This window comes from Squalius cephalus (genome assembly GCF_949319135.1).
Source record: "Squalius cephalus genome assembly, chromosome: 20".
Classification (NCBI taxonomy): Eukaryota; Metazoa; Chordata; class Actinopteri; order Cypriniformes; family Leuciscidae; genus Squalius; species Squalius cephalus.
The window spans coordinates 22,145,837-22,276,497 of NC_137141.1; the positions used below are offsets into that span (position 1 = coordinate 22,145,837).

The 130,661-nt window shown below is 37.7% G+C and overlaps 5 protein-coding genes across 9 annotated transcripts; 2 read left to right on the top strand and 3 right to left on the bottom strand.

Moving 5' to 3' along the window:
• The first annotated feature begins 4,204 nt into the window (after positions 1–4,204).
• On the top strand, positions 4,205–64,417 carry rps6ka1 (ribosomal protein S6 kinase a, polypeptide 1). 4 transcript variants are annotated; one of them, XM_079853487.1, is made up of 23 exons: positions 4,209–4,813; positions 14,403–14,447; positions 47,605–47,658; positions 51,472–51,588; positions 52,552–52,633; positions 53,448–53,528; positions 54,521–54,600; positions 54,697–54,803; positions 56,025–56,062; positions 56,149–56,291; positions 56,397–56,467; positions 57,149–57,237; positions 57,452–57,516; positions 57,628–57,730; positions 58,376–58,506; positions 59,467–59,592; positions 59,945–60,034; positions 60,351–60,509; positions 61,195–61,356; positions 61,718–61,794; positions 61,909–62,026; positions 62,115–62,252; positions 62,334–64,417. In XM_079853487.1, exons 1-23 carry the CDS (start codon positions 4,751–4,753, stop codon positions 62,454–62,456), a joined length of 2,262 nt encoding a protein of 753 aa, XP_079709613.1. In that variant the 5' UTR covers positions 4,209–4,750; the 3' UTR covers positions 62,457–64,417. The 4 variants fall into 4 exon arrangements, with proteins under 4 accessions (XP_079709615.1, XP_079709613.1, XP_079709614.1 ...); XM_079853488.1 differs by lacking the exons at positions 4,209–4,813; positions 14,403–14,447 and adding exons at positions 44,499–44,703; positions 45,177–45,574; XM_079853489.1 differs by lacking the exon at positions 47,605–47,658 and having other exon boundaries at positions 4,205–4,813.
• A 5,756-nt stretch (positions 64,418–70,173) lies between these two features.
• Positions 70,174–71,013, top strand: LOC307148152 (uncharacterized protein). Its single transcript, XM_079853493.1, has one exon. The coding sequence runs from the start codon at positions 70,245–70,247 to the stop codon at positions 70,923–70,925; it is 681 nt and encodes a 226-aa protein (XP_079709619.1). The 5' UTR covers positions 70,174–70,244; the 3' UTR covers positions 70,926–71,013.
• A 7,678-nt stretch (positions 71,014–78,691) lies between these two features.
• Positions 78,692–104,363, bottom strand: asap3 (ArfGAP with SH3 domain, ankyrin repeat and PH domain 3). Of its 2 annotated transcripts, none has more exons than XM_079853479.1 (26): positions 103,942–104,363; positions 99,033–99,105; positions 95,125–95,270; positions 93,000–93,074; positions 92,386–92,435; positions 92,111–92,234; positions 91,190–91,275; positions 90,806–90,881; positions 88,851–88,937; positions 88,607–88,716; positions 87,612–87,681; positions 86,905–86,992; positions 85,867–85,915; positions 85,379–85,545; positions 84,679–84,812; positions 84,102–84,193; positions 83,800–83,980; positions 83,109–83,194; positions 82,886–83,001; positions 82,667–82,734; positions 82,202–82,306; positions 81,690–81,888; positions 81,268–81,490; positions 80,576–80,774; positions 80,036–80,164; positions 78,692–79,879 (listed from the first exon to the last, which is right to left on the bottom strand). In XM_079853479.1, the coding sequence occupies exons 1-26, from the start codon at positions 104,065–104,067 to the stop codon at positions 79,805–79,807; spliced, it is 2,934 nt and encodes a 977-aa protein (XP_079709605.1). In that variant the 5' UTR covers positions 104,068–104,363; the 3' UTR covers positions 78,692–79,804. The 2 variants fall into 2 exon arrangements, with proteins under 2 accessions (XP_079709605.1, XP_079709604.1); XM_079853478.1 differs by having other exon boundaries at positions 81,268–81,526.
• Positions 104,364–108,172: 3,809 nt separating this feature from the next.
• Positions 108,173–122,417, bottom strand: e2f2 (E2F transcription factor 2). The gene is made up of 7 exons (XM_079853491.1): positions 121,660–122,417; positions 113,164–113,266; positions 112,676–112,895; positions 112,228–112,391; positions 111,841–111,953; positions 110,666–110,846; positions 108,173–110,420 (listed from the first exon to the last, which is right to left on the bottom strand). Exons 1-7 carry the CDS (start codon positions 121,924–121,926, stop codon positions 110,149–110,151), a joined length of 1,320 nt encoding a protein of 439 aa, XP_079709617.1. The 5' UTR covers positions 121,927–122,417; the 3' UTR covers positions 108,173–110,148.
• Positions 122,418–126,390: 3,973 nt separating this feature from the next.
• Positions 126,391–129,753, bottom strand: id3 (inhibitor of DNA binding 3). Its single transcript, XM_079853494.1, has 3 exons — positions 127,935–129,753; positions 127,747–127,825; positions 126,391–127,064 (listed from the first exon to the last, which is right to left on the bottom strand). Exons 1-2 carry the CDS (start codon positions 128,223–128,225, stop codon positions 127,772–127,774), a joined length of 345 nt encoding a protein of 114 aa, XP_079709620.1. The 5' UTR covers positions 128,226–129,753; the 3' UTR covers positions 126,391–127,064; positions 127,747–127,771.
• Between the last annotated feature and the right edge of the window lie 908 nt (positions 129,754–130,661).

The window sequence follows — 130,661 nt, forward strand, 5'->3', positions numbered from 1 at the left end:
AACTGGCATTATGTCACTCAGAACTGTCATTAAGATTTTCCTGCAGTCCAGTGGTTATTCTGCCCACAGCCGCTCCATGGCTCCTGCAGTCTGCTGCTTGTTTCACGCCCACACACACCTCCTACTGATTGTCCAACACATGCACGCATGGGTGTGTGTGATGTAGTGTGGGTGGGAGGCGGGCGGACATTCCTCTTGAATAGTCTCTGTGTGTGAGAAGATTGGGAGGGAGGCACATTGTCAGTTACTCAAGAAATAATAAAGTGAGCATATAAGCCTATTGTATGTATTTGTGCGTGTATACGGGTGCTGGGTTTTAATTGTGGCATGTCTTCATGTAATGCGCACCTCTGCAATGTAATGTGTTAGTATGAGTCATCTTCCCATGATGCTTGAGCGTGATCCAGACAGGGACTCCCTGGGGTCTTTGAGGGTGAAGTGATTCAGCTCTTCAGCTTGAAATCAGATCACAGCACCAAGCACACACACACTTACCCACGGAGGAAGTGCAGGTTATTCCTATAGGCAGGCTTTTTAAGGTCAAATAAATGCTATACATAACAGCAGTGCAGGATGTAAAATCACTGCACCAAATAGTATCAAAGCTTTTGCTTAAGCATTGAGGACACAAATATATAATGTTAAAAGGGGTCATGAGATGGATTTTTTCATTATTTTAATGTTCCTTGTTTTTAAAATATAAAATATATATACTCGCTATTACACGTGAGTAGGTATTTAGGCACAGCATCATGAAATAATTTACTTGCGGTTTATTATGCCTTTATTCTGCTGTCAGATCCAATAGAGTTGGCTGCTTCTTGATGTTCCCAACAAACATATAATCACCGGACGGGATCCGGGACACCACCATCCACTTGTTAACGCAAACATTCGTTCACTCTTCTATTTGTCCTGTTGTCGACAGACTCAAGTGCGTGGATTATATCAGAAACTGAACGTGCATCTGTATACTGTGCAGTAGACAGCGTCAGTGATTATAATGGTTTCTATTTGCTTTTGACACAACGCCACGCTTACATCCAGTGCAGGCAAGCTGTTAAGCACCTGAATGCCAGTGGGCGAGGGATACGCAGTGATGATATATATATATATTCGTCGATGTCTATATGCAAATGTATTTGTCCATGTGACATAACAAATCCCACAATATCCTAACAAGCCGTTTTTGGAGCTTGATTAAATAAATGCTTTGTTTATAATGAAGAGGATGTTTTGAGGAAGCTATGAAACTTGCAAGATGTTTTAATAGTGCAAGGGACCCCAAGGAAGTGCTAGGGGGTCCGTGGAAATGTTTAAAGAAAAAGATCAAATTGAAAAAAAATTAAATAATTTTTTTTTTTTTGATTAATATAAATAAACAATTAATATTAGATTAAAATAAATAAACTAATAAAAAAATTATTAAAAACAATAAGTAGATGAGTAATTAATTTTAAAAAACAGTTCAGAACTATAATGGAGGGAAAAGAAGAATATAACTTAATAGAAACGTAATATTTTCTACCTAACTTAGACAGGATTGACAGTTGGATAAGTATTTATTTCTATTTAAAAAGCTGATCTGAATTTCAGATTGCTTTTAGCTTCATAATTGATTTGATACATTTCAGAGCCACAAATGTGATTATTTAAGTGGGTAATAAAACCAACAATCATCTAGACTAGAGGATTCTGGCTGGCCATGATTTTTTTGCAAGGTTTTGCATCAACAACAATTGCACACCAGACCAAATAAGCTATGGTATACTAAATATCTGCAGTGTGTGATAGCCTATATCACCGGCCTCTAGGTGGCATTACTGAGCACTAATCCACTAATACCATTAGTAATAGAAAACCCCACAGAGATATGGAGCTGAAAAACCTTTTTGTTCTTAATGTTCAATTTTCATACAAAGTCTCTCACATCTCTTCTTATGATTTTTTTTCAATATGGAAATTTTATATGTTTATATAAATGTTATGTAATGTACAACATTTTGTATAAGTGTATTATAAAAAAATCTGTCTCAGCCTGAATTGATTCAGCTCCTACTGTCTGTAAGCGTCTAGTATTTCAGTAATGCTCAGAATTTATTAGAATCTTTCTTTCCTGCACTTCATTCTGTTTTCAAGGTCAAACAGGCGGATTTTCAAAAGACTTGACGTTGTAAAACACAGGCAGTCTATCCGCTTTGGTAAGGAACTTGGAATCCCAATAAAACCAAATAAAAAGTACATCCTGCATTACCAATGTCACAGATTAGCCTGACATAGTCCAACATTATCATTAGTGTATTTGAGTGCCATTAAAAACATTTTGTGCTTTGTGCCAGCATTTGACTCAATGAAACATGGTCCTCTGCCATGCACACTTCATATCCACCCACTACCATCTCATAAAGACAACCATTCATACTCTGTTTTACTCTGGCAACAGATTCACGGCACGCTGGCAGATGGTCTGTGGTTGCCAGTGGTAACCACTCTCAGCGAGAAGCAACAGTTGCTCTTCTCTGCTCCCTTTGAGAGAATAAAAAGTCAAGAGGTATTGGCATATCACTGCCTTCCCACAAAATGGGCAAGCCTACAAGACAATTATGGGAAAGGAAATTGTGCCAGGGAAATAATTTGTTACATCGATCTCTACTTTTCTTGATTGTATTTTAGTAAAAAAAAAAAAAGAAAAAAAAAAGTGTGTACTGTGGACAATATGTACTGTGATTATGTGGCCAGTCAAATGCAACTGAATGCACAAACATAGAACAGATGTGTTGTGTCAGTGTTGGACAGTAGAGGTTGGTACAGCAAAGCTAGGTGGTAGTGCCATTTTTTAAGAAGCAAAACTGTTTTATTGATGGAAAAACACTATACGTTACCATTTCCCAGACATATTTGAAGCAATCAAACTGTCGGCTGTTTTTAGAACCAGCGATATTCAATTCATTATTAGGCCCGTTAAAAAGTATATTCTACATGTGTGTAGTATGAAAGTTTGTGAAGATTGAGAAAGTATGTAACCCATTAGATATTTGCAGAATGAAAGGAGAGGAAAAAGAGAAGAAGCAGCAGAAGAAGAAGCCCTGAGTCATCTGAAATTTAAACATTTTGTATGCTGTGACAGGAAGGGACTAGGGGAAGTACCTATTTAAATTCTTTTTGCTTCTCTTGCAACCATTTAATGATGCACTCAGGATAAAATATACCTTGAAAGGTCTTATTAAGTCATCATGTTCCTTGTAAGGCACATGGAATAAGCTAATGAGCAATTGTGGTTTTAACACCTTTAAGACCTTTACAAGAATATCGCAGATCTTGCATTATCTCATGTATGAGAGATGGAAACATATGTTGATACCAAAGTACATTACGTAATTAATTCTGAAGGAAAATATCCACTCGATCTTGAACAGAAGAGACAAAATATCTTACATTTGAAAATGATCAAACATATCAGATATAGTAGAATATATGTAAAAGGGTACATTTTTCACACACATATTTTTTTTTACCTAGGTTATAGTAGGGAAGTATGCATATTTGATTTGAATGCAGCCTAACAGTAATCGAAAGCCCTTGAACTACCAAACGCACAATTGCATTGGATTACCTATACCATGTATTTTGGAAATTAACTAGTATGGTATTCTTTGAAGTACCATGTAAACCATTTTACATGTTTTTGGTATTCATAGCTATACTGTATACTATACTAGGTATTATGATGTGTCAATGTTAATACCATCACTCAATGTATAGGCTACTTTTTTTGAAAGGTATAAAACAGGCCTGGTTTCACAGACATGGCTTAGATTAAGCCAGGATTAGACATTTGATCAATTAGGACATTTAAGTAGCTTTTGAAAATGTAGGCTACCTTTGAAAAAAACAAACATTACTGGTGTCCATTTTGAGACATATTTTTTAAGATATGTCAGAGCAAGTTGCTTTCAGTTAAAAGCTCAAACATCCATTTCGTCTAGGACTAGCTTAAGCTTCGTCTGTGAAACCGGGGGATATTGTCATGTATTTGGTTTAGAAGATGGATTTTTCTTTGCACATTTTCAGTAATAACATTTTGTTTTTGGTATTAAAAAAAAAAGTAAAAAAATACGTTTCACTGACCCTGTGTCAAGATATCCATAAATCTGAAAGCTTGCAGTATCAGTAAGTGTCCAGAGAGGGGCGTCAGTAGAGGAGTAGTAGGAGAAAGGGGCTGGACGAGAACTGTCTTGATCGGCTGAAGCTCGTGCGCTTTTACACTGTGGATCCCGTTCAGAGCGAAACACACTGACAGCATCGGCTCCTCTTTCTGCGTCTGTGTGCACACCGATAGTCAGTGTCAGCAGACACTTTCCACCGCATTGCAAAAACATATTTAATCTCATTTCCTCGGAGGAGACGCGTTCCATCGCTGCAGACGCACAGCGCATGCCCCTCTAAACCCGAGTCCACCTGTGTGTATGTGTGAGGGGGAGAGATTTCATTTCCAGGAACGGGTCTGTGCAAGTCTTCCTCCTCACAGAACCGCGAGGAGAATCCGTCCAAGTCATATACGGGAATAACGGCTTTGGTTTTTCGACGGAGTGATTATTATGCGCGTCCTGTGGGGATTGTAAGAGAGGAACTTAGTCGCACGTTTGCTCCTGATCCAAAGAGACTGGTCTGCTCGTTCCAGCAGGGAATACACGGGTTCGGAAGAAATTCCCGTATTTGAGTACTTGGGGAAAGACAGAAGAAGCGCAAAATGCCACTTGCTCAACTGGCAGAACCATGGCCCAAAATGGAGCTGGTGCAGTTGGAGACGGAGGTGAGAGGTGGTGAAATCACAGCACTAAAATTAACTGATTTAATGTGTCCCCAAGGTTCTTCTATGCGTGCCAGAGGTCCACGTGTTTGTCATGTGGAGTTCACGAGAATTACTGCAATCGTATAAAAATGTGAAACTTTATAATGAAAAAAAAAAAAAAATCACTAAACACTGGTTCAGACAGAGTTATGCAGGTATTCGCAGACTTGACATGTTCTTTTGGAGCGCGAGCATGACGCGACGCGCCGCGCTGTGAAGTAGCGCTGGTGAGATGTTTTGTTACGCTGAAGGGTCATTCCACGAAAAGGTGTCTAGATCAATGTTTTTAACAATAAAAAGATGTCACTAACTTTTACTATAACTTATAATAGACATTTTTCAATAGACAATCCATTATTTATAGATGCATGTTTTGGCCTGTCCCTAGCACTGTTTGCAACTTCTGCTTGCTTAATGCATACATATGCATATTTTGATTTAAAATATAAATAATATATTAAGATGATAAAAGCTCTTTTTAGCTTTGACATGGTTATATGCAGCAGCCATTTTATCATCATAACTGTCATTAAAATAATTTACAATTCAATTAAAACATGATTCTTTCAAGATTCAAGGACAAGTGTCTCTGTATTTTGTTTATCATTTTACTTTAATATTTTGTTTGATTTGGATGATTTTATGTAATCAACCCTTTTACAATGAGTTTGCGCAGTGAACCACATAATATATGTACAGAAATATCAACATTAAAGAGATAGTTCACTTAAAAATGAAAATTCTGTCATCATTTACTCAGCCTCAAGTTGTTTCAAACCTGTATGAATTTCTGTCTTCTGCTGAACACAAAAGAAGATCTTATGAAGAATGTCAGTAACTACACAGTTGATGGACCCCATTGACTTCCATAGTATTTTTTTTTTCCTACCATGGAAGTCAATGGGGTCCATCAACTGTCTGGTTACCGACATTCTTCAAAATATTTTCCTTTATGTTCAGCAGAAGAAAGAAATTCATACAGGTTTAAAACAACTTGAGGGTGTGTAGGCCTAAATGATGACATCATTTTCATTTTTAAGTGCACTATTCCTTTAAATGACCATCTTGTAGTGTCTTGACCTTGGTCAATAGGCTAGAAATGGATACATGAATTGTCAAGCCTATCAACCCTGTTATTATAACCCCTGGTTTCACATACAAGGCTTTAGCCATAGCCAGTCCCAGACTAGAATGCATGTTTGAGCTGTTTGAACTGAAAGCAACTTGCACTGACATCAGTGCAATATGTCAGTATGTCAGTGCGATTGTTTTGTCTCAAGATGCACACCTGTAATGTCTTTTTCTATGCCACGTTTATAAAAACTTCTTAAGCTTCTTAATTAAACTAAGGCCTAGTCTTGGCTTAATCTAAACCCTGTCTGTGAAACCGGGCCTATGGGTCATAGCTTTAAAACACGCATGCGTTTTATAAAGTTGGTTGGAGGTTATATAATGAAATGGATTAACTCTTAAAGATTTTTTTTAAATCAGAAAATTATATAAAAATCTTGCTGCCTTTTCAAAATGGAATAGGCTCCAGTTTCATGGAATGACTCTGCAGCTTGTACCTTTAAACTCTAGTGGAAAAACATTGGATTTCTTATGTTCATCTCAGTGAACTGACTGTTTCCCTCTGTTTTTTGCTGTGCCATTTGTGTTCTCTGGGGTACATGTGAAATGTCAAAAAATCGAATGAATAATACAGCAGTCTACCATCATTAGAAACACTAGGAAATAGTCATATTTGAATTATCAAGCACTCTTGAAATTGTGTAGCCAGACTGTTTAATTGTGGTGTATGGGACAAAATTGTTGATTTATTTGCATTTATTTTTTTGCTTTAAATACATCATAGTGAATCCCAATAACAGTTACATGTTTGTAATAATCCACTGGTGTCTGTAGGATAAGCTGATCTCCTGTTTTGCTTAGCTTTCATACAGTGAGCTGTTTTCATTTCCTTTTCGTTTGCACGTTACACTCAGATACGTTGGTTTGAGGGATCATATCTTTTGATCATAGACCACAGTGTGCTAAAAACCCCTAGTTAATGTCAGTGTTGTACTACAGTAGACTTTCAGGCCTTTGCATTGTACAGCACTGGAATTTGCTCCACCAGCTTTGGCTGGAGACCAATCTTACAGGGCAAGCAGAGACAATATGGTCGGTGAAGTCCATGATTAATGAGAATGGAAGGAAGATTTCGTTTCTTATCTTGCTCTCAGACTAATGCTGATTCCTTTTGAGAATAGCAATATGAAACGTGATATTTAGTCTTTTGTTCCTGGCATTGTAATCTGTGCAATTTAGAGCTTAAATTAACTTTCCTTTTTCCTTGCCTTCTGGTCGCTCACCACTGTAATAGATTCACCAATCAGGCGACAGCCGGTTCGCTGCAGAAACATTCGCAATTCTTCTCAGTACTTTGAATGAAATTCTTTCTGCAGATGAAAAAGAGAGGAGAAATAAATCTAAATTTTTGCAGATTAGAATCTTACAGCGTATCAGCAAGTACCACAAGACCTTAAAGTGCTTCCTGATGCAGACTAGACCAAAAAATGCACAGGATGTCAAACCAGTCATTTTCAACTTCATGCTTCATCCTTGACAGTTTTCACTGGCAGTTTTTACATGCTTGCAGTGATTAAAGTCAAACGCCTCCAAACACGCATTGTGTGGAGATACAAGATGCTGGATTAATGTGCAGGCAGAGTCCAAATGTAACTTTTGCACACCTCTGCCATTAGTGAGTAAATTGGGGTTGATTCTTATCAGCCATGTAAATGTTTTTTGCATTATTTAAAATGAATAAATAAATAAACTCCAGATAAACAGGAGTTGCATTAGTTGCAACAGAAGCGTTCTTTAGTATATGACTATGCACACACAATCATCAGCAAGTATCAGATTATCATTGTTACAGTTCATTTTAAAGGGGTACTTCACCATTGGAAAAATGGGCTTTCAGTAAAACTTGTTTTGTCTCTTTTTTGAATTCGGTGCTACCTGACTAAAGAAAACTGTCTTCCCTTTTGTTACATATAATATTCTTTCTCAGCCCTGAAACTCAAACCATTTTCCCATGCCACCCCCAGACAGTAGCTATATATATTTAAGTAGCCTTATTAAATTAATATCATAATCGCGCGACTAGCTGACTAGTGCTTAAATGAAAAATCTTTTGTCGGGGCTGTCCTAATATTTTGTTGAGGTTTTGCTCAGAGCACCTGCTGTTCACGTCTTTGATGGCTGTGTGCTCTCTGGGTTTCAGCAGTGATGTGTGTGTTTGTAATCATACCTACTGCATAATGATTGATTATTATTTCACAACCCTGCTGCTACATGGAACCTGGAGCCTGTTCAACAAGGACTTCCTCCAAAGTTTGGAGGTTAGATGGTGGAGAACAATGGAAAATATTTGAGGCTGTATTCTTCCATTAAAGGACAGGCGTTCTGTGAGCTCCAGGAGTCACGAGTTCTGTTCTCACTCCATCACCGGAAATTTATTCCTGTGAACCCGGTAGCCTCCCAGATTTGCTGGAAGCTGTTTGACGGTATATCACAGTGTATGAGGCCCTATCTGTCCCACAGGGAGGGTTTATGTTTCACTTGGAAGAGCCAGTTTGACTGTGTTTTACGAGGTTATCTTTGAACTGAGACGGATCCACAACAGAATTCAAACATTCGTGTTGCTGGATTCACGTACGTTGATGATCAGATGTTCTCTGCTCTAGATGCTCTCACTTTCAGTTCTGAAAGAATATTCTAATAGAATATGAATTAAATTCAGTCAGATTTCTTCCACTTGCTTTCTTGTTCTTGCATCTTCTTTGTAAAGACCACACACACAACGCTACATGCTCTCAGCATATGTTCCGTCGGGAATATCAGATGTTTAAGTTGTGTGTTTCCGGTCTCGGCTGTCAGTGTGTGCTGCGGTCTGAAACGTGAGAAGGCTTAGCAGCGCATGATGGCTGGGAATATGGAGACGATGTGATCCGGAACTTCGAATTTCTTCCTGTCATCTTTGTTTTTTTTAAATCCCACTCTTCTAAAGTCTCACTCTTTGAAAGTATTGAACGTTTATCTTTAATTCATCAGAGAGCTTTAATGATTAATTTGTGGTTTCATTCATGATTGTGTTCATCTGTCATTTCTTTGTCTTCCTTTCACTTATCATTAACTTTTTTTTATCCCCATCGCTCCTGCTTTCTCTTTCCTTTCTTTTTCTTTCCTTTCTTTTAACCGGGCCACACGCATTCTGTCAGATCTTCGTCTTTTTGCCACATCCATTGTCTTTCAGTCTTGTATAACTGCTTACAATTCAGACTCGCACACCTGTCAGGTTTGACACTGAATTAGACACGAATGTTTTGTGTGTCAAATGCCTAAATCATCTGCATGTTGACAATTCTGACTCAATTTATTTATTTACAGTACTTTATTTTCTTCCTTGTAATTTTCCTTAATTTTTTTCCTTCCTTTACTTGCCCTATATGACTTGCTTTCTATTTAATTTCTTTCCCCTAACTTGGCATATCCAAACTGCATCACCTGATCTGTAGGTTAAAGTTGAGACTACATAATGGCCTAAATAATGTGACCTACCACCCCTCTACGCACACCCTGGCAATATTATCGCCATTGGCGATTATTTTGATTATACTGATTATACTGTACGATCTGTCTGGCGAGTAACCAAAACAATTTACTAGCCAATAACGATTATATTACCAAGGTGTGCGTACACACACACACACACACACACACACACACACACACACACACACACACACACACACACACACATTCTGTGCTCATCTGCTTTTCTGTAGTATGCATTATTAGTATGGTGTTTACTGAGTTTGATAATATAATTTATTTCTTTTAATATCAGTCTAATGCATTAAGCCATGTTAGCGTTTCAGATGTCCACGAAGAGGCGGGTTTCGTGACATCGCTTACAATAGAAGTCCCATTTCATTGGCTAGGCGCCAACCAATAAAACGGCTCCTTTGAACACCCCCACTCCCGCCCTCCTTTCTCTCTCGCCGCCACTGAGTTTCAAGTGCACAAGTTAGTTTTGCTCCTAATATATCGCGAAAAGAGTAGCAAAAGTCAAGGCGCGAAATTTGAAATTGCAATGACAGATTTGAGAAGTTGCAAGTGCCTAATTGAGGTTGTACTGCGAATGTGAATGTAAGAATAAATGCAAATATATATTACAAGTTTGTGACTGTCATTGTATTTCTGTGAATGGCATTTCACACATTTTTAACTACTTGTCTGCAGCTTCAAATTCAGAATACAGGTTTGTGACTATTGTCTGCGAGTGCAAATTTCAACATTCAACTTCAGATTTTTATTTTACAGGTTTTCACATTGGAGCTGTGAGTGTAAATGTTCACGTACAAGTACGAATATTTATTGTACAAGTTCTCAAATTCACATCTATGTGCTCTCGAGTTTTGCTACTGTTTTACCTTCATAGTCAGTGTTCAGCGAGTGAAAATATATCTATGCTAAACTTCTACTTGGCATCTAACACACACACACACACTGACTGGTGAGTAAAATATAAGAATTTATTAGCCAATGGCTAATGATAGACATTATTTAGTCGCCCAGAGTGAAATTCACTCGCATGTGTGAGTGATTTACTCGCATTGTAGAGGGTGGCCTACTCGGTGACTTTACACAGATCTAGAAATCTTCAACTCCCACTTTCACCTGTCAGTCACATTTGTGAGGAAGTCAGTCACACGTAAAGACAGGTCTGGATTTTGATATTGGTTCCTTCAGGACATGAAGAAATACAGAAGAGTTTTCTTCAGTCTAGGGGTGCTGGAGAGTTGATATTTGACTGGACTAGTATTATACTATAGTGAAAAATCCAGCATTTCTTGTGCAAATACAGGAAGTATGTGATTTATTCAGGCATTTTTTAGTTAGTGGTTCTCTAAGTATCTCCATGCCAGCCAGCATTTTTGATGAAATTCACAAAACTTTGTTTTGATTAAATGTTTGATGATCACATCAGCTTACTTCTGGTGACCCAACTGACAAAGGTAAAAAAAAAAAAAAAAGTCTTTAAAATCAAACATTGAAATGCATTAATAGTACCCCGAACCATTAACATGACAGACTGAATAGGAAAATTGCCATTTCTAAAGGTCTCTTGAAAGCCAGTAATTAACCCACAAAACACATTGTGCTCAACAAAGAACATATTTATCCTTTCAAGGGAACTTTTATTCAGATGTAGTTTTGTTCATGGTTTTTGGGTCTCAGTGAATTTCCATGTTAGCATCTGTCTGATTTGACTAGCTTCTTCCAAGTGGCTGATGAATTTGCAATAAAATAGTATTAGAGTTTGGTTGGACATTCAATTTTTGATCTCAACAACAAAAGGCATTTCCCTTTCCTTTTTTTTCTTTCCTTTTTTTTTTTTTTTTTTTTTCAACTGTCTGTTCTCTCCTGTCATGCACTTGTTTCATGAATGCCTAGTCACTCGAAATTCAAGCCTTTTAATTCCTTTCACTCTTTCAGACCCTTTTTCCTTTTTACTCACTCACACACACGCGCGCGCACACACACGCACACACACGCACGTGTTGTGTTTTCATGTTTTATGGAGACATCCCATAGACATAATGATTTTTATACAACAAATGATTTTAATTCTATCCCCTAAACCTACCCATCACAGAAAACTTTTGCCATTTTTACATTTTCAAATTTCTTATTATAATATAAAAGCTGTTTTCCTCATGCGGACCAAAAAATGCCTCCACAAGGATTTTGGATATTGCCATCTTTCTGGGGACATTTTGTCCCCATAACATAGGGTATATCAGAAACACACACACACACACACACACACACACACACACACACACACACACACACACACACACACACACACACACACACACACACACACACACACACACACACACACACACACTAACACTAACACTTACTTCCTCTCACCTCTCCGAGGAACAGTTTGGTCCCAATTACTCGCATACTATTTCTGTAACAGGGTCACATTATGAGAGAGATGATGTTAATTTTTTGCGTACAGCTCTTTTATCACTTCCATTTGCATCGTGTTTTCAGGAAAAGAGTTTCAGGGTCATGTGTGATCAGCGGCCCTGATCAAGAGGCTGTTATGTTGTGTTTTTACTTTAGTGCATTTTACATAGGCCTACACTCAAACTCCTTGCTCTCTGTGTGTGTTTTATTGTTTATTATGCTAATAATAGTTTGTTTTTCTAGAAAACCAGAAGCTCTATTCCATTTGTCCTTTTAACCTCATGAGACAATATCCTGAAAGGAAACACATATTTTAGACATGCTTAGCTGATATTTTATGTTTCTGTTTCGAGATATGAAAGGTCAGAGAGATGGACAAAAATGTAAAACAAATTGATAAGTAAATTAGGTACGAATTTCTCTTTCATTCTCTTTGCAAATCTATCAAATGTACATCTTGTATTGTATAAAGATTTCAATGAGCTGGATTGAACAAAATCTTGAATGCGTTAAATGTGTGCATTAATCAAGCCTAGCTCATATCATATTCCCTTATCAGTTTCATTAGTACCTGGTGTTCACAGATCACTTTGACACAGTCCGTTAATGATTTACGTAAGCAACATATCAGTTATTATATGAACCGAGTTATATAAGCAGACACGTGTTATTTCTGTGCTGCTAGCATAATGAAACAAAATTGCAAAGATAATGGCTGTCTTTAAACCCGTCTTCTATTGTTTGGTAGATAGCCTCAGCCCAAACTCACGCCATTGGTCAAGGTGCTCAGTGTTTTGATAAGGCCACGTTTTTAAACTTTTCTCCTGAGTAAACCTTAAGGACTGATTATTTATATTGTTTTTGCACTTAAGCTCAAGTACTTTAACATAATTTTTAAAGGGATAGCTCACTCAAAAATAAAAATTCTGTCATCATTTACTCACTCTAAAGTTGTTCCAAGCCTGTATGAATTTCTTTCTTCTGTTGAACACAAAAGAAGATATTTTGAAGAATGTTGGTAACCAAACAGTTGATACGCCCATTGACTTCCACAATATTTCAATTTTTTTCATACTATGGAAGTCAATAGGGACCATCAACTCATATTCTTCAAAATATACTTTGTGTTCAGTTGAAGAAAGAAATTCACATTGAATTATATTTGTTGTTTTGTTATAAAAATAAAAAATAAAGCTTGTAGATGGCCAGTCTTACTACACCATTTGGAGACAATATCTGAATGTATTTGCAGTTACCACAGAAACTCAGACTTTTTGTATTTATTGCCACCAAAATGACTTTGACGGTAAACTGGAGTTTTTCTAAGACGAGTCGCCTTAACGTCCAGAGCACTTGGGTGAATCGATCTGAAGTCAGCATAAATAAACTAAGCTCCGACTTTGCATGTGACGACTGCTTGATCTTTGCCTGTTTTTCTCTGAGCAGGCAGAATTGTTTTCTTCCTTCCTCCAATTCTTTTATTTTTTATTTTTGTCTCTTTCATTTCCTTCTCTTCTCGCTCAAGGTTCTGTATTGAATGAAATTGAAAGCAATCGCCTGTGCAAGATGTGATTGTGTTTTTCTGATGGTTCTTGAGAGAATTCAACGTTAGGACTGTAGAAATCAGTTGGCATGCTGGTAATTCTGCAGAAAATGAATAAACATGACACATATTCTCTCTTTATCTTTACATATATAAATAGTTTGTTTGTGAGGTAGAGACTTGCAGAATTCCATTGTGCTTTAATAAAAGAAGAAACTGTTCATGTTTAGCCGAGATCAACTATAGTCAGGTAAATTCTTCTCCTAGGAGGGAAATGAAGGGGATATGCCCACGAGGAACGCTTGTCTACATGTTTTACAGTATTTGTATGTATTTTACATGTGTTTGGATTCTTAGTGCGTTATGGTTTGCTCTCATCTCATCTGAATTTTTATTATTGGGCCTCAGTGTTGGTCATCTAACATTAGATACAGTTCCCAGATTTAGACATGTACTCAGTCTTTTTCCTGGTCCTCTGTAAGCCTTTTTACACTGTTCTTAACTCTGGACCTATTTAAACCCTTGGTTAAAGCCTGTTTTAGTCCTGGCATAAATTGTGCAGTTCAAAATATGCAATGCAAGATTTGTACTGGATGTTGTTTATCATCAGTCAACCAATCTGATTAAATGTAAATGTCCATTATTAATGTTGTACAGTGGAATCTGTGTTATAGAATTACATCTGAAGATTCAGCTTGTGGGCAGAACAGATGCTCAAGCACACTGACAGAAAGAGAGTGTGTTTGGGAGTCTATATAAGCAGCCAAGCCTGTATAAATGCCCCGGGAGCCATTGATTATGTCATGTAGACATAACATGCATTTATGATTTTGACATTACAGCTGTGAGCCTTCAAGTACATGCATGCACACATGCGCACACTCGTGTTTTGATAGCTAGTGCTATTATTCTAATATATGGAAAGTATTAAAAGAAGAGTTAATAAATCTCTTTCTGTTTCTCTTTTAGAATGGACAGAGCACCACTGAGGATGGAGTCACCGCAGATGTTAAGGTAGGACCCAGCTGACCAAGTACACAAATGCAGTTGATCTGGACAGTTATAACACTTATTCTTTTCCTCCAAAACATCTAGAAGAACTTCATGTTCTCCACCAATTCCAAAATCAGTTTCAGATGTTTATCCATCTTTAATTTCTGGGCTTAACAATAGATACTTTTTTTTTTCTCTGCCAGTCGAGTCGGTAGTTCAGATTTTTACTTGCTCTACCAGCAATATCTTCAGCTGCACTATTACTTTATTTTATCATATTTAAAGGGGTGGTTGATTATGATTTCAATTTTCTAACTTTAGTTAGTGTGTAATGTTGCTGTTTGAGCATAAACAACATCTGCAAAGTTACAACGCTCAAAGTTCAAAGCAAAGGGAGATATTTGCTTTTACAGAAATCACTTTTTAAGGACTACAACAAACGGCTGGTAGAGACTACACGACATTCCTCCCGGGTTAGTGACATCACTAACCCTAAAATTAACGTAAACCCCGCCCCTGGAACACGATTGATAGATTATCAAGACAGAATATGCTAATAAATGACTAGAACACATCAGCTACATAAATTCATCAACTAACCATTCAGAAATGTTGTCTACATGTTGTCACTTCTTCTTGAGTCTCTCCATCTTTCTGACTTCGGTTTGAACATAAAAGGCTAAAAGTTTTTGAAATGTTCAGTGCATGTGTGTGTGAGGTAAAAGGACACAAGCTCTTGAAGCTCCGCTCCCTGTGCCGGGAGCAGCAGCTCATTTGCATTTAAAGGGACAGACACAAAATGGTGCGTTTTTGCTCACCCTCAAAAAGTGACGACTTTAACATGTTTTATAAAAATATCTATTTTGAGCTAAAACTTCACATACACACTCTGGGGACATCAGAGACTTATTTTACATCTTGTGAAAAGGGCATTATACCACCCCTTTAACATATTTTAGGTGTGGCATAAAAAAATAAAAAATAAAATTGTCCGTCATTAGAACAGCCACATCTGAGGCACTAAGTGCTTCGCGTTTCATTTTCATCAACTTAACAGGTTATAAAGTTTATACCTACGTGGAAGCTATTTGGCCAAAATCTCATGGTACAAAAAATGAAGTGCTACTGGCTATAACTTTGACTCTGAGAAATGAATCAAATCAGAAAGAGCCTTATTGCCAAGTGTGCACACACAAGGAATAGACTAGACTAAATGCTAGACTAAAGGCCCCGATATATACTTACGACAAAGTTCTTTTTGTTCTTCGTTTAGGGTTGAAAAGATTGTGTGAGAAGTGGTATTCTGTTAGCGAACATCCTTATGTTGCCCATGCTGTGATGATTTGATCGCACTTTCCTTTCAATAACAAAATAAACACACAAAAAAATGACAGTGGTGAGAGAACTTGTAGTCACAGTGTCTCTTTCAATTAGAATGACAAAGTTCTACTATAAAGCGACTTTCCAGTGTTTTCATGTTTTTACTTACTAAAAAGAAGAAATGAACCAGAGAAAATGTCCATGTTAAAGAAGGCGGAGCCTCAGAGCACACTTACCTATTACGTCATCGCCACTATGGTCATTTGAAGGCGTTTATTGGCAAGCTGTTTCGAACTGCAGAAATGAACATCAAACGATCTTTGCTTTGGCCTGGTTTTGTTAGAAATGACATTACACAAGTTTATTTTTTTATTTCGCTTGAAGTATATTGGGGCTTTAAGACTCTTCTCCGCTTCTCAAATACATAAAACGTTAGCCTTGTGTTTTATAGTGTTTCTTGACCAAAGAAAACACTGTACTTATTCAAACAACCAGTTCTTTATTTACCCTTGCATTGCAAACAAGCAGAGACAGTCCAAAACGTGAGCAGCACTTCATTCGCTATTGAGGCACGGTGGAGTTAGGAGGTTTTACAGACAGTTTGATGATCCAATGGAGTTACAAGCTTTAGTCACAAGCTTTTTTTAAATGCTTTTCATTGGTTAAATATTTGCAAAATCCACAGACAGTTGTAAAGCGTAACCAATAGTAATGAGAAAAAAACTGACATGAAATGAAAATGAGATTCGAGGTTTCTGCCCGACAGTGACAATTTTTTATAAAAATCACTTTTTCACAAATCAATTTGTCTTTTGTTCTGATGAAATGAGGACATTTGTTGGTAAAAATAGATTTGATTTGTGATCTCATGTTTGAGCCAATTGTAGATTGCCATGTTTAAGAAACCTCAGAGCCGCTTCTGTCTCACAGGAGAGTCTAGGGTATATTGGCAGCTTTCTGAATCAATCAATGGAACAAGTGCTAAAAGAATTCAGTCTGGAGTTCTGGCTCAGAGACTCAGAGGCCTCTTTGTGTGACTTAAGGGATTGAATTACTCATAGCCTATCTGTTCCAGGGTCCATCTTGACTTTTTGCAGCCTGTCTGTCTTACTGCATGGGGAAAGCCTCTCTCTCTCCCCCTCATGAATCCCTGCATTTGTTGTGTTTTTATGTGTAACATGAGCCTGATGTGATGGACAGAGAAGACAGTCTGTCTCCTCCTTCAGAATGTGCTTTTCTCTGGCTTTTCTTCCTTTCTGAATGGTGAGCTCACCTCATAACTGTAGTGAAACCCAGTCAAGGTCCTGTAATGCTTTAGACCCCAGAGACTGCAGCCAGATATTTTTGGGCCTTTAATTTAGCCTGGCCAAAGACAAAATTACCACTCTTGAGCAATTAGTTTTACTAGTCTCTGAGACTTTATCTGCGAATGATAAAATATTAATGTGAATGTTAATATAAATACTATGCATAGCATCTAATTAGTCAAGACTATTGCCAATCAACTACTGGTTAATTATTGATTATGAGAATAATCATTCAGCATTTGCTTGAATGTGACTAATTCTTTAAGTGTTTGTATTTCCTGATGTTTCTTCACCATGATTGCATAATCATAATATATGTTTGTTGTATTATCATGTCTTGGGGATCTTTCCAAAATTTCATATCACGATCTTATAATGAACAATCATGATCTGAATCGCGGACATAAAAGATCACAATCTCTACGATTCGCTTGGAAAAGTTGATCGTGGACGTCTTCCAGATCGATCACGATATAAATTGTTAGATTTCCCACCCTTATTTAGCATAACATGTATACAATTTTTGGACCATTAAGATTTTTTTTACTAAGCACTGGTAAATTCTTATTACATGTCCTGGCATTTGCTTTTGAGTATCTATTTAGTAATTCTCATTATTGTGAGTGGTAATTGGCATTAGATTTTCATGACTGTAATACACTGAATTAAAATATCAGTTTTAATAAAAACTGAAATAAAATATTTATAAATGTATAAAAAAATTACCATGATGTTTAATCACTTTACAAAGTTAATTGTAAACTGCAACTGCTAAAACTGCAAATGGCTGGTGAACTAAATATTAAGGATATTTCTTATTTGCCATTTTTTTAAAGGTATTTCATTAAAATATACATACTTTGTTGTTCCATCATTTATTTGATCATTTTCACATTACAGTAATGAGAATAAGATATTTTTGTTATTATGGTGATGAGAATTTGGGGTTGTCTGTAACTGTCAAGAAAATATTTTCACAGTTTAATGTTCAAAATATGTCTTATTTCTTTTGATTTAGGGGTGACATTTGACCTGGACATGTTTTCAAATGCTGAAACATATTAACAGAACTAGCGCGGCACATAGCAGACACAGTGATAACAGGCTGAGCCCGTGATTCATGAGGCCATTACTGCTGGCCGATCCACCAGCTCACGATCTGTCACTGGTCCCTTTGATACATGCTGATTGGTTGTTGTTGTGGGAACACTTAACATAAATCACACAAGTTTTTTTTTTATTTTATGTCAGCAAGGAGTCGTTGGTGAGGGTCGTTTAACCGGTGATGAACTTAGATGTGATCTATGGTCATCATAAATACAGAGAAGTCAATCTGTTTGGAAGGACATAGTTGGCAAAACAATCCAGCTATGGATTGCAGCTAATCTGAAGCAAAACAAGGCCACACACACACAAAAGCAGACATAGTATGACAGATTTACTGTGAATACTTCAAAACCCCTTGGCTAATATCACTTGTCACTGTTTTGCTAATTGTGAGTTGAGATGTGTTGATAAATGGATGGATTTCTGCCTTGACTTTAGTCTCTCTGTGCAGATATTTTGAAGCATCCTTTCCATCTTTGTTAAGGGAACATCATGTCTAGGTCTATTAGAATGGTTGATGCGTGGGAACGAGTGTCCCCAGTGCTTTGATATTATTTGGCCTTGTTAAACCTGAAGTGTTATACTTTCTCCTCCTTTCCCAGTTTAATATGTGTAGACATATATCAAACAATAAAAATGGTTGCTCTGTTTGTTTGAGCTTCCCGACCAGCCTGACACGGCAACAGTGGCTCAACCAATAGTTTGCGTTTGGGGACGGGGCTATCTGGAGTGTTTGGGGAAACCCGTTTGGAAACACCATTGTTTTTTTGAGGATGGTAGTGGTGCAAACATAATGCACTTCCGCCTTTAAATGTTCATTTCTCAGTATAAAATTATAAAAAGCAGCTTAATCATTTTTAATTTATAATAAATATGTTCAGACAGAGTTTTTCAAGAGGCCCATCTTGACACGGATCTAGACTAGAGCCCTATTTTGTCTTCAGCTGTAGGACCCAGGCTTAAGGATCAATATTGTGCATGAACGCTGCTAATAATACTCCTCCCCGGAGAGAGCAGGCAGGAATAAATAGCTGCTTGTCCAGGAATCTCTGTCAGCCTGGGTCTTTAGTTGAGCAGAGTCAAGAAGAGTAACATGTCAGAGCCACAAGAGACAGTCTTGGGTGATAAGAACAGAGAATTTAATGAGACCTTATCTCTATTTCATGTAATTTTTCAACTTCTCACTTTCATCCCACTTTCTTGCCTACTTTAGCTTCTCATCATCTCTTGCTTCCTCTCTTTTTAAATGTCCATCTTTTTGTTCATGTTTTCAAACAGTGTCAGAAATTAAGACGCACATCCTGGCTGATATGGCAGTCATCTTGGACGTTTAAAAATGTTGTTATAAAGATCCTTATTTTTAATACTTTTTTAATGAGAGAAACATTACTTGAGTGCACCTGTAACTTTTTTTTATTTAGTGGCATCGTTTGGCATCAATAGTTTGGCAGGGCAATAGTTTATTTTGTTATAAAAAAAATTTTATGATGATTTTTTCCCTAACAATATAAAAACTGAATCAGTTAACTGAAATCATACTTTACATTCAGAACAATAATGACTGTTATCCATAAAATCAAACCAACATCAAATACAAGTAGTTTATATACAATGCACAAGATATAATAAAGTCATAAAAGCTTTTTCTGAAATATTTAAATATTTTCCAATCCATTTATGCAGTTTTTAGGAACTCTACAACACTCATAATATATCTCCTAATAATATATTTGTATATAATAACTTGAAACATAAATAATAAATAATTTAAAGCTTAGTTTAGCTTCATACGGAGTCTTTAATGCTACAATTTAATGTGTGTATTATTTTTTTTATTAATTAAGTTGTCTTTTTTGTTAGCCCAAGTTCATTTCTGACCCTGGTTTGCCATTTTGTGAAACATACATCAGATATAAAAAACAAATTGGTCTTTTCAAAAAAGCTCTTTTCCTTTGAACCAAGTGCACATGGAGCTTGAAATCTTGCGTCAGTTTCCAGTGTGAGCCTTGGTATAAATTGGCTGTGGTGACTGTCAGAACAAAGTTAAAGTTACAGTAGGCAATTCCTGAAATTACATCTAACAGAATTTGTAATAGTTGAGTTTTACTCAAGCCATTTGATTTAGTAATTTCTATTGCCAAATCTTATTGGTGTAAAAGCAATTTTATTACTCTTAGTATTTCTATTAAATTAAGTTTACATTAAGTTAGTAATTTTACTAACAGAATGAAAAGCCTTCACCTAAAGTGTAAAATATCTGATCTGAGAATATATAACAAAATGAAACACTATACGATAAACGGTTTAAAAGATTGATTCACACTGACAAAAAAAATCTGTCCTTGTAAACATAGATGAGTCATTTCAATAAATTATTTAAGGTTATGACACCTGCGTCATTTCCCCAAGCACATGCTGTACATATTGGCTCCATTAAAACGTCATTCTGAAGTAAAGTGGAAGATTATGGTCATCTTCCATTAGTTTGAAAGTGGACAGACAATTAATGGCAATGACTCTGACTGTTGCTGTGTATACATTTGTGATCATTAGAGCAGAAGGTTTATATATAGGATTTTAAAATCAGCTAATCTGACGAATCTTTAACTCATTTCTTGTAATTAGTGAATTATGCTGGAAGTGCTGAATAAATATTTTCCATTATTTGTGCCCTCGCCCTGTAGTCAAAACATGGTCCAACTTCTGTGATCATTTTGTTTAAGGGTGGTTCCTCCTGCCTGGATTAAGTTGATCATGTCCTCCCCCGTTTCTTCTCTTTTTCTGGCCCAATATAATCATGCTGATAGCACCAAATATCTAGCATGAGCTCAAAAAACTTGAGCTTTTTAAAAAAAGTTTTTGGTCAATACCGTCTTATAAGAATAATTTACCAGGATTCGTTTAACAAGGTGCAAAGCAGGGCTTCACAATAAGGACTGCCCAGTGGTCCAGGGCCAGCGTGAATGACTCTCGGGCCAGTTGACGGAAATGTCAATTGCCCGATCGGGCCAGTGCTGCATCGTCACAAAAGTTTATCATTTGCACGTTTTTAAGGCTTGCCAGTTAAAATATTCAAGCGTAAGAAGATGTGAAAGAGAACTCAGTTCGGTTCTCGCGCGCTGTGTGAGAAGTAAACGCAACACACATCCGAAGCGCGTGCCAAGAAAGCCGCTTCTCAGACAGCACCCAAATGCTGAATTGAGTTCTCTTTCTCGTTGTCTTTACCTTTAAAGGGGTGATGAACTGAGAAATCAAATTTTCCTTGAGCTTTTGATATATAAGAAGTCATCATGCTATAAGAATATCCTGTAAGTTTCAGAACTGAAAACTACCTTGTTAGTCCAATAAAAGCTTTTATTGACACCAGGCACAGCGAACGACAGGTTTTTCAAAGTGGGGATCTATGACGTCAAAGGGTATCAAACAACGCCTCCGCAGAAGAAGATCAACGCCTACTTCAACACTGCCTGTTTAGCCCCGCCCACGATTCGCACATTACATGAAACTCATTATAATATGCAAAACTGTTATCCAATCATAGCAGTGGGCGTTTACTTCCAAGTCTTCAATGCGGCACGCCCTTAAAAACCAGGAGCTAGGCTCAAAACCAGGGTAGAAAATAGCCTATCACTTATTCATTTTGATGTTTTTGAATGTAAAAACCAAGCGAACGTCATAAGTCAACCTCAGACAACAATATAAAAAAATTTAAAAAGCCAGTTCATGACCCCTTTAATGGACAAATTAACACAGAATTATGTCAAAATGGCCGTCTTGGCGAGTATGTCGGTTATGTCTTAAGTTATTTTAAGACATATTTTGTGTTACAAAATGTGTTATTTTACATTTTGATTCCTTTATTCAATTTCTGTACCTGATAGACCTACCTGAAAATCCCGACCGGGCCAGTCGGAAAAATCTGTAGCGTAGAGCCCTGCAAAGTATCTCATTTTTTCTGTTTTCATCTTCACTTCTCCGGTGATGAAAGATAGACCTCTTCTCAGTCATCACTCCGATTTCTGCTAGTGACTTTGGCCAATTTAAGGAGTCATTTACAAAGCCATTGCAGAGATTGGAACAAAATCAAAGGCTTGTGTGAAAATGAAAGCGAGAAATTGGTCCTGGACGAGACAGTTCAGCTCTAGAGAGCAGCAGAAGTACTAAACTATGAGTCAATTCCATATGATAGATGTATCTGGCCTTGTGGTACAGTTCAGTCCTCTTGGCTCCACTTTCTGTGAGTGTATTTGCTGAAGATCCAAGCTGTTCTGTCTTCTGTTCTGTTTCTCTCAGAGCTGAGGTTTCCAAGTGCAGGAACACCCCTCTGGGAGAAGTCGAATCATTTCTTCTGTTTATAATGTGCTGTCAGAACTTCTGCTCATTCTTTAGAGAGCCAGGAGAAAACTAATATAAACTATGATTATAAACTAATTATAACACAGATGTGGTTTGACGCATAAAAGCTGGAAATTGGAATATATCCGAAATATCATTTTGAAAGAACTTTTTTTCAGATCTGTTCAAATTGTTGTAAAATCTCTTTTCAAGTAATTCGGGAATTAAGTGAGAAATGTCACCTGTTGTCTTTGCTTCGATGTAATGCAAAGTTTACATCTGTTCTTTTGTTGACCAGCCTGCAGGGACTTTTAAATTGAGCTGAGAACGTTATGTAATTATTGGAAAACACATTTGCCAATTTGTTTAACTATAGTAAAATATGAGTGTTAATAATAATAATAATAATAATAAAAGATTATGCCAGCCTACATATCAGCCAACAATTTCATTATTTTAATGTGGCTTTTTTCTGTATGATGATGATATCAGGATACTTGTATCAACCTGGTATTTTTAACTTTATACCCTTAAAAAAATATTAAAATTAATTTTAATTGGACTCTTGTTGATTCCTGCTCAAATTCCTTCACATATAGTCCTACTTCTGCTATTTCACTGCTATTTTAAAATCCCTCGACACATTCGTGCGGTTGTTTGCTTCCTCCATAATTGATGTTCAAATGATGTGTTGTCCTGTTTGTTAGAAAATGTTGTTAAATTGATGAATGTTGCCCCTGTTGTGTTTTTGCTGTGTGCCGCTTTGCTGACTATATTGACCTTGTTGTCATGGTGTTTTATAATCGGCATGGCAACTGCATGAGGTTTCGATGCATTAAAAAGAGATGGAGAGAGGAACAAGCATGATGAAATATTGTGGCTCATTGTCAGTTGTCAGAGTTAGAGTAAAAGGATTTTAATGAACGCTTGTTCATAAATACTGACTATCGGCACTAATGAGAAAATGGAGTTTTGCTATAAAAAAATGTTGTGAGAGGGAGGTGTTTGTGTTAAAGTGAGAGAGGTTGATGGATGTAGAAGCGCTCTGTTAAAATAAACATGCACAATGTGCACCATAATATCAACAATCCTTTACAGTATAATCGTTTTCAAACTCTTACAATATGTTTGCCAGCTAAAGGCAAGAAATCCAATGTCATGCAATGCAGCCTCAGTGAAGTGAAATATGGCTGTTGACAGACTTGTTCTTGTGTTTGTTGAAAATGTATGTGGTGTGGTTTGTTTTTCTGCCGAACCTTGCCTAAACTCTGTGTCTCTTTGAAGACTCTTTAATATTTGATAGAAGCTCTTTTGCTTACACAGCAGAAGAGACTTTGGGCTCTTAATTACGCACCACTAACTGTCACCTACACTTACACAAATACTCTAAGCAGATCTTAAGTCACTGTCAATACATTCATTATTTATTTGTCCATGTTTATTTGTGCATAAACTCAAAAGTATAGTTTTGGTATTACATTTTTGAAAGAAGTCTCCTGCTCACCAATGCTGCATTTATTTGATAAAAAATTCAGTAAAAACAGTAATATGGTGAAATATTACAATTTAAATGATTCCTGTGCTGAATATTCAGGAGCCATTACTCCAGTCCTCAGTGTCACGTGATCCTTCAGAAATCATTTTAATATGCTCAAGAAACATTTATTATCAATACTAAAAACAGTTGTGCTGCTTAATATTTGTGTGGAAACCATGACCAATTTTTTTCAGTTTTTTTTTCTTCTTCAGATTTTAATTAAACGGCTTTATGAAAAGCCTGAATAAATGCAGAGAATAAAATACATTTTAACTGCGGAGAGGAATCTTCTCAATGAATAATGACTTACATTAAATATTTTAATGTAATATTTTAATGTTGCTTGTTTCATAATTTTTAGAGATTTACACCCACTGTCTAATTTCTTTGTATTCCATGTAAGCAACTTGGACTTTTCTACCAAACAACCCGTTTTGCATTCAACTGAAGAAAGTCATGTGGGTTTGAGACAACATGAGTTTGAGGAAATGATGCCAGAATATTAATTTTTGGGCGAACTATCTCCTAGCGTTGTGAAATTTCTAATGTAGGTGGGATTTAACTTGGGACCTTTTAAATACAACACTACTGTGTGAAAAGAGGGGAGGGGGAGGGGGATTTTAGTCTGAAACTGAGTCTATGTGTGTGTGTGTTAGTGTATTCCCAATGGAAAAGGGAGGGTTGGGTAATAATGTCTTTTCCATTGGTGTGAATTTGATTAGTATGCACTCTTATGTTAGATAATGGCCTTTTAGGTTCGATTAGCACAGCTGGGGTGCCTTACCATAGCGTGAGTGTGTATGTGTCTGTGTTTAAGTCTTGCACACATTGAGTTAGTGTTATAGAAGTCTATGTGTGTTTTTGAAAACTCTGTGTGTGTTTAAAGAGAGGTTTTGATATCACTTTCAGCATCTGAGTGAAATCTCTTTGAGGTCATCCTCCCTGAAGAGGAACTCTTGTGCTTGCTCATCAATTTTTCAGCAGTCTCGGCCGCTTTGTGGCGCTCCCCGGCACTGATGTTATCTGATGCTATCTGATGCCCTTAGCCTGAAGCGTGTTTGAACCCTGGTCTGTGGATGAGAGCGTGTTTCTCGGGATCTGTCTAATTTCTTGCAAAGCACAGGCTTAAAGGAGAATTCCGGTCAATTTTAACATTGAGCTCATTTTTTTGTAAATTTGGAGTGCTGTCAGTACAGAAAACAACGACAAAAATCGGTGTTGCCTACACCGTGTTATCGTCTTTTTAAAATTTGCACCCTGTTGACTTCAATGGGGCAAGTTTTAAACCTGCTTTTAGCCTCTTAACATCCTTGATGTGTCATTACAAGTGCACAGCCATGTGAGTGATTCCTTCAGAGTGAACACGGTGAATCTGACTGCAGTAGATGTGAAAGATATGAATAAAAGTGATGTTAATTCAGCCTGTATTTACTTCCTGTTTAAAAAACAAAAACAAAAAAAACATTCTAAACTGCCTGAATAAAAAAACATTACTACTTTAGTGTATCTTAATAATCCCAGTTACCTCTTTTTATTTATAACAACAGTCTTAATATTAACAACAGACAAAGTAAATGTACAAAATCTAATGTTTTCAAATGGCGTACATAAATAAATGACCGGGGTCTATCAACTCCCCATAAATATTATAATTTTTAACAACAATTTTAAAAGTTTTAGGCTTATGTGTTTTTTGATAGGCTAAAGACTGAAGAGAACAGAACACACTGGAATATTCGTTGGAATACGCAAACGCTGTCAGAAAAATAAACAAAACAATGAATACGTCATCGCAATTACCGAGTCCATCTCATCTGGCATGTTATCAGAATTATTAATAATGTTTTTGTTGGTCTAGATATTGAAATTTTCATAGATATTCCATAGACCTGCAATTATTTAGATGTTTATTAGCGAAATAAAGGTTATATGGTAGATGAGCGCTTACACAGGTACACACAGGAGCTTTGAAAGCAGGCGTCTATCAGTGGATATATTAGGGATCCGCTGCTAGATGTCTGCTTTCAAATGCTCCCATGTGTATCTGTGCAAGTGCTCGGTGAGGACATGTTTTTGAAGCATTGATCATCGTAGACAATTACATACATATGTGTTGAGCATGTTAACACAACGGCCAATCAGAGACATATATGTTGAGTGCATTCATTCAACCATTCCCTCATTTAACCATACCATAGTACATACCCAAAAAACATTGTTTTACCCTGGTGCATTTAAACCCATATTGGTCAACCACTTATATTGGGAATATTGGGGGTTAAGGTTGTTTTGGCCCCGTGTATGTAGATATTGCTGTTGTATGTGTGTAGTCTTTTCTTCTATTTGCTGTCAAGATATGCTCTTTCTGTCCTCCTCTCTGGTAATTCTGCATTTATTCGAGCTCTTCTGTTGATTCATGGTGAGGATTACACGGCTTTGCTCTCTGACCTCCTGCCCTCTCCATACAATCCTTCAGTTAACCAAACCTATCACACTCAACATGAGTGTCCATGTTTGAGCATGTGTGTGTATGTGTTTGTCTCCTTTCACTTGGAATGACCCTTGTAAAACCCTGCATTGGTCTGAGCAAAAGCGGTAGACAGCCCAAAAAAAATATGTAAATCCGCTCTCTGACAGTAGGTGGTGCTTATGGAGCTGTTTCTCTGCGCTTATAAACACTACTTTATTAGGCATTACATAAAAACAGTCGGTTTCCTTCAGAGATACATTCATATAATTAATTTAATGATATTTTCTAAACATTAGTTAAAAAAGCTCTTCTGACATATGTCAGCTTTCATTCAGGATTTGTCGTCATGGCAAAAACAGCAGTTAAGCTTGCAGTATCTCCGGTGACATCATCGCGTGGCTTTCTCTGGGTTGAACACTGCGACTGCACTGCGCATACACTGAGGTTTTGTTAATAATAGCCTATATGTAATGCACATGTAAACAATGATATGAATTGGCCTGCAACATTTAGGCTTAATATAGTCAGATCTTATAGAATCTAAAATCAGTTTGAATTCATTTCGATTGATGGAAACTATAGTGCATGTAACTGACACATCTTTTGTTTTCTGTTGGTACCGTACAAGTAAAGGCACACAAGTACCTGTGGTAACTGCCTCCACTTGAAGTTTAGTGAGTGTATTTGTGAGATTACTCTATGATTTAACAACCCCACATGTCACAGTTCTGTGGATTGATGGCATATTAGGGGGAAAATCTGTTATTTCTTGAACTAAGGTTACTCTATAAACACTCCCCTCAGGTGAAACAAAGTGCAGAGTGCGGTTTCCACAAACATGTTAGTCTGAGTAACTAAGAAACAGAAACGCACAGGATTTCAAACATCCATATATAATATCTGCATGACCGATGTCAGAGGGCTTTGCCAGGAATTTCAGGTTTTACCCCATCTAACACGATGAGCATTTTGTCTGTCCTGACTGAAAGCAAGCATTAAATGTGATGCAACATCACAGCCAAGTACCTTGAAAGTACTTTCTTCTTAACTTCCTTGGCCCTGTCCACACGAACTCAGGTATTTTTTGGCCGTTCGTCCACGCGCAAACGTAGTATCCGGTCGCTGAAACCAAACTTTTTTGAAAACTCCTGTCAGGGTGAAGATTTTTAGAAACTGGATGTAGTTGTTGTTGTGTAGATTGTGAAACTGGAGATTTTGGCTTGTGACGTCGGAGTGCGCGCTGTTATCTCCTTTGTTTGACGTCAGACTGTGCGCCGCTATCTCCTTTGTTTACATGAGGCGAGTCTGTGAAATGTGGCGGACGTAGCCAAAATATTGCTGCTAATAACTGTGCTAACAGGGCTTATAATATGTGTACAGATAAATGCACAGTTCACCCATTATATTGCGGAACAGAGGCGTCAGAATGCAATACTACGCAGATCACTGCTTATGACAACATGTTGTTAGCCTAGTACCAGAACCGGTAATAACCTTTTTTTCAGGCTTCTGATTGGCCAACATGGCTTTATGGTTAGGGTTATATTAGTCTCGCCTAGCCAGACCTTCAGACTGACGGCAGAAGGTCTGGACTCTATCGCAGCTTTTCTTGGCCAAGAGGACGTTTGACTGACATATAACGCAACCAATCACAGTTCGTTTTGTTCCGCGTCATGTTTAGGGGCGTGCCAATATAATGTCGATGTCCCTACAATAACAGACCGGCGTGCATCTAATAAATTATTCATTCAAGAACGTTGTGCAAGTTTACTGCAACAATGGAGCCACAAACTTCACATACTTTTGAAAATCCAGCGTTTAGTTGATCCTGGTAAGCGCTCATTTGTCTCATTTGTGAACACAACGGCTTTCTTCTTCCACGAGGGGTTTTGGCGTCACGGCATTTGTTTCCAGACGGACCGTTAAAGAACGCGACACACACGTCTCGCGGACATCCTGTAGAATTCAACCAATCAGGTCGCGACTTTGAAACTCCTGAAGTGTTTCCAGAAAAGTGTGCCATATGCATCAGACGTTCAGCCAACGGTCCGTGGGCGTTACGTCCGAGGCTGAGACTAGGGTTATATCGACACCTGTTGGTTTGGCATGGTCTTGACAGCGCTTCATAGCGTGTTTTTGCGTTTTCATGTGGACGGGCTTTTTTTTTTTAAACCGCGCTTGTGTGGACGTGATTTTTTTTTTTTTTCTTTAAATGGAGGAGGAAAAACTGTGTACGTGTGGACTAGGAGGGGGGTTCAAATTGGAGTTCAAGGAGCCCAGGGAGGTATTTGGGGATAATAAAGTTCTCAGAGAACTTAATTTTCACTTTTAACCTAAACGTTAGGTTCTGCATTAAAGGTACAGTAAGCAATTTTGGAAAAATGCGTTTGAAAAGTGGATCAGACCAATTACCAAAACACACATGGCGCATTCGGTTTGGTGATTTCAAATGTCAGCATTTACCAAAAATCGCTTACTGCACATGTGAAAATTATTTTGTACATGTTTTTTTTTTTTCATATAAAGGCTATGAAAACAAATATAGTGAGTATGTCTATGTAGGCTATGCTATTCAAAAAAAGAGTTAAAATATTCTAAACCAAAAAAGCAATAACAGATTGCTTAGCACTTTAAAGCAGTAGTTAAAATTACTAAACTACTGTAAAGGGACATGACTGGTGGATGGTTTCCATGCACAGCACACAGTTGTGACTAATCGATAATCGATATTCATTGATTTATTATTTTTATTATTGATTGTAATCTATTTTATTGATTTAGTTGTTGCAGCCCTACACTTTTTAATGTCATATTTCGTAACATTTGCATTGTTTTATTTTTGTACTGTGGATTGTTTTCGCATCAATTTTTTTTCCTCCTTAGGGGAAAAAGCCCATTGTTATGGTAATCATATAATGTAGCATGGTATATTTTCATGGTATTACAATTTGATACAATCATTTCATTATGGGATAATTCTGTTCTTTCTCAAATACTCAAGAAGCACTACAGGAACATTACAGAACAATAGACCCTACATATTAGAGTCAAGCTGGTATGTAAGCAGAGCATTTTATGTATTTGTGGTTTGGATCTGACACGATGTATGTATATGTTGTGTAAGCATGGTGATGTGTAACCATGGTGACAAGGCAGGCAAGCCGGGGTTCAGTAGAGTAAGTTAATGCTCTGTGTGTGTTTGAATGTTCACTGTGAGCACAGGTCACACTCGCTCACTCAGTCTTAGTAATCGCTCCCTTGAAAATGACAAATCGCCTGCCATCTTAACACAGAGAGTGTGTGTGTCTGTGTGTGCAAGTGTGTGTGTGTATTCCTGCTGCAATTATGATCCACTTTGAAAGGACCTCCAAGCAGTCTGTGTTCATATCCTGAGCTGTGACTCCAGGACAGTCTGTGTGTGTATGTGATCATGCTCTGTTTAACAGAATCTGAGCGTGTATCCTGCTCGGACTTGCCTTTGGGAGGAGATATTTTACATTCCAGCAACATCAGTTGCCTCCAAGGACAGCGAACACACAGGTCCCACTCCAAAAGACAATTTGAGACAAGGAAAGACATGAACAGAACTGGATTTGGTGTTTAATGGGATTTAAAGATGAAAATAAAGGATTTGAAGAGTAGAGAGATGTCATCAGGTACAGATTTCCAGCTTTTATACAGGGCGGCAACCTCTTAACCAGTCGAGTTTTAGTAGGTTTTTTCATGTTTTATTTCTACCTTCTAATCTATAGACAACTAAAATGTAACTGTGTGTCTAATGTCATCTTTACACTGACACATCAAATTTACTCAGACCTCTTAATGTTGCACGAGGTGGCATATATGCATTTAGATGGTAATTACTGCTATTAATTAACTAGACTATTATGCAATGCATTAATTTTTTATGTTTTTGAAAGAAGTGTATGTTCACCAAGGCTGCATTTATATTCAAAAATACAGTAAAAACTATTATATTGTGAAATATTATTTTAATTTATTCATTTGATTTAAAGCAGAATTTTCAGCAGCCTTTAATCCAGTCTTCAGTGTCACATGATTGTCACATGACTTAGCAAGCTAAGCTTTGAAAGCATAAGGTCCCACCCTCCCTTCAGAGCGCTTTCCAAAGCCACGCCTCCTTCAAAACACATGAACACACACACAGCAGAGTGTAGAAATGTTTGCTTAAACTTAAAATTGCGCCAAGTACACAGGTCTAAAAGGGACTGTAGTTGAGGAAATACCCATCTAGTATATACTTGCACTAGCTTGTTTTCTTGCCTTGTGCGGCTTGGCTCGGTGTCCATTCATATTGTTGCTGATCCAGGACGCCAGAAGTGCTGTGCTGACACCTGCACATGTGAGTCATTTCAGACATGTTTCGGCACAAGAGACTTCTGTGGTCTTACTCAGCATTGCAAACACAGGGAAAATATGACCTGCTCTTTACTCTTATGTATGTTTTTTTCCTGTTATTTCTCAGTCTGTCAGGTTATTTGAACCATCCGTGTCTCACGCTTTGGAGTTGGTTCTTTTAATAGACTGGCATCTTTTCCCCTCTTGTGCACTGCAGCAAATTGCTGGCACATTTTGCCCATGTCGTCAGCGTGGAGCGAGGATTTCTCCCTTTCTCCCAGCAGGATGACATCATCTTGTGTGACATCACGCCAGTGTGTTCTGTGCTGCGTGAGCTTCAGTTAATGTGTCAGTCTGACTGCAGTGCAGAATACTTGAGTGAACTAATCCGATGCCTGTTCAAACAGATTTCTTATTCTTGCTATCATTAACACTTTTTTTCTCATTTTTGCACATTTTCTTCATGGTTTTTTTAACAGTTGATATCGAGAGGGAAGGAGTTGGAGACAGATAACTAGAGGGAAAAGGAGCTACATCTAGTTTGTGGCATATTATGTTACAGTAATCTGGTTGTTTATGGTGGTATGTGATTGTGTATGAATGTTTTATGTGTAATGTTAACCTTTTGTTTGTGAACACACACACACACACACACACACACACAAAAAAAAAAAAATATATATATACACTCACCTAAAGGATTATTAGGAACACCATACTAATACTGTGTTTGACCCCCTTTCGCCTTCAGAACTGCCTTAATTCTACGTGGCATTGATTCAAGATTCAACAAGGTGCTGAAAGCATTCTTTAGAAATGTTGGCCCATATTGATAGGATAGCATCTTGCAGTTGATGGAGATTTGTGGGATGCACATCCAGGGCACGAAGCTCCTGTTCCACCACATCCCAAAGATGCTCTATTGGGTTGAGATCTGGTGACTGTGGGGGCCATTTTAGTACAGTGAACTCATTGTCATGTTCAAGAAACCAATTTGAAATGATTCGAGCTTTGTGACATGGTGCATTATCCTGCTGGAAGTAGCCATCAGAGGATGGGTACATGGTGGTCATAAAGGGATGGACATGGTCAGAAACAATGCTCAGGTAGGCCGTGGCATTTAAACGATGCCCAATTGGCACTAAGGGGCCTAAAGTGTGCCAAGAAAACATCCCCCACACCATTACACCACCACCACCAGCCTGCACAGTGGTAACAAGGCATGATGGATCCATGTTCTCATTCTGTTTACGCCAAATTCTGACTCTACCATCTGAATGTCTCAATAGAAATCGAGACTCATCAGACCAGGCAACATTTTTCCAGTCTTCAACTGTCCAATTTTGGTGAGCTCGTGCAAATTGTAGCCTCTTTTTCCTATTTGTAGTGGAGATGAGTGGTACCCGGTGGGGTCTTCTGCTGTTGTAGCCCATCCGCCTCAAGGTTGTGCGTGTTGTGGCTTCACAAATGCTTTGCTGCATACCTCGGTTGTAACGAGTGGTTATTTCAGTCAAAGTTGCTCTTCTATCAGCTTGAATCAGTCGGCCCATTCTCCTCTGACCTCTAGCATCAACAAGGCATTTTCGTCCACAGGACTGCCGCATACTGGATGTTTTTCCCTTTTCACACCATTCTTTGTAAACCCTAGAAATGGTTGTGTGTGAAAATCCCAGTAACTGAGCAGATTGTGAAATACTCAGACCGGCCCGTCTGGCACCAACAACCATGCCACGCTCAAAATTGCTTAAATCACCTTTCTTTCCCATTCTGACATTCAGTTTGGAGTTCAGGAGATTGTCTTGACCAGGACCACACCCCTAAATGCATTGATGCAACTGCCATGTGATTGGTTGATTAGATAATTGCATTAATGAGAAATTGAACAGGTGTTCCTAATAATCCTTTAGGTGAGTGTATATATAATATATATTTTCAATCTACACTATTTTTCAAAGGTTTTAGGTTGGTATTTTTATTATTTTTGAAAGAAGTCTCCTATGCTCGCAGAGGCTGCATTTATTTGATCAAAAGTAAAGTAAAAACAGCAATATTGTGAAATATAATATTTCCAATTTCCAGTCATATATTTTAAAATGTAGTTTATTCCTGTGATGCAAAGCTGAATTACTCCAGTCTTCAGTCACATGATCCTTCAGAAATCATTCTAATGTGCTGATTTGCTGATAAGAAACATTTCTTATTATCAATGTTGAAAACAGTGCTTCTTAATATTTTTGCGGATACCGTAATACATTTTTTCCAAGCTTCTTTGATGAATATGAATTTCAAACGAACAGCATTTATTTGTAATCAAGGTTTTTGGTAACAATGTAAAGTGTTTAAAAAAACTGTTACTTTTGTTGAATTGGATGTATTCTTGCCGAATAAAAGTATTAATTTCCTTAAAAAAAAAAAAAATGGCTGACCCCAAACTGTTGAACAGAAGTTTAAATCACTGTAGATAAAACAGCTGTCTACTGAATACATATAAAAGAAACCTTGCAGGTGTCTGATTTTAATGCTTTGAGTACTCATTCTTTAGAAGTTCAACATCACTTGCATGACTCATGAGATCACTAACAGGAAACATCTAGTGTTCGATGCTTCATTCACCAGCATCTCATAATAAATTATTTTTCTACATTTGAATAAAAATGGGGGTAATTCAATCTCTTTCAAATGTGTGAAGGAGATAAGTGTTTGTGTGTACCTTTTTGCAGTGAATATTGTTCACCATTTGTGGTGATTCACAGTAAAATAAAGAGAATCTTCCAGCTATTGATGTCCACATAGCAAAAGAAAGTCCACCCCCCTCCCCCACCCCGCACTCTCTCTCCAGTAGCCTAGTATTCTCTTTCAGGTTTATTCTGTGTTATTAGTTTTACATGACTCAATGTCACAGCTGTGGATATATTCTTTATAAAATATTAATTTGTTTATGCTAAGATTTCTTGTATAAATTTGTCTTCAACTGGACCACTGCAGGGGGAGAAACACTTGCAGCCTCATCAGCTTATGTTGGCTCAGCTTGCAGTGGTTTTAAACTAATAGACCTTAAATAGATTTCATGTTGATTATCCATTTAATCTGTCTGATCTGCCATAACTGCTGATGGTCTGGTCAAGTTTGCAGGCCAGGGATTGAAACCATCTGGTCATGATCTATGACTCCTGTTAAAGGAGTAGTTTTGCAGCTTCAGCCTGAAATAATGAAGTAAATACTGTATATGTGCTACTGGTTTCAGAGTGAAGCTTTTCATTTACACGTGTATTTTTTAATACAGTATTTCAGAGTCTCAGAATCAAGCCGTTCCAGATGCTGTGAGCTGCAGGCGTGTAAGTGAACATACAGTGCCTTCACTCTGATACCGCAGTGCATTTATTTATTTGCCAGAAACCCGTCAAAATAAAATCTTAATGGGATAGCGTTTGAAAATGAAGATTATGTAAATATTGATGATGATGATCTATCCATTCAGTCGTATCCGAGTCCAACCCTCGCCGACCTTATGGACAAGCATTCTCGATGCTATCCTGTTGAGTACTGCTTCTTTCAACTGTTTAATGTTCATATTGGTATCCATTTTGATGGTGTGGTGTCAGTGAGTTATTTGCCATTCCCTTCTTCTGATTCCACTGACCATTCCAAAAATTACTGATTTCTCTAGTGAGTTTTCACGCATAACATGGCCAGAATAAGTCAGCCGTAGTCTAGTGATTTCAGCTTCTAGTGACATCCCTGGTTGTATTCGATTGATCCAGTACTTCTCTATTTGATTTCCATGGTGTGGATTTTCCATCTCTGTCAATTTTTGATCCAAGGAAGATGAAATCCTGAACTATTGCAATTTCTTAAAATAGTTAAAAAAATGTACAGTAACTTCTCCACTTCTTGCTGTCGAATGATCTCTGTTTTTTTTATAAGGTGCAGCCCCATTTTTTACTTTCTTTCTTGATTTTCAAGATTAAATGTATCAGGTCCTCTTCCCTTTCATCCACCAAGGTTGTATCATCAGCAAATCTCAGATTGTTGATGGTTCTTTCCCCGATCCTCACACCACGCCCTTGCCGATCCTGAACCAATCTGTTTCACCATGAAGTGTGTCCGCATCGTTGCTTCCTGATTGGTGTACAGCAATCTAATTAACTTGATCAAATGAATTGGGCTGCCAAGGTCAAGCAGAGCCACCCAGAGCTTGTCATATTCAACACAGTCATAAGCTTTGCTGTAGTCAATAAAACACACATACAGATCTTTCTGGTATTCACTCACGGGTCTTTTCATTGATCCATCTGATATTGGCAAGCACTTTGAAAACTTGCCATAAGGTATTCTGGTATTTTTTAAATATTTTTAACATGGAAGTTCACCATTGCTTTCCCCAACGCTCCCCATTTATCTGTGCTTGGGACCGGCATTTAGCTGACGAATCAACTATGGCTGAGTTATTATATACATATTACATAACTATTAGTATTGTAATTTTACAGTAAAATAACTTTCATTTTTCTTCTTCATTGAATTTGAGTCCTGAGGCCAGATTTATCAAACATTCTTAAAGGGATACTCCACCGTTTTTTTCATATTAAACTATGTTATTCCCTTAACTAAGACGAGTTGATACATACCTCTCTCGTCTCAGTGCGTACACTCAATCGCTCTGGCGCGTGGCGACACTTTGATAGCACTTAGCTTAGCCTAGTTCATTCATTAGGGACCAAACAGAGATGAAGCTAGAAGCGACCAAACACCTCCACGTTTTCCCTATTTAAATACAGTTACACGAGTAGTTACACGACCAAGTATGGTGACACAAAATAAAACGTGGCACTTTTCTAAGCGGGTAAAAAGCATAACTATCGACGCAGAGTCGAAGTGCTTCCAACTTCAGGTGCTATTCCGCCATACATTATAGTTATCCTTTTTTCCCACTTAGAAAAGCGCCACGTTTTATTTTGTGTCACCATACTTGGTCGTGTAACTACTCGTGTAACTGTATTTAAATAGGGAAAACGTGGAGGTGTTTGGTCGCTTCTAGCTTCATCTCTGTTTGGATCCTAATGAATGAACTAGGCTAAGCTAAGTGCTATCAAAGTGTCGCCGCGTGCCAGAGCAATTGAGTGCACGCACTGAGACGAGAGAGGTATGTATCAACTCGTCTTAGTTAAGGAATAACATAGTTTAATATGAAAAAACGGTGGAGTATCCCTTTAAGAATCAAACTTTTCTTAACTTCTATTTTCTTCTTATTTTCTAACTTAAGAAATGTTTTTGGGAATGAAAATATTCTTGACTTTATTCTTAAGTTTTTTATCTTTTTTTCTTCAGATGGACAATACTTTTGAATTTGAATTCCTAAAAAAAGAATGATGTTAAAAACTATTGTAAATAACTTTTTAAAGTTAGATTAAGTTAGGATTTAAGTTAGTAGTGTCTTAAATCCTCAAAAGTAAGATGTTTAATGAATTTATTGGTTTGAATTTATTGGTTGAATCTGCCATCTGATTAGTTATTCTGTTATAATCCCAATTGGCTCATCACATGGCTTTGTTAGCAACTGTCATTGTTTTGTTTTCTACTCTGTAGAAAATAAACATGCAGATTTTTAATGCGAGAGGCTTGTTTTGTTCATTAGGTTGTGCTGTTAGATATTAGATGATTGTTTATATCTCTTTTTGGCTGCAGCGCTCAATGTGATCAGAAGATTCATGCGGGACAGATGGTGTGTGGAGGCAGAAATAGATTCAGACATTTGTAGGAGTTGAAGCTATTTTTTTTTTTTTTTTCACAGCTGTCTGGCCCGAAGGTTGAACTTTCTTGTGACCCTGCTGTCATTATTGGACAAAAACAGCAAACCGATCTCTACTCAGAGACTTAAAGGGATAGTTCACCCAAAAATGAAAATTCTGTCATCATTTACTCACCCTCAAGTTGTTTCAAACCTGTATGAATTTCTTTTTTCTGCTGAACACAAAAGAAGATATTTTGAAAAACAGTTGATGGACCCCATTGACTTCCATAGTATTTTTTTTTCCTACTATGGAAGTCAGTGGGGTCCATCAACTGTTTGGTTACAGACATTTTTCAAAATATCTTCTTTTGTGTTCAGCAGAAAAAAGAAATTCATACAGGTTTGAAACAACTTGAGGGTGAGTAAATGATGACAGAATTTTCATTTTTGGGTGAACTATCCCTTTAAGGATTCCTGCTGTGCATCTTGAGCTCATAGAGGTTCAGTTCAGTCAACAGAATGCTATACAGAAATGTTTATTTTTGAGATGTTGTTTCGTGGGACACGTTAGGGTCGTTTGATGCTGTTCATGGTTACTGCGAGTTTCCAGTTCATTTTCAATGGGAGAGAGGGCAGAGGTAGAACACTCGTGCAGAAAAATCCTACACTGCGTCTGAAATCGAATACTTCCCTACTATATAGTATGCAAAAAACAGTATGCCAAAAGAGTAGTATGTCTGAATACATAGTATTTGATAAGAAATGCCTTTTGATGCATTCATTTTTTTCCGTTATTTTAGCTATTACTTATGCAACATTAAATATAACGCTGTGACAATGTTTCTGGTATTACAGGATGCTATATTTTATAATGTTAATATACCAATTTACTTGAACATCAAAATCTTTTCTTTTTTTTAATACATTAAAATTGACTGACATTCACTATAATAATACAGGTGGCACAATCAAATGCTACATGGAGTTCATCATAAGTGGCCTGTCCATAAAACATATTCTCATTCATACACACAGATAAAACACCATAAGGGTGTAACCAAACACGTGACATACAATAAAATAATGCAATAAACATTAACTAAATAACAGAAAATGTAACGCAAAACCCCCTAATGGACAAATTACAGGTTTTTATTGTAGCATTTTTACTGAATATGTCTGTAAAAATTACAAACAAGTGTTTTTAAAGAAATCACCTCATCCATAGACGCAGGAAGGTTTTTTTTTTTTTTTTTTTTTTTTTTTTTGGTGAAGAAAGTATTGTTGCACTGGCACTTTTCACACCATGCACCTCTAGTATTTATAGAAAATGGCATTACAAATGCAAGGTCTCACAAAATGTCCACTTGCGTCGACAACGATCCATGTCAATCCAAACCTCTATGACTTTCTTTCTTCTGTGAAACACAAAACGACTTGAGGCTGAGTAAATGATGACATTTAATTTTTGGGTGAACTGTTCCTTTAAGATTTCCTCTCAGGCTCTACCGCTCACTGTTTACTTGTCATTTTAAAGTGACAAACACACTGTACTGCGGCAGTGTTTTAAATTACACACAACTCTGTTCCATTTATCATCAGCCTTGGAGAAATGACAAAAGTCAGCCAGGCTTGAAGGTGCCCGTCTGTAGTTCACATCCATCAGTTGTTTAACTGCTCAAGACGCTGCTGCTCCTGGCTGACCTTCAGACACTCATTTCAGGTGTGAGCATGTAGCAGTTTAACTCTACCTGAGCTCTTATACTACTGCCCTTTTCGTGAACAGAACACTGTGCCTCTGCTTTACAATGTCTTATCCCCCCCCCCCCCCCCATTCCCCTTCCCCTTCCCCTTTCAGTTTTTCTACTCTCAGATTACCCTGGTCAAAGCTGAAGATTTTGAGTGGATTAATCATTACCCTTTATTGCTGCTATCTGTGCTGAGGTGTGTTCCACATGCTGAAAGTGTAATCACACCAGATATTGTTTGAATTATTGGTGATTACTTTAAGGTTGTGCCTAGGTTAACAATGACTTGCTGTGCTAGCTGTGTTGATTCAACTAAAGTCAATAGCAGTGAGTCACAGAATCAACACTGATCTGTCTGTATGCCATCACACATGCGTAAATCTCATACACTCATAAAAGTTTGAAATGACTTGAGGGTTAAGTAAATGATGACAGAATTTCCATCCTTTTAAGCAGTGTTTCTCAACCTTTTTGACTCCAAGGCTTCCGTTATCCACAACAGTACTAGCTCTAGTTTTGCGATTTGAAACCATGGACACTCCTATAGTAGCTTCTGTAAATGGAAAAAAAAGTACCTCAAATAATTATTACTACAATTAAATTCATTACATTTCATGATTCCAGAAGTTTCCAGTGATTTCAGGGATCCCACTGGGATGGTATAGGGTTACATTTCAAGCTATTTTAAGGCATGAAGAATTTTCTTTTCACAAGAAAAACCGTTTAAATATGTCATTTCGGTGATCAGATATGAGTTTTAAGGGATAAAATGATTGACTACAGGGGGACTTTTTATGTTTAAGATTGGGCTGTCGATTCATTAGATAAGCCGTTTTCCCACAAGAGCAGTTTATTCAGTGTAGTGAAGCCTCTCTTCCATTGACAGCCATTTAAAATAAAAGTCCATGGTCTCCTTCCCTGTGTACCACAGGGTTCATGATTCATGAGCCCTGGTCTTCTTTTATTGTTTAATTGTCCAGCCAGCTGGGGCAGACAGTTATTTGGTGCCCTGAAGAAAAACATGTAACTGTATAAAGGAGGGAGGGACGTGTGGTGAAAGGTGTCCTGGGTTGAACAGGCCTCCACAGAACATGCTTTATGAATTAATCAACTGTGCTCTTGTGCTGATAGACATCAATAATCTGAGTGTGTGTGCGCGTTTATCAGTTTTTTCTTCATAAAACATGTCACATCTTCAAACATGTGTCCAGAGTCAGTGTGTGACGCAAGTATTAAGGTCATCTGGTTTTTCCTTTTACACAGGTGTACGGACACCAGTTACGTGTATTCTTGCAACCAAGTCTAAGTCCAGCTTGTTCTGGTTCTATGTGTTCTGTTGGAAACAGACTGAATGTGTACATGTGTAATTCATGTAAATTACTATACATGCATATCATTATATAGAGCCTTCTGATGCTCCCATGGCTCTAGTCTTCAAACCGTTCTTCATCCTGACAGCAGTTTCCATGGTTACTCTGCTTGTCCTCATCTCTACGATGACTCCCATTATTCTCTGACACCCCCCACAACCCTAATCTTCCATTCACACCTGACCGTGTGTAACTTATTCACAAATCTCAGACACTAGACTCTACAAATGGGCTTCTGTCATTGCCAGCAGTGGTGCAATAATGATTCACTAATTAAACACTGATTGAAACCCTTTGCACCTCCTCTCAATGAAATGAACCATGTCTCAAAGAGAAAATGAAAAATATTCTGGACTTTGTTGCTTGAAGAAAAATTTCTGTTTTCCCATATTGTCCTTTTCTTTCAGTCTCTGTTCTTCAAGTATTTGAAATGAGTCTAAAGGGTGTGTCACCTTAAATAGCTAGATACTAATATTGAAATGTGATGTAAATTATACTAGCCATCATTTAGTGTACATTATTCCAATGATTCATATTGAAACTATATTATATTAAATATGTGAAATATTGGAAGAAAAATATAAATACGGTATTGAATTTGGGGTGGGGATTTATATGTATATCTCTGAAGGGAGCTGACTGTCTTCAGAAAAGTTTAAATGGCATTTTCTTTTCCTCTTACCTCCGTATAAAGTAGTGTTTATAAGCGCTGCTTTGTGTAGAGCGATAACCAAAGAAATCGCTACTGTTCCATAAGCACCACCTACTGACAGAGAGTGAATTTGCATTTTTATTCAGTTTGTCTGCTGTTTTTGTTTTGTTCAGGTGTGTCTTCTGTCACATTATTTCAAATCAGACTCAAATTCTGTTTTTGCTTTAAATCTTATTACAGTCTAATTCAAAATAAAAACTGCTCATGCTACAAATGTGAAGCTTCAATGTTTGGATCATGATTAAAATGCAGTAGTTGTCTCTTATTTCAAATGGCTACAGATATTTTTGTTTAAGGCCAGTTTGCCTGTTATAGAGCAAATAAATGTGCTTAACCCCTTAACTGCCCCCCCCCCCCCCCCTTTTCGCATAGACATGAAAATCACTATCCAAACTTAAATGGTTGTAATTCATGAATGCTTTGGAATATAGACTTATGGTTGGTCTTGTTTTAAAGAAGACATTTGCTAGATTATTGTAGAAGTGAAATAAATTATGAAAGTGAAACAGAAAAAAGTTTGAGTTTATGAAAATGTACAATGTAAAAATATAATTATTTATATTTTATATAAAATATATATATTACAAAATATATTTTACTCTAAAACTGCAAGAAAAGTAAAGCCAAAAATTTAAAGTTGTGTTCCAAATTTTAGGTTGATATCTCAAAAAATGAGCTTTCAGTAAGATTTTATTTGGGCGCAGTACCAAACTTTTTCACTAGATGGACAGCCAGCTTCCTTACTGACCATATAAGGGCGCCTCCATTTTCATATATGTTTTGAGTGATCTGAACCATGTATTTCCAGAATTTCATACAATTTATGAAGTATACATTCTATTCAGAAATAGTATGGGTGGTTTGGCAGTATTTTTTTTTTTAAATAATAAAATAAAAAGAGCACATATGTGCATTATAGCTCGCTGCCGCATCACAAATCGAGAATCCATAATATTTTTCTATATATTCAAAACATTTTCAGACCTTTTTTTCTCATAAAATTTAATTGGTGTTATCTTTTGAACTCTTGCCATGAAAACAAACTGAGGTTCATACCAGTCTTTCATGATTTTACATGTTTATTTCTATTTCAAAATAAAGGCCTAAACACGCCTAATGAATATGAAATATTCTTGTTGCAAATTGATAAATTACTGCTCTTCTTTAATTTATTTTTAAAAAAACAGCCACCAAATATGAAAACTAGAGATTGTAAGCTTTCAAATAATATAGTTTGTCAATATTACTTTAGGTTTTTACTAAGATATTATTGTTCTAAATATATGTGGGACGGTGACACTTTTTACAAACGCTACAATTTTTTTCCTATTTTAAGCTGTGCCAATGACAAATATGGAAAGATATATAAATATGTAAAAGAAAAATAGTTAAACTTACAGTTAAATATATTTGCATACATTATTGCATTGTTAATATAATAAACTAATAATTATGATTTTTCATGGCCAAATCTGATTCTGCAAGCAAATTAGCTGATTCTGTTTCCCAATTTTTTTCTCCTTTAAAAGAACAGAAAGTCTTTCCTGAGGACAGTCCTGATCATTTTTGTTTTTAGGCATAATTTTTGTTTTTGTATTTTAACAAAGCAATATCTAAGTCTTTGGAACCTGTACAGTATTTGTGGGAGACATAGGCCGATTAACCATGTGGGCAATTGGGCAAGGGGTGCCCCATGCAAATATTTTTTTTCTCTTTTAAAACAAGTGATTCATTCTCAAACGTATTTCTCACCCTAGGCCTATATACCCTTTCATCAGAACGGTCTAAATTCACTGAATGTTTTTTTGAAAGTTTATTATTTTCATTATATTATATTATAATTTTTTTTTTTTTTTTTTTTTGTGGAAGCGTGATCTACTGCCAGACACCGTGTCCTAATTAGACGCGATGCGATAAGATTCCAGCGATTCCACACTAGGGGCCCTATTTTAACGATCTGAAATGCAAGTGTCAAGCGCAAAGCGCAAGTAACTTTATGGGCGGGTCTTGGACGCTGTTGCTATTTTCCCGGCGGGATAAATGACTCTTGCGCCCGGCGCAAATCTAAAAGGGGTTGGTCTGAAGTAGCTTCATTATTCATAGGTGTGGTTTGGGCGTAACGTGAAATAAACCAATCAGAGAGTCATCTCACATTCCCTTTAAGAGCAGACGCACTTTTTCCATAGCGGATTGCTATTATAACGGCGGATTTGCCAGGCACGCCAGGAGCGGTTCACAGCCGAGGAGAGCAACGCTCTTGTCACAGCCGTAAAAGAGAGAGAAGTTACATTGAAATGGAGAAACCTATCTATCTATCTATCCAAGCATGCTCCCTTAAAATAGCATCTGAATAACATGCGCAACGCGCCACTGACTTTAGACTATTTTTTCCTGGTTAGTGGCGCAATTGTTTTCTAAACCTGCAAAATAGCATGAGGGAACGTTTGCGCCGGAACACGCCTCCTCTGCGCTGAACCGCCCTGTGGAGCGCAAGTTTTCCTAACTTACCGACGTGCGTCTGTGGAGGGAAAAGTCCGCTTTGCGCGGGTGCAAAATAGGAATGATACATGCGTCGGTGTACAAAGTCAATTGCGCTGGGTGCAAGATAGGGCCCTAGGTGTCAGTCTTAATCCCCCACTGGTGGTACATGTGGACCCCTTGATGGGAATCACTGTTTTAACAGACCCTTTCCTTCTAAGTGTAACTGACAGAACAAATAAACTATAATGAATTCTTCTCTCTCTTTTCCTGAAAAGCTATCTGACTTTGAACAGCTCACAGGGGTCATGATCTCACCTTTGACTCATAGAAATATAATGAATCAATGCTATGCCAATGATGCCAATGAATGGATGCGAGTCGAGGCTGGAAGTTAGATTTTCTTTCAATTAGAAAGTAGTGCATAAATGAATGAGGTTAAACAAAGGGCATCTGAAATGTGACCCAGTTACAGAAATGTCTGAATATTTTGATCTGATAGTCTGGCACAATTTTTCGCCAGTATGAATATCATTTACAGTGTATGTATATAGAGCAAAATGAAACCCAATGTGTAGCAGACTCGCAACCACTGTAGACATTGAGGCAGACGCATCCCCAACAATATTTCGATCATGGTTGACCAATATGATAATTCAATGGCAAATTCAGCCAACATCTAATCTTGAATATTTGCAACCTCTTTAGGTACACAGTTCATAAAAAGCAAAAACAATATTTGGAGGAAGATAACCTAATTGAGGAATCTCCTCTCTACTTCTGTTAGAAACAGCATATATTTAGCCCCTCCAGACTTGCCATGACTCACTCCAAACTCTCTGAATTTATTTGCATTTTAACAGCCTATTATGTTTCAGTTTCTGTGTCAGACAAGCCTGTTCACTTAAGAGGTTAGCTTCATCCAAGTACTTGGAGTTAAAAGGATGACTTAGGGTGTTAATGTTTGCATTGTTACCTTTTTAAGGCTTCTGAAATCAGTGTGCTTGTGTTATCTGTGTTTGGACTGGTTTTGTATTGTGCTGCTGTGACATTTCTAAGCTAATTCAAAGAATTATTCTTAAAAAAGAGCTGCTGTAAAAAAAATTGTCAATGTATGACTCTTACATATTAAACATGTTGAAACATTTACAAATTATGCTTAAATTACACAGCCTTTTGAATTTAATCGAACAGACCCGCGCTGCCCTCTAGCGGCCAGTAACCGCACTGCAGCATTCGCTCGTTCAATAGAGAGACACGACTAGAACAATGCGTGCCTCTCAGAGACTCTTAAACTATGAAGTGCTCGGCCACTTACCACTGACTCAACCAGACTATTAGAAGCTCATGTTTATTCGCTCAGTTAATGAGTGTGGCATACATATTCATAAACACCTTTCACTTATCAAAGAGGCTCAAACAGTCCCGCTTCATGTCTGCCAATTATTTTTTTAAGCCTCTCCGAGCCCTTTTGCCAGATTTATTGGCGTGACCAGTGCGTCTCATTTCCGCTCACACACACCAGCTGCACGCGCGTCTTTTTGTTAGGAATGAGCAGTTCTGTAAATCCAGTGCAACAGGTGGCCAGCCAGGCAGCCACACAAAGAGACGAGACGAGTCGCGCGCAGCTCTCGAGCAGAGACTCCGCAGCGCTCGCTGCTTAGCAACACTCGGAACTGTGACTGTTGCATTCAGATGGTTTTGATTGAAGAGTCGGTTGTCAAGTTTGTCCGGGCGTGTTGTTGGGCAGTGCGGACTGCTTGAGCTTGGGCGTTATTTTGTTTTTGTTTTTTAAACTTGCGGGTGAGTAGGGAAGGTTGGGAGGTCACGATATTCTCAGTTTACCGGTAAAGGCTCATGAATATTATTTAGGTTGAGAGCATCTTTTTGTAAATATAAATATATTTTGAACTACTTATTCATCGAAGAAACCTGAAATAAGTGTTTTCACAATTTCTAAGCAGCACGAGCGCTTTCAACTGTGATAAGAAATATTTATATATAATATATGAGCAGCATATTATCAACATATTAGGCTATAATGATTTTTGAAGGATCATGTGACTGAAGACTGGAGTAATGATGCTTACGTTTAATTGGCTAGGTATATAGTAAAATAGAAAAGTTATTTTAGATTGCAATAATATTTCACAATAGTTTTACTTTCAAAAAAACATTAAAAAATCTTACTTTGCCTAAAATTTTGAATGTTGATTCATAACAAGGCTCGTTTTAATAACGTCATCTGTAGAAAGTAATTTTTTTTCCATTTTTAGAACATCGTTGTCATGTAAACGTACCTTCAGAAATGAAATGAAAACCCTTCAACAATTGGAGATGCTCGTAGATTGCACAAGTGGTGGGGACAATATTGGTCATCATGACAAAAGTTGGTGGGGATATGCCCAACTACTTCCTCAGCTAAAGCCGTCGAGGGTGGAAACATGTCTGTGTCAATACGAAGAAAGGAATTGAGTGAGGTTGACGTGTCTAAATACACATGACCCTTGCGTTTTGGACATTTCCCCATTTCTCAAGACTCAAGAGGTCTGTGTGTGAGAGCAAGAGAGAGAGAGACAGAGAGCTTTGTGACGGACAGCCTCTGTCCTCCGTGACATGGGTCAGGGTGGAGATGTGGAGGCATATTTTTCGCACCAAGCCACGCATGCAACAGGCAAGTGTACTCTTCATATACCTGAGGGGATTGAGAGATGTAGAGTCGAGAGGTTTGTTTGACATGAGATGAGAGGGACAGGAAACATAATCTCGCCTGTTACCCGCTCCTTTCAGATGTGGTTGGGAGCGTGAGAGGGTCTGTTGTGTTTGTGTTGACTGCAGCTTGAAGTTTCCTTGTTTAAAATTCTACAGGTGTTTTTTTTTTTAACAAGTTTTTTTTTTTTTTTTGGTGGGCGCATCCATCATTTGTAAGCTGTTTCAGTATGACTTTCTGTGTGGCCAAACTCTGGTTTGAAAATTTCTGCAACAGGAAACGTCGGGTTTACGAAGCATAAAGCTGCAGCCTGAATCAGCCTCGTGGGTTGTTCAGTGTTGCGAGAAATATATTGGGTGTTAAATCCTGTGTGGTTTCACTTTAATATTAATCGTTTAGCCTAGTTAAAAAATCTTGTCGAAAACATGAATCTTTTTAGCACGCACTGGAGAGCTTACAGAGATGGATGTGCTCACTGCTATTGCAAAATAAGATGTTGGTCTAATGACAGCAGCGGAAGTGCTATTTGTGCATCTGTTTTCCCTTTTGTCATTTGTGTTGTGGTACTGGTCATTTTGAAGCAGAGTGAAAGTAAAGTGAAAGATCAAATACGTTTCAGAGTGCATAGCTCTTAAAGGTGTTAAAGGTCATTGTTGACTATAGAAAAAGATTATTAGAGAAGTTTCTCCCTCTTTCTCTCAACCTCTGCTGAAACAGGAAGTTTCGACTGATACAATTTGTTTCAACACTGAACGACCATATTCAGTTCTTCACTGCAGGATTTTTAAGAGATGGTTAACACAAAAATTCATATTTGGCCATTTATTTACCGTTAAGTTGTTCCAAATCTGTTTTGACTGACTTTATTCTATTAGGTCCATAAGACTCCCTCTTCATTCTCATTTGCTATATTACTATATATAAGTCTTCTGAAGTCATATGATAGCTTTATTGGGCTGTTTACACCTGGCCACTTCATGCGTATTCTGTGATCGGATAGCTATCCGATCGTGAAAGACCAGGTGTAAATGTCCTCCAAAACGCACTCGAGACTGATTTGAATCCGATCGCTCAACCCACATCAGGAGGTGGTCTGGGCCGCATTCCAGACGAAACTGGACAAGTGTAAATGCATCTGGTTGTTGAAACCAAAAAATAAATGTGTGAGAGCGTGTTATAGGCTATATGTAATGTTATATGACGGCGCTACTGCAACACGCATCACCGCAGATGAGAAGCTGAGAATCTATTCATCAAGCCAACGTGCAAAATATCGCAAATCAAAGCGAAAGTAAGTCACAGACACTGAACACACAATCACCATCATTAAAAGTAAAGAAATGAAATGATCTTACCAGGGCTGTTGCCGCTCTCTCTTATTGCGGTCTTTGATTTTGAAATTTTAGCTGATGATCAATAAAATGCAGCTCATATCTGTTGCTTTCGGTGACGTGCACTCCGTTAAATCTGCATATAGCGTGGGAATTGAAGATCGGATTTAAATCCGTTTTGCAAAAACACATTTATGTGTAAATGGAATCGTTTTGATAAATCAGAAAGCTATCCGATCTGAGAAAACTCATGAAGTGGTCAGGTGTAAACAGCCCCCATCAGGCCGAATTGAAATCTGAATCTGAACTTTAACTGTAAACGAATCTTTCTTTTTATTGGGAACTTTTAAATCAATCCATTTCACAAACTGGTCTGAACAATTCATTTGCTAACCTGACTGATCTAGTTCTCGAGTTCAACTCGCTGACACTCTTAAACCCACTGGTGCGGAAGGTAAATTGACAATCTTTCTTTTCGTGTCACAGGAAGCTTTCATATGACATGATCCCTTTGGGGATCAAAACTTTTTCATCAAAACTTTGGTGGAGAGAAGTGTCTTGAATGTTTAGCTGGTTCATCAGTGCACAGGAGTGTAAAGAAAAGATTAATTTTGTTCTCAGTTTGATTTACTGTTCACTTCTTCCTCCCAACCCCACACACAGTTCAAGTCACAGATCACCTGGGTAGAGAGAGAGTTTGCTGATATTAGCGTGAAGGTAAGATCTCTGATTTTTCTGCTGCCACCTGCTTTCCTCTGAGCTCTACTATCCCTGTCTGTCTGCTGGGATCTAACTGGATTTACAGTAAAGGAAGAGGAGCGCTGGGGCCTGCCACAAACTCTGCGCTGTCCGCCAGTCGGTTGTTGTTTCTTCTGATTATAACTTCCTCTTGTATATCAGGCTGAAGTGTTCAGGGTCAGAGGAAGAACCTGTGTGTTTTAAAGCACCACTGTATTTTTAGCTCAGTTGATGGTGAGGGAGGAGAACTCTGAGAGGGGAAATCAGCAAAGCATAATGGGACAGGATGAGCATTTAAGTGTCCACCCGACGGAAACAGACATTCTTTTTCTGGCTCTGTGTAGTTGTTTTTTGTGTGTGTTCTTTTTCTCATTTGTTTGTTCTTTTTTGTCCAATATTGTATTTGTAACCTTGTTGTATTTGTTGCAGTTTTCATATTATTCTTATATTTTCTTAGTAGAGACACCAAACTTGGTGGGATGGTCTGAAATCCTTTCCTAATCCTTTCCAAACTTCTCCTATTGGCTGTTCTTCTGATCTTCACCAAACTTTGTACAAAGCAGCTATAGACTATGCTGGCAAAAAGTTTCCATTCGTAGATGCCTTGCAAAGTTAAGAGTGTTTTTGCGTAAAAGACAGTTTGAAATCCGATTCGAGCAACCAGAGCGTTCAGACTGAGCGTTCAGAAATCTGATTGGAATTGCGTTTCAAACCTCCTCCATATGTGGTTTGAATCAGATTTTTAAAAATCAGATTTCATGTGTTTTTTTGCTGTCCAGACTTTAAAAAACTCATCTGGATAAAATCTGGATATGCTAAAAATCAGATTTTTGCTGCCTGTCTGAATATTGCCAGATAGCATGAGGACACGTGCCAAATGACGGCAAATTCAACTCGGAACTCTGAAGCTGTACAATCAATTAAGATGAAAATGGGTATGGGTATATTTAATTTATTTCTTTTTCTTTTTTCAATCGTCGGCAGAACGGCAGAAGCTCTTGCTTGAGAAAAACATATACAGAATAGAGTATCAGGAGAAGGTTTTAACATAGTCCCAGACAGGTGTTTTTTCTTATCTTTCTTTTTTAAAATTGTGAATTCTTTTTGTTAATTTATTCAAAAAATATTTTTCCTTTTTCTTTAATACACGCACACAAAGATCAAATAAATGTGTTAGTAAGGTAAATAATATAACTTCTGAATGATGAAATATAATTGTTAAAAAAATTGTTAATATATAATAAAAAGGGTTAAAATATTTTCTTTCCTCTTATCTATCTTTGTCATTACCGCTTCTGACACACATTACTTTGTCACATCCTCTCTCTCTCTCTCTCTCTCTCTCTCTCTCTCTCTCTCTCTCTCTCTCTCTCTCTCTCTCTCTCTCTCTCTATCTATCTATCTATCTATCTATCTCTCTCTCTCTCTCTCTCTCTCTCTCTCTCTCTCTCTCTCTCTCTCTCTCTCTCTCTCTCTCCCCCCCATCTCTATCTCTCTCCATCTCTATTTCTCTCTCGCTCTGTTTTTTTCTCTCACCAGTTCTGTTTTCAGGTCTCTGTGTCTTCCTCTTCCTGCCTACTTCACTTTAGTTGTTGAGCAGGGCAGAGCACACACCCTCAGTCCCATACACACATTCACACACACACACACACACGGCCAGACCCTGCTCGCTCCCTCTCTGGGAGTTTTGTTGTCTATGGCTGCCCCGACTTCAGGCGGATGGGGGTAACGGTGGAATGCCCTGGCTAGAGGAGGGATGAAGAGATGGAGAAAGAAAAGAGGAAGTTTAAAGTCAGTCAGTTATTGACTCTCTACCTGTTCAAGCGGCAGCACAGTAAGACTTTAGCGAATGCCACTCAGCCTAGAGAGGAGACGAACAGCACCACGAACTTGACTCCGTCTAGTGCAGCTTTAACCGATGAACATACAACATGGATGCCGGTCAGTGTGCACACACAGTTTTATAATCACATTGCTTTGTAGAGGAGTTGTCGTTTGTTGTTGTTGTTGTATTTGTTGTTGTTAGGGTGGTTTCTTGTTGAGAGGAAATGTTACTTTTGTTTTGTTGAATTGGGCCACACTGGTTGTCAGATAAACACAAGTTTATGTAATCATACTCTTCTGAAATCAATTGCTTATAATATCATTTAACACAGCTAGAAGTAAAATACTCAGATAAGATGTTAGACAAGCTTTGTGACACTTGGCTGTTCTCACTCTTTCTCTCTCTCTCTCTCTTTTTTTTCATGTTGCAAGTGTCAGCAACACCCTTAAACCTATCAAACCTATCGTTTGACTTTTTTTCTTCTTCTTTTTTATAAATTATTGAGAATAACAATAATGTGATAGTACTTCAAACCACAAAGAAATGAACAAATGAATCTGACTGAACCATTAGCTCAGGGCCTTGTTGATTCATGTACCTAAACTGAATTCCTAGCATCCACCTGGACTAGCATTTATTACATGCTGTAGACTTACATTTTGTCTGGTTGTCTTCAGATAAATATTAATTTAGTTTAATATTTAGAGATAATGTGTATATAAAAAACTGCATAAAACTGTACATATCAAGCATATCATCTGCTGTATCTAGCTCAAGGATAAAGGGACAGGTCACCCAAAAATTAAAATTGTCATCATTTACTTGTCCTCATGTTGTTCCAAACCTTTATGACTTACTTTCTTCTGTGGAACAAAAAGATGATGTTTTGAAGAATGTTAACCAAACCATTTGGATGACCATTGACTTCCATTTTAACAAAACAATGAGACATTTTGTTAAATATCTTCTTTTGTATTCCACAAAAGAAAGTGTCATACAGGTTTAGAATGGCATGATGGTGAGTAAATGATGAATTTTAATATTTGGTTGAACTATTCTTTTAAATGTTTTATATATTGATTCCATTCCAGTGATTTTAACAGTGAATTAGTTAGCTTTGTGGGTTGTGTACAAGCAGCTGTTTTTCTGATATAAGTCTAATTGGGTTTGATGCTACTGTTTGTGTGCTTTTAATTGTACCAGGTTCTCAGAATGCAGTTCAATTTTATTTCATCCATTAACCATTTCCTCTCAAACATGTTCCCCCTTTCTCTTTCTCTCTTATCACGGGGGAAATGTGACATACAGCACTCTATTTCCAGCAGAGCCTACATTTCTATCATATACTAACTTTAAGAATAATAAACTGACTAAACATTCTGATCTAAGTGTTTTTCTTTGTGGCTTTAAATTGCTTGAGCTTCTCACCTGCATCCCTGCTGCTGAAACGTGCAAAATAAGTATTGAATAAAAAGTGGTGTTGATACCTTAATGTTCTTGAATGATAACACAAAAGTTGCAGTTTCAATTCAAAGTATGTACAACTGATCCCTGAAATAAAAATTATATATACATTTTTAATACACTTTATCTCCTATCGGGGGCGCTTTGTGTAAAGTGGAATCCCCCTCTGAGCCTCACTCAGATCTCATAATGTTGTTTTGGCCACTGGAGATATTTGTCATTAACAATGGTATTGATGAAATGTTGAAATAGCGTGCATTGGTCTGTGACATATACATGATAATCCACTCAAGCAGTTGCTGTGAAACGATTAAAGCAAATTGCTCATCGTTCAGTGTCCTCCTGCATGGGATATTATGTCCACTTAACCCAGCTTTAAGCTTTAATAATCAAGCTTGTCTTCCTGACCAGTCGGATGGTCTGATATCATGGCCTTGAAATTGCACATTTTACTACCCTGATATTTCAGTGGTTGATATCCATTTCTGTCTCTTGTGTTGTAGGATGATGGTGACATCAAGGAGATCAACATCACACATGTGGTTAAGGAGGGGGCAGAGAAAGCAGACCCCTCGCAGTTTGAGCTGCTCAAAGTGCTGGGGCAGGGCTCCTTTGGAAAGGTAAAGATACTCTCATATGCACAAACTTCTATACTGCATCTGTTCATATATGTCATGAACTTTGTAAAGATGTTTAGAGGGTTGACCATGGTTTCACTGCTATAGACCAGAGCATCATATATATATATATATATATATATATATATATATATATATATATATATATATATATATATATATATATATATATATATATTATTTTTATTTATTTATTTATTTATTTATTTTTTTTTTTAAAGAAACTTTACTTTCATTTTATGAGCCATGTTAGAAGAACGAATAATTTCCCAAAGTACTCCAGTTGATCTGGAAAGATATTCCAACTTGTGGTCATCGTTAGCCAGCTGTACTCGCAAATTCCATCATAACCAACAAACATTATGACGTGGATTCGAATAGATCATGCGTTTTAGCAAAACAAGCAATCTAACATGCAGTACAATCTATAGGCCTATTTTTCATTCCATATGTTCAAAATTCATTTTATATCTTTTAGTTTGTAAAAACAAGAGAATGCCATTTTTAAGACTGTGTATTTGCTCTATATCATGCCAATCTTGCCATTCTTATTATTTAAAGCAATAATCTGACATTAATTTGATCTCAAACTAATTAACCGTTAAATTGACTAGTTAGGTCATTTCTTCAAAGATGTATCGTACTATGGTAGTAACAAGTTATGTAATTGTTCAGTACTGAATGGTACTCAAATCTCAATGACAAGACATTTAAGGATCTTTTTGCTAATTAAATGTAACAACATCTAGCAGTGACTTGTTGAATATGTAAATAATTGCATTTACCTAGGTTGATTCTTCATTAAATATCACTTCCTGTCATTCAATTCAAATTCAACTTCCTATGGGAAGTTTTTTTTAACTCGTGAATTAGAAAAGAGAGGTTTTTTGGTGTTATTAGCAATACTGTTGCTAAGTGAAAACATGTTTTTTTGTGTGTGCACAGGTGTTTTTGGTACGGAAGGTAACCCCTCCTGACGGTAACCAACTGTATGCCATGAAGGTCCTGAGAAAGGCTACGCTCAAAGGTACAGCATCAGTGTAAACACACACACCACAAACCACACAAGCTTCCTTTGCTAACATAAACAATGCTTCAACAAAAGCTACTTTCATTTTGCATTATTCTCCCAGGCTCCTAGTTTCTGTGTAACCACAGTTACAAACACCAACCATGCGTTTAATGGTTCTCAGTAGTGAAAATTCTTCTTGAATTTACTAGTTTTATATCTACTCTGTCAAACCTATCAGACAGTATTTGCAATATCTGTATACACAATATTTTGGCATATTCCCTCAACTGCAAACTTGAATTCATGCCACTCTGAGTGAGGTTGCAGGTTAACAGTAACTCTTCTGTGGGTACACTCACTTCCTGTTTTTTTTCTGTGTACCCCAATGACAGAAAATCCCACCATACAGTACTCACAAACCAGAAGTTTTAGATTCAGATATCTGTTCACTGAAATCTCGGTTATCTGTTCACTTAAATCTCAGTTGTGCCCTCTTTCTATCTCCCAAGTATGAGAATTGGGACGCACCTTATGTTTTCATGAGAGCTGATAACATCACTTCCTACAAACATATGCTATCTGGTAAACTTCTGCTTCAGACATCCGTTAAGCTGAATCTGCTGATTCATTGGTCACTTAAAGTAGAAAATGTTTTCATGCTTGGCTTTTATTATCATTCTTGAATATATATGAATTGCATAGTTGTTTTACCGGTGTGTTGGCCAATATTACAATCCATGAATTAAAACTACTCAATGAAGTTTGACTTCATGTTGGTTGTGGCCAGATATTTCACCTCAAAACCTGTGTAAAATTGTTCTTGTCACAGTGAGAGATCGTGTGAGGACTAAAATGGAGAGAGACATCCTGGCAGACGTGAATCATCCATTTGTGGTTAAACTCCATTATGGTGAGTAAGTGTGATGTTTGTTTCATGGTACATTGTAATATTTTGTCATTCCATTTCCCCTTCTTTAAAGGAAAAGTTTACCCCAAAATTGTAATTATATCTTTTTTTCACTGTCATGTCATTCCAAATCCATATGACTCAATGGAACTCAAAAGGAGAGATTCTGAGGGCTGAACTGGTCCCTTCTTTCCCATGCAATTTCAATGAATTTGGACTGCAGAAGCACCATTAAAGAATCCCAAAAGCAGCCCATTCCAAGACTCTAGAAGTCACACTATAGCTTTGTGTGGCGAGCACAACAAAAAATAAATTATTCACTAAAAACCTTGCCATCCACTCTTACTCTCCTTGGCAAGTTTATGAAAGAATTAGTGAAGTCTGATTAAGCTGGATCATTTCACTTAATCAATTGAATCATTGATTCAATGATTCAGTCAAAAATCATACTACTCTGATTCAACTTACTGACTCAACAATTTGGTTGCAGTAGTTAACAGCTCACTGAATGGGAAGACAGTTAGTGAATAACAACTTAAAATTTGGTCTTTTGGATTTTGCATCCTTTTTGAAGCTTCAATGACTTGATGGTGAGTAAATTATGACAAGATTATCATTTTTGGATGAACTGTCCCTTTAAATGTCGCAAAAGGAACTTTGAGTGAAAGTGGAAGTCAGTGATAATACAGATGGTTGTTGAATTGCTGCTCTGTGTGTGATTTTGTTTAGCAGGAATTATTAAATGACTTCACTTCAGTGTTCCTGTATGATTCTGGTCCCCTAATTAATTTGAAGAGTAAAGTTGTTTTACAGTTCAGAGGTTATTACATTCGTATGGAGTAATTTAACATTGCAATCATGTTATCTACCTGCTTGATGAAGGCTTTATATTGCACAGGAAGCTGTGGGAGGTTATCATTAATGACTAACAGATCAGATAAACTTAAATGTTAATACATTGGTCATAAGCGCACTCTGTGTGTATATGTGTTCAGCCTTTCAGACAGAGGGTAAACTCTATCTGATTCTGGACTTCCTCAGAGGGGGCGATCTATTCACCAGGCTGTCAAAAGAGGTATATAATACTCAATAACTCAATAGCTCAATAACAATGAGCGCAATATCCTCTCCTTTTACTCCTTTGTATTCACTCAGTCTCTTTGGTGTTCAGGTGATGTTCACAGAAGAAGATGTAAAGTTTTATCTGGCTGAGCTGGCACTGGGTCTAGATCATCTACACGGTCTCGGCATTATCTACAGAGATCTCAAACCTGAGAAGTACTTAATATACACACACAGACACATTCAACATAAACTCATTGAGGAGATACTTGACCTTAAGGCCGGGACACATCAAGCCGATGGTCGGCCGTCGGACCATTTTTGTTTCAGATGCCCATCGGGTTTTTTGGGCCAATTCAGCATGTTGAATCAGTGTCAAACCATCTGTGAGAGAAAGAGCTCTGGCTGTTCAGCTTAGCGAATGAGTCAGTGCATGAGAATAAAAGCGAAAGTGATGAAAGCGAGCATAGAGTCAAGACGGTACAGACAGAAGGCTGTTGATATAGACAGATATTACTTGCACGCAGACGCAGAATGCACATTCTAGTTGACAGTCGCCTTTAGACAGTCGCCTTTTTGGCCGAGACGCAGCCAACGAGAGGCGACAACACAGTCTGCTTTTATCGATAGTTCTTTGACGTCGGCTTGTTGTGTCCCTGTCTTAAAGGGATAGTTCACTTTTAAATTAAATTTTGGTATGTTTTAGCTTACCTCAAGGGCATCCAAGATGTAGGTGTCTTTGTTTCCGCAGAAGTTTCAATTTTGATATTTTTAGGTCAAACCGTTCTTGTCTGTCAGTCATATAATGCAGGTCTGTGGTCACCACCTCAAAGAGCATGCACAGAGTCCAAATTAAACAATTCCCCATCGTAAGTACACATTGATGACCTAAGACACAAAACGAGCGGTTTGTGTGAGAAAACGAACAGTATTTATATTGTTTTTACCTCTACACAACCACGTCCAAGTGATCTGAGGGCGCGCGCGCTTCCTGGTGTGTGACGTGTGCGCGCGTTCTGGCTTAGTCTGTGCAAGCGGAAAGTGTACAAGAGGTAAAAACGATATAAATACTGTTCGTTTTCTCACACAAACCGCTCGTTTCGTGTCTTAGGCAATCAATGTGTACTTATGATGGTGTACTTGTATGACTGACAGACAAGAACGGTTTGACCTAAAAATATCAAAATTGAAACTACTGCAGAAACAAAGACACCTACATCTTGGATGCCCTTGAGGTAAGCTAAAACATACCAAAATTTCATTTCAAAGTGAACTATCCCTTTAACAAACACATGTACACACCATGAATTCTGTAATCTGTACTGGATTAGACCTCAGTTACTGTTGAGTATGAGTGTGATATTGTTTGGAACGCTTTAATGTGATTTTCACCTAACTGCCGGTAAATGGCATAACAAATACATTTCTATGTTCTAGCATCCTCCTGGATGAAGAGGGCCATATCAAACTCACAGGTACAATAAAGGCACTGTGGTTTACCAAAGAATAGAGATGAAATGTTTGATTTCATTTGTGTAATTGGTCTTGTTATTTCTCTCAGATTTTGGACTGTGTAAGGAAGCTATCGATAATGAGAAGAAGGCTTACTCCTTTTGCGGGACGGTGGAGTACATGGCTCCAGAGGTGGTTAACCGGCAGGGACACACCCACAGCGCTGACTGGTGGTCATTTGGGGTATTGATGGTAAGTCCAGATTCACGTAGAAATTGAGAAAATCTGCTTTGATGTCACTTAGATTGTCTAATTTATTTGGCTTTAACATTTGCTTTCTGCTTCTCTTTCGTACAGTTTGAAATGCTTACCGGGTCACTGCCATTCCAGGGAAAAGACAGAAAAGAAACAATGAATCTCATCCTGAAGTGAGAACCCATTGAGTTTTGGATCTTTTTATAGAAATGAAGCCTAGTCTTAAACTAAATAATATTGTGAAATTGTTATTTTAAATGAAGCATTTAGGATAAATGTGTTTTACGTTACGATTGGACTTATTTTTTGTGCTAGGAAATAGTTCAGTTAATCAGACACTTTCCATTTCACTGGTCATTTGCTACTAGAAAGCTGTTAAAAGAACAGCAATTTATACTGTTAAACAACAATTATGTATTATTGTTGATTTTGCCTACACAAAATTAACTTTTTTTCAGCAAGGATGCATTAAATTGATCAAAAGTGGCAGTAAAGACATTTGCAAATGTTACAAAAATGTATATTTCAAATAACTTTCTATTTTTCAAATAAAACGGATGCATCACAGTTTCCACACAAATATTAAGCAGAAAACAACATCGTGTCAAGATTGATAATAAGAAATGTGTCTTGAGCATTAGTTAGACTAATGGCAAATGAAAATTCAGCTTTGCCATCACAGGAATAAATGATATTTTCAAATATATTAAAACAGGTACTTGAAATTGTAATAATATTTCACAAAATTACTTAATAGAATGTCTTAATCACTCCAAACTTGTGAATGGTAAGTATATGTGTTGTGAGCATTATTCAGTGTCTGAGTCGTGATCATTGTTTGGTTATCTCTTTAGAGCAAGGCTGGGGATGCCTCAGTTCCTGAGCACTGAAGCTCAGAGTTTACTCAGAGCTCTGTTCAAGAGGAACCCCACTAACAGACTGGGTAATGTATAAACAGGCAGATGTTGTATACATTCTTTGTGATTTATTGTAACCTCTTCAAACAGCATTAATAGCCTGTTAATCTTGTGTTAATCTCAAATTAAGTCAATTATATTGATGTATTTCACATTAAAGTCATTGAAAGGAACATTTTATTTAAATGTGCTATACTTTCATAGTAAGGAGTGTTTTATTTCTACTTTAACTGTTACCAGCATCTGGATCAGATGGAGCCGAGGAAATCAAACGCCATTCATTCTTCATGACAATTGATTGGAATGTAAGATCATACTTCAAATTACAGCAAATCTAAAGAAGTTATCCATTACAGACTCGTCCTCGCTACCAGTAAAGGCTGAATGCAAAAAAAAACCTGTATAATCATTTTCAGAAACTCTTCAGACGAGAGATAAAACCCCCATTCCAGCCTGCAGTGGCCAGACCTGATGACACCTTTTACTTTGACTCAGAGTTCACTTCTCGTACCCCTAAAGGTGAGAGGTCATATCTATGATTGTGGTCAGTTTTCTTTGTGGACCATGGCGAGAGTAGTTTGAGCACTCAAACTGGCATTTAAAACAAACTATAGGGGAATTTTAAAGGGGTAGTTCATCTTAGGGATAGTTTACTTCTGTAAAAGACAAAAGGAGGAGTTAAGAAGAATGTTCGGCATAAAGTTGCTCTTTTACATATAATACATGTGGATTTAGACTAGGGGCTAGAAGCTATTCTTCTGAATCTGCACAATAGTATGGGACGGGCCAAATTTTAAATAATTATTCACAAATAGTCCTGCAAGATTTTTATACAGTAAAAAATGTGCTAAATAGACATGGTCCCCATTCACTTACATTTTATCAAAAAGAGCAGAATGAAGATTCTTACACTTGACACATTTGTACTGGATGACATAAGGATAACTGTTTTCATTTTTGGGTGAACTGTCCTTTTTATAGTTTCCATGGTCTTTTCATGAATAAGCTAGTCATAGAACAGATGTCTGTGTTCTCTTTCTGATCTTCAAGCTGAGCTCACTGCCGTAGATTTGGAGCTTTGGGTGGATTTTTCAAATGTCATCAGCAGCTAAAATGGAAAATGAGTGTGGGCTTCAAGGTTTCTCTGTTCTTGTCCTGTCTCAGATTCCCCAGGCGTTCCTCCCAGCGCAGGGGCTCATCAGCTCTTCCGGGGCTTCAGCTTTGTTGCCACAGCAATGCTAGAGGAGGAGGGCAAACAGGAGCCCTCTCAACCCCCTCCACACCCTGTGGTACAGGTAAAACAACTCTTTGTATTTCGCTGTGGTGGTAAATTGGACATTCATCTTTTAGATGCTATATGACAATATTAACGGGTTAAAGGTTAGGCTTGAGTTAATCCCTGGCATGCTGTCAATTACCACAGAAAATAATAAAAAAATTGTGCCAATAAATACTGTAACTTTCATGTGATGCTCATAAAGATAACAGAAAAGAGATGTGACATTATACTGTATATGCAAGGACTGTTTACATCCTATGAGTTATGATTAAGTGAATTTATCTGACCACTAGATCGCAGTATTTCTACTATTTTCCAATTGATTTATGCAAGAGTGAGTAATAGTGTTTAATGGAAATGATAACAGGGTTGCAGGAAGATGTTTTAGGTTGGGGGTGCTGTGTGCAAATCACCACATTAGAATAACGTACAATATCGAGTCTATAAAACACGTAAAAACTCCATGAAGCACAACGAATATATTGGTGAGAACACTCGTTTAAACAGCAAACACGCCAGGATATTTTGGACATTATTTTTGTCAATGTTTGATAGGTGTTTACACTGTCATATAAAAAAAGAGCCGACACGTTGACAGGAAATAAAAATGAACACTAAAAACCCGCCTGCCTTACACAACACTGAAGGTGGACTTGCGCTCAGGAGTAGAGCAGACAAATTCTTTCTACGCACAAAAATTATTTCTTCAATCATAAGTGCAGTGTAGTAGTTCTGTAAAAAGTAAATGGCTTTATTCCGTTTTAGTGATATCATTCTGTGTTATCCAGCATTCTCTGTACTGAGTTCAGACTAATAATGAGACTCTAGTGTTTGTGCATGTGTGTGAAAGAATGTAATTATTGTGTCTTCTTTGTAATTATTAGATTTTACTATCGGTGCAGTTTGTGTGTGTGCGCATGCATTTGTATTGCTGTTCTAATATTCTCTTCTCTGTTGTGTACCTGTCTCCAAGCAGCAGCTTCACGGTAAGAACATCTTGTTCAGTGATGGTTACATGCTGAAAGAGGACATTGGCATGGGATCTTTCTCTGTCTGCAAACGCTGCATACACAAAGCAACCAACACAGAGTATGCAGTGAAGGTTAGTGCCTCACTCCCTTAACTTGTCTTAATATTGTACTCAAGTCATACAAGTGTTTTTGAATTATCATTTCTTTCTTTGACATCTGCATTTTTGGTTAGGTTAGATTAGGTTACCTAACCATTTGAGGATACTGCATTTTACAGTCAATTCCTTTGGTTTTTCCAAATATATTCAGATGCTTTGTGTAAAATAATTGATTAATATTTCAGATAATATAAATCCATATTTCGTTTTTTAATGCTTTTTAACTAAATGTCATTTTAAAAGATGGTTACGTTCACTAAAAGGGTTTTTAGATGCATGTTGTCCTCGGGTGACTAATACATAATTTACTGTATAATGTTGATAGGTGATTGATAAAACAAGCACCGACCCATCCGAAGAGATTGAGATCCTGCTCAGATACGGCCAGCACCCCAACATCATCACTCTCAAAGATGTAAGTACAACAACTTAAAAAATAAACAATAAATCACAATTAACTAGGGGTGTAACGGTACACAAACATGACGGTTCGGTACGTTCCTCAGTATTGAAATCACGGTTCGGTACGGGTTCGACACAGCAGGGGGGAATAAATTAAACACAAAATTACTTCTATTTTTATTAAACTGTTTTAGTTCGGGACAAATACATGTACCGCTACACCCCTACAAATGAACTAATCTGCAGGAATAATCTGCATTATTAAAATTTGATAAATCTACAATACACAGAGCAATTTAATTGAATGAAATAAAACTGCTGTGTTGCAGGTCTATGATAACGGGAAGCAGGTGTACCTGGTCACTGAGCTGATGCGAGGAGGCGAGCTGCTGGACAGAATCCTTAAGCAGAAGTTTTTCTCTGAGAGAGAGGCTAGTGCTGTGCTGCACACTATCACAAAGACCGTGGAATACCTGCACTCTCAAGGGGTGAGAAAACATGCATAGACAAACTTAATCACATTTATCTTGTAGATAAAAACTTGCCACTAACACAGAATCTGTCATTATGATTCATAGCTTGTGACAGAGCCTAGCTTTCCCCGTCCTCTAAGGGTGTTCCCCAAGGCTCTTCCTTTGGCCCTCTTAATAGTTTTTATGTTGATGTCTTGCCCAGAAGAACCACAATAGATAGTGTTCTTAGGACTAATATTATAGTGTAGCTTTTTAAAGCATGCAATATAGCAGCGCATGAAGACTCAAATAAATTCAGTTAAACCACTCTTCCTTAAAATCTTACCCCAGTATAAAAGAAATAGGAAATTGGGGACAATTGTAACACTAAATGTATTTTATCACAGTATTTCATAATATTATAATATAGATCCCACATAGTTTGTTTTTTTTGCCAATGTGTTATTTAAACACATTGCCAACAGCTAAAAGATTTACTACCATATAAACTATTGAGTAATGTTAAAACAATATTATTACTTTAAATGTGATATTATAATGTAGACTTTTCATAACTACTGTACTATTAAAAGTACAGGTACTATTTGGCGCATATAAATGCATTTTGCGACTAAAGATGGCAGGTAGATTTGTAGTTGTCTGCGAGTTATGCAGGAAAATGTAAGTATTTTATCCCCTATGTTTTCTGGTTTTCCTACAGGTTGTGCACAGAGACCTGAAGCCCAGTAATATTCTGTATGTCGATGAGTCTGGAAATCCAGAATCTCTGCGCATCTGTGATTTCGGCTTTGCCAAGCAGCTAAGGGCAGACAACGGTCTCCTCATGACACCCTGCTATACTGCCAACTTTGTAGCACCTGAGGTGAGTGGTTGTACTTGCAACAGAATGGGTAATGCTGTATAGACCAATAAACAGTAAACTTTACCTGGTTCTTTGAAATTTCTCACACACACACACACACCTACTCCTAAGGGAATACAGAATCCCCACTGGTCATGCCCCTCAAACTTCATCAGCCAATCACCTCCCTTTACTACTTAAGTCTGCCCAATGTTTTGAACTTCAGTGTTATTGAAAAACATTGAATTGAACAATGTGAGCTTCGGAAGTATTGGTAGCAAACGGCAGTTTGTAATATGTGATTTTAAATTATCTGGGATCAGTGTAATGTCTTTTTAATATTTTTTCTCAATAACTGTTCTGACATTGTTTTGTGTTGCAGGTACTGAAGAGGCAAGGCTATGATGAGGGCTGTGACATTTGGAGTCTTGGAGTATTGCTTTACACTATGCTTGCTGGGTAAGAACACGCACACATTATCTTTCATTATTAATAAATATTGCATTCTCAATGTCAACGCATAACTGAAAACACACCCACAATCATTTTTCCTTTGATTCTGAATTGTTCCAGTTTTACGCCATTTGCCAACGGACCAGAAGACACTCCAGAAGATATTCTGAGTCGGATAGGGAGTGGCCGCTTTACTCTGACGGGAGGCAACTGGGATGCGGTGTCTGATGCTGCCAAAGTAGGCCACGATCCCACCCTCATCAATACAGTCATTCAAACCTCTCTGACAGGATTTTATTTTCTCACACACATGCTTTTCCATGCAGGACTTGGTCTCTAAGATGCTCCATGTGGACCCTCACCAGCGGCTCACAGCCAAGCAGGTCCTGAAGCATCCGTGGATTGTTCAGAGAGACAAACTTCCCAACAGCCAGCTACAACACCAAGATGCCAAGCTTGTCAAGGTACCGCTGCCATGAGGCTCTTACACTTATTACGTATAACATAAATGTGGGTCTATTACTTCACCGACTCTCTCCTCACAGGGGGCGATGGCCGCCACATACTCAGCGCTGAAGAGTTCCCAACCACCCCCTGAGCTGAAGCCCATCGAGTCCTCATTCCTGGCGCAGAGACGGGTGAAAAAGCTCCCTTCCACCTCTCTGTAGAGAACGAGGAGAGGAGAAATGGAGAAGTACTCCTGACTGAATGCAGTTGTGGAAAGGATGGATGGATGGATGAAAGAACCACACTGAAGCTCTACAGACTAAAGACAGTCTCTTGAACCTGCCCATGACATCAGCACTGGAGTGAAGCTGTCAAGTGTGCTAGGCAAGGCAGGTGATTGGCTGATGAAATTTGAGGGGCGTGGCCAGTGAGGGTTCTGTACTCCATAAGGAGTTAGGGGGGTGTGTTTGTTTGTGTGTTTGTGTGTGTCTGAGATTTCAAAACCGGGTAAAGGATACTGTTTCAAAAAGATGATATCCCCAGTGCATTTGTGTCTTGGTACTGTAATTCCTAAATATCAACACTTGAGTTTTGGATTTTCTTTTTTATTTCTCAGTTTTTGTTTGTTTTGCCTTTTGTTTATTTTTTATCTTTGTAGTTTGTTCAATGAATTTTCATGTTGATTTGTCTGTTCTTGGAAGCTTTTCAGCAGTAGTTTTCTTAGTCCGTCTCTTCCTGAAAGCTCAAAGTGGCCATCAGCAGAAAGCGAGATGTTCCAGTATAATATTTCACCCAGATGAATGAGTAAAGGTTAAATGTATCTTCCATAATGATCCGGTGAGCATGTTCACACGACTATCAACCTAAACACAGTGACGAATGGAAGTGCTTTCTGCATGGATTTGTACAATGCTGTCTTGTTTGTTTCTTGTTTTCCTCAACTCGGCACTTTTGCTTGGTGAACCTGTCAGCACTGGTGAAGACTGTTCAGAAAATGTCTCCTTGTGTTTATTAAACAAAGAAAAGAATGAAAAAGTCTGAATGTGAGATGACATCTGAAGCTTGTGGCATGGAAAAATGTTGCTCTTGTTAGACCTGTGCTTTATTTCTGGTTATTGACTGCTGTCTCCTGTGTTTGATTTTGTTGTTGATGTTGTTGCTTAAAGAGAAGTTATTTTATAAAGGCACGTTGAGCACAAAATGTATAAATATGACAGCTGAGAAAACGATTTAATGATTGTGTATATTTTTTATCTTGTCTGTCCTATTCCTTGTTCTCTGTGCGTTCAGAAGCAGAGCGTGGTGGAACTATCTACTGTATTGTGCTCAGGCTGTTACTAGCGATGCCTTGCAAATTCCTCAAACTTCGCTCAAGTATTGCACCCTTTACCAATCAAACGTCTTTTCAGTTTTAAGACGTGCTTGCAGTATTGTTTTGCATTGATTCAGAATTTTTGAATTAAGAATTATAAAAATCACATAAAGAATCAGAAAAGGACCTAGTTCCGATTATTCGTTTTACCAGGGATGGTTCACTCCAAAATTAAAATTGTAACATTTACTCACCCTCATGTCTTTCCAAACATGTATGACCTTCTATATTCCACATAAGAAGAATAGGGACCGGGAATCCACTTTCACCCTATTGAAAAGAAAAGCATGGGCATTCTGCTATAAACATAAAGTGATACCGGTGTGGAATGATACGAGGCTGAATAAATGCTGCCAGAATATTCATTATTGGGTGAATTATTCCTTTAAATCTTTAAAGTCACTTTAAAAAGTAAGTGGAACAGAATTTGGAATTGTACCCAAAGTTCTTAAAAAACATAGTTTGTCTCTGTAAGTGTGCATTCTGTTTCTCCCAAACTTTATTTGCTCTTTGTGTGGTATTTGGGGTTATTCTTGCTTAATCTTTAAAAAAAAATCAATTGTGATTTATTTGTCTTTACTTGAAGAAAAAAAACAAAACGCTTAATTTAATGGGAGTCACAGCATTCGGTCGTATTACTGTGTAAATGTGTTTGTTTCTCCTGCCTGGTGTTGGGGTGGATGGGCTGGGTGCTCTTTGTGGTAAAAGGGTTTAAATTATCACCCTTTGCTTTTACAGTTAAGGGCCTGAATTCTAAAACCTTCATCCTGATGCCTTTCTATTAAAAGAAAATAAAAAATAAAAAACCGACTTGTCCTGTCTCTCTTTCCCATCTTTCCTTTTTTGTCCTGACTTTTTACTTTTTCAGTGACTTAATCATTGGGACCATGTACGGTCTCCACCTCATTGTATTTGTCAGTCTTGGCATATTATATATTTTTAATCTGCTCGTTGGATTAATGTAGTACAAGTGAAAGAACATGAAAGCTTTGTAAATCAGAATTTAGGCCATGAAAAGTGGGATTATTTGAGTCTAAATCCACAATGAATGAATGAATGAATGACACAGCTCTTGTCACATAAAGTATCTCTGTCTGTTCACCTGTCTGTCTGTTTTAATACTGTCCTCGTTCTCTCTCTCTCTCCAACATATTTCTCTCCTCTCCATCTGTTTTCCCTTTTCTCCCCAGTAATCTCTCAAGTCCCTCAAATACACAGACATTATTTGGACAAAATTGAAGGATCTGTGAACCCCTGGAGGAAAGGTATCTATATATATTCCACCTATTTTTGCCTGCTTAAATGTATAGGAGGTTAGTGTCTTGTATATTTATCAGTAACTCCTACCGAGTGATAGCTTTTTTAAGGTAAAATTTTCAACCCTGTTACCCATTTTTTTTCTTTTTAATCATTTAATTTTGAATACATTGATTCATGTGGTTTATGCTAAACTTTAGGACTATTTAGTCTTGTCCCAGATTTTAGTTGCAAAAATTGCAAATAAAGTTAAACTAAAATGTGTCATTTACTTGACTTACATGATTTCTATTACAAGAAAATTTCGTAAAGCAAGACAAGCTTATTCTTTCCAGACCTAAAGCATTTTTTTCAATACACGTTCATGCTTTCTCTCTCTGTCCTCTCATTGTATGTAATCACTAAAGTAACATCTGTAGCACTTCTCTGAACATTACTGATGGAATACTTGAAATAAATCCATTATTAATCCAACATTTGAGAGCCCCCGTCCCTCCCTCTCCTACCAGTAACTGCTCTAATCTCAGATGGATGGAGCTTTTAAAAAGTTATTTAAAGCACTGCTGTGCTGAGTGATTCCCACTTTGTACTGTCCCAGCTTATTTTTCACTGGCCAGACCACAAAAGAGGGCTCATCATGTCAGTAGCTTATTTATCACAGCTTTTATCCGTTCTGCAGACTAGCACATTTTTACAGTATCTCCTGCTCAGATAAAACTAATATCTTTCAGTGATTTTCTCTTGTATTTGAAACAAGGAAGTATGCAAATAAGTTCAAATGCACAATGACAGTTATTGCTCCTTATAAATCCTTCCTTGAATTTTTGAATTATTAATTTACAGTGGTTTTTGAAGCATGTTATTGAGCCGGAGATGTTGGCATTTCCCATTTCCTCTAGTGTCCTTGAGATCTGAGCCACCACTGCAGTCTCTTCCCAGCATCACCGTAATGATTTGGGCTGGTTTCACATTAAGCTTTTTGAGACAAATGGCTTAAGTAGAATGTCATGTCATCAGTGTATGTGGCTAGGAATTGCAATTCCACACATGATTTCTATAAACTCCAAAAAGTGTTCTGAATATTTCTTTAACATGGCATAACATTTTGTGAGAAGTCCACTGACCTTGTATGCTTTCATTCACATGTAATTTTCATAAAAGATGAATTATGTAAAAATGAAGTATATACATATTTGGCCTGTAAAATGTCATACTAATTCATGTGCATCAGTAAGTGCACAGGCAACATGTCTCATTTCCTTTGGCATTTGTTTTGATGTTATTCTGCACCATGTAGGCTATATGTTGTTTAATCAATGCACTTGATTGGACACATACAGTATATGGTTATATTAAAAGGTTAATAACTTTAATCAAATCAAAAGTTCCTGCCTAAAAGTGAAAGGAAAGACATAAACAACACAGTGAACCTGTATTTCCACAGTTTGTTTGATTTCATAATGAAGTCATTACTTTTTTAAAGCACATTAAAGTTTTAGTTCACCCAAAAATGAATATTCTGTCATTAAGGACCCTTTTATCGTTCCAAACCGAAAGACTTTCGTTCATCTTCGGAACACAAATGAAGATTATGTTTTATGAAATCTGAGAGATTTCTGTCCCTCCATAGACAGTCTACGCAACTACCACTTTGACGCTTTAAAAGTTCATAAAGAAATTGTAAAACTAATCCATATGAATTGTACGGAAGCCCTAAGAGGCCATGGATAATATTTTTTTTCTCTGTTGTTTTCTCGTGATAATGACTTAATTTTCTCGTGATCTCGAGATAACAAAAGTTGTTTTCTCGTGATCACGACTTAATTTTCTCGTTATCTCGAGATAACAAAAGTTGTTTTCTCGTGATCACGACTTGTTTTTTTCTGTGTAGTCGGCAAGAACAACAGTATAAGCACCAAAAGCAGAATAAAGCAGCATCATGGATGATCGCATTCGCTTTTACTTTGATAACGGGCTCACTCAAAATGAAATAGTTCTCTGTCAGTGTTTGGCGACTTCCACATTAGTGTCCGACACTTAGAAGGAGGAGGCTGTCAGGTCTGCAACTTTATCGTAGAAGACAGTTTTATTGCCAGCCAACTTCAGGTCCTGGACGTCTGCATGTCTACCAGAATTATGTTTGAAAGATGCAGATTAATGTTTTTTTGCGGCTGACCCGAGAAATGGTCAGAGATCAGTTAAGTCTGGCCAGGTTCTCCTCTGGGACACCTCTCTCTCTCTCAAAGCAATTATAAAAATCCATCTCTTCTGCGGGCTTTTTATGAAGTAGATTTCAAAATCAAAGAAGCCAGCTCGCACGTAGGCTACATCATGATATACACAACATTCAGAAGGAGCGAGATTTTCTCGCGAATCGCGATACACATGACGGCGTGAGAAAACGGTTTTATGTCGAGATCATATTTTAGAAATTAAGTCGTGATCACGAGAAAACAACTTTTGTTATCTCGAGATCACGAGAAAATTAAGTCGTGATCACGAGAAAACAATTTTGTTATCTCGAGATCACGAGAAAATTAAGTCGTGATCACGAGAAAACAACTTTTGTTATCTCGAGATCACGAGAAAATTAAGTCGTGATCACGAGAAAACAAGATAGAAAAAAATAACAATCCATGGCCTCTTAGGGCTTCCGTAGAATTGAGCGGTTTAGTTCAAATTTTCTGAAGAGACACGAACGCTTTGATGAACAGATTCAATTTAGGCTTTAGCAGAAAATTGTCCCGCTATCTGAAAATATAACTGAAATATCATGCCGATATCTGTGACAACTCGGGCCTACACACTACACAGTTAAAAAAAAAAAAAAAAAAAAACAGTTTAGCAGAAAACTTTTCATCAGTTTTCTGCTCGTCAGTCATTTTGACTATTCAAAACAGACACAAGGAAAGCCGGAAGCGCCGCGGATGGCGTGATAGTTGTTTTCATGCGAAATGTTCGCGATTTTTCATCTTGGCTTCCACAACAAAAAGGGAAAACAAAAGAAAACAGGCTACGTTACCAAAAGGAGGCGAGCAAACATCGGTTAAGCTTTTCAATTTTTTGAACACAGATGCCGAGCTTGCTTTGCTTCTGCTTGACAGGTAGGGCGTGTCTAATTCGATTAATAATATGGCGGTAGCTCTAGTCAAGAGAAAAACATTAGCCCCTTTCACATTGCAATCCCGGCAAATTACCGTCAAATTACCAAAACGACTTTTCCAGTAAATAGCCTATAGGCCTACTACACAAATCTGCTGTTTACAAAAGCAACTTTGTTCCGTCTTTTTTACCGGTAATACCATTCGATCAGTATCAAACTTACGTTACCGGTTGACTCTGTGATGTCAGTCATCGGAAATTAATTTGTTTATAAGTTTTAAAATTTTGAAACATATTTTGATAAGTTTAGCATGCTGTATAATGTCTTACATATCTCTTGTAGGCTATATCTCATCTTACCCCAAGAGTCTAATTTTATCTTTTTACTTTAAAATAAAAATGAGGCCTATAACTTTTACTCCACACATCCCGAAACAATGATGTGTCCACAAATTCCTCATTAACAAATAGACACAAACAACTTTGATATACATAATACAATGTCATATATCACTATTTTACAGAGACACAAAATTACATCAACTAACCTCAAAACAGTTTCGGCTGACTAAATCTCACAAATGTTGATAAAGATGAAATGGCCAAATTAAAAATATCATAGGCATTCATCAGAAGTGCTGAGATGAGATTTTGTGCCATTTATATACAGGAGAAAAAAAAAATAAGGTAGGGGGGTCATCTTGCCCCAGGCCAGGGGCATCTTCCCCCATGTTACCCAACTAGGTTACCTACTGAAGTTTATATAGGCTACGCAACTGCAGAGCCGCAACGCTGATAAATGGAAAAGAAGGCAGGGTCTCGAGCGGATTCAGTGGAGCCTACCGTAAACAGCTCGGTGGCACAAAGCAAACATTCCGTCAGAGCATTCTGACTTCGAGCTTATGCTGCGTTCATGCCATGTACAGTAGTAACCATAATAATGAGATGGCAACCTGTGACATTCTACCCGGAGCTTTTCACATCTTCAGACTCGGATTTATGCGTTTCTATGTCAACATTATCAACGCTGTCAGCAGCAGTCAGGTGGCACAACTAGAGCTCTGTAAGTTGTTTACATTCATTATGAGTTTTGAGACATGAGGTAATTTAACACCGCCTCTTGTCTCATGATGCTTTGCAGACTCAGCTGTGTGTGTCCATGTGTTTTGAAGGAGGAGTGGCTTTGGAGACTGCTGTGAAGGGAGGGTGGGATCTTATGCTTATCAAAGTTAGCTTGCTATTGCTAGCCTCTCCGAAATTGCCTACTCTACCTTTAAGATGGCATCACATTTTTTAAAATAAATATATACATTTCTGTACCCTAACCCTGTACCCCCTTAAAGAATCAGCAAGGTTTATCATGTTAAAAAGATTTAAAAAATGTATATTATTGAAAAGTAATGTGATTTAAATGTACGTGATCACTCCTAGTTTAAAACAAAATCTAAACATCATACTGATGCTTCATGGGAAATGTCAAAGTCATAAGTCTATTATTTAAACTAAAGTAATAAAGTATTTAAACTGAGCAGTATTGTATGCATTTTTAAAATAACATTTCCTCTCTGTTTTAGTTTCACCTTAGTAAAGGTAAATAAATCTCTTGAGTGTTTTGCATGCAAAACAACCTCAGTATCAACATGATATTTTTAATCCTAACTGGAGCAGGTGTTTTAGCATTAGCTCGAACACGTGAGATCTTGTGAATTACTTCCCTCATAAATAACACATTTATTGTGTATTATTTGAAATACATAAAACTCATGATTCATGAGTGCCAAAATCTGTTGCTTGGCAACAGCAGCTCATGGAATTTTGCATATGCGAAGGATCTTGCATTTCTGGCTTTTTATGACCTCAGCAGGGGAGGAAAAGTGTGACAGAGATGCAGAAAGATAACAAGAGAACAAGAGAGGGAAATGTGTATGAGTGTGTGTGGGGCAGGCAGTCAATTCTGCTTTCCTGCAAACTATCTGATGGATCAGGCTGTGTTGCTACAGGCAACACACAGAGGGAGGGAACAGGGTATGATTAAGACAAAAAAAACAAAAACACTTTGGCTTTTTTTTTGTTCATTGCCTGAGCTGACATAGACATCTGTAGGGACGTCACGACAGAGAGTGAAAAAGAGAGAAAGAGAGGATGCTGAGTGGGCAGGAATACAGAGGGCGAGCATCCAATCAGCTGCGGCAAAGTCAGCGTGTCTTTGTCCAATAGAGTGTGACGAGGCTCCTCCAGTGTGAGCTAACAGCGCTGGTGGCTGGTGTCTTATTAATGAATGGAGCGTCTCACTGGCAGCAAAACGGTGCTTGAGCTCTCTCTCCCTCGACGGAGAAGGCAGCACAAACAGAATAGTAAGAGCACTTCGCACCTCGACAGAAAACAACTGCAGCAGCCGTGCGCAAATATGAACAAGCACCAGCATGAGGATGAGAACTCTGACAGCGACGCGGAGCAGGATTCTTCTCTACCTTCTGCGATGGATGTCCACCCCTCTTCTTCCTCATCCAACCTCCTCCTGCCCTCATCTTCTCAGCGGAGATCCATCTCCATGGGGGACTTTCGGAGAGTCCCTGCTGGACAGACAGGCTCCGAGCCCCCCTCTGCAAGTGCCACGGCACCCTCGTCCAAGCTGGTTACCCCCAGCTCGAGTATGGAGTTCGAGGCAGCTCGTCGACGCCTCCTGGAGGTGGAGGAGCGCCAACGTGTCATCAGAGAGATGGAGAGACGACTGGAGGAGCTGAGGGAGGTGTTCGTGCGCTCCGAGCAGGAGGCGGTGGAACACGGGGAGCTGGTGGCGCGCATCACTGCTGCCGCCCAGCAGGGCGAACTATACGTGGCGGAAAACGGACAGCGGCTGAAAAAAGGACTGCGGTTTAAACGGCACAAACCCACCATTGTCTTTTCCTCCATGCTGGGGCTGAGAACGTGCCTCCCTTGGCCTGTCAAACTCAAATAGCGAAACAGCCGCTGCTTACTTGCAAGATGGCCCTTCACTGCTGTCACACAACACAACTCAATCGCTATCTTCAGATCCAAGGATGTCCAAGGCTCATTTTCTACTCGCTGTTAGTCAGGAAATGCTGAAACTTCTGCTCTGTCTGTATATATTGTTAACTGGGATCTTAGGTGGTGCTTCATTTGAGCCTATCGAAATGGCGCTGGCCTCATATATGCTGCTTGAACCACCCAAGACGCTGGGGATTTGCTTTAATGTGTGTGAACTTTGCTGATGTTTAGAGCTCTGTGCATGCGTTACACTTCATGTCGCTTGGTGTGCGTGAGAATGTCAGAGAGGAGACACAAATTCATCCAGAAGAACTCACTTCGTCCGAAAGGAAAAGCATTCTTCCATCTGCAGTAAGGTGAAACAGAGCGTTTAGGCTGAAGGCCTGTTCACACCAAGAACAACACCTACAACAATAACTATATGTGTCCACACCAATGGATGTTAAAAGTGCAGTAAGCAATTTCTGAGAAATGCTGTTGAAAGTGGACCGAGCAACTTGCAGCCAATCAGCAGTAAGGGGCGTATACACTCATTAGGGGGGAGGTGCCTGTGTTGCATAACGTGTTCAGGGATTTGGGGGTGAAGCTATCAAGATAGGGGTGCGTCCTTTTGGGTAAGGGTGTGTTTGTTTAGGTGATTTCAAATATCAGCGTTTCTCAGAAATCGCTTACTGACACTTTAACATTCTGTTTATGATAAGCGCGTATTGCATTTGTCGCCTGACACTTTAAATGTTCAAGCTCTTTTAAGTCAGGTGGATTCTGATTAGCTGACAATGTTTTCGAGGAAAACAATTAGGCCTATTAACTGGAAAAAATCACTCTTAAAGTGATTCCAAATTGTTCCTGCATGATGTTATCATTTTAGCTGTGGTGTGGACTTCATTGTTTCCATAGAATTAGAATGATAATTTATTAAAACTTTAGAGTTATTTTTTATCAACCTTGGTGTGAACAGTCCTTAAAGTCCCAAGGGACGGATGAATTGTGCGATTTGTGCTCAGATGCTGGGGACATGCGCTTTGGTCCTCTAGTGTTCTCGTCTTGTACGTCTAGGGTGCCCATTGGGCTTATGTGGATTGAGAAGAGGAGCAGCGATTTCTCTCTCTCTTCTCTGTCAGCATTGCATCTGTGGCCTCTCTGGTCCCTTTGTCGCCTAGCAACCAGGACCTGACTTTAATTTCCTTCCGAATGTATTTGACATCAACAGATCATCCAAAACTACAGCTCATGAATGACTGGCGGAGGACATTTTGAGATTTTTGCTGTGTGATTAGATTCGCTGCAGATCGCTAGTTCATTTGAACATACACTACTAAGTATGTGAGCAGAAAGATTATGGCTGTGTCCGAAATCAGTGACCTCACAGGCAGTGTTTTTTTATAATGGGACATGCCAAGGGTTTCAGACTGGCTTCTAAAGCATCATGTCATGTGAAATGAACAAGAACAAATTCTTGTGAACTTGTGAGAGATAGCCTAACCAAACAAATATTTAATGACTACAAATGCTTATTCCTTGCCAGAAAACTCATACGTTATGAATGTACCTTCATACATTATTAACCACTCCATCAGAGACCATTTTCAGTCTTTCCACCAATCCCCGAACCAAACACGTAGAACGGTGGAAGATCATAGGAAGCGAAGACCTTCAAAAACCAACCAGATGAAGGCATCTTATTAGATAGACAGGATGTTATGCTAACATTGGATTCAGATTTGATTTGATGCCTTCCTACCTCCGTATGCTGCATGCAAATGCTGCTTTTTTCAGGTTTCAGACACAGCCAATATCACTCATTTAATAATGAATACAATCTAAAAGCAGTTTCACATGTAGGTTGCTATAATCTCTTTGGTTAGTTATTTGGTGCAACTGCCCTCATGGAAACTTCCTGTCTCCTTTGCGTTTCATCTGTCTCTCTCTCTCTCTCTCTGAGCAAATGGCTCTTGCTCAGCCTTGTTTGAGTGGAGTGCGTTCAGGGACTTCAGCAAAACACAGGAGACTGCTATTCTTGGCTTGAACCAGTTAAGGCTGGAAGATTCTGGGCTATATAGAGAGAAAAATGATGTGATGCTGGCTAACCTTGTAGGTCTTTAGTGAGTGGAATAACCTTTCCTTCGGCAGAGAGATTTATGCTATTCTGCAGGGTAAGCCAGCGGGACTGTACATCACCACTGAGAATGTAGTCTGCACCTGGCATCTTGCCTCATTGTGTAAGCAGACACTCGCTCTACTCGCTGCATCATATCAGGAAAAAAACATGGAATTATTGCATCTTAATATATCATTATATCATTATTTTTAATAATAATAATTATTAAATAAACATAACAAAAAGTTATTATTAATCGTGTTCATTAAATAATGTCACAATATTTTACATTAAATTTACTCTGTATTATGAGATTCTGTTCTGCCAAAATCTAAAAATAAGATTTTAAGCATTTATTTACTCTTATGTTTAATATGTTTTACTCTTATGTTTTACTCTAAACATTAATTATTCAATTGAAAAGCTGTGATTACAATCATTACATACACATAGAATGTCTTTTAACAGGGTCCCTTTGCAATACACTCTTGTCTTCTATAAATACTGCATGCATGGTGCTTTTTCTCTCTCTGCGTGACCCCTACGCATCTGTGTGTGATGCAGTTCGATTCAGCCTACGTCATTTGACGGGGCAGGATGCCTGCAGTCAGACCTTCAGTTTTCTCTATTCAGTTATATCGATCAGGCGTGAAGCAAACACAATAGAGGTGACTGAATCTCAGTTCAAGGGCTACTTACACTTCTTTAAGTAAAGAACATCTGGGTGTCCTTAATGGTTGCGCTGATCTCCCTCATTTTAGGAGGGAATTGATTTAGACAGCTGTAGATTATACTAGATTTAGGACACGCGGTTGGCTGCTGTGGATTATGAACATGCATGTAATGTTCTTCAGCGACATATCAACTGCTAACCAAACTAAGTTGTTGTGATGAAAGCCTCTGTTGTGAGGACATGTTATTAGCGATCACTGTTGGAAATATGTTATGAACCCATCTTAATAAGTTCTCCTACAAACATTTACCATGGTAACCAGTGTTACTACTTTAAAACCGCAAAAAAAAATGATGGAATCCGTTTTTGAACAGTGTAGTAAGGTTTCAAAAGCTGATATTTTTCATTTATTACAAGGATCTCTGGAATGATTGATTATGATTGGTCAAGTGCGGTATTCAGCGGTCTGATATTTCCTTATTTAGAATTTTAAGTCTTCATTTAAGAGTTATAAGCCATAAACCATACCAGCTTATTGAGGTAAATCACAATTTTACAAACTTTAATTTGAAGCAAAAAAATTTATTTGAAATTTTGACAAAAAGACAATCGAACAAAACCGTGTACTTAAAGACTTAAAATCCCATAAAGCATTGCGAATTAAATCATTAAATTAAAAACAATGAAGAAATATAAATGATTGACGGTTTTGGCTATTTTATATAGAGAAACAATACATTATATGGATCTTAAGCACACAAATTAAGTAGTTTGAAAACATTGGGAAACTAACCATACGTCATTCCAACCCGATCTCATGGAAAAACTTAAGTAGCCTATTTAACGAAGTGGCGATTTGTATGAATTCGTACGATTTGATTTGTACAAAAACGTAAGATTTTTAAACGAATCTTCATTATGAAGGACCACCCCTAATCTCGCCCCTAAACCTACTGTCACTGGGGCTCAAACAGATCAGGATAAACTTGATAGTGCAGTCAACAATATATGTAATATATCAAGGTGTGCCATGCTAGAGCCATGTCGTAATTACCATAATGATGATAACCATAATATTCTCGTAGCTCACAGTAGGTCTGTCTGATTGTTCATAATTCCCTTATGAAGAAAATGAATGGCATTTAACTTCCTTAAATCATCTGTTGCACTCTATAATATAACTCTAAATATAACCACTGTCAGATACCCTGGTAAATTTTTGTAAGGGTTTCTAGTTTGTAGAAATCCAGCAATGCTACCAGATGACCGGTTGAATGGTTTCTCACAGGTATTCGTGAGTTGTAGGCTGTATGTTCTCAAAATCTATATAGAGGTAAACATTCATCAAATGCCTTATCTAGTTGACTGTACATATTAATTTAATTTCCGCTGTGTGGTTAAAGGACACCTCAGCCGAAGTCTCTCTCACATGCTGATTTTTGCACTGCACCTTTTATGAGTTTTGCTATGACAGATGTTAAAAGAAAAGCTTTCCCAAAGATCTTGACCCACTTGCAGAATGAATGTAAAGTCTGTCCTTGTGTCCATGTCTACGGTTATGATGCCATCCTTATAGGCTTTCATCAGGTAACACTAATCTTTGTAAAAAAGTTTTGTTGAATATCCAGCTTTTGTTGTCAAATCTACTGTACTTATTTAGATAAGCCGATTCATTATCTCTTCTCTCAGCTGTAAAATAACTTAAAGCTAATGTAATCTTAATGCTCACAGGCGGCCTTTGCAATTCAGAGACCCGTTTCAAAGAAACAGTTGGAGGCCCCCCAGTCCCATGAGGAAAAAAAGTTAAAAAAATTACTTCATTATCTCTGTTATATTTAATAATGCTATCTCATATTTCACACTGAATAGTCTACTTATAAACGCATTCTATCTTTTTAACCAGGGTCCGGTTGCACAAACTGCTAAGACTAATCTTACAAGTTGGTCATCCAATTTGTAACTTTTACATTTTTAAGTCAGTTACATAAAAACATAGATTGGAATAATTTGATACTGAAAAGTAAGACTGATTACGCTTAACTAACTGCTAGTTGGTCTTACTAGTTTTCAACGACACAGTCTGAACTCAACGGCTATGTTTATGCAACTGGCCCCAGAATCGCGCAAAACAGCGTTCAATCTTCGTAACTCACAGCCCCTCAGTGAGCACCTTGGTGGACTGCAGGTTTGATTTTATCAGCTGCAGGTGCGCAATATAAATATCGAAAAATTTAATTACATGTGAAATCTTGGCCCACGAGGGGTAAATAGTAACAAAAATGAAACATCGTCAATAGGTGGCGGCAAATCATTGTCTTACCAAATGAGTCATTGAATCATTCAGTCAAACAATTCATTCAAAATGGCGGATTCATTCAGAGACAAAGTGAAAAAAGTGACTGAATGCGTTCAAAATCGTATCTTCTCTTGAGTAGGAACTTTTGAATAAGTAGCTAATTACTTCATGGCCACTTAAAAACATATGTTCTATATAATATGAATGTAATCTGGGCGTAGCCTTCTACATTCGCCATGTTGTAATTAGTATGTGACCTACCAGCGTCAGTTACAGCGCTTCACTGACATTCATAAATCCTCTCCCGTGGCCTCATGGGATAGTAAAGTGTTCATCGTATGCAACACTTTTTCGAGTTGCGAGGTCAGTTTCAAGTGAAACATAGCAAAGGCCGTTACTGACTATTTACAGTAGCTTTTATTTTTAGTCACAATATAAGTGAAGCTTTTCTGGTAAAAGTAGGGTTCACAAATTTAACCTTTGTATTCTTCTGAACATTTTTGAACATTATAAGAATGTATCACGCTTTGAATTTATGTATTTAATGTGCTTTGCAAAGTTCTATTGCAATCTTTAAAGATAGCCTATTCTGTAATTACTGTTATTTACTGTTTTATTTCACAGAACAAGTTCCAACGTCTCTTGTCTAACAGGATAGCCTACTTCTATTGTCACTGTATGCTCATTGGATTTTTGCTGAAAATAGATTTTTGCTGATTTTTGAAGAAAAAATGAATGGAAATGGAAACTATTCCACATGCTTCTGTACATTTGTTGATAATACATTGAATATTAAAAAAATGTTTTTGCTGACTGTTTTAATGAGTCCATTTGCCTATGAAAATGCTGATCTTATGCCATTTTATGCCTGTGTCTATTTTAAAACGCTCAGTCTCTCAGCAGAATTTGATAGGACAACAGTACAGGAAGAAACACTTGATCCAGCACAGCTTGGAATGATTTCTGCTGAAATCAGTGCCAACAGCCTCATTTCTTTCCATGAGCCATCTGGCAATCTGACATAGACGTATATATATATCTAAAGGTCCAATGCTTATTTGGATTAAGATCGATTTTAAATCAATTGCCTCTGTGTAAAAAACACTTATGATTGTCATGAAATTAGAGGCTCACTGACCCATTAAAAAAAACACATTGAGGTTTCATACAGTTTGTCTTTCTCAGTGTGACCAGATTCAGAATCTAAACCCCACGCATCTGCAATAATAATTTATAATTTAAAACAAGGTCAGTTCAGTTTTAAGATAAAACAATTGCATAAGAGATTCTAGATCTTGTATGTAGTTTTATCTGAACATACATTAGTGATTAAGATTAAAGCTCTGAAAGCAAAAGAGCACCCATTTGTACCTAATTTGCAGTTTATGAAAAGATTAGTAAAGCACTCATATTGTTGCATAACATCAGGCCTTGCATAATGTTTTTAACATTTAATGCCAAAAGCTATGACTATAATAGCCCTGATCCAATGGCTGGGTTTAGTTGAATAAAAAGCTTACCCTGGTGATTCTATATACACATATTGAGTGGGGTTGTGCTTTCAGAGATTATAAAATCATAAGTAAAAAAATATATATATTACTGAATGAATTTCAAGTTAGGTTAAAATTAATGTAAATGACAAGCTATATTTTAGTCCTGTGGTCACCAGTTTTTCCACCATATTTCCAAAAATTTTTTTGGGATTTTAAATAGATTTGTAGTGTGACAATTTACAAATAAAAAAAGTACAAATAATTATGGAGGTCATACAACCTGATGTAATAATGAGCAAAATCATGTTGGCATGTGCTTTCTTAAAGTGAATATATTATGGAAAGAACAATCCAAATGAATGTAGACCAGAGCAAAGGGCAGATGTGCACAAACTAGATAGGAGCACTAGTCAATAAATGTGATTGAAGGACTGAGAATGGAAATCTTGTGGGATTGAACATCTGCTTCAGGCTGACCTGAAAACTTTCTGCATCACTCCGCACCGACCAGTGATGTAACACCTGTCAATCATGCAACAGTTTAGTCAGATGCTACCTAATGATTTTCAATCTGTAAAGAAGTTGAGTGCTGGCAACCATCCATTAGGCCCATCCAGGATGGACAGCTGACTGTTGAAAAAGTAGAAGGTACTCATATGGATCTACATGCACACACTTAATGTGTTTGCATAATCCTTTTGCAAAAAGATGCCACATTCTTAATCCAGGATTTTTTTTTTAAACGCAGAGGAGCAAGTCTCCATGTGTTTGATGATTATAGAGGGCTTATAAATTCTAGAAAAAGGATATGCCATCTCCCCTCAGAAAATGTACTGTATTATGTTCTGCAATAAAACACTTCATTCCTATAAACCAACAACAACAGTCATATCAAAGGTTTTGCAATCCATTGTATGTTTAACCCAGAGAAAACACGTGTTTACAGTTTGCAAACATTTAATTGTCATTTTCGATCCTTGAAACAGATGCTAAACAACTTCTCAGAGAAAAAACTCATTTGTCCTGAAAAGACTGGACGTGACATTTATCGATAAAATACAGTTACAGTGATACAATAACGGTCGAGTTAAACAAGTGTAATTTACACAGCGTTACCTTTTGCTTTCCTAAAACACAAAGTGAGCTGAACCGCTTTGGACCTCCAACATACGTACGTTCATCTCTGCCTGAAAAATGCTTCACAGAAGTCAATGAGATGGCAGAAGGGAAAACATCTGTTGTGTGCTCTCAGCTTATCAAACATTTATACAGTCTGCCGGTTCGAGACGCGTCCCAAATCTGCCATAAACCACCTCGGTCTGGAGGGAGATCCCATTAAAATAATAATAACAATAATAATGCTGTTCGATAACAATACAAACACAGAAAAGACATTAAATGTGGGTGACAAGTACAGCTTTTTTTCCTGTTTTGTATAGACAAAGCTAACAGAGCTTGATTTTTGAACATTAGCATAAAATATGGAAACTCGAAAAGCACAAGAATGATATACAATACACATTTCATGCGTGCTGGGATTGAAAAATAACAAATTTAAACTTTTATTGAACATTTGTTGTCATTTAACACTCAGATAACATCCTGATCTTCTATCTGAGGATTCTAAAGGTTTTCATCTGATGTTACTATTTCCCAGTGCAGGGCTGGATGTCCGGGAATCAGCAGCAATAGGAGACGGCGGTGCAGAGGAGACAGATGAAACCAAATACATCATCCTTTAACTCTCTGTCTGGTGGACCTGGTGTCTGGGCAAAACTAATGGCATGTCATGACGCCTGATGGTATATATTAATATCCAGAGAGCACCAACCACAGGATGAGCTTCAGCAAATGAGTCCAGTGCCTCCGAGTCTGGGCGACAATCTCTTAGAGACCTCAAACGCCAAGAACACGTTCAATGCCTCAATATCAATAAGAACAAGTGCTGTCGTTAGTTTAAACAACTAAAGCCAAGAGGAGTTTCAAAAGCTGGATGGCTTTCATCCCTTTTCTGCCATTCATTCATGAGTCATGACGTACCTACCAAACCTTCAGTCCAGATAACCAGCTCAGATATGTTATGAGCAGCACTGAAATGATCAGTGGATCATCTTACAGCACTCCACACTAACGCTGTTCTCCAGTCTTTCATCTTCTAAGTGCATTTCAGGCCTCCACAGTTTCTAGGTCTAGCGCTTCTGAAGATAAAAGCAACAGTCTAGACTAGTTCCACATGGCGTAATGTGAGTGTTCATGGAGGTTCACCTCATTCTCCTAATTTATGTACATAGTTGACTGGAAAGGAGCCACTTCTAGAAGGTTCTCCCTCTATGTGGCCCACCTGGGAGGAAAAGAATGAAAGATGTTGAGGTCTCGACATCAGTTTGAACCGTTTATGGAAAATATATTCAGTTACTGTAAAGCCTGTTAAAAGCAAGCCAGGTAAACACATGGTGTGTGTGTATGTGTGTCAGTGTGAGAGAGTATGTATACTTACCCACCAGTGTGGGTCATCAGTTGCTGTCACTATGATGACCTCGTTCTTAAAAAAAGCCAGCTGATTGGCACCAACTGATCTGCAGTCAACCAACGCTCTGACCTTCTTGGGTCTCTCCCTTAATGAGATCTAACACACAGAGAAAATCTCAGCATCATACACTTTCTGACTTTGAAAAGGGTTACACAGAAAAACCGGGCATCATATACTACCTGACTTTCAAACTTTACAAAACACAACCATCTCATGCAGAAACATACACCTCGTTGCTAGAAGATGCATGACAAAAGACTGGATGGAATCATAGTCTCAAGCTAAAAGAAAAATGGAGTCTGCGCGCTATGCAATTTTCGGTGAAATCAATCAACTCGGGGTGGGGAATCTGGGCAAAAGTCGTGTGGTGTATTCCAGCTTTTACATATACAAATTTGCATTCACAAATGAAGGAATAACAAACAAATACAAGTAAATATAATATGTAAACATTAAGAAGAAAAATTTCTCATTTCTCAAAATAAAGATCATTGCATGACATTTTACCATGGCATTTTTGCGTGAGCGAGGTGGCGGCAGTATGACTGGCACGCTGTTGTTAGCATTAGCTGGTGGAGGTGTATGGTTGGGAGCTCCGCCCACTGGACTGCAGTAGAGTTCCTCCTGACTGCCAGCACTCCCTGGAGCCGAACTCTTCCCTTGACTCCCGCTGCTCGTGCGGCGATACGAGGTCGTCTTCTCTGAGCTGCAGATAAACATTTGAATTATATTTGACAAATCATAAACAAATACAGATTTTAATGGATGCTACACTGAATTTAGTAGATGTTCACATGGAAATCATATAAATTCTCCCTATCATTATATTTCATTAACATTTGATATGACATAATTAATAAAAAAAAATTCCAGCAACTACTAACTAGTGTTTAAGATGTAATACAATAATGAGGAAACTTCTGGCTGTGTAAGATAAATGTAGTATAGGATTACAGTTGCTGTGTCCAAAATCGAATACTTCCTTACTATATATTATGCAAAAAACAGTACGCCAAAAGAGTAGTATGTCCAAACTGGTAGGTCACAATATGGAGTATGTAGTTCGTCCAAATTTCATTCATACTACCTGTATTCATATTATATAGGGCATACTTTTTTAACAGTCGCATAGTAAATTCAAATTCATATGTAATACCTACTCAGACAATACGCGATTTCGGACGCAGCGAGTGACTAACCTGACGGGTCCTCTCTGACACTGTGGTGAAGTGGAGTAATTTTTGCCCTCTGCCCCAGAGGAAGGTCCCTCCCAGAACACCGTCTGTCTCGGTCCTTTTGACGGTCCAATGGTGTGAGAGCGTGCTGATGTCAGTCCAGAGGACTCGGTCACAGGGGACGGGGTGCTGATTCTCTGAAAGCAGCCAGTGGGGTGGGAACTCTGGCGGTAGGGGGCGTGAGTCTCTGGAATGGAAACCGAGATCTGAGGATCTGAACGACCTGTGGGGACACAATTTATCTTTGACCTTGCTGTGGTTTTTCTGGGGTTTCTACACATTTCTCATATGCAAAGGAGGCACAATTCAGCTTCTCAGAGAACATCTAATTCCAAAATTCAAGACTTCAGGTTTCAAAAGTCAATTAAAGATAAACATTATCTCACCTCTCTGTATTGCTTTTGCTGGCAGGGGAGGTGGCATGGAGCCACCAGTGGGGGCGCTGTTGTTGGGTGGATTTTCATATAGGAAGTCAATGTTCTCATAGGTCCGGGCTGGACTGCTTTTATTCCAGTTTAATGAGCAGTGCCCATTGCTGCCAGTAGGAGGCAGCGGAGACCGTGAGCCCTTAGGATGGGGACTCACCTAAACAAATTTAATGAACATTATTATAAAACACAACAAAGACATCTACTTTAATTTATTATCATCTACTGATTCACTCATATATTCATAATGTTAATTTTTTTTCATATTGCTGAACCTGAACATGGCTTTTTCATTCGGATTCTGTACATTTTAAAACAAATAAATATTATGACTTCAATTATTTTATTATTAAATTTGAAAAATGCAAAATAGAAACATTTTCACTAGTTTTTGCAAATTGCTCAGATACCACTGTACAAATTATAGTGAAAAATGCATATTGTATGAAATAGTTAATGTCATTACAGACCCTTTCGTCCAGATCATCTTCACTGTCATACATGTCCTGTGGTGTCTCCCACGGGTACTCAACATGGATCTGAGAGTTAAACTTCCCATTGTGGGCCAATTCCAGCTAAACATACACACAGAGAAAATGTAAGAAATTCCAGAGACTCACTTTTGACAAGACTAATATTTCACACTAGCGTCCTATTAGAGAGAGCAAATCCAAAAATTCAAATACAGCTCTCTATTTATTGTCAGGTTCCTGAACCTGGTTCTTCATTTGCCAACATTGTATTTGCTTTATGTGATGATACTATTATTTGCAGGGAAGGTGAGGGGAAGTTCCTAATGAAAACATTGTCATATGAGACTTCAGGATATTAAACAGGATAAAAATCAACCTAGAGGTAATATCTCTACAAACACATGCTCACATACACAAACACAAAGCAATTCAGCTGTTTTTTGTGCAATATATGATACTCACCAGTTCGATACACTGCATGTGCTGCAGTCTCTTGGCGATGTCAAGAGCCGTCTCACCCGCTGAGTTCACTACAGGACATTCAGAACAATGGAAGGGTCCAATCAAATGTCTGTTGGTCTATCAACCTTTCTATCTGTCTGTTTATCTATCCATCCACCTCCCCAATCCATCTATCCATCATGTTTAAAGTTGAGTTTGTGTGTATGTATTATTGTATACCTGTGTGCAAAGCAGCCTTTGCTTTGAGCAGAAGTTTCAAACACTCAGTTTTGTTATATAATGTACAGTAATGCAGAGCTGTGTTTCCTTCTGCAGTTTTCTTTTCCAGACAGCCACTGAGAAACACACACACACACACACACACACACACACACAGAGTGGTCAGCTGATGGAAATCCTACTGGGTGCTGACAGATCTGTGACACTAGCAGATTTCTCTCACCAGTTCTGAGCTAGAAAATCCACCAGAGCCAGAGAAGTCTTCTCAGAGAAGCGCACAGCTAAGTGAAGACCGGTCTCCTTCAAGTCCTGTGAGACACAGAAGAGAACAAGATAAAGTTACTGGCTGCTGTCAAGCGGCCACCATCTCGGCGAAACGTGCTGTTGGATGAGGAGCGATGGAGGAGATTAATGAATTAGACGGTGAGTTAGTGTACAACAATTTTCGAATTGTGAGTACATATGTGTGCTAAATTAAAACGTTGGTTATTCAGTCACTGAATCATTCAAGTAGAATTCGCCAAACACCACACACAAAACAAACTCAAACACAAGTACAGCAGTCATTACACAGCTTGTGTTCACTTCCTGAGTGGGCCGAGGAGAGGGGAAATCTGATTAGAGACGGAAAAGGGAGATGAAATACAGAATTACAGACAGAGAGAGAGAGAGAGAGAGAGTGAATGATGTGTGATTAATGACATCTAACCACACAGATGTCTTGTTTCTGTTTATACAGTTCAAACTGATTAAGAAATGAACATCTATTTAGCTTAATCACAGGGAGTCTCATATGACAGATGAACTTTTCTGAAAGCTCTAAACATCTCAAGAGCATGTTTCTAAACCTGATGATTTTGTTATCACTGTGGATGCGGTGTATGTGTGTGTATGCTGGGATTGAGTGGTCTCACCTGTCCGTCAGGTGTGGCCACTGGTTTAGACAGGTCCTCTCCCTCTGCATAGAGCTGCAGCAGTGATGTGAGGTCTTTGCTCCTCACAGTGTCATACACATGGTACACTTCAGAGTGTTCTTTTGGGAGGACGTAGCGGCGCTCTGCGTACTTCGCTACAATGTACTCCTTCCTCGCTGTCCTGAGATGCACAAACAAAAGCAAAATATGTTTAAGACGAGGCTGAGCTACTGGTAAAGTGACAAAATGTTTTTGTATGAATAATATGAAGCAATATATCTGAACTGCACACTAGGACTCACATGTCACTTTTTGGGAGGGGCTTGATTGCATCATTGGGTAGGTTGACTTCCATGATGTCATTAAACTTAGCATTTCCAATACTCACTGCCAACTGTGAACCAAAGCACAACTAATAAACAGATGTTTGCAGCAAACATACAAAACTAACAAACAGAAATTTGAACATTGCATTCATGCATCCAGCTTGATGTTTGGTAGTTTGCATTATCTGTAATTACCTAATAAATAACAATCATGCCATGTGTGCAGAAGCACTTGCATTATTTTGCTTTAATGTCAAAGGTAAAAAGTTCATAATGTACAAATGCGCAGATGAGAACGAGTCACTTGTGAGTAACTGCTGACTCAGTCCCAGAGGATTATGGGTAAAAATGTGATTTTTAGCACAAAAAAAACAACAACAGTAAAAGTGCAGCTAGTAAGTCAATAATGGACTCAAAGAGAAAACTGAGCTGAATAATCTCTTTCAAATTTATGAAATTATATGTATATAGATAGATATACGTACGTGTGTGTGTGTGTGTGTGTGTGTGTGTGTGTGTGTGTGTGTGTGTTTGTGTGTGTGTGTGTGTTTACCAGGAGCTCAGAGGTGCTCAGCACGTCGAGAGTGAGAGACTGAATTCGTGAGTGATGTACTCCGAGCTCCCGATGGATTCCTGAACACTCGATACAGGTGAGGATGCCCAGGTTAGTGGAGAGCCAGGTGGGATCTAAACAGCACATTACACTTTATTCAAAACATTTCTTTGTCAATCTTTAACACCTTTTGCAGACTAATTAAATGTTTTTCAAGAGCTCTTCATAATGATGATGCAGTAATTCTGATGAAAAGAATTCTGCATTGCTTAAATAATGAATTAATCTAATAAATAAATAAAATAAGAAATACATATGCAAACATAAATACAGCTTAAATGTCTCTCTCTCTCTCTTCATCATTTTGATTTGATTTAGAACATAACACATAGGATTTCTATATTTGTAACACTGTACGTGGCCATACATCTCATGTTTAAATATGTGAGGCACAGGGCAGTGGAATGAAAAAACACAAGGTATAGATTAGAACATATTTTAACTTGAATGCCGCATCTTTAAAATGCTGTGTCATGCGCAAGATGTTACAAAAGACGAGTGCAACGATCAACCATGCCCGTCTAGCATGTTTACATAGAAAAACAATGGAAATGCTGCGCAATGGAATGCAAAAACTCGTTTGGTGTGAATGGCCACAATCAAGCCGTATATAAATGCATTAGGATCCTCTAGTCGAGACCTGGGGCTCCGCAGTCGCAGCAGGCCTCATTGCCGGGCAGGTTTCTCAGGCCTGAGATGACAGCTCGGACGAGTTCCTGCAGACCGCTGTCCTGAAACTGGAGCTGATCTCCACCTAGAGCCGTGTTCAAGGCCTCCTCCTTACTGTTCTGCAGCACGGACACCCATCTGGAGGAAGTCAAGTCACCTTTATTTATATAGTGCTTTATACAATACAGCTTATTTCAAAGCAGCTTTACAGTGATAACAGGAAGACCGATTAAGAGGTTACAAAAAATATATTCAGATGTCTGCCTAACAAATAGTGACCTTTCAGATACATCCGTCGTGTCTTTAACATATTATTGTCTTTATCTTTCTCTTTCCTTTTTTATTCTATCTCTCATCTTGAGGAGCAGGTTTTGATCCAGCATGTCTGTACATGCTGCTCTGCAGTATGCGGTATATATTTCTCTGTGCTAGGGTAAGTGTATGTGTGTCTGCACTTACATCATGCATTCTTGCTCGTCTTCAGCCTGGAAATGGTATGTACGATTGTCTGTAAGAAAAAATGAAAGAGAAGAGATAAAAGAGATAAATAGAGTTTATGCATTAGGTGGGCCTCTGACGCAGTAAGGAAAACTATTTCCTTACCTTACTATTTTCCTAAAACTATTTCCTTATCTACATGAAATAAACAGACAAAACGGTCAGAACTAGCCACTCAATACACCTGCTTTTCATGATCTACACACACCTACACACCTAATTCTCAAAACTTTATTTACATACTTCTGAACACCTACATGCATGAAACGCCTCGCCTGGTTAAAGAACTATATTTCACATCAGATTTCCGTGAATGCATCACATCCAGGTCAGTTAAGCCATCAGCACTGAATTATTTCCAGCCATGCATGTTCAATTCATCCCTGGCTAGTCCTTGGATATCTTCAGAACAGCATACTATTCTTATTATTCCTACAGTATATAGAGTGTCAATACTGTACATATTAAGCAAACACATTATCAAAATGTGCATTATAAAACACACTGCACATCCCACAATGCAATGTGCTTTCCAGTGAAGTGAATAAAGCAGATGTAATTGTATATGCAATTAAGGCAGAGGATTTTTAGTGCAAATAGTGAAAAAGTGAAGATAGCTGTAATTTCTTTGCAGTGTAAATATTAGTTAGATGCTATTTAGCCTATTTACTCTTTGCCAGCAAAGCGGGCTATTTGCACTCAGCAGTGTTGGGGAAAGTTACTTTTAAAAACTAACTAGTTACTTGTTTGTTTTTTAACAAAAAAAATTTTAAACACAAATGCGATATCCGATAAAGTCGTGTGAGAGCAACGTCGCATACTACTGCTTAAAATGTATCATGGAACAATGCCTACTGCTTCACTTACTACTTTAAGTGTATACACTGTATACTGCACAATATTTATTAAATAGTAAGCTAATTTTCCATTCCCTAGTTTTACAGTCCTTACCATACTATAGCTGAGAGGAAAAGGGTCAAAGGTCAGAGATCAACTTACGTGTAACTAAATCAAACGTTCTTTTTTCCTCAGGGTTGGGTCGCACCTGACATGTCAGGAGGTTGAGCTTTGCGGGTGGTCTATTGATCTGAGAAAGAAAGAGGAGTTATAACATGCTTAAAAGGCATTCTCACTATATAGTGCATTCTGTATGTGGTCACTCACTAAATCAAATGCAAACAAATCTCACTTGCAATTATGGTGTGTGCAGGATTAATGCTAGAGATGTGAGTTTATGGTTGCTAAATCACTGAAGCTGGAAGCACACACAGACAAAAGTTTTGGTTTTTGACAATGTGGATGATTCCAGATGAAACTCCTTTATGTGTTTTGGCCTGTAGTTTGTGGTTCTGAAAGGAATACATGAGCGATGACTCTCTCTCATACGGCATAGGAAAATTTGATTGCATGTCCTGAATCTCAAATAATTGTTCTAGAGACTCTTGGAACAGAGAGTGTTTTATAACTAATGTTGGTGTACTATTTGTGTTAATGAAACAATAATCACATAAGAAAGAGTACTGTTGCCATGATTACCATTTAGAAAGATTCAGCCATATGATTTTATAGAGAAGGTTTGTAAACAAAAAGTTAGAGTACTTTGTAATGCCCCGCAGCCAATCAGATTCAAAGACTGATATATTATAAAAAGTAGTATGTGTAACTGGAAGGTGTTGAGCTGTGCGTTTGTCTCTCTTAAATCTCACCGTGCTGTGAGAAATGGTGAGGCAGCCATATTTAACCCCACACTTCCTCTTCTGCCAAACCTTCCTGATCCTGAAACACAACGATCATGAAAACCTCTGACAATCCACATTAAACATTCATCAATATTACCTTCATACCAAGGTTTATTACAAAGAAACATTAAAAATATGCTTTGAAATAACAATGGGGTGATTGGGGTCAACAGAAAATGTATTAATGTGAATTTTCAATATTTTATACCAATATAAAAGCAAATTACTTTTAACTATTTTTTTTCCCTCACACAGACGAAGTCATCTAATTTGGGGGTCCATGGCATAGAAATTTTTTTAAAATGTATAGGGTAGATCACCATAAAAATCATGAAAGCAGAAATAACTAACAGTAAATTAATTCTATTGGCTCAGCAGCCCACTATAGTAAAGTTACAATCAATAATTAAATGACAACAAAAATGGTGATGATATTTATTCTCACACTGATCAAAACCTAAGTATTCTGGGTGGATGTGGGCATGTGTGTGTTGTAAGCTGTAGTTTTAAAAGAGTGTAAGTAAGACTGTAGAGCAGCAAGAAACTAAACCACATTTAATAGACAACATCTGTGTGAGAGGAACACTGAGACAAACACACACACACACAGCTGTGGGCCTGAAGTCAAAAAGCTCAAACTGAATCTTTATGCTACTAACTATCTGTGCTCCATGACTCTCTCAGGATATTATAAGTCATTCCTTCATTTATTTTGCTCTCAGCTTAAAAATAGGAGCATATATATCATTACACACACTGAAAGCTGTGTGGAGACTGTTTCCTGAGGAACATACACTCAACCCCATGTGACTAAATGCAAACAGGAGCTGAATACTACATCATGTCTGGAAAACCTTGAATAAGTTCAGGTAATAAAAATAAATAGTTCCGACTGTTGTTGTTTTTGGGGAGGGTTTGTGACCTTCTTAACTTTGGGAAGTAGACAGTAACGTTTAACTCACCCATCGCTCTTCTTAAGAAGGAATCCAGATTTCTCTGTGCCATATTTCTTATTGCCTTGAGGCTGGTGGATGCTATATCCATGGCCAGAGTTCTTCCTATTTAGAAAATCCTGGAATGACACAGAACAACATAATTATCATCATCATCATCATCAACAACATCAACAACATCATCATCAACTTGCTGAAATATAGTCTTTAAAAAAAGAAGTGGTGAATTCAGGGAGTTTATTTTGGAAGTTACCTCTTTGCCGTCCACCTGTAGTTGTGTTCTAAGTGAGTCGCGCAATTGAGAGAGCTGCTTTACTTCTTCGTCCTGCTCATGTCGAACCTGTGAACCAATAACAGAAAAGTGACATGCAATGTAACCAGTCTTGGTATTGGTTAACATAAGTTATACACATAAACAAAAACACATTTGATGACGGAGAAGTTATAGATGACACAGACTACAGGCTTACACTGGAATACATCCCTCCACCATTTTGTAATGAAGTCCAGGACCAAACCAACACAGCCAGAAATCTTGCATTGCTTAAAGCCTGTTGAAATTATGGCTTTGGCCCCCAGAAGAAAATTCCAGCAATTTCTTCTACCAATTTCCATTAAATACTTTTTTTTAAGGAAATAATTCCTCTCGGAAAGCTGGCTTGTGGTCGTTTCATTTTTGAGTTTCCCTTCCTTTCATGTGCTTAATGCTGATTTGTTATGATCAAAGGAGGACAAGTTGAAACGGGAGAAATGACACTTCAGAAAAGTTACCCAAACCAGATCTGTTATAAAACACGATCATCTCAACATCATTTCCACATGCCCCATCCTGCCTTCTCCTCATAGTAACAACAAAACGACAAACTTTAATACAGGAAATATAATTTAATGAACACTGTTATTGTTGCGTGATATTCACTCTAGACCGGATCATATCTCTTTACAACCATGACCAGACAAGCCTTGCAGGACAGGGTCCATGATGCAACTGGGAAACATCAACTGATAAATACTGAATATGATGTTTGTTTTAAAACAGATTTTGGTTTATTCTTAAGGGAGATTAAAATGAGACAAATCTAAAGAGTCTGGATGCAATTATTATAATAGCTGGTCTTCAAAACTTTGTGACTTTCCTTGCCATCTACTGCCTGCATAGGCAGCTGGTTTCTAAGGGAGTATCCAAACTGTCATGAAACCACACTTTTCAGAACTCTTTGTTTCATACTTCTGTGTAGTGAAAAGTGACTCATGAAAGCAACTTAGCTTGCTAAGTTAGTGCTATAGTCTAATTAGCATAAAATGGTAACACTTTAATTTAAGGTGACGTAGTTACAAGTTAGTATATGTACTTACTATAGTAAATACTACAGTAAATTGTGCATAATTAAAAGTAACTAACCCTAAACCAAACCCTAATCGTAATTTGACTAAGTGCAATGTAACTACGTCACCTTAAAATAAAATGTAACCCATAAAAATACATAGCATACATAATGTAAAGAGAAAATAATCAACTTTTAATGTTTTTATCAAAAAATTTTAGTACTCATCGAAATGCATTATGGGATTGTTTCTCTGCAGAAGATACATGCAATGACAGTTTTTAAAGAAGAAAAATGTTGCTTACTTTTTGAAACAGTCTATGATGTATTAAAATACCGTTGAGATGGGCTGCTTTCTAGATTTTTTAACAAAGCTAATGTGTTTGCACTAACAAAAAAAGTTACCTGATATTAAGTAGAAAAATTCATGAAACGTAACAAAGAAACTTTCAAACTCATTGTACATGCCAGACTAGACATGTAAAATCAAATGATAAAGTGATCATCTTCCTTGAAAGGAATTTAAAGATTCTTATTTTATGCTACGACTATATGAGTCATGGGTCATGACTAACATGAGAAGTGAGATCTGTTTAAAAACATGGGAGGCAGGTGTGTATGTGTCTGAGCAAATGATCTGCCTTTCTGCATCTTCCAAAAAAACAAACAAGATAAGCCATTTTATCTACTCATCGCCACTCTAAATCTAAGAGGAAAACAAAACAAACAGCCGAGTTAGAGCTGCTCTTCATGATCCAAAGTCAAAATTTATGAAATGTACTAACATTTTAAAATACATTGAGATATTCCTGAAACACACATTGTAAATATTTAGGTGTGGGAATCTGAATCTGTCAGATAATGGGTTTGACAAGTCTATTACCGTATGTACGGAGGCTGCTAACTTCTCCACAAATGGACCAAGATTCTCTGCAGCCTTCAGTCCATCCTGGAAAAAACTGAGAACACACAACAGCAGTGTTTAGCCATCTCAAATGTCAATGACATCAATACACACACCCACAAAGCCACAGCAATTCAATCCTTACAGAGTACTGTTCAGTGAGGAGCAGGATTAAATCTTCACAGTACAGTTATTCATATTAGTCTGTGATTCATATACTGAACCCAGTATTACAAGGGGCCTTAAGACATGGTTAAGCGTAGTGTAAAAAGCCTAGTTTTGTACTAAAGCCAATTTAGGTTAAATTTGCATCTGAAAAGGAAGCTGGTGCTTCTGTAGGATGTGAATTAGTTTCAGACGTACTTAATTTGGGCTTGAAAGTACTTGATCAGGCTCTGCAGCAGATCTGGACCCTGACGAACTTTCAGCTCCTGAATCTTCAGTAAATACTGTCAAACAGAGAAAGAGAGAAGAAAAGAAAGTCATTTGTCAGCAGTCAAAGGTTAGTCCCACTCTTGTGTCTCAACGTTGTGACTCAATTAGAGTTGCTGCTTCAGACTATGATTCGATCCAGTCAGAGATTTTTAAACATTTGATATCTTGAGCCGGTTTTAGAACACACATTGTAGAGGTGGAAAAGGAAATCCATTCAAATAGATGAAATTTTACTCTATGCATATAGATTAATGACGGTCACAGGGTCAGTCAGTTTTGGAAGAAATAACGCATGTTTCCATTATAAAAAGAGAGCAAAGTGGAGACATCTGGAGCTCTGCGGCTGGGAAAGGGACACTGAAAATCCCCCTCTCTTTTATTATTCCTCCACTTCACTCCTTTCCTTATTCTTTCTATTACCACAGCTGGGTTCAAACGGCGTAGCCCAAATTCCCCGCTAACTGCCACGCACACAGTATATGGAACTAGGACATGTTGCCACCGAGACATGTGGAGTGAGGTCATCAATAACCGCAGATACACACACATGAACACAATGTGGTCTCAAAAAGGACTGCCTCTCAAAAAAACACCCCAAAGCTTCTTGGTTTTTTAGGTGACTTCAGACACCGCCACACACTTACAAAATTTGCAAAGTATGTGTTTAACACAACAGAGAGGTTAACAAGCTGAGTTAACCCAGGAATGACCTGCTAAGGCATGCTCATACAGCTGTACTAACCGCACTTATTCTCCCTGAGACGCGCACACAATGTGGTCTTGGTCAGGTTCATTTTGCACACGTTTCATAGTCTGTTAACTGGCCGCCCTCCGAACAGCCTCATATACCTCACACATCTGTAGCTGGAAGTTCCTTCTTTCTCTTTCCATGTCCTCCACTGTGTCTGTCGATTCCAACCGGATCAGCCCATACTGTTTCTGTTTCTCCCTCTTTTCTCTCTCCATCTTCCCCCTGAAAAGCCAAAATGAAAAACGGAAAAATAATATAATGAAACTCAAGTTTAGCAGGTGGACTTGTCTTTCAAACAAAACCAAGTGGTGGTCTTGTACTAAATGTTATAGAAAGTTGTGTACGAGGAGAAAAATCTGACTCTGAAACTCACATTTTAGCATCATAATCCTTCCAGCTTTTCTCCATCTGCTTTTTCAGCTCCTGAAAGAGAAAAAAGATAAAGTGGAAGGCAGTGTTAATATATATAGTATATATATATATACACCCACCACACACAAACACCCAGTGCTTTTGTATATATAAATCACACACATGATAACGTTTACTTTGTGTCACACTAAAAACTTCATGCAATAGCAAAGGCCACTCCACCTCATTGTGGAAAATTAATATTGTGAAAGCCATAATATGAGGGTGTGTATCAAAACTTGATCTCAGAGCCCTGTGGTACATCTCCACTCATCATACAGGTTAAACGCATAAAGAAAGGTGTGGTGCAGCTACTGCGTATCTGACATTAGAAAACACAATACCCCAAACAAGCCACATGCCAAAGACAGCTACAACACTTCATCCAATGAACAAAACAACATAACACATTATTGTGGTCTCTTGAAAGGAATGAATCTATCTTCCTGATCTTTATCAGCTGTTTAATTGATTTCAATTATACTAAGCTGGGGTATAAGGTGAGGTTTTGACACATTTAGTCCAGTATGATGTTGCTGTGTGACGCTGTGTGACGCAGGTGTCTGTTTCACTCACCAGCCTGCTGTCTCTCAGCTCTGTCTTCAACACATTCTCCAGAGGGAAGGAAATTATGTTGTTTAGGTTTTGCACCTACAGAACACACAGAAAGAACACATAAAATCAGGCAGTCACACACTCAAGAGCAATCAGGTTTGCAGAAACAATGGAACAGAGACAGAAACCAAAAAGAAACTTATTTTTCTTGAAAGTCGATCAGAATGTAGTTCAAATGTTAATGTAAACTCTGACTCCCTTCTCAATAGTGAGTGCTCACATTTTTACCTGGCAAGACATAACCCTCCCTATAAAGTGCAGTCTGTAGGTACAAATGCTCGCAAACCAAAAAATGCAAAAGTTAAACCTCTGTTTGGGATTTCTCCTTGGCCAAGCACATTAAAGTGCTGAGCAAGTATAAATCTTCCTTAGGAAAGAATGTGTGAGAAAACCCACACCAGGACGAGAGAAGAATCAGAACGATTCATTTCAAAACAAGGACAGCCTTTTTGGACATATGAAACATTTTGCAAATGTACTTTCAAATACGGTGACCAGGAGGGGACATGTTCGGTTCACTTAGTTTTGTCGTGGCCACAACATATAAACTCGTGGGAACGTGATAATTACATTATTACATATTTACACAACGGTATATTCATAATTTATTGATACTCCATTATACTTCTTTTTACTCTTAAATCTTCCTTTAAAAAAAAAAAGAAGAAATTATTCATTTTAATTTTACATTTTTATGATCTACATTACATTACCAACTAAATTTTCATCATGTAATTTGTAATCAGTAACGGACTACAATTTGCAAGTAATCTACCAGGATTGAGCATTATATCGGCCACACACTTTTACACTCAACATTAAAGATTAAAGACATATTATGCAACATACATGAATATAAATTTAAAAAACGTAACCTCATTATGGTGCTGGATATGGATTTATAACCTTGCAAAATGGATGTAATACATATAAATCTTCATGGGCTTCACTCTGAAGGAAAGTTATGGCCCCCACAAAAGGGCGCTAAATCAAATGGAGTTTATTTTCTTAGCAGAGTTTCTGTTGTATTTTTTAAGCTGAGGTTCCTGTCTCTGGTGATCGTTTGATTGACAGCTCAGTGGTCAGACGCTGTCCACTCATGCTCTCAGGTCTGGTATAAATTACCATCACCATGGAAACTATCAGTGGGAGGGATCCGGGCTCTGTGGTTTGAGAGGCCCTTGCCTGCAGCTGTTGAACCCCTGCTGACACACACACACACACACACACACATGCACACGCGCACAAACTCAAAACTACCTCTCCCAGTCCCCTGTGTACTTTGTACAGCTGGAAGTCTGTTTCTTATTCAGAAATATATCGAGATGACAAGCCGCACAGACACACACAAGGTGCTTTTTGAATAATAATACTGGCAAGTCAGACAGTACTTAAATATTTTCCACTCAAATAAGGTGGAAACTCTTCTTGTTGGCCTTGAATTATACAGGTGATTTCCCATCTACGCTTCACTGAACTTTATGCTGCAACTGGAAGATGTTCCTTAAATAACTAAATTTGTGGTCAACCAATGTGGTTGTCAATGACCAATGTGGTTTTCAATGACCAGTATTGATATTTAGAGAGCAGGATGGGTGATGTTTGGGTGTGGGAATGTTTAGGCACCTCACAATCCGATCTGATTCTGTTTCTGAGAAGCAGTTTTAAAACATTTCTTGATCTACATTTATTTCGTATTGTTTCGAGTTTACCAGCTTCAAATAAAAAATGTATTTGTGCATTTTTATTAATTTACTTGTATAAGTACTTTTTAAAATAATTCCAAATTACTATTAAATCAAAGAAAATCGCATGTTAAGAATTATTAACTAACTACAGTAAATACTGCTTCAAAACATACAAGCAAATAAAAAGTAATAAAGGGGAACAAATAAACATTACAAGCAATAAACTAAAAGGGATTTCAGTATCAGAGTGTTTTGAGTGTCTGAAAGTTTTATTTATATATATATGCAGTATAACATTTTTCTTTGCTGTACAGTACTGGCCTTTAAGAAAATTGGGATAAAAAAAAAAATTCTTCTGTATTGTGTCCAGTTTTAACTCAAGATGGCATCCAGCTCACCAGGTTCTTGAAGAGTGCAGTGATCTCTCGCGTGAACACAGCCAGGTTCAGGAAGCCTGTGGAGATCTCATTATTATCCTGCGTCAGGTGACTGTTCCCTAGATTCTCCAGAACCTCTATGTACTGATCTTTATTTTCCACATGACCTGGGAACACAACATCACACAATCAGCATCAAGTCAATCATGTCACTGACCTTTCTACAGATAACAGGATTCATTAGAAGTCAATACGAAACTGAGTTTGTGGCCCACTTCTTTTCCGTAGTGTGACATTTCCATGTGAAACAGGATATTGAATAAAAAACAAATGTAGGGTGGGACTTTATTTTATCCATCAGGAACTGACTGGTGGACACTACCATTCAAAATTTGAGGTCAATATGATTTTTTTATGTTTTTGAAAGTCTCTAATTCTCACCAAGGCTGCATTTATTTGAACAAAAATACAGTAAAACCATTAATATTCTGAAATTGTATACTTTAAAGTATAACAGTATATCATATGTCACTGTCACTTTTTATCAATTTAATGCAAGGCAAGCACAAACACTAATTTTGATGCTACAACTCTGTAATTTTTCGTAGTGAATTTTTAACCTTTATCAATGTTCTGAAACCGTGTGACCTTAAAAACCTCACCGCATGATCAAATGAATAGAGGAAAACAGGATTTTGAGATACAGAGCAGTGAAAATGATACCAGCTGAAGCACAGTGAGTTCCTGGCAAGAATACTAAAAACACCACAGGCTCCGACTGCACAGATCAAGGAGCTCTCAGCTCTACTGCTATTAAATAAACAGGTACACTTAGACAAGAGCCAAAGCAAAGCCAAACCATCTTCACTTATGATGATCACAAGTATTTGTGGGAACACATGCTGTGCTTTCCAAGGGAACGTCCCTGAAATTAGCATACTGCGCTATAGCTAAACATTTTAGCGACACATTTTCCTGAATTGAAATCCTCTGTTGTTGCTGGACATCCTACTTGTGTACGTCACATTGTTTCTGTAGGATAATGGAGCCATTTTTTTACTTTATTTAAATCCTACAGGAGAAGTTTGAGCAATGGCTTTGCAGTTAGTGCACATGCTCCAGACATGATGGTTTGATGCTAAAGTGGGAGATGCAGGTTCAATCAGGCCTGCGTTATATCCTGATTCAATTTCATCTGAATAATTTCCTGTAAAAAGGACACCACAAAAAACAAACAGGACAAATTAGCATGCCAGCATATTGATTTTTACGTCAGGAAATCAGACTCTGTAAATAGTCTGGGAATGTAATATAATTTCCTTAATAAATAGACTAGCATGATCTGGTTTTGGGTTGGAATAAAAATGTTTTTCAAGACTAGACAGGAGATGAAAAAAACGGAATTTATCAGCACTTTCCGAAAAATGACAAAAACCAAGGGGATTTTTTTTCTGAAGTTAGTTAATCGAGTGTCTAGCTGACACTTCCTCTTCTGTGGACTTCAATCAGCAGTGTTTTTCCAGTGAATCAGTCTGGCTCAACAATACCGCACTTTACTCGCAGCCGCCAACACTTAGAGGACATACCTTCCCTGATCTGGAAACAGTTTTATTCTCTCCAGACAGGCATCTGTGAGCACTTTTTGTGAACACTATTTTAATTTGTATTGTTTATTCATTTCTTGTATAAGACCATGATCTGTTCTAGAAACGGTGGGTGAAGCCCAAATTAACCTTGACACAGATCCTGTTCCAGGGGTTTTAGAAAATTGTCCCTTAGATCAACACTTTAAAGCGCCTGCCACATCTGTGTTAGTGTGAGCGTGTTTTAATCAACATTTAGTCCACGGCCAACGGCTCTGTTTTAAACTGTGACACTGTTAGGTTACAGATATACGCACATATAGACTAAATATACAGCTCTCTAAATCAAAACCTTTACAACCCACCTGAATTAAACATGAAAATTTTCACACAATAGCAATAACACCACAATGCTGAGAAATTTTACGCCATTAACATTTTTAAATTATACTGTTTAGTGCAATAATGTTGGCAACTCTAAAATACTAAACCTAAAGAAGAAGAAAAAACGGTTACTTGAAAAAAGAAAAAATGTAAACAATAAAAGAGTGAAAACTACTGAAAACTTAACCAAATCAAAAAGACAAATTAAAACCAAAATAGGCACATTTTATCACACTAAATAAAAAATGTATAACAATGACTTTAATAATAACAAGGAAATTCAAATTAAAACTTTGTTTAAAAGGTTTATCCAAATCTCTCCCCGAAATATAAACAACAATAACAGTGACCTTAGTAACATCACTAATAAAACAGATGTTTTCAGCCCAAAAATCTCAACAGATTCTGGACTCAAACACTGGTTTCTAACCAGGATGAATAAAGAGTAAAACCTGCTTGATGCAGAACAGATAAATGCACCAACTCTGAATCACTGATATGAAAACAGCATTCACAACTTCTCACACACAAACAACTTTATCCTGGCACAGCGAGAGGGATGAGGTGAATCATCAGGTTCAAGTTAGGACTCACTCCAAAACTAGTAAGTTTAGTTACACCACAAAAACACAGGGGCAGGAAATTGAGGCCCCTCAATAGTAATGTTACCGGAATGAGACATCTGACTTCAGTTAAAAGAAAGAGAGAGAGAGTGAAAGAGACCATGAGGGGGGAGATGATTAAACATGTGGGGTCTCCTTTGCGTTTAACTGAACTGTGACTCACAGAATTGAGAAATGGGGCACGCACCCTCAGAAATAAGCAGCAGGCAGATCTGAGACATGCTTCCCAGAAACCATGATCATTCCAGTCAGTACTTTTTTGTAAGCGCCACACAACATTATAAATTGTTTGTGGAGCAATTTCTTATTTAAGAGTATTTAAGAGAGAAGGAGCAGATTCAAACACAGATACTCCCCTGTTATTTCAGTGTATGGTAAAGACACTGGTCAAATCATGTGATATAGTTTCAGCATACATGCAGACAAACTGCTTACAGAGGGGTAACCGGTAGCCACATGCGTCATGCTGCAGGATGGACAGAATAAGGCACCGAAACTGTATGTTTAACACAGCGTAGGGTCATTAGGAGACCATAAGAGAACTCTAAGGTTAAACAGTAAAGCTTCAGTGGCTGTAATTTTCTACACTCTGACTCAGTGTAAAAAAACAGGAAATCTGCTCTTTTTATAGATATTAGTAGTTTTGAAGTCAATGCAAGTCTGGGCCCCAACTACTGTCATCTTTAATTTGTGTGACAGAGAGAGAGACTAAGAATGACCTCACTGTATTTTTTAGGGAAATGTGTTTAATTTTTTTTCCACAAATTCTGCAATACTTCAACATCTGACGTAATTTAATTAAGCATGTTTATGCCATCATGAGCCGACGGTGATGTAACTGTCTGGGAGGCTTAAATACTGAGTGATAGTGAACCAGACTTCCTAAAGATCTCTAAAAATACATATTTTTGCTTATGTACTAGACCAGTGGTTATCTAGGTGGCCTCAGCAAACTTCTAAGGGGTCCTCAAGATGACTAAAATAAGACAAAACAAGCATTAAAATGATTTCATAATTTTAAGTGTGATTTCTAGACCTGGGAAAGTCATGTAAATTAATAAAATCGGGCAGAAATTGTGTGTACAATCATTATCCTTAATCTTTGTCCAGTAAATTATGAACAATAAAATAAATTCATTGGATAAAAAAATAATGGGATCCCTGAAGAACATTCAGCTCTTAAAACTTCTGGAATGACAGAAACTAGGAGTTTTGGGCCTTCACATATTGTTGTGGACAATGGGGGCCTTGGAGTCAAAAGGGTAAAGAATCACTGTACTAGACAAAACAATTAAACAAACTAACAAAAGAAACGCCAAGAATATAAGACTGCACTCACTGAGCCCAGAGTTGTGGATGGCCTTCACAATTTTCTTCATCCTCTGTAGAGACATCTGGTCCTGCTCTAGAGACTGGCGTAAGACAACAGAGAAATGAGAATAGACATTAGAATAGAAATTCATCACTGGCCTCAACACCAACTACACTCTTCAAATTAATCATTGACAAAAACACAAACATGTTTATCTTGTTGCGGCCAGGGCAACACTTGACTTTTCTTACAGGAAAAACATCAGAAGAGTTGTCAAGCAGTCTTTCTATCACGTGTCACGCTGCTGTGATGTCAGAACCGTGAGCTGTGAAGCACAGGTGAATCAAGCCTTACGAAATACAACAATGACTAATGACTCAGAACAGACACTATTTACAGTAAAGAATTAGTGCAAGAGGCAGAAAGAGACACACCTCCGTGGGAATTTAGTTCACTGAGTTCAAATATCAGTGGTTTATTGAGTGATTTGGTCTATTAGGATCACATCAGTTGTTTTACCTCTTTGGTCAGAAAGAGTCTGTCCCCAATGTGAACCTAAAACTTGAATGTGTATATCATAGGGCTTGTTTACACCTGGTCACTTCATGTGTTTATACTGATGGGATAGCCTAACTATCTGATTTGTTAAAACGGTTCCATTTACACTTGGCCACATAAATGTGTCTCGGCAAAACGGATATAAATCAGATCTTCCGCAATAGGAGAGAGTGTGGCAACAGCACTGGTAAGATTATTTAGTCACACTACTTTTACATTAGAATATGATGATTCATATCTGGCTATAACATGTCATATAGCCTCTAACATGCTTTCACACATTTATTTTCTTACATTTTGGGAGGAGAACAAAATTTACATATTTGTTTTCAACAACCAGATGCATTTACACTTGTCCAGTTTCGTTTGGAATGAGTCTCAAACATCCTGAAGTGGTTTGAGTGATTTTTAAAAAAGTGTTTCGGAGGGTATTAACACCTGGTCATTTCGCGATCCGATCAGAGAAAACGCATGAAGTGACCAGGTGTAACCCCATAATGAAGGAGTTTTAAACCATCTTGAGTTTACATACTGACGTCTGCTGCTGTCTGATTGTTTAGTCTGATCAGTGCTTAATAAATCAGTGTCAAGACAAAGCATTCTTTGGTTCTGTTCTGTTTTATTTCTGCCTGTAGTTTTTTGGGCAACATCCCAGACTTATGGGATACAGTGATGTATAACAGAATCTCACACGCTAAACACCAGATAGGTTAACGTTTTTAGACAACAGACAGACATATGACACACACATGACTTCTTGTTTACATTATTTAGTATCCGAATATTTCCTCAATCTACATTCTTTTTTTTTTAAAGAAAAAGCTTGTTTGTGCATGCCCAGATTCCAGAGAAACACATTATGTCCTGCTATATGCAATGTTTACTTCCTTGTGTTATTTTCCCCAGTTTACTCGTGAATTAGTCCTAGTCCTAGTCCTAGTATGAGGAAAACCCTGAGCAGTGCTTCTTTTTTCCCCTTTTTTCCCCTTTTTTTGGCAAAACTATTTATCAAGTGTTCTTTAAACAACACTGATGAAACAGAGGGAGGACAAAACACTTCATCAAAAGGACACTTCCCACATACACATCTAGTACCATCCAAAAAAAAGGTATGCATTTTAAGTACGTAGTAAACACATTTGAAAGTGCCCTATTGAGCGTGTTTGTGGTCATCTCAGGATAACAGTTTTCTCAAGAAGTTTTATCACCACTATATCTAGACTTCAAAAGTTATGTGTGGGTTTGGAGAGGACTTAAACCACATGATGGGTGTCAAATGAACAGTAGAGGACTTGTTTTTACAAATTGTTTCATGAAACTACAATTAGCTTTGATTTACCATCCGAACAAACTGATTCACTAAAACGATTCAATGGTTTCTTTAAGGCCCAGTGAAGCATATGACTTTTTTACATATTTAGTGAAACGCTGTTGTACATCACAATTTTTGACTTGGTTAAACAATTTAGCAAATTCAGTTTAATCCTGTAACTCCAATCATGCTCCTAACTGTTTTTGTGCCAGATAATTACCAATAAATTAAAATTAAATCATCTGATTGTAATGTTTTTAAAAAGTTATTGCCTCCTCAGATAACTTCAGAGTACTATACTGTTCATTAGTGGCTTGTAGTGTAGAACGAAGTTTTAAAAAGAGAAGCTCGATCTAGTCTTTTCCGCCAATTCTTATGAATAATGGTATTATGAACATCAGTACAAACAAATATTCAATATGTTTGCATTAATGGAACAATAAATACTGACATAATAATTAGGAACCTTATGAGCGCCATGAGGCAGCAGAATGGCAACATTAGGGCACTTTGTAAGGTTCACTGCCCCTTAAACACAATGCCCTAGCTTAGGGGTGTCTAAACTTGGTCCTGGAGGGCCACTGTCCTGCAGAGATTAGCTCCAACTTGCTTCAACACACGCCTGGAAGTTTCTAGTATGCCTAGTAAGACCTTGATTAGCTGGTTCAGGTGTGGTTCATTGGGGTTGGAGCTGAACTCAGCAGGACAGTGACCCTCCTGAGTCATTGGACAGCCCTGCCCTATAGCCAAATAAACTCTAAAGCACCAGTCACTGTAGCCCCAGTAAACTGATGACACTAGATATGTGACCCTGTTAGGATCATACTACGCTCAAAGGGAGTGAGGACAGCCATAAATACATCATATCTGCACACACACACATATAAATACAAACATAAACAAACTAAGTGTTATGTTTTAATTCGAGTATCAAGTATAAATTCAATTTAATTCCAGGGGTTTCATTCTATCTGTGGCCTCCTCCTCCAGATCACTCAACATGTTGCCAGCCTTAGCCAGAGTTTCAGCAAATGGAAACATAAACAAATTTTGTCTCTCAAACCCAAACAAGCCTTCAAACGCTGACCTTCTTAAAAACACACTCAGTTACACAAACATATGTTGCACCTGGGCATTAAACACCACTTTGAAGCTTTAGAAAAGACTGTAACACACTCATAACTTGATATATTTGCACAAGTAACCTGGACATACATGTCATATCCACGCCATCAGGAACTGAGGACTGAATTTATAATCCTGAAAAAAAAGAAGAAAAAAAAATACTACCACACTCTCTGACTCATTTCTGATGAAGTTACTTCCAGTCTTCTCTTACTGTGCTAATCATAAAGAATTGAACAAAGGATATTTCCACAAATACCAAGTTTCCAAGTGCTGCTTAAAGGGATAGTTCACTACAAATGTTTATCATTTACTTCTAAAACTACAGTTTACTCATCCTCATGTCATTCCAAACTCAATTGGTTAAAGGGGTGGTATAATGCCCCTTTCACAAGATGCAAAATATGTCTTTGATATCCCCAGAGTGTGTACGTGAAGTTTTAGCTCAAAATGCCCCACAGATATTTTTATATAGCATGTTAAAAGTGTACATTTTTGAGGGTGAGCAAAAACGCACCGTTTTGTGTCTGTCCATTTAAATGCAAATGAGCTGCTGCTCCCAGCACAGAGGGTGGAGCTTCAACAGCTTGCACTCACACAGAAATGCACTGAAAATTTCAAAAACTTTTAGCCTTTTATGTTCAAACCAGAGTCAGACAATGATGGAGGAACTCAAGAAGAGGTGACAACATGTAGAATGCAATCGGACTTTTCTGAATGGTTAGTTGATGAATTTATGTAGCTTCTTGTCTTAAATATACATCCATGACTTTTAATATTTTGGCTTTCTTCACTATTTATCTTTGTCTTTCTTCAGAAAAAATATTACCAAAATCAAAAATTTGAGCCAGGGAAGTTTCTGAAATTTGCTTGATTTGACACGGAATTACCCTATATTATTAACAATATATAGCCTATACATACAGTTTTAAATAATCCTCTGGCATATTGGAAGTTTTTTGAGGCCCCCTAGTGGGTCCTGGCCCCCTGGTTGAGAACCACTGCTGTAGAGAACTGCAGTTTCTGAAACCATTTCCCATGAAAAAGGCGGAAATAAATGAAAGGCTTCCACTGTCCCGACATGCCCAGTGTTATTACTTGCTGGCAGTTTCTCTTTTCTCTATCAATTTCCACACAAATGCCTGTAGATGAGCTGGCAGCTAAAGACCCACATTAGGTTTATAAGACCTGTACTGACTCTGTTATCAATCCTACTTCTCTTTAATTATCTATATTAACACTATTCCTCAATGAAATGATGCAGTTGTTAAGAACTGTGGGGTTATTCTGTGTTTGTGCCCATGTAATTTCAGTCTCACTGCAACAAGTCCTATAAAAGCGCCCTGAGCAAGTTAAGCACTTGAAAACAGTGTTTTTTCCTTGTTGTGACTCCTGTGCCATCTCCTGTCTCCTAACCACAACACGAGCCCATAAATGTGCAATGAGGCATTCGAACCACTAGTGTTTATAAAAAAAGATTCACTAGCAACAGGTTGCTAAAAGGCAAACGGTCAGTTCTGTTGTTCACACTTAAGAGACAAGTAGCCTAGTTCACATTACTTATAGCCTACTAGCCTTTATGAATATGGACATGGACCACTAACCTTGACAACCAGATGTGTAAAATTACATTTAGTCTTTCCCCAGATTGTCCTCAGATAAATTATTGTTATGGATTCAAAGGTCGCCCTGACTGAAAACAATTTAATAATTAAAAGATGGACCATTTTATTGTCCTGCGAACTGAAGTAACAAAACAAAACTTTCATTAAGTTCGGCTAAATTCTAAATAATACCATCTTTCTCATATTAGAATATCTTGAAATCTGTACAAGTAAAATGTTTCCTGTGTCAAGAGATTTTCACATAGATTGAAGGACAGGGATTCACTCAGGTGTTTTCCTCCTCCACCTGCACACAGGTAAACACCCTTAACGTTACCTCTTCGAGTGTGGCCACGGTGCTCCGACAGTCGCTCATTTTAGACTGAAATCCAGAGCTTCCCGGGGACGATAGGTCCTCTTTCGCCAAAGAAACGAAATCCGAGATACTTATCTTCTCCGGCATGTTTTTAACTGAACCAACCGAGGAACTTAAAATCCCAGCAAACGTAGTGAAAACAAACACCTCAAGATCAAGCAAAGTGCATCTCCATTAAATCCTTTAAATCCACAAGTAAGCGTGATTGCCAAAGCAGGGGAAATAAACGTTTCATATCTGCAACCAAGCGCGAAAACGTGGATCTTCTCTGTGCTCCGCCGTGTGAGAGAGTCGGTAAAGTTTCACTGCGCCCTCGGTCTACTTTTTTCCCTCTTGGTGCCGCGCGAGCGTTCAATAGCGCGTGCCGCGTCCAGATTGTGAGCGAGAGGGGAGGGAGTCATTCCATCATCACGTGGGAATGTTTTTATTCACTGACGAAATGAATAGAGCGCGCAGAGAAAGAATGGTTTTTAGATTCATTTTGTGGCTGGTAGAATGAAACAAGATAGGCCTACATCAATGAATGTAATGTTTTTGGACACTTAATTGCATGTTAATTACAATTAAATTCAAATGTATTATAGTTTAAATTTATATTAAATGCAACAAGGCTACTTGAACTTAAGATTACTAATTGACCCACTTAAGTAAGTGTACTTACCACCTCTATATGATGAAATATTGTCTTTGAAATATGGTTAGTGTTCTTATTAATACATTATCTTCAAGTACAGTAAGGAAAAAAAAAAGGCTATATACTTTTAAGATTTGACACAATGAGTCCACAGTCAAGTGCACTTCTTTTTCATAGGACTTTCTAACTTTTCAGGTGACAGGTTTTTGGTCAATTACATAACTCTGGATGTGTTTTAATTGCTTTCCTGTATGTTTTTGTCTTTTGCTTCTTTTTGTAATCTGGTTGTATATAAAGTTGTTTAGTGCATTGTGCACCTCAATCAGCAGACCTTAAATGGTGTGGCGCCATTGAAAGGGATTGTGCGTGCACTTTCCCTCTTATTCAGGTGACAATGCAGATAAGCCATTTCCTTATACACACTACGTGTGCATGAATGAACACGCTTCATCTGTTTCAGTCTAAAGTTTAAATGAAACCCACCCCTGAAACAAAATCAAAAGATTGCTTCACTAACACAATTGGCACCCTTTCCAATCATTTGCAGCCTGAACAGATTGAATAGTGCATCTTTGTTGCTCCAGAGCAGCAGTGCTTTGTGCTTATGTTCCATGGTGTCCTGAATAACAATCATTGTTTATAAGACATTGAGAAATGTTTCATCCACCTTTACTGCAGGTATCATGGAGGCTTACTGGTTCTTCCCTTAGCCTTTGAAAAGCTGTACACCCCATCAGCCTCTAACAATACAGTATACTATTACATTTGATGTAATGTGCTGGTCAGGTATCATCTCTGACTTTATCCCCCTAGGAATGTACAAGAATTTCATAGTGCATAATGCATTTTGTTCCTCATAGTCGCAAATAAAAGCATGTAAAGACACTCCAGACCATTTAAAGAGTCATAAGGCCTGTTACATCAGACTCTGTCTGCATGAAAATAGCATTTGCTTTCTTGTTTTCTGATTTTTCCTTAAGGATTTAGTCAAAATTTAAAGTAAACCTGATTAATCAATTAAGTTAAAAGTATCCATGTCTCTATCTAAAATGGAGTCATTTTTTACAATGAACAAGGGTTTATACTGTGAGGGACAGTAGATACAGGTACTGGCTAACTTGGTTCAGACATGCAAGTAAACATGACATTAATCATTCAACTAAACCCAAAATGAACGAAGTTAACTTGGTTTAGTAACCTTAATTTCTGCAAAGTACAGTACACCCCATCCTCCCAAACGCAATGCGTTCCCTCACTCACACACAGTGTTTTCTTTATATTCTGTATAGCTTCATGAGTTATTGTTGATGTAATGGTGGTTTTGTGGCCAAACAATGCTCTCTTTCTCCCCCTGGGCATGGCCCCTCTTTGTGAAAGGGTCTGAGCAAAGATGTTGCGTTTAACTGGGTGGACGTCACTCTGGGGGAGAGGAAGGAAAGTGGGTGAAAGAGAGAAAGGAAGTATGAGACAAAGTTTGACAAAGCAATTTATGAAAACTTTCTCAGTAGCTTCATTAGGCGAGGTCTAGTCTGCCCTCTGGACCACCCTTTCTATTTATCCCTTTTTTTTTTCTCATCTTCTCCACCTCACTACCAATAAAAATTGCTGTGGCCACAATGTGCGGCATGTTTACTGGCCTTTGTCTGTCCACCATTGTTATGTTTCTTCAACATCAGCCAATCGCATGTGTCTGGGGGCTGGATCTAGCTGTGAGGCGTGTTCCAGGAAAGGTTACAGCTCAGACCAGAAGGATTCCCAGCAGACAGCAGCCCCTCCCATCCACACTGCCAAGATCTGTTGACTCTAGAACAGTAGAAGGATCATTTATCCTGTCTTGTCAGCCCAGGGAGGCCACGTTTACATTAAAACACTGCAAAAGAGAGAAGATAGCAAAGATATCTTTGAGGGAAGATAGTGGGATTATACACATAGCTAGAGCAGGACTAAAGCTAGCATGGCTAACAGTTCAAACAAAAATGAGATGAAGACATAAAAACAACTATAACACTCCCAACACAGAACTACCACCCAACCTAGTCATAAAATGACATAGATCCTCCCTTAAAGTCTTATTTCATCACAGTGTGTTTATAAACCAGTTTAGTAGCAATTCTTGTATTTAATGACAGACTGGTGTTACAGACGGTTACTGTTTTACTTCAAGGATATAAATGTGTTTTCTGTGAGGGTGTGACAGTCTGTCTGGGGAAATTCAAAATCCTCCTTTGGAAACCTTCCTGTGTGATGCTTGCTTTTTAATTAAGGTTGTACTGACTTGACATGAATTTTATTATTATAATTACATAGGTTTGCCCTATAAACAAATATTCACCTAGCAGATTGTTTTGAAAAAGCTTTCACTGAATAATTAAGGGAAATGTCCTTCCTCATGTTTTGAACCACAATATTACAATGTCTTTGAGAAGAGGAGCCATATTTGAGATTATAATTGTACATATTTTAACAGTAAATTAGATTTAAACATTTGATTTCAGTGATATAATCAGTCACTAGTTTATGGTTGGATAAGCTAAAATATTAGATTACACTTTGTTTTTTTAGGCCAAATGAAAAGAGGTCAATATCTAGGTAAAAAGTGAGCACAAAAATCAATTGTGTTAATATAAAATCTCTGTGTGTGGTCTCCCATGATGCAGCTTAAGTGAATTAGAAAAGCAGAAGCAGGTCAGAATGTGCCTGAATGAAACTGACAAGAGATTTGGCTCTCATTGCCTCATAACACATATTACATGGCTTCAAACTAATATGTGCTTAAGCAACAGGCTGTGACACATGAATATTCCCAAATGTGACAATAAAATGAACATTTTCCTCAAGTATGCTCACCAAGGCTGCATTTATTTTATCAAAAAATAAAGCAAAACAGTAATATTGTTAAATAGTATTACAAAAGTATTCAAACTGTTTTCCATTTTAAAATGCAATATATTCCTGTGATGGTAAAGATGAATTTTCACACGATCCTTCAGTAGTGATTCTAATATGCTGATTTTTCAGGATTATTTAGAGTTAAAACAAAAAGTATATTTGAAAATGAAATCTTTTGTAACATCAAACAACATTTTCTTGCTGAATAAAAATTATTAATTTAATCTTAATAAATTTTATATTAAGAAGTATTAATCATCCTGACCCTAAACTTTTGAACGGTAGTATATATTCTAAAAACTATTTATTTACTAACCAGAACCAAGGATTTGAAAACTAACCATGTTTCCTGATGGCACTGGTTACTCCGTAACCACGTGACATTTTTAAACTTGGAATGAAGAATTTCTGCTGTCATTTATCCATCATATTTATCTGTCTGTTTTGTGTCAGTCTGGATGTTTGTCATTTTTCACCGACTCATCTTTATGGCAGTTCCTCTCTGTGCAGGTGAACCCTGCAGCTCAATGACTTGTGAAAAAATGCAGTCCCAACTAAAATAGTGTTACTGCACCTGCATACATCCATGTGGACATTTGTTTGCACATAACACAAGAGCAAAACTGTAACTTTTAACAGAAAATGCTTGCATACATAAAATACCACTTTGAGCTTTATACCAGAGCTTTATTAATTTAAACACACACAATATCAAATATTAAGTGCTGCCTGTTAAACAGACGGTCTTTATAAAAATGACACATCCTGAGACAATTACCATTTTCCTTCAAATACAAAACCTATAAATACAAAATTATTATTCTGTACAATTTAAAAACATAATGCTTATTTAAAAACATCCCAAACAATGAGAAAAACCCCACTATAAACTACAATCAAATGCACAAAACTGCAAACTTTAAGTACACACTTCAACACACTCATGCATATACAGACGCACATTTTTCAAGTTTGTTAGGACAGGACAGTTTGTCCGCATTTGGGACAGTTGCATGAAGCAAAACCCAGATAAAACTTTTATACACACTTCAAAAGGCATGTACAAGTTAATCAGATATCAAATCTGATTAACGACTTCTCTTAAACCCACCCCAACCCCTTGACAAATGCAGAATCAACCAATCAGTTTTCTAGAATGCTAAGTTTTTGTTTGCTGCAGAAGAATTATTTCACTCCAGAACTGGGTGTGGTTATCTAGTTAAAAAAAAACAAGCTTTTCCATATGGTTTTCCCAACTCAAATGTGCTTTGCATTTAAGATGGGTGTTTTCAATAAGTGCATTTCTACACTCACCAGATTGAAAGTTCAATTCTGCTATATCTCTGCAGCTATAAAACCTACCATTCAGGTGTGGCAAGAGTTCCAACTCCAAAAGGAAAATAAATCCTGGAAACAAAGTTCACTTTGTATTCCCAGCAGTTCAGTGTTCAAACAGTATCAAAGGTTTCTGCCAGATCCCATTAAAAGTCCCTAAACTACACAGAGAGTGGAGAAGTGAACCCTGAGAACTCCATTACCATTCATTTCAGGAAAAACTGATTCTACAGGCATCAAACAGACTAGAAAAAGCACCAGTTTATCACCTTGAATTAATCATTTGGAAATCAGCTGCCAAATCTGGACATTCCCTGAGGTTTTAATACACAGACGTGTCAGGGGTACAATCTTGTTTCTTGAGGCATTATGTAGTACTACATAATCATTATTCAGTGCCATAGGAAAGCCCACAGTTACAAGATCAAGGTGTTACCACACTATGTCAGAAACTAAAAAGATGGAGGTAGAATGAACAGACAAGCACCCATTTCTTAAAATCTGAGCACTTGTTTCTTAACTGAAATGATTTGAATGACTGTTTTAGAAGAGTTTTTCAGATCTCTGGTTCAGTTGAGTCTGATAATGAAGCAGATGCCCTCCATACAAGCTCTCAAATCTTCAGTCTATAACAATTTAATTCACTAGTCTACATATCTGCAGCAGACAGATGAAAAAAATGGTCACACGGCCCTCTACTGGCAATGTCTGACAGTACTACAATAATTAAAGCTCTAGAAAAGCTTTAAAATGACCTGAGTTTCATACATCTCATTCAAGAATTACTAATAAACAGTAAGTACTAGCTCATACCTAGACAAGGCAAATACATAGGCCTGATTTTTTTTGGGTCAATATTTAAGTAACGATGACCAAAAACAAAAGCTAATAGGCAAACATTTAACTTATAAAATTGAAATAATTAAACCACAAGACAAATTAATTTTTGTTTTCTCAAAAACTAAACTAAAATACCCTACTGCAGGTATAATATGGCTGACAGAAAAAAAAAAATATGGCTTCATAGTGTACTAAACCTAACACATGAATCTCCTCTAGAGGGTGCTTGTTGACAATATTGTCTGATTCTAATAACTACAGTATTAAAATATTAAAACACGGCCCCATCCCAAATTTACTGTCTTTATCAGAAACAGAACCAATTAAGCCAATTCAGTAGTGCATTTTATACGAACTTCAATCTGTCATACTGTGAAGGAGTGTTTTAAAACTTCATAGGATCTGAATCTGAATTAAACTAATTACAATTGAACATGCATGCCATCAGTTGTTTTGTTACACTGGACGCCTCATGTTTTGAGCAAATCTCCCAGATCATACGTGTCAAAAAAGTCAGATACACCTTCTCCATCCTCCAGACCCCAGAGGTAGTCGTCGTGGCTGAGCTGAGGAGAGAAGCTAACAAAAGGCCCAGAGGTGTCGGATGTGAAGGCCAACCCAGGCAGCTGGTCTTCGGTGATTTGCAGAAGGCTGGGAGGAAGATCCAGAATCCCCTCCACATCGAGCAGGGACGTGCTTTCGCTTGTGCCTGTCATTGATTGCTGAGGCTTTGACGGCAAACCTGAACAAAGAAACAGACTCCATTCAGCCTGTGTTTTGATAGCTAGGATTATCAAAAAGCTAGATACCATGGGTTTAAATATACAGCTTTTTATTCATAGAAACTCTTGCACACAATGTCCCCACTAGATCTTATTCAACTGAAACATTTAAAATGTAAACTGTTGTTATTGGCTCCAAAATACTTTTCAACACTTTTTGCTTTGAAAGTGATAAGCAGTAGTAAGTTCCTGGTAATTGTCTCACCTTCGACTGGCTGGGGTTTGGCAGGTGGGAAGACGGAGGGTGTGGCGGCACAGGGGGATTGTGGGTAATCTTTTCTGGGTGTGGCATTCTTGATGGGACTAGCGTCCTCCAAACATTCTTCAGGACACAAGTACACTTCAATTGGGCCGTTCTTGCTCTTCAAGTAAATCTGCAGCGAGCCCTAATGAAGGAAAAAAAAAAAAAAAGATGACATTTTCCTGTAGGCAGTATTAACAAAGTTTTAAACATCTAGTGGGTCATAAATTATCAAAATTCTTGGTTACGAATTTTTAAATCTAACTGTAAGACTTTAAGAATACAATTCATTTAATATTACAATTAAATTATTCTGTTTGGGTTAGAACTAAAATCACATCGCCAGATAAATGAAAATAAAAATCCAACTAATAAAACTTTACTCGCTGGGGAAAAAAAAGCGTTTGTTGGTTTGGATGCTTGTGTCCAACCAGGATTCATAACTAGCTTGACCAACAGCAACCAGCATAAACAAGCTCAGAACAGAACTCAAACTCAAGCTGCAACTTTGCAACCACATTAGGTTTGGATTAACGTGTGTATGCAGAGCGGGTGTTGTGCTTTCACACTGGCAGCATGTGTCACGCTGAACCACGGCTTGTGTACTGCAAATACAGGTGAGTATCGTCCATTCTGTCATTTTTCAGGTTCTCCTCCGACCACTGTCTGTCACTGGTTTTGATATATGATGGGCATCATACTCCGCTGTGATGCAGCAGTGTTCCTCTCCTACTGTCCCACACACACACACACATGCATATAACATGCTGTATACATGTAGTTTACATGATAAATATATGTAGTAATCTTAAAGTTAAGATATACCTCTAACAGGCCTTTGAAGTTTGGGCAAAAACTCCTGGCAATGATGTGTTTTTGTGCATTTTATTTATTTTTTCATAGCGCTGAATGTCATATTGTGATTGTGAAACATGGAACACCTCACTTATATGATTTATAGTGAAATTTGTTATTTTTCGTGCTAACTTTTTTAGCATAAGTTGCGCAGCAAAAATAGACTCAGCAACGAAACGATTGTGGCTCTGCCACAGTGTGAATGCTCCGTTAACACGTGCCCCCCAAAAATATATACGCTGCTTACATGTCCAGTGTGAAACAGGCCTAAGACGAATACTGACCTCAGATGCTTCCGGAACTTCCAGTTTGGTTTCAGATGGAGCCTTCACAGCTATAACAGTTTGATCTTTCAAGCTGGTTATGGTACGAATGTCCTGATAGGTCACATATCCTAATGTGAGCTTGAGTTAAGGACAAACTGCTTTGGCATCTAATACAGCTTTTAAAAAGACTGACAGTTCAGTCATGAAGACTTAATTGCATTTCAAATGAACTGAGCTATAAAGACTCACAATGGAGAGAGAAGAAGAGGATATCTAAGCCACGTAAGTGTTTGGCTGCATGGATGCATGCTGTTTGAACAGCATGTATGAGCAAGCACACAAACGTGAAGGAGACAAACCACTCCTCAGTTCTTCAGAGAACAAACACACACACAATAAAAGGATATCTTTGGTTGTCCTTGTTCTCTGTCAGTTCTCGTAGCCGTGTTGAGCTGGACTGAATGAGGTCGTCCAGAGCTTTCTCCTGTCTGTCCAGCTCAGAAAGCTCTTTCTTGAGTGCGCTGGTCTTCTCTGAATTGCAGGACGAGCCCTCAAACACACCACTGACCCTAAAGCACACGACATACAGAGAACATGCTGTTTGAAACTGAAGAATGAGCAGTTTTCTATTTTAATATATTTTAAAAGGTAATTTATTCCTGTGATAGCAAAGCTGAATTTTCAGCAGTGTTCACAATGTCCTTCAGAAATCAAGTTGTCAAACAGGAAATGGGGACCATTTAGAATGGAATACAACACCATCTTAGAGTTCATGTCATGCATTTAATCAGTCAAATCAAATCTTGAGCATTTCTCACTCTGATTTACAGAACATTCAATCTAACACACTCACATCCACTGGATGTTGTTTTTGGATTTCTTGCGGATGAGCTGCACTCCCTCCAGAACATTGGTGATGTCGTAGATGCGTCTCTTCTGAACCTCTAGAACCTCTGTGGCCCAGTTCAGATCCAGAACCCCGTCGGCCGATTCGCTCAGCAAGCCCACAAATTTCTTAGTCAGCAGACCGAGGGAAGTGTCATAACGGGTACGTTCCCCTGGAGACTTGGGAGCTAGAGGGAGATGGAGAGAAAGAGATACAAAAGAGCCATTCTTTTAGTTTGTAGTTATAGTTTGAGTATTACCAGCTGCAGTTCCTACTAGAAAAGCAAGAGATGCTTAAACAGGTGTGTTTACTTTTCAAACCATTATGATGAGAGGCCCTAAAATAGGTAGAAACTTCCGGCTCCTCAGTCAACATATGGAAACAGTGGTCTTGGAATCAACAAAGGTCCATTTGTCCTAACAGTGCTTAGTTGCAGATCATTATGTTGTACTCACTTTTGGGGCTTGGCGCCCTCGCACATGCAGAGTTTCCCTTCCCTTTCGGTGTGCGGAATTCTGGGAGATAAAGTGGCTCTTCCAGATCTAGTCTCCTCTTGGCCTGAGACAGACAGACAACAAGAGAATGTTCATTATATCTGCCTTAAAACCTCCTGTAGAAGAAGTAGTTTTACCAAATCATCTGAACATAGCGCCTAGTTTAGCATTGTGTCCTTGGATTCTATGAAGGTGAAATTACATTTGCTAAACTAAACTGTTTTTCAATTCTCAGGAAGGAGTGTGTTGAAAAGAACTCAAGAACAATTACTCCTATTTTCCCACTTTATATCCGACCCATCCAAAAAAACAAACAAAACAAAGTTATTGTCCTCTCTTCCTTGAGAGGGTCACCTCAGTGACTACTAATGCAATTCACACAGTAACCTTTTGAGCATAGCACACATGTAACTGGCAAAGTTGCAATGCAATGAAAGTAAAGACAGATTTCTTTCTTGCGTATTGTGCCATACATCCGAAGAAAACGGATTATCGAAAAATAAATGTTAGGGTGAGGACTTGGTTCAATCCATTGGTTGTTGATTAGATGGAGGCAGACTGGAATGAGAGCTTGCAGTCGATTATAAGACTCGAACAAGTCAGAATGCATGCGTTTATACTAAAAATAGGAAGTGATCATGTTTTTATTAACTTTTGAGTGTGGCTTCATTGATCAGGTTGCAAAGTGTCTTGGACTATTACCTCCATTTATGATTGAATCACCCCAAAAAGGATCTCAATCACATTTAAACAGGGTCTAACATACATAAAACTACATTAACTAAGAACCTGATATTGTAAACCTCTGGTTAGTGCGATGGGTTTTAATTTATCTTTGAGCCTGACACGACCATCTGTATCAATTCAAACCTTTTACCATTAAAACCTTTAAGGAGGGAATTACCTAACGTTTACACATTTCTGAAATCTTTAGCATTCCACACCGGGCAGATGGGCTTGTTTCAGCAACCCAACTCCACAAAGAACTGGTTTAAAGAAGCCAACTGACATGGAAATCTGCACCCACACATTCCTGTTTGATTTCCAATGCCATTCTGGGCTGCAGTTCACTCAAGACAGAGTACTTCTGTAATAGACACTGAGCACGTGCTGAGAACAGTTCACTTATCCTGTGTGCATGAGCATCTGCTAAAATGTTTGCACTGCCCTGACCTGAACAACATCTACACCTGTCACTGACATCTGGAGCTGCCGAGCAGGTGGTTGGGGGAGAGGAGGAGCGCAATCTTTCAGTTTTTTCGGTTTCCACCTTCCATTCTTTTTCTCTCTTTTTTTTGGTAATGACTAATATATATATATATATATATATATATATATATATATATATATATATATATATATATATATATATATATATATATATACTGTATATATAGCAGAAATTATAAAAAAAAAATATGGTGTGTATGTTATATGTTATAGTGTTAGGGCTATCAAACTTAAATTCTAATATTCGTCGAATTTAAAATAAATAAAAATCGACATTTGAATGCAAAAAAGGTGCATTCGAATTTTAGGAGTGCGTCAGGCAGCCTTATCAGTGGCGAACGAGATGCCGCTGCTTTTCCATTGTTTTCTATGTAAATGAGTGCTAGATGGACATATTTGACCGTTGCACTCTCGCCTCCCAAGCTATGTAAAGTAAATAAGTTCAACTTTAAAAAATGTCGAGACTTTGTTCCCCCCCCCCCCCCCCCCCCCTTTCCAATGCATTTCATGTTTTTAGATGCAAAAAAGTACTCTGCTTTTTGTAACTATGCAGGCATACATGATACTGTTTTGTTCAATTGTTTATGCAATTTATGAAATATTTGATTTATAAATGTTAGTGTTAAACATTATGCAATTTTTTGTAGTCAGTCAGGTTATTTCATTGCTTTGAATAAACAATTTAATATGGTGCATTAATATTTTGCTCATTGCGCCCTCTTGTGGCCTCCGGAGACAAACCAAAAGCTTTTTCCCCCCATCTTAAATTATGCCTTTTAAATTTGAATATTAGTAATATTTAAGTATAAAATTCAAATGAGTTTTTTCAGCCTTTTTGACAGCCCTAATTATAGCTGAATCTGTGAACATTTTTTTTGCATATTTTAAGAATGTTGAAATCATTATTTGTGGGTACTTGGCAACAAGGTTTCAAAAACCAGTACATGTCTCAGCTAAGAGTTGTTCTGGAGTCACCACTTGAAGTTTAAAGAAGAGGCTTTTGGGTAAGACTTTGAGGAGCATCTTTAAGTTACATGTCTTCAAATCAAATCAGTGTAAACATGAGCTGTTACCATGCTTGGCTCATGTTGAACACCCACCTGGGTGTGAGAGGGGGACCTTTGTGTGGTTCTGTTTCTCAGAACAGCAACATCTCATGTCTGTAAGAGTTTGTGGTTGGTTCTGCCTATTTCCTGTGTCAGTGGGAAATGAGAAGTGAGAAATGCTGGCTCAGAGCGGATGGGGTGGAAGCCAAATCATTCATTTATAAAGCACTGATCTAGGAGCAGCCTTAATGTACCTTCGGAAAAACAAACATTAACCACTACTAGCTAATAAACTGATTTATATCAGATACTGCTGGGACCGCTCCAGGCTCAGGAGTTTCCTAAAGATATGCAAATCCACTGAGTAAGCCAACATCACACACAGCAGTGGATATACAGGATAGCGCAAATGTGTGTGTGGTATGCACACAGAATTTCTATCTGTGTGTACCTTGAATGCTTTGGATAAAAGTATCTGGCAAATGCACAATAGAAATATAGTGTGTCAAGATAAGAATTTAAATGATAGCAGCATGCGGTGACTGTAAACAGCAACCATTATGGTCTGTATGTGATCTTTGCAACTAAATGGGTTAAGATAACTTATTAATATAATTAAAATATTTATAATGCCTATATTTAGTTTCAAAAATCCAACCATAAATTGTTTTTCATTACAGCTATTGCTATCAGACACTTAAATATACAAATGTTATCAGTTATCGGTATCAAGTCATGAAAACAATTTTGGTTGATCACTCTTTATACCCTACTCATTATTGCTAAACTGAGTTAAATAACTTAAGACAGATCTGCACCATTTCTCTTCTCACTCACTGGATGGAGGTGAGAAATCAAGAGTCCTAAACAGAGTTATTAAGTAACTTTCCAACTAATCTGAGGGGGGGTTTTAACAAACACAATCTGCCTGAAAAGAACAGGTTTCTGTACGCCTACAGACACACGTGAGAAAAATGACCTGCAAACTGTGCCACTCCCAAACACACACTATACTCAAACTGTAAGAACGATAAAAGTCATTCTGAATCAGTGACGTGTTTCGAGGTGTCAAAACGAAAGGGAGACACAGGTAAAGGCTAAAGGGGAAGTCCAGATGAAAAGGGCGTAAGGGGATGATGCTTTGAAATGCAAAACTTGGCCAGATGGGTCTATGCAGTGCGATCTAAGTTACACAATTTAAACAGCTTGAGGCCCATCATCCACCTTGTTGATGCAACACCTGGTTACTAGAGGCCCCACAGGGGGAAATATGTAAATTAAGAGAATGAAATGAGGTAAAATGACCTGAGGGACTCTGGGAAGCGGTGGGGGTGGAAGAGAGGGAGGGCGTCACAAGGATCTCAGGAAACAAAGCCAAATCATGTGTTCTTCAACATGGTGATCACAGACCAGTGGTTGATCACTTGATCTCGGACACGTGAGATTCGAAGTGAACCAGAGACCTAGTGACCTCCATAACCTTTTCAATCCTCAAAGTTTGGCTCTATTGTACAGTATTCCAGTGTTTATTTTCATTCTTTGGAGCTTGCCGAAATAACCCTGACATTATTAATTGCAGCATGTAGTCTGCAACTATTCTTGTGCTTGTGCATTTGATAAATGTCAACTTGCTAAAACATTAACCTAACCTATGATAACAAAATATGATCTGGAAAAACAAAGCTATTAAATATCCTGAACTGCCAGTCGTAACTGATGTTTACATGCAAACAAACAAATGATAGTTATTGAAATATCCGGTTTTACCTTTTTACATGCAAATCAATAATCTGGCAATGATAGAGGGTGGGGGGAAACAAAAATAATTGGATGTACAAGAATTAAAAAAAAAAAAAGGTAATTTCCTGGTGGTGACATCAGAACGTGATTATCTATGTATTCTGTATATTATACAGGAACTTGCTTCGGTCTTAAAGTGACAGCAGACTATAAATACTTGCTATCCATCACTAATGTTAATCAAACAACAAAGCTTTAACAAAGATTAATCTATATTTCATTTATACAGTGAACACTATAGTGTTATTTTATATTTAGGCCTAATTATAACATCTCTGAACCTAAATAATTCAGTTAAACGTTACTTTATTTGTAACTTTGATGTATTGTATTTTATATATACACTTGTATTTCTTCTGTTTTTTTACTAACTGTTCACTAACTTATCTTTAATAATGTTTGAACTTTATTAGTTAGGCTAGTAGTTTCTGCTGCGGTATCAAAGTACTTAAAGTGTGCTTTAAGTAATAAATGGAAATCAAAGTTACACCCCTCCCCCAAATATTAATTCATTTTTTCTTGCTATGGGTATATGTCGAACGTCGCATGACCAACTCTGGTCTCATCGAATACGCTTGTCAGAGAAAGTGTTTACAGTACAGCAGTATGAACTGACGTCGATATCTATGGACTTTTGAGGTAATCAGCTAACCTAAATAGATCACTTTGTTCCTGCTGTTTTATTCTATTTAAATATTTAAACGTTAGTGTGAATAAGAAAACTGAAAGAAACTTTTAGATATCAATCTGCATATGCGAGAGACATTGGTTTTGCTCATCTTTGCTCGCTCCTTTTAAATTATCTAGTAAAACAGCTAATTTTTTCACGAAGCACATACAAAAGACCTGAACAGGAAGCAATGCGATCTGTTTTACAGAATACGGAAGTTAAGTTGCACATAACCCCTATATGTACCGAAGTTCCGAACCATGAGTTTTGTGATCCGTCGAACCACCACTACTGAATGTGGACGCCATCAGCGTTCTCACAGGTTTCGAGTTTAAAGTCTGTGTAGAGTTTCCTGTTAAAAAGGTGTCGTGTTAGCGGCCCCTAAGTTAATAACTAATGATCGTTGCAATGCGAATGATCAATAGCTGGAAAATAGCTTTATTCAAGAACTGCTATAAAGCCAAAACAATCTCTGTTACTTTAAACTATCCTAGTATCTCTGTAAAGCCGCTTTGGAACAATCTACATTGTTAAAAGCGCTATATAAATGAAGATAACTTGACTTGATTGAACATACAGATTGTGCAGCTGACTAAACGTCTTTCTGAAACAAAAATAATTGCGAGCTGTGAAAATTACGTGATCTGGGATCTTTATACAGTACATGCCATTGTAAAGACTATCTATTCCTCACAGCCTCGTTTTCATCTGCATTAAATTCAATACAGCGTCTAACCTGACCTGAAAGGTCTATAATGGCTTAAGTGTTTTACACAGGAACTGGCTTACTTCCACATTGAAAAATAAGGTGGATAAACATCCTTTACATAAATGATTATGGACAAACTAATTTTTGTTGTTCTTTGGAATAAAATGCAACATTGATAACTAATTTACAATAAGACCACAAATGTGTATTTGGAGAGGATAGGTCAATTATATTTGGATGGGTAAATTATAACAATGTTGACCATGTCATTTTAAAGAAACGAGGCTCAAGGGTACTATAAGTCTCTGCAAAATTCATTAAATGTAATTCACAATTTTAGTTTTTAGAGTAAAGTCTCAAAGGTCTAAGGACAGTAATGGGAGCTTCAGGTGTGTCGTTTATGTCAAACTGAAAAAGGGGCAGAAAACAAGAGTGAAACTTTACAGCAAGAGTTATAACTGTTGCACATTGGTGTGAAAAACTGCCAGGGAAACTGGAAATAGTTAACGATGCCATATGGAGCTTCACTAGACACTTTTAGTTTCCAGAAAAGACATTAAAGAAAAAAATGGAATCAGGGAAAGCACTAGGACAAGGCCTGATTTGTTAACATAAGATGACGTTATGGTTAAGAAACCATTTTAAGTTGATCAACTGATTAATTCAAACCCAGAGAAGCAGTCTGAGACAGGCTTATTATAATAGAATGCCAGAGTTTATGAGTTATGTATATCAGTCCTCCAATACAGACGCCCAGTCTGTTATCAGCCCTAACTCATGTTTTGCAGCGTGAGTCTGAGATCATCCCTTTTGTTTATCAGCTGGAAGCAGCAAGCAACACAGAGAGAAGTTCGACACAGGCAGTTCCTGGAGCAAATACTCTTGACCTTTTTGACCTTTTCAACAGGTTAAGCTTCTGTGAGGACGAATGGTGAGACAGGTGTGCAACGGCACAGGGGGGGGAAAAAACGGAGTGATAATTACAAATGCAGCTACATAATAAAAGCAGTAGTATTCAAGAGTTTATACATACAAATACAGGAATAACCAGTTTGCGGATCAGTCTAATGAACCTGGGTCATTTAAACATTTGGCTTTATGGGAGCAATCATGTTTATTCATTATGTTTTATAGTTTGCTAAACATAAAAGTTTCTGTATTGAAATGAGTTTAGCTTTGAGGACCCTTCCCCCGCTTTACTATTAGGCATGAACCATATAATGGACTACTTGCACAACTACTTCCACGTTCTAGTTAGGACATATCGGGAGTTTCCGGTTAGAGCGTTCAGCGCACCTACACACATGAGAATGCAGATTATCACTATGTTTTATGGCTGCCAATTGATTAAAACAATGAATAATGATATGTGTATTAATTATCTTGAGCCTGCTGTAATGTTCCTTCCTATAAATATATTTTCTTTCCAACTGTGCATTCTGAATAATAAATAGGTTAAATATATGTATCCACTAAGCTGCAGCAGTCCTATATGCGTGAAATAATGGCATGTAATTAACACCCGCTGCTTTCTTTGATCGGCTGTGGTTGGAATAAACTTCATGTTCCGATAAGTTTGGAAAATTCTGCACACAGTAAACATCAGAATATACCTTCTCCTGTCAATAAAAATTGCCAATTGGACACTCATTTTAGGTGGCGTTTGTTCAACTCATTGACCACAGTACATTGAAGTGAGACGTACTATTTCCAAACGGAAGTGCGTCACGAAGCTCAGTGCAAGTGGTCCATATAATGTCCAGTCCAGAAGCTGTAAAGCACCCTTCCCCCATCAATCTACCACCTCCCCCCTGCATAGCCCTTTTATGGCAAGCCACTTAAACAATTACTCCTTAAAACTAATTAAACTGTCTAATTTGATGTAAATAGTACTTATTTTTATTTACTAGTAAGTAATACAATAGGAAATAGCCATTTTCTTAAATTTCACTAGTACCTATTCATATACTGGTACTAGTATTTTCCTACTACTAGCAATTTTCCCAGTAATGTCAAGGTAATTATGCACTTTCCACAGTCAACAAATTGCACATTTTTGTCATTGGTGATTTGTGTTTCAGAAACGATTACCTTTTGACTTGTGCATTCTGGTTGTTGTAGGTTCAGATCTCAGTTTCACTACTGATTAATTAAGCACCAGTACTGATACTTTAGCTGCTAGCTACTAGTATTTATTCGTTTTCATAGTTCTAATTGTTCAGACACTACCGATTTATTAAACAGTAAAGAGTATTCGTAATGCTGATATTTGAACCACAGATCTCTACAGAATTCAATGACATAAATTAGCAATTTTCTTTCAAAGGAACCAGGGAATATAGGCCTTGTCAGGGTAGATGCTATATTGAATTGTACACATTTGAAAACAGGGTTGAGAGTGATTGATTTCACGACCTATATCGAAAGTAATTTTCAAAACTCAACCTTATATAGTTTTGTCAACTGAATTTTTGCAGATATTTCATAAGCTAAACAAATGGCAAGTTGTTAAACAGTACAGTCCCTTGAACTCACTGTACTTCAATTCCTCCTCGTATTCATTCCTGTCAAAAACTGAATATTTAACTAGTAGACTTGTGACTAATAGCAAAACAATAAGTACTTAATTTTAATGCAAAAATAAAAGGACGACTAGTTTAAGAATCAAATTGCTTGCCACACTCTTACCTAAAGGTCCTATCCTAATGTCATGACTGAAATATACATAAGTTGTGGTCATGTTCTCAAATTACTGGCCTGCTTTATTCATTCATGAGGAAATGACAGATTTTCAGTACATCAGAGATGATGGCACAAATAAAACTCCCTGCCGAGGCCAGACACGGGAAGTTTTATATGTTGTAAAACGTGAATTTCACACTGTGACTGTAGCCGCGTTTTAGTAAATGACATATGATTGCACAAGGACATGAAACAGGAAGCATGCATGCGCATTCATAACGTAATAGCAAGAATTGGAGTGTCGGTGGAAAGAGGCTTACCGGCAGCCGCCCGGAAGAGACCCGCGCCGGCTTGGGTTCGGGCCCGTGGGGGGTCGCGTACAAACAGTTGGCTCTCTGCTCCGCAGCTGCTGTGTTCCCGATCTGAGTGAAGTATCCAGCCGGTACCAGATTCGTCGGTGGGCTTGCAAGTCCCGCGCTGAAAAAATCCGTCCTCACCGCGGAGAACATTTTCTTCTGCGGGCACGAGAGTCCAGAGACTGCACCTCTCCCAGAAGCAGGAGAAATCCCTCTGGGTATCCGCATCATTTTGCGCACGAAAACCCGCGAAAGTGACGCAAAAGAAACTCTTTTATTAGGCAAATCGCGTCTGTAGCTTACTGAAGAACAAGTCAACCGTCAAAATGAATATGTATATCTTTAAAGACTGCAAATGCTACAGACTATATGCACTTCAGTATAATAAATCCTGTTAAAGTTGTAAATAAATTATGCGTGAAAAATGACAAAAATACAAAAAATCCGACATACACAAAACTCTCTCCCAAGGGTCCTTTGTTGTAGTGGAACGAGAGAGACTATTATGTCTTAATATACTGCAAATAGCTTAAGTTAAACATATAAACGTACCCAGGTCATTCAATTTTATAAATCTACCTTTAAAAGGTAAACAAAGCTTAGAAAATGTTCCTTTCGTAGTTGTTGCGTAAAGCCGGCGGTGGTGGGAAACGTTCCTGTGTGTCTGTGTAATCCCTCTCCGGCAGAAAAGCTTTGCTTTGACATCAGCTCAACAGAAGAGTGCTATTTTAGCGCCAAATTACGTCCCGCGAAATTTGGATCTCCCGCGGTTGGAGACGCTCAGCGATTGGCTGCTGGCACGCCTCACTCGTTCGGATTCTGAATATATTTACATGTAACAGTTGGTGCCTAGTGTTCTTCCTCTTAAAGAGACAGCGCCTTTTTAATTTCTTTTGTCAACAAGGGCTTTAGTCTTCAGACATTACAACAACAGTGTTATACAACGTATCCTAGTCATTTTTAGATTTAGCATATATATAATTCATATAAATACATTTCATAATATACAAAAAAAAAACACGGACATTTGATCACAAATGAACTCGTATCACTTGAAATACACATTTGTTCTATGAAAAATAGCACATAAAACAATCATCAAAGCATTTACACACATAATAAAGTTGAACGATGACTTTACAGCATGCACATTGTGTTTCCATGGTTTCTAAATGAATCATCCTCATAGATTAATCTTAAATGTCAATGTTTTTTTTTTTACAGCAAAATGGAAAATAGTTGACTGGCGTGGCCTGACTCTCCGTGAAAGGAGACTTAAGGGGAAAACAAGAGCTTTAAAGCCCTAAACAACCCCACAGAAAGAACCTTTACACTTGAAAGGATCTTATCATCTGGCACAAAGAGTGAACCCCCACCATGCTTCAGATGATTGCTGAGACTCTCCCACCCAGCCATTTGCCCAATGATGGCCTTACAGTGTTTAGGAAAGGCAAATAACCTTTGGCAATAGAGCAATCATTCCCAGCTTTTAAAACAAGAACAAAATAAATATGACATACTGAACCAACATAATAACAGCACACACAACAAGAAGTCAATTGTGATTGTATGATTCGATATTAATAATATGGTTTGATATATAGAAATATATATATTTTAAAATGTTATTAGAAAGACCTTTATGATGAAAGTGTTCCATTTCACACGAGGAAATAAAAATAAAAGTTTAGTAATAGTCTATATCAACATATATGAAATATTTTAAAGGTATACGCTGTAACTTTTGGCCCTCTGGTGGTTAAAAAAAAACGGCATGAATTTTGTGGAAGAACACTGTTTTGGTTGTGCTTCGTGACTCTGTGGATGAAGTCCCTTCACAATAGAAAATGTTTTACAATGAGCCAACAAAAGGTACATTTATCACCTGTTGAGTAATGAAAATGCCATCAAAAGAATATATTTTGAAGAACGTTTGATGGGCCCCATTGACTTAGTATGAAAAAAAAAGAATATGGTTTCCCATATTCTTCAAAATATCTTCTTTTGTGTTCAGCAGAAAAAAGATATTCATACAGGTTTGGAAAAACTTGAGGGTGAGTAAATGATGACAGAATTTTCATTTTTGGGTGAACTATTCCTTTAAGAAATATCAGAAACAGTCCTGATCTCACATATGTGTTTTTAATGGAAAAAAAGAGAGAAAATCTCTGAAAGCTCTGAACACCGCTCTAAAACTTAATGAATTGTAACCTAAATACATCGAAATCTACCAGTTGTGATCTTAATCTAACAGAGGGAGCAGAGTTTAAAAAATATTTTAGCAGAGCATTTATTGTGGTAGCCTATAATACTTGTGCATTATTTATTGTGGCCTTTGTAACTTTATAGGTAACAGCCAGAATTGTTCAGACTGAGAATTTATTTAAGTTAATTCATTAATTTGTATTATTTGACATAAATTAATGACATGGGTCAACTTGTTTTGTGATTCAGAAGAAAATGCTTTAGAAAGGCCTCACATAATCAAATTCGAAGGGATTTAAAAAAAAAAAAAAAATTATGCAGATGCTGTATTATCAAACCAACTTAAATGGGATGGCACATATTCTTTACTCTAACAAATGTTTCAAAAGTTTCTTCTAATGATACAAGCCAAGTAAAAAGGTTAGACATCAGATGCCAGTGGATTATTTACAAAACTAATGTTTCAAACTAATAAACTGTAAGATACGTCTATAATGTGAGTTCTTGTTAGTCAAAAGTAAAGGATTATTTATATAATTGTTCATATGTTCGCAAAACTTCGCATTAAGCACGTGACAGCACTCAATGAACACAAGAATGTGTTGAGAAGGTTCGTGTCGTTTGCTCTAGTGCGTCCTCTTCTGGAGAGACATGGACATATCAGTCAAGATATCAGTAATAACCCCTTGTGATTTTTTTAATTTTTTTTTTTAACTTGTCTTGAAAAGGCGATTGCTAACATAACAAATTGCTAAATGGCCATTTAGCAGATCCGGGTCTACTCTACAGAGGTTTTTTGGGGCAATAAAAACACAGAATAGGTAGGCTAAACTCATCTAATTAGTCTGTCAGCCTCATAGAGCTATTCAGCTTTCAGGAAATATGTAAAAAAAGAAAATAAAAAGACTGAAAGTCGGAAAGGTTATGATGGTCATTCGTTTATTGCCCACACGTTTCATAAAACAATTCATAAAAGTTGTGAAATTTGTCATTTGTGAAAATTATCATGATGAACAAAACGTCTGAGATCATAAACCTTTGTTAGGCACAGTAATCCAAAAGCCAATGGATAACAGGGTGATGCTAACTTCCGGGTTGGCGTACAAAATAAGTAATCACTGTAGCACTCCACAAAATATAATAAGAACCATAAACTTCTGAAAGGAGAGACAGAGGATCAAAAATAAATTTAGGGTCACATTATACTTATTTTGAACAAAAGAAAACACACAGTTGAACGATAGAATACAGCATTACAGAAATGCAATAAGCAGGGTTTAGCTTGGTAGCCTGTTTAATTTATGCCTTATTAGCAGCTTTTCCTGACAGAATAATGAAGCGTCGCTTTAAAAAAAAAAAAAAAAAGATACGAAGTTGTCACAAAGGCTAGCCTATCTCAGTTTGGAGTCAAATGTTGCTCCAGCAGCGTTTTGTATTTTGTTTTCAAATAAGTTAAAAACTGTCAAAAAATGCTATTATCATATATTACACACATTCACATATGGGTAGGCTAAATTATAATGACGGTCAAATTTAGATTTAATACGGCAGTTTACCCCAAATAGTGTGACTCCTGTGATTGGGACATGTGGTCAACATGAAATGTGCTTTAAAATGGAGTAACAGGTGAAATTACCTCATTGCATGGAATTAAAAGTGCAACAACCTGCCAATATCTCACCAATATAGTTATATTTCATTAATTTGCTGACCTACTATTAATTTACATTACAAGCCACATGATGGCGCCAGTTCATTGTTTGCGGTGCCAACAACGGATATGTATGTGATTATTACTTTGAACACTGGGTGTCGCTATAGGAACTATTATGGTTGAGAGCGTCCTACAGATCGCCTCACGTTACTCAACCCACAAATCTTAAGTGTGGAGACTGTCAGCCCCTCAAGACCATAATCACTCTTTCTCGGAGTCCAGATGAAATTAAATGAATAGTGCTTATCAAAGTTTGACAACAGGCCACTTTTGCACTGAACTCTAGTTCTGTGGGCAAGGGTCTTTTTAAAAGAGACTACAGACACTCAAGAGGACAGTTGTGCTAAATTTAAATACAAGTGACTCACATTTCGACATTGTTGTGTAGGCCTGTAACAGATAATATGCTAAACACAAAAAAAAGTCCACGATGACTCTATCTGGAAAGATTTTTGGCAGATGCACTGTACTTTTACTTTTTTTTTTAACCACTATTTACTTTCTCTTGCATGTACCTGTATGTACTGTTTTATAAACACTTTCTCTTTAGCTTTTTTCATCAGAAGTCTTTAAAGTGACTGTTATAATTTCATATCAATAATATATAAACCATATAAACAGCTATAGGGGGAGATGGAGTGGAGGGAATCACTTTAACTATTGTTTAAAGAAAAAAAGAAAACATTGTATTTTCAGTATATTTCAATGAGAAGCTTTAAAGACAGCAAAAAAGTCGGCATTGAGTTACTTAAGAAAAAATACAGAACAACATATTTGCTCACTTTCATAATATGATTTATTTTTGTGTAAAAAGTGAGTACAAAGCAAAAAACAACAACTCTTAAATGAGTTTATGAAACTCATTGATCTGACAGTCTGTAGAAATAGACAATCCCCACAAACATATACAATCCACTCTATATTATAGAGTTCAAATTCTAATCCACGTCTGTATTCCCACTGCCCAAGGCCCTTCCCACCCTATAAAACAAAAACTCCCGTCAAGCATAATATGTACATCATCCCAGTGATCGAGAAGCTCACTGAGACCAAACTGTGACCATGCTGAAATGTGGAAAAGTTTTCAAGAAAAAAGAAAGGGGGGGGGGGGGGGTATATCCAAGAATGGCTGGGAAGGAAGGGTGTGTGAAGAGATATTAGTTGGTCCAAATAGTCAGGAATGTAGCCAGTACAAAATATACAATGCTTGATTGTTGCCACAAAAAACAGGAATGATTAAGGAAAAAAATTGGAGGGCTTTTCTTTTTTTGTGATCTTCAAAACTCCTCGGCTTTGGTTTGTTCAAGTGTCCAGTGACCAAAGAATAGACAGCTTGAGAGGGGCGCAGATTGCTTTCCCACACTCTGAATAGAGCCTCACTCCTTCACCCGGCTCACCCCTTCACTCTCTTTTCTTCCATAAGTGGAGGAGAAAAGTTTCTATCCCGCACCTGCAGCATAGATGAGAGGGAGAAAAGTTAACTCAGAGCTCTCTCTCACACACACACACACACACACACACACACACAGACTGTGGATTCAGGCGGACTGCAGACAGTCTGGCGCCAAAGGGAAAACTTTGGTTTGCTAGAGCTGATAGGGGAATCCAGGCTTGTTTGCTCACTGGCACGATGACCAAAAGAAATTAGGACACCTGACACTGATAGTTGTCTTACAAAATATATTGTCCTTTATAACATTTACAAAAAACATGAGTTTTAACTTATCAGTTAACAGACTCTAACGATTTACTTCCTCTTTAAAATAAAGGTTCCATTTAAAACCTAAAAGGATTTTCCAGTTGAATACCATATGAGATGCTGTTTAGGTTCCACAAAGAACTTTTTATTCTTGTTATTTAGAAAAACCATCAATGAACGTGAGCTTTAAAGAACTTAGAACTACGATGCTGGTCTGAAGAACCTATAATGAAACATTAAGACCTTGTTCAATCTCCAAAGAATCATTTTGTTGTTCAAAAAGTTTTTGATTTTTCACTAGGTCCTTCAGATCAAGAACGGTTCTTGATTGAATTTGCATTTATTTTTGTTTCCAGTGGAGTGTGGATTACAACCTAACATCATCTGATTAATTTATTAAGTGAAATGATTTAGAATAAAGAAACAAGCGTACCATTGACCGTGGTCATTCCTCTGTCCTAATGGCACATAGCTCCATCCTCTTTGGAGAAATTACGGGTCATCTCTGAGTTCTATAGGGGGAAAATACAAGCAAAGTTTATATTTATTCAAATGCACTTTGTACCGGTTAACATAGCTAAGGCATAATAATGGATAGACAATAAATAATGTCGCGCGCACCTTCATTGACATGAACATGTCAGGCGTGTTTTGTGTGTCCGTCTCGTTTTCCAGTGCTATCTGTAAGTCGAAGATGTAATCTATTACATGCTGAAGAATCTCCACCTGGCTCACGGACTTGTTCTGAGGGATGCTGGGCACCAGCTCCTTGAGTTTAGAGTAACAGTCATTCATGTCGGACAGCTCCTCAGTGGGACTCTTGCAGCGGTTGATCGCGAGACTCTGCTCCGAGATACAGCACACCGCTTCATAACAGCTTCTGACTGAGCGAACGGGACTGATCGCCTTCATTCTGGATCTGACGTCTGACTTACTGGTAGAATCCAACTGTAGAGATGTCTGAAGAAGTTCTTCGTCTGGACAGTGAGATGAACTAGCTCTCCAGCTTGATATTTATCCAATGGTTGACTCCTTTCACGTCTCGCGCTCATTGAACGATAGCAGCACGAGCAGCCAGGCGGCCGCATTTAAAGCGCTGCTTCTTGTAGCACCGCCCCCTCCAGAGATAAACAAACCCTCATGCGCCGCTCAGCCAATAGTAAAGGTGTATGAATGTAAAGACTCCGCCCTATGTAAATTGCTAACTTGTCATTGGAAGCGTTGGCATGTCAATCAGCAAAATGGTGGAATGAGGAAGAACTGTCAGAATACCAAAGAAATAGGCTATATATTTTCAGTGATGGATTTGAGTTAAGATTTCGGGTCAGTGAACCTAAACGGAGCTGGAGCAGCTGGTACAGTAGATTAAATATGAACTTATTTTAGAGTTCACATATATTTTTTTTCCCATAACCTAGCCTACGTTATTATTATTAGGCTATTAGCCTATTATTATTATTCTGCTTATGTATAGGCTACTGATTCTTTGTAGGTTATGCAAACAGTACTTTGAAATTTAATTCAATTTCGTTAGGCTATATAGCCTAATACAAATGATAAGAATGTGAATTATGCGCAAATAACCGGCTATAGGCTACTTATTACTTAGCTTATATTTATAGGCTTGGAGAGGAAAAAAATAGGATGAAAATACTATTATCTTATGACCATTCTGTCAGGCATGATATGGAGAAAATCCATAAATCTGCTACTCCCGTGACCTGCATGCAGACAAACTGGCGTCGGCAATTAATTCCCATAGGAGACACATGCAGTGAGATTAAATATCAATAGCCTACAAGACACAGTTTAAGGCCCACGCACAACAAACAACCCTCTAAAATTGAATCTTAATTGCATGTTAATCTTAAAATAAAAACTTTAAATGTAGGCTAAGTAAAATCAAAGGGGTCCAACCAAAGTCAAAACCTACAGAAACGAGTTCATTGCACTCTCCCCTCCCCTAAGTAATCGAGTTTGAAAAGTTGATATCGCCCTCGATTATCATGCCAAGAGTGGTAAATATAGCCTAGATCTTGCTCAATAAAACATCTCCTAATATTCTCACGATCACAGAATATTAATAACCAACTCAGGAAACTCTGAAACAAACCAATGTGCGCGCGGTTTTCGTGCATTCTAAAAGTGTTACTCGTTATCTATAAATAGATCATAACTATAGCTGTCTCCCATTACTCTTGTTTATATGAAAAGGAAGCTTCGCAAGCTACAATCAAACTATAGCCTGACTCTCGTTCCAGTTTTAACCCAGCGCATTTTTAGTTTACATCAAGATGTGTCCCCTCTTTTCTCACAGTGCTGTTTTTGTGAAGGAATGCGCTGGCGGGCCAGCTGTGTGTCCTGTGCCGCTCCAGCTGTGTTGATCTAACGCGCGAGTCCCAGACAGCCTGGCGCCGGGCTCCCGACGTCATCCATTCACGCGCACCAGCGCGCACCCCATCTGCAAAAGACTAGTCTCGGCCGACGAGCCGCTCTCATTGGTCAGTCCAGCTGTCAATCAAGCTATAAAAACCCGCCCCAAACACTCGCACAAGACTTGCCCGCACAATTTATTTGCGCACACCTGGAGTTACATTCAGCGAAGAGTTTGTACGTGTGTAAAGCTCTTCAGTCTGGCTAGATTAGTTAAACTAATACGAAAAGCAGCTCTGTTTTCTCTGACTGAAATGGTATAATAGTTTTTAAATAAAACATTGTTTTGCTTGAATGGTAGCTACATATTTTGTCATGTTCAAACCAGTTTTAAATGTGAGTATATCTTAGTCAAGTGAGACACCATATTTCATTTTTTTATAAATGAAAACAAGGCTCTGAGGAACAACAGATAGAGCTTCAGTCGTTTAGGTTGTAATGTAAGTAAGGTCCAATATTAGGTCTAAGGTTGCACTACTTAAATGATTGACAGCAAAGCTAACAACATTACAACATGAAAACATGATCGTGAAAAATTGAATATGGTGATAAATCGTCGGTCTATTAGTGGTGACTGACCTATTCACACCTTTTATTATAATATGCATGCAACCGGATGAATGCGCTTCTTTGCAGGTTGTGTTATGGTGCACAGAAGCGGCCCTTATATTTGATGTTGGCCTTGTTGCACGAATGCAACAAATTCAGCCTTTTCCTTTCTTGCAGCCGCATGGAAAGAAGGCCTCTGCAGGTAGGGTTCAACAAATAGCAATAAAGAATGAAAAGAAAAGAAAAAAGACGTGGGTGTGAGAGCAAGAAGTGGAAGTATGACCCCAGCCCCCCAAACATTTGAAGTTTGAAAACAGACCATCATCATATCTGCTGATACTGAGCAACTCCCAGATGTTTGATTGG

Excerpts from the sequence above, each read along its gene's own strand:
- rps6ka1 (XM_079853488.1), top strand. The coding sequence starts at position 45,401 with ATGACCCTTGCGTTTTGGACATTTCCCCATTTCTCAAGACTCAAGAGG. Across the intron at positions 54,804-56,024 it reads AGAGATCTCAAACCTGAGAA|CATCCTCCTGGATGAAGAGG; the intron begins GTACTTAATATA and ends TCTATGTTCTAG. Across the intron at positions 62,253-62,333 it reads AAGATGCCAAGCTTGTCAAG|GGGGCGATGGCCGCCACATA; the intron begins GTACCGCTGCCA and ends CTCTCCTCACAG.
- LOC307148152 (XM_079853493.1), top strand. The coding sequence starts at position 70,245 with ATGGAGCGTCTCACTGGCAGCAAAACGGTGCTTGAGCTCTCTCTCCCT.
- asap3 (XM_079853478.1), bottom strand. The coding sequence starts at position 104,067 with ATGCCGGAGAAGATAAGTATCTCGGATTTCGTTTCTTTGGCGAAAGAG. Across the intron at positions 86,993-87,611 it reads TCACCATTTCTCACAGCACG|ATCAATAGACCACCCGCAAA; the intron begins GTGAGATTTAAG and ends TTTCTTTCTCAG. Across the intron at positions 81,889-82,201 it reads AAGATGATCTGGACGAAAGG|GTGAGTCCCCATCCTAAGGG; the intron begins GTCTGTAATGAC and ends AAATTTGTTTAG.
- e2f2 (XM_079853491.1), bottom strand. The coding sequence starts at position 121,926 with ATGATGCGGATACCCAGAGGGATTTCTCCTGCTTCTGGGAGAGGTGCA. Across the intron at positions 112,392-112,675 it reads AAAAACAACATCCAGTGGAT|GGTCAGTGGTGTGTTTGAGG; the intron begins GTGAGTGTGTTA and ends CGTGTGCTTTAG. Across the intron at positions 111,954-112,227 it reads GAACAAGGACAACCAAAGAT|TAGGATATGTGACCTATCAG; the intron begins ATCCTTTTATTG and ends TCAAGCTCACAT.
- id3 (XM_079853494.1), bottom strand. The coding sequence starts at position 128,225 with ATGAAGGCGATCAGTCCCGTTCGCTCAGTCAGAAGCTGTTATGAAGCG. Across the intron at positions 127,826-127,934 it reads ACATGTTCATGTCAATGAAG|AACTCAGAGATGACCCGTAA; the intron begins GTGCGCGCGACA and ends TTCCCCCTATAG.